This window comes from Scyliorhinus canicula, chromosome 12 (assembly GCF_902713615.1).
Source record: "Scyliorhinus canicula chromosome 12, sScyCan1.1, whole genome shotgun sequence".
In the NCBI taxonomy this organism is placed as follows: domain Eukaryota; kingdom Metazoa; phylum Chordata; class Chondrichthyes; order Carcharhiniformes; family Scyliorhinidae; genus Scyliorhinus; species Scyliorhinus canicula.
In genome coordinates, this window is record NC_052157.1 from 116,946,089 (window position 1) to 117,090,267 (window position 144,179).

Here is a 144,179-nt window from a genome sequence, read left to right on the forward strand (position 1 = left end):
ACCCAACCCCATACCTCCACCCTATCCCCATAAACCAGTAACCCCACATAACACTGAGGGCAATTTGGACCTTAAGGGCAATTTAGCCTGGCCAATTCACCTAACCTGCACATCTTTGGACTGTGGGAGGAAACCGGAGCACCCGGAGGAAACCCACGCACACACGGGGAGAACATGCAGACTCCACACAGACAGTGACCCAAGCCGGGAATCGAACCTGGGACCCTGGAGCTGTGAAGCATTTATGCTAACCACTATGCTACCGTGGTGCCCCATGAGCCTAATCTGGCCTTCCCCCCCATATCCTTTGATTCCCTTCACCCAAGTGCTATATCTAACTGTTTCTTGAAAACATGCAGATTCTCTGGTGCCACAGCCGGCCAATGGGGTTCCTCACTGTGGCCACCTGACACCGTTGGAAAACCCGCGGGCTTGGGTGCGCTGCCAGAGGGGCGGAAGATCTCACCAACAGAGAATTCTGCTTACAATGTTTTGGCCTCAACTACTTCCTGTGGTCACGAATTGTACAAGGTCACCACTGCCTGGGTGAAGAAATTTCTCCTCATCTCTGTCCTAAATTGTCTACCCTGTATCCTCAGACTTTGACCCCTGGTTCTGGACACCCCCACCATCGGGAACATTTTTCTTGCGTCCACCCCTCATTCTTCAAACCTCCAGCAAATATAATCCTTTTTTAATAAATGTAGAGTACTCAATTCTTTTTCTTCCAATTAAGAGCAATTTAGCATGGCCAATCCACCTACCCTGCACATCATTTGGGTCGTGTGGGTGAGACCCACGCAAACATTTTTTTTTTTTAAATTTAGATTACCCAATTATTTTTACCAATTAAGGGGCAATTTAGCGTGGCCAATCCACCTACTCTGCACATTTTTGGGTTGTGGGGGTGAAACCCACGCAGACACGGGGAGAATGTGCAAACTCCACACGGACAGTGACCCAGAGCCGGGATCAAACCTGGGACCTCAGCGCCGTGAGGCAGCTGTGCTAACCACTAGGCCACCGTGCTGCCCTAGACCCATGCAAACATGGGGAGAATGTGCAAACTCCACACGGACAGTGACCCAGGCCGGGATTTAACCAGGTCCTTGGTGCCGTGAGATAGCAGTGCTAACTACAGCGCCACCGTGCTGCCCAAGCAAATATAATCCTAACTGACTCAATGTTTCCTCATACATTCGTCCTTCCATCCCAGGAATCAGTCTGGTAAACCTTCACTGCACTCCCTCTACCCCCTATAGAAAGACCATCTTTCCTCAGATAAGGAGACCAAAACTGCACACAATATTCCAGGTGTGGCCTGATCAAGGCTCTGTATATCTGCAGCAAAACATTGTTGCTCCTGTACTCGAATCCTCTCGCAATGAAGGCCAACATACCATTTGCCTTCTTTACCGCCTGCTGTACCTGCATGCTCACCTCCAGTGACTGGTGTAGGAGGACATCCAGGTCTCATTGCACATTCCCCTCTTCTAATGCCAATCAGATAATAGTCTGCCTTCCTGTTTTTGCTACCAAAGTGGATAACCTTGCATTTATTCAAATTATTCCCCATCTGCCATTGATTTGCCCACTCACTCAATTTGTCCAATCACATTGAAGGATCTCTGCAGCCTCCTCACAGCTCAGCCTCCCACCCAACTTTATGTCATCTGCACACCTGAAGATAATACAATTTGTTCCCTTATCTAAATCATTAGTAGCAGGTGTCCTCGCACTGATCGCTGCAGTACCCCACTAGTCACTGCCTGCCAGTCTGAAAAAGACCCGTTAATTCCTACTCTTTGTTTTCTGTCTACCAACCAGTTTTCTATCCATCTCAATACACTACCCTTAATCCCATACGCTTTAATTTTACATGCTAATCTCTTATGCGGGGCTTTATCAAAAGCCTTCCTGAAGTCCAAATAAACCACATCCACTGGATCCTCCTCATTAACTCTACTAGTTACATCCTCAAAGAATTCCACTAGATTTGTCATGCATAATTTCCCCTTCGTAAATCCATGCTGACTCTGTCCAAGTGTGCTCTGCTACAAAATCTTTGACAATGGATTCTAGAATTTTCCCCACTCCAGATATCAGGATTATTGGACTATAATTCCCTGTTTTAACTCTCCCTCCCTTTTTAAATAGAGGGGTTATATTAGCGACTCTCCAGTTTGTAGGAACTGTTCCAGAGTCGACAGAACCCTGGAAGATGACCACCTATGCATGCATTATTTCTCGGGCCATTTCCTTCAGTAGATTAAGGAGCTGATGTAGATTATCAAATCCTGGGGATTTATCAATTCCCTCAATTTCTTCAACGCCATGGGTGGGATTCTCCAACCCCCGTCGGGATGGAGAATCGTTGGGTGGGGCAGCGTGAATCCTGCCCCCGCTGGCTGACGAATTCTCCGGCTCCGGGGTTTTGGCGGGGGCGGGAATCACAGTGCGCCGGTCGGCGGCTGCTGGCAGTGGCCCCCTCCCAGCTATTCTCCAGCGCGCGATGTGCCGAGTGGCCACCCGTTTTTGCCGGGTCCCGCCGGCGTAAATCACAACAGGTCCTTACCGGCGGGACCTGGCTCCACGGGCAGCCAGCAGTGTCCTCGGGGGGCGGGGGGGGGGGGGGGGGATCTGGGTCCAGGGGGTGCCCCCACGGTGGCCTGGCCTGTGATCAGAAAACCATCCCTCCAGGAATTCCTCCTCAATGGTATTGTGGTTAATTTGATTTGCCCAATTTATATGCAGATGAAATACACCCATAATTACAGATGATCCCAGATCACATACATCTCTAATTTCCACACCTTATGCCTCCACAATGAAAGATTAACATCACCACACCTGATCTATTCCTCAATCAACATGTACAAATGCACATTGCTTAACCAATGTCACAGGATCGTAATCTTGTCTGATATCCTGCTGACTGGACAATGAGGCCTGACTTCTTACCTGCCAGAAATTAACCCACCAATTAATGGCGAGATGTTTAAGCTGAGGTCATCTGATTGGTGAGTCAGAAGATTGGTGAGTCTGATATAAAATACCCGGCTGCTCCAGGCTAGACGCAGGAGGAACGGGGGTGGGGATAGCGGGGGGAAGTAGCGGACCTGGGGACTGCGGTTCAGTCAGCATTCACCTATCCAGTGCCAACAGAGGGTGCGGACCCCATAGGACAGCAGGTATGTATCACGGAGGGGGTTGCAGGCTAGGGTTGGCTGAGGATGTGGGGGTGTGCATGGGATGTGGTGTCTTTGCCCCTGGCCAGTTCCCTCCCTAGTCAGTGAACCTGGAGGTGATCAGAGTCCCATGCATGTTGGCCCACGTGCACACATTGTGCGAGCCTCCCTTGCCTGCCCAGGCCCCATGTCCTATCCACCCTTGTCCTCCTCTGCATCCTCCTCGATGGACGAGTACTGGCGGTAATCCTCCTCCCCCAGCAGGTCGCCCCTCTGTTGCGTGATGCTGTGCAGGATGTAGCAGGCCACCACGATGTGGACGACCCTCCTAGTGCTATATTGGAGGGCTCTTCAGAGCGGTCCAAGCACCTGAACCATATCTTCAGGATGACAAAGCACCATTCGCTCACACTCCTGTTTGCGGCATGGGTGTTGTTGTAGCGGGTCTCCCGGCTCCAGATAGATGTCATCAGCCATGAGCGTAGCGGGTAACCCTTGGTGCCTAGAAGCCAGCCCCCGAGCTGGGAAAGAGGTTTAGAACCGTTAAGAGTGTCAGGATGAAGGTGTAGTGCACACTGCCTGGGTACTGGGCGCAAGCGTGTATGATGAGCAGCTGATGTTCACACACCAGCTGCATGTTCCTTGAGTGGAACGCCTTTTGGTTGGTATAGAGAAGCGTGTCATTTGCAGGTTCACATAGGGCGACATGCATTCCGTCGATCACCCCCTGAAGCTTGCTGCCCGGGTTTCCTGGAGGGCTCGATACACATTGAAGTGGATGTATTGTGCCGATTGTGCATATAGGGCCTCCATGATGACACAGATGCACCTGTGCACCGAGCTCTGAGATCCTGGACAGGTCCCCACAGTGCCTGGAAGGACCCCATGGTATAGAGGTTCGGGATGACCATCACCTTGACAGCCACTAGGGATGGGTATCCGTGCCAGGTGAGCCATGATCTAGCAGATATGTCGCACTGCCCCGCTTCTGAGCCAGAGTCTCCAATGGCTTGCCCATGTCCCGCATGTCCTCGAATGACAGGCACTGCCAGTACGAATGATGCCGCACGTGGTCTCCTCCTCCTTGGACTGTTGGGCGGCCGGCCTCCAGCCTAAGCAGCTGCCTCCTGCTCCTCTGGGGCAGGCTCTGCTGCTGCAGCATCCTCCCACTCAAGCAGCTCCAGGTTGTATAGCCTCAGGGCATCCCCCAGGGCTGCGGCAAAAAGGAGGAAGGTCACTATCGCTCATTGGATTCTAATATCCATTGAGTGCAGGGGGTGAAAGGCGGACATGGTTGCATGACCTGTACCACTGTGCACAATCAGGTCCATTGGGCTACATGATAGCCCCGGTCGGCAGTCCCTTTCCTGCCCCTGCATATCCCCCTCCCACCCCGATCCCCACACCCCTGGCCCTGTCAGTGCATGGCACCCTGGGAGCCTCTGGTCCTGGCAACTGTCCCTGCTGCCAAGGGTGGCGAAGTCCTTGCCAGTGGTACGCTCTGTGGTCCCCTTGAAGGGGCTACAGTGGGCATTGCCCTTGAGCAGGACGCGTGATGTTTCGCCGGCGGATGCCAGCCTGTTGCGGGTAGATGGGGGTGGTATAGCAGAGGGTGGAGTGGAGGGTGGGGGCTGTGGTGCAAGGGGAGGTGGTATGGAGGCAGCCAGATGGCTGGTGGCACTCTGCCGAACCACAAGCCATGATGGGGTGTGCAGCAAGATGGCTGCCTTGCAGGACACGGCAATGAGGGAAAGCACCCCAGTCCTGTGGGTGAGTCACCTCAGCCTCATGGCAAATTCCCTCCAATACCCTGCCCCCTTCTGGCCCTGCCAGCACCGCCTCCGTCAACCCGGGCCATGTCAGGACCGGCAGCCCATGGTTGCACCCCTGCATGTCCTACCTCCTCTCTCTCCCTCATCAACCTCGGCATCAGTTTCCCGATTTTTTTAAAAGCGCAAGTGAACCTCGCTGCCGGGAATTCCCCCCAGTAGAAACGGAGAATCGAGGAGGCCCCAGACAATACTGGGTCAGGCACAACATTGATATGCAAACGGCGTTTACCGTACGTGCGGACTGGAATGCATTTATGCCATTGTCGATGCACCGGAGTATCCCGATTTGCTGTGAACCTGACGCCAGCTATGATTTCGGCGTCAAAACCGATACTGCTTCCAATCACCTTTCCCGATTTTGCTGTCGGCTGTGGCAGAATCCTGACCCTCGTCTATTTTTTGTCAGTTTGTTTCTCTGGTAATGTTATTATTCCGCATATGTTTTTCGCTCTACTCAACTTCGTAACTTTTAAAACATGCCTTGCATTTTGAATCCTCATCCCTCTCAAGCCTCTCCATTCCTTATATTAAGTTTGGAAATTCTCAAGGGACATTGCTTCGGAGGTTACATGAAGCAGCTTCCTGGGAAGAACCCCAAAGAAGCTGGAGAGATACAGCTTCAATGCTCAACAAAACCAATGCTGGGTGAGTAATTCTTCTATTTCATTTCTATTAGATTTCACTTCCCTTTACGCATCAGAGGTGAGTGGGAGAAGCAAGGAATCTGCATGGCATCTGGGAACAGTCAAAGGCGAACCCACAACAGAATAGAATGAGTCACCATCACAGAGATGGACATGTACTGTAATTAGGTTAGTATTAAAAGTTATGTGATATTATTCTCAAAGGAGGACTCATCTCTCATTAGTGCTCATGAATACCTGGGGGCTTATTGCTTAATTAGGAGAGCTGTCCCACAAACTATTCAAGCAATAGCCTGACATAGTTATACTCACCGGATCATAGTTCACAACCAGTTATGCAAGACTGCTCCCTGGATACATCCTGTCCCACCGACAGGACAGACTCACCAAAGATGGCAGCATAGTGGAGCGTAGCCGTGAGAATTTTCAACATTTAATCTCAACCCCATCAAGTCGCAGGGGGCGGCACGATGGCATAGTGGTTAGCAATGCTGCCTCACACTTCCAGGCCTCAATTCCGACCTCGGGTGACTGTCTGTGTGGAGTTTGTACTTTCCCCCTGTGTCTGCGAGAGTTTGTCCAGGTGCTCCAGTTTCCTCCCAAAGTCCAAAGATGTGCAGGTTAGGTGGAGTGGATATGCTAAATTACCCCTTAAAATCCAAAAACGTCAGGTAGGGCAGGGGTTTTCAAACTTGGGGTCGCAACCCGCAGATGGGTTGCGCGTGGGTATAGGGAGGGTCGTGGAGCAATTGGTTGTGGCGTTCCTGATCGCGGAGAGAAGTTCCCACTGCAGTCCCTGATTGGTTGCTGTGTTCGAGGGGGAGGGTGGCGCGAGGCTGGGCTTTGTGCTGGTCACCGTGCGCAGAGCATTGCGGGGGGAGGGGTGGGGAGGGGGCTGACGGTCGTCCACGTGTACACGATGCTAATAGTGGTGGCCCCAGCTTGGAGCTACGCTCTGGTGCTCGTCCTTTTCACGCTGCTCGGCACCTCCCCCGCCACTGATCGGCAGTATGCAACCTGCGGCTACTTGATCAATCCGTTCAACGTCCAGTACAATGTCCGTTTGCACTCCCACGATGGTAAGTACTGGTTGGGAAGTTGTCTGTGAGAGGAAGCCAGGCCAGGTTTTCGGAATACTGATTAATCGAGGCCAGTCAATAGGGCTGACATATGTGAACACTGGAAGAAACCTACAGTCATCACTTTGTGTAAACACTCTCTAGAAACCAGGCAGTCAGAGATTTTGGTGAGAATGGAGCAGGAGGTGACTTGGAAGTTTGGATAGTGCAATGCAGTGGAACCAGTAAGAAATACACTTTGTGTTTGACAAGTTACTTCATCTCCTCTAAAGTCGTAGTTTGTAAAGCAAAAAGATTTTACTTTTTTCTATAATTGGTTAAATTTCTAAAGAAATGGGAATATATTTAAAACAAAGTTTGTGTGTAAATGTAAGGCTGCACATGTTCAACTGAAGTTAATTTAATTTTCAGCAGTAAAAAAGTCATAAAGTTGGAAAAATTAGGGATTAGAAATAAAGTTTCAAAGTAACAAGAAGAATGCCCGCCGTGACTAGCCTTTAAATCTGAACGATGAGTCTTCCCACCAGAGGCAGCGGCAGAGAGAAGGCCATGCACCCAGCATGTCAATGCTTCCAGTGCAAAATCACAGAGGTGAGTTTGCTCCATTTTATAACTGCCAGCAACACAGAAATAGGACTGTGTGAAAACTGAAGATGGGTCATTTTCTAATAAGGCAGAGAGGGCCAGTGATACATACCAGGATCTCACAAGTAAATCTGCTGGAGAGAGCTTCTCAGGAGAGTCCACGGTAGGACAAGGCAGTGCTGGTGCAAGCTGTATCCCGACCTCCAGGGCCTCTGGTGAACAAACAATTAAGAAGAAACTGAAATCGGGAACTGATGTACCGCCAATTACCATGAGACGAGAATGGTGAAACAATTGAGGATTTATTGCACAAGATGTTGTACCTCCTGTAGCTGGAACTAGAATGGGAGCAACGCAGGAGAGCATACACTTTTATACGCCGCCTGCTGGGAGGATCCAGCAGAATGGGATTTACCATGATACCAGTAATACATGGGCAGTACCGTAATACATGCAATGTGTTCCTAGTGGTGTTTACCACCGGAACAAAGCAATGTAAAGATGGGGGGGGGGGATTCTGCGAGCCCCGCGCCGGGCAGGAGAATCGCCACAACCATGCCACGATGCCCCAATGCCGGCGTGCAATTCTCGTAGGTGCGGAGAATCGGTGCCATTTGTGCCAGCGCATTTGGCACGGCACTGGCCGCTGGAATCGGCGGGGCTGCCGATTCTACGGCCAAGATGGGCCAAGCGGCCGCACCAATACGACAGAGTCCCACCGGCGCCGTTCACCCCTGGTCGCTGCCGGCGGGAACTCTGCCCGAACGGTCGGGGGGCGGCCTGTGGTGGGGGGCTCCTTCACCGGGGAGGGGGGCCTCTGATGGGGTCTTGCCCACAATCGGGGCTCACCAATCGGCGGGCCGGCCTCTCGACCCCCGGGCCTACTTTCTGGCATGAACCGCCCCAGCGCCGTGCTGGCCAGAATCGCTCGCGACGGCGTTCATGACGGCGCGAACATTTGGGCTCCATATTGGAGAATCGCTCCCATGATTTCTTGAGGTAAGATGCTAGTTTTCCCAATGCAAATCAGGATTCAATGCCCATGTATGTTATATGCAGGGAAGTGCTGACAAATGAAGTTTGAAACCCTCAAATCTTCAAAGGCATTCGAAGACTAAGCATGGCGAGTATGAGGACAAACCTCTTGATTTTTTTCGAAGCATGCAACGAGAACTTAAATCAACAACTGAAGTCCTCAGCTGAAATGTAACAATGAATAACGGAGCAAGACATATCATGAGAACCAAGCAGGCCCACCTGCCACATTAAAGGTAAGCAATAATGGTATGTCGCGAAGGTCAGTTGGCATGGGTCACTAACGTCAGCTGACATGTCTCGCGAACGTCCAGCAGTTGGCAAAAGTGGGTCCCGGGAATAAAAGTTTGAAAAACACTGAGGTAGGGTAACTGGGTTACGGGGATCGGGTGGAGGCATGGCCTTAAGTGGGGTACAGTTTCCCAGGGCCGGTGCAGACTCGATGGACAGAATGGCCTCCAGATGGCCTCCTTCTGCACTGTAAGGTTTCTATCGTTTCTATGGTTTCTATGTCAGCATGGACAAGGAAGCCTCCTGCTGATTACCACCTATTGCACTTCCTCAAATGTGACTCAGCACCCTTCCATGTTGGACGCTTCTTGGAAGAAGCACTGAGGGTGTCAACGTCACAGAATGTGGATGTGTTCAATATCCATCGCTAAACATGTTTCAGTGGCAACACGACCTATGTCCTGACATAACTGCTGGATTCGGCCTTTTCGCCAATTCTCAGCCAGGACTATTCAGTTCTAGACCTCACTAAAGCATCGGGTCAAACATGGATAAAAGAGCTGAATTCAAGAGATGAGAGTGATTACCCTTGTTATCAGGGCCGCATTTAACTGTGTAGGATCAAAGCACCCAATCAATGGGAATCAGAGACAAAACTCTCCATGGACTGGACTCATACCTCGGGCATGGAAAGAAGGATGTGGTTGGTAAAGGGCAATAAATTCAGTCCGAGCACATTGCTGTGGGAGTTTGGGAGCGCTACCTCTGTCTTGGAGTATAGGTTGGTTGGGTAGCGGGAGCAGAAATGAGAGTGACTTCCACTTGGCTGCAGGTCTTTGCGGAGAAACTGGTAAATGTGAGTAACTACATTCCGTGACAGCCTAATAAATCTCTGGCATTGCCTTTCACTTATCTGCAGGTCGATGGACCGCCTGCCAAATACCCGAGTTCAGGTCATTATTGCTGTCGCAGTGGCCCCTAGGCACCAGCATCCTGATCTTCCTGAGGCCCTGCAACCACTTTCTGTGAGACCACTGTCATAATATACACAAGTATATGATGGTGCATAGATAGACACTGACTGACACACTGAAAGACCAATCAACACACAGAACACAGCAGCCAATCACCAGACAGGACATGGCTACTATGAAGCCAGAGGGCACTAGTTTTCCCGCTCATTCGGGATGCAGCCTCTGAGACAGCCAGAGCCCGTAATCAGTAACACGAACATCTACCATGTGCAAGGAGTATAGTCTGGCCAGGTTAGCCTCAGGTCTTCAGTCAACCTAACATAGTGTTGACCCACAGTGCAAGTATGTTTAACAGCTCATAGTTAAATAAAATAGAGTTGTACTTCTACAAGTGTTGGTAGCCTGTCCCTCTCACTGCTCTGGTAAACGCAGTCCTCACAGACCCAGCATACCCAACACAACAACCACTGCACCTGCTGGTCCTGAACTACCCTTCCCTGGCTCCTCCTCACCCAGGTGAGAAGCAATAGAAAGGCGGTGCTGTCTGGAACCTGTGCAAAAGTGGACCTGCGAACAAATTGCAGTGATCCATTTAGCCACTGGATTATTTGTAGATTAGTCTCAATCTCTGAGCCTGTATGCCAATGCTAAGGTCAGTGTCTGGCTTCTGTCTAGACATGGAATTCACACCTCACCGCTTCCACCTGAGGAACATCCTAGAGCGCCACAGGTGAGTTTTCATCCTGTTCTGAAATGCCTGTGCCTGGAGACGTCACACATCGATCGGTGTTATGGAGTTAATTCACCTTGGAGTGAAGAGCAGAGTTTGGAAACTTCAACTCCCAACAGGCCTCATATCTTTTGTGCATATACAGACCGTGAGCAGGCCGCACACATGCAGTTCTTCGAGCCCAGCTTGCCAGTTCATGGAGAGAAATGGTATGAAAACTCAGATCATGTGACCAGGAATGGAGCACTATTATAGAGAAGTGTCCCAAGAAGGGGACAGAGAGCCGGGGCAGGGGGAATTCCTAAAGATAGTGGGGAACAGGAAGAGATCCCAAAGGCAGAGGGGGCAGGTAGAGGCCCCAAAGGGAGAGAGGGCAGGGAGAGATCCCAATGGGAGAGGTTTCAGGGAGAGGCCCCAAAAGGACTGGAGACAGGATGAGATGCCAATGGAAGAGTGGACAGGGACAGAGGACAGGGAAAAGTTTGAAATGGAGAGGGACTAATGTAGTTGTGCCAAAGGGAGCAGACTCAGTGAGAAATCCCAACAATTGACTCCCAGAGAGAGAACAAAGACAACAAGAGGCCCCAGATAAGTTCAAAGTAGGAAAAGGGATGCAATTAGTAGACTTTAAGGGAAGAAGATCAGCAGAAGTCCTGAAGATCCATTCGGACATCAGAGGGTTGGTGACTCAAATATGTGGGCTGTTGGGTGAAGGTAAGCCTTTGAAGCAGTAATGTTCTGCTTGGTGTGGCTGAAGTGCTAAAGTTGTGTTTGTGAGTTGGTGCTTGAGTGCAGACTCGGGAATCTAGGGAACAGAATCTTGGGAGATGAGATTGGAACCCTGCAAGGTCGGCCATTGTTGATACCATTTGAGTTGGAGTAAACTTTGGAGACAGTTCCCAGTTTAAATCCTCAAGGTGAAGATGGGAATCCCTCATGAGAGTGAGTGTTTCAGTAAGATAGGTTGACTCAGTGTTACTGATGGTTAGGTGCATTGTTGAGAAATCCATGGGCTCTGCCTTGGTTGCATCTATCATTTAGTATGCACTGTGGTGCTAGGTAATTCACATATACTCATATTTCCCTTAATTGTTGGAGTATAAGATAGATATTGTATATTGTTTTATCTTTCTAACCCTGCATAATAAAGTTTACTTTTGATTGTTCATAATTCCTGGAATCTTGTGACTTTATTCTCTCAGTAAGTGTCTTGAATCCTTTTTACAAAATGTTTAATACCCCGAACAACTTGGGGGTCAGGCCTAGGATCATAACCCTCGGCTAGTGACAGCCATGTATGAGAATGCTCGCGCAGACACTAATCAGCCAGCCTCCAATACCCTTGAGACTCTGAAGAGAGACTATTACATTGAAATCATAGAAAGACTTACCCCATAAGCCTTTGTCAGCCATGATCATTTACCTGGGAGGATGGAGGTTTAGAGCAGGAATTTTGATGCCAACCACCTCCCATGCCCCTTGGAGGCAACCACTTTGTTCCTTCCCACCCTACCTTCCCGGACCCGCCTCCCCGAAAAGGCACCGGAATGTGGCGACTAGGGGCTTTTCACAGTAACTTCATTTAAAGCCTACTTGTGACAATAAGCAATTTTCATTTCATTTTGTTTTCATTTGCCTTGCCTCTGACAGAGGCAGATGCCAATCAGTACACAATGTACACCAGCTCCAGACCTTAATGGATTCTCACTGGAATGTGATCCTTTAGTCATGGAGCAATGCTGCTTTATTGCACATTGGAACCTTGCAGTGCAGAACTCAGCTGGGCCTTGTTCCCCAAGAAGTGGACTCATAATTAATAGGGTGCCCTTTTGATCAGTGTGGCATGGCGGCACGTTGGTTAGCACTGCTGCCTCAGACGACCAGGGACCCGGTTTCAATTCTAATATTGGGTGACTGGCTGTGTGTGGTTTGCACATTCTCCCCGTGTCTGCTTAGGTTTCCTCCGGGTGCTCCAGTTTCCTTCCACAGTCCAAAGATGTGCAGGTTAGGTGGTTTTGCCATTACAAATTACTCTTTAGTGTCCAATGGTTAGGTGGGGTTACAGGAATAGGGCGGGAAAGTGGACCTAGGGTGGGTGCTCTTTCAGAGGATCAGTGCAGACTTGATAGGCCGAATGGCATCCACCCACACCGTAGGGATTCTAGGATTCTATGACAACATTGATAGCTTTAGCATGGTTCATGTGAGATACGTAAGAATTGTCATTGCATCAAGTACCTTCTAAGCTCGCCCTGCAACCCACCGAGCTTCTTCCATCTTCCTACATAGTCACTGCTTGATCATTCCTCTCCCTTCTTTAAACCATCATATACTGCCCCCTCCCCCCACTGCATTAGCCAGGACCCTATTATCGTTTCTGTGGACATTCCTGCTCTCCCAACTGTTTCCATAACTGGCTGTGCACAAACCCCTCCTGACACTACCCCTCCCATTCTCGAGGCCCACTGTTCCTGCCTTTCTGCGACCAGCCCCATGAAATCATCTATTTCCTGCACTTGAGTCATTCTTCCTCTGACTCTATCCTCTGCCTCCAACTACTCTCATTCCAATCCTTAGGGCTTCATTTTTGAGCTCATTGACCACACTTTCTAGGCCCATCTCTCGATGATGCTCACAGCCCAGAAAGCACATCAACCAGCCTACAACAGGACCAAGGCACGCGTGACAGGCTTGTTCTCCTAGACAAGCACCGGACAGCCTGGCTTCTTTCATTGGCTGTCGTCCTAATATGCTCTGGGCAGGTCAGGCTTTTTTCCCTTGATGCCCTCCCACCATGCTCCACTTATCCTGTCTCCTTTGTACAGCCATCTCTCCACCTTTCCCACCTTAACCTGTCTCGCTTGCTCAGCCTACGCACCACCTTCCCCACTGACCATGCATCCCTTACCTAGCCTTCACTCTCTGCATCCCATCTCAATAAAGAGGCTGACATTCGTGAGCAATTCCCCCATATCATCTCCCCTTGAAATCACCTCATAAAAGCTGGCTCAGCATGGTGGGCAGCACGGTAGCACAAGTGGATAGCACTGTGGCTTCACAGCGTCAGGGTCCCAGGTTCGATTCCCCGCTGGGTCACTGTCTGTGCGGAGTCTGCACGTTCTCCCTGTGTCTGCGTGGGTTTCCTTCGGGTGCTTGGGTTCCTCCCACAGTCCAAAGAGATGCAGGTTAGGTGAATTGGCCATGATAAATTGCCCTTACTGAGAAAAACAGTTGGGAGGGGTTATTGGGTTACGAGGATAGGGTGGAAGTGAGGGTTTATGTGGTTCGGTGCAGACTCAATGGGCCGAATGGCCTCCTTCTGCACTGTACGTTCTCTGTTCTATGTGATTGAGACCGCCATGATTGGTAGACCCCGGTCGGGACCTTTGTGCTCTATGCCAAGTTGCGGCCTTTTCTTTTGGCAGAAAATAAATCGATGTTTCGATTTACCTTCTCGGGACTCCTGGACTTTTATAATTACCATTGCTTAATCCCCCACCATCAACATCCTGGGAGGGTTACCATTGACCAGAAACTGAACTTGCCCAGCCATATAAATACTGTGGCTACAAGAGCAGGTTGGAGGCTGAGAATGCTTCCCCGAGCAACTTACCTGATGACTCTCCAAAGCAAGTCCACCATCTATGAGTGACTAGTCAGAGGTGTGATGGAATACCCTCTATTTGCCTGGATGGGTACAATACTCAAGAAACTGAACAAAATAGCAGCCTGCTTGATTGACACCATCATTCACCATCCATTCCGTCCACCACTGATGCACAGTGATGGCAGTGTGTACCACCTACTAACCAAGGCTCCTTCAACTGTACCTTCCAAATTCACAACTATTATATTCTCAATGTGCCGCAAAGAAAAAAGCTAAGGAGGTAACACACGCTTGGGTTTCTTCCAAACACTTTGCGAGTTAAGGTTTAATTAGGAGATGTTGCTCATACAATACAAAGATGGAGAACTAAAGTACATGCAAACACTCTGCTGATGTCACTACAGATCACGTGATGTTCTACCAGCCTGGATGTATTACATTAATACACAACAGCAACCTACATTACCTGGAAGATCAATGACAACAGACGCATGAGGACACCACCCTCAAGTTATGTTCCATCCTGACATGGAACTATAATGGCGTTCCTTTATTGGCCGGGAATTGAAATCTTGCAAACTGCCCCGCTGATGGCACTATGGGTGCATCTGCACCAAATAGGCAACGTGGCCAAGAAGGCACGCACCACCACAATTTCAAGGACATTGATCGATGGACGATCCTGCGAATGGAGAACAGTTTCCAGTGGTCAGTTTTGGGGCCTTGCTGTTTGTTGCATATATTAATGATTTAGACTTAAATGTGGGGGGCAAGATTGAGAAATTTGCAGATGATACAAAAATTGGCCATGTAGTTGATAATCAAGAGGATAAGTGACATTAAGCAAAGGGCCCATTTGCCAGCTCAAGATCCCACTGCCTTTGTTCAATGATGAACAGGGCAGTTCCCTCCACTGTCTCACTGACAATATTTATCCCTCCACCAACTTAATTTGAAAAATGTATCTGGTTAAGTTTATCACTTTTCTGTTTGCGGGAGTTTTCTGTGCCTATGTTGGCTGTCACATTTCCTACGTTATTTTGAGCAAGTACCTCATTAACTGTAAAGTCTTTTAGGACAGCCTACAACTACTTTCCCCTTTTCTTTCTGCCACAGGCTCCTGCTATTTTTGTCGGTGATAAGTTCATTTAGCAGCGTTACATCCAAGACTTTTTTGTCTCTCAGCACAAAGTAAAAACATATACAACAGTTTAGTCACAGATCTTCATGGCCAGAACTCTTCCGGCCCTTATCTGAAATCCAAAGTCAAATTATGAGCCAAAGTTGTGAGAAACGTGGGGTAACGCAGGCCAGGAATTGGGCAGTCTGGAGGCCCAGGTTGCAGGCCTTAAATGTCAGATTATTTTCAGAACTTCTATAATTCATTAGGTTCTTACTTTATTCCAGAATACTCTTCTCGTTGACCGGGCTACTACCTTTCCATCATGTCTCTGACCAGAGCAGCCAGAGAAGCCACCCCAATTAATCTCCCCCAGGAGAGACTTTGTCGTACTTTGGCTTAATTTCTATCAATGGCCCAGTTTCCTTTTCACACCTCCTTAACTCCAGGATGCTACAAAGGCTTTCCAAATGCCTCATCACCCCATCAATCTTTAGCATTGGCCAAACCAATTGATTTCCAATGTTTCTCCTTTGGGATAACAGAAGGAGGCACGATCTCCAGCCTCTGCAACAAGTCACTGTTACAAACAGCTATCTTCTTTTCTCGATCGAGGCCATTGATCTTCCCAGGCACAAGCTGCAAATCCATAATTCTGGTTTGAGGTAGAGCTAATCGAAACCTTCACAAACTTTTACCAGTTTGTTTTTTAAGTCTTTTGGCAAATAACTTTGTTGACTAAAATCCTGCTCAGATCAGCTTAGGTAGACACAATAGATCATCATCGATCATAGCATTTACACCTGAATTAAGTACAACTTTACTTTGTTCAAAAGATCACAATTTCCTGACTCAGATTCACTACTGAGATCTAGGTACTACCCACTGTAAGGGTGCTTCCTACTGCTTCCCTTATTTCCTCTTTCTTTATTTTTGCTGTTGTCATTTTGATCTATAGATGCTTAACGGACATGTACCTTTAAGTCGAGCAGGGGAAGTGAGGAATTCAAAAGTTACAAAACAGAACACTTTCTGTCAGATTTCGGACAGCAGAAACCAGACGTTATGGCACCCAAGAGATCGGTAGAACTCGGATCTATTGGTTGGCTGGTGGCCAATTAATTGGCCAAAAGGCCCTATTCTGCCTGGCAACAGGCGGCGATTGAGTCTGGCCCAAGTGGGTTGATTTCCAGAGACCTAAGGAAAGCAAAGTTTGGACGTGGACTCAGAGAAAAAGGACCTGCTCTCTCGCTCTCCCTCACGTTCTCTCCAAAGAAGCTGCTATATTTCTTAAACTGCAGGGACCTGAATAAATCTACAGTGAAAACCATTACAGATTGGAAACAGAAATCTCAAACTAAAAAACCTTGAAGGAAGATGTGCTATAAACACCTAACTAAAACAAAGACTCTTTATCCTTTACTTATTATTTTCACCCGCCTCTTCCCCTCTGTGTTTGTTTGTATTTTGAGTGTGTGCGTATGTGTATGGAGGGTAGGGAAAGTTAAAGTGGGAGATTAAGAATTAGATAATAGTTAACCAGTTGTATTTGCTGCATATTTCAGTATAGTTCTTGTTATTAATAAGAAGTAATTGTGTTTAAATTTACAAACCTGGTGACTGTGATTATTGGGCAACCAAGGGCCAAAGGCTTTGAGTATTTTCTAAGAATTAATAGCCAATTTCAATTGTGTTGTGACTTCAGATCAAGTAGGGCAGGAATTGACCATGTACTAGCCCAGGGTGTCATAACATTGTATAAGAGTAGAGTTCTAGGAGCAGGCAAGAAGAAAAAAGAAAGTGTTACAGCCCGGAAACCACCATTACAGAAGGAGGACTCTGGATTCAGAGCTCAGAACGAACAACAATTATAGAAGGAGGACCCTGAGTTTGGAGCTCAGAGAAGAAGATACCCATGTTAAGTTACTGAAGCCTGACTTGCTCCCTCACCAGTGCAGTGTTGCGACCCTCACCAGTGCAGTGTTAATTATTATTAGTAACTATAATTAAATAGGCAGCAAATACAACTGGTTAACTATTATCTAATCCCTAATCCCCCTTCTCTAACATCACTCACCCTCTACATACAAGACAATCACAGAATGGAAAGAGGGTTGGTACGAAAAATAGTTTGAAGAGTAAAAGGATGAAAGTAATTGTTTCAAATGGATGTCTTGCAGTACATTTTGTAATCTCGGCCTTCAATTGGAGGTTCTTGCTTTCAGTCTGTAATGGTTTTCACTGTAGGTTCATCAGGATCTCAAGACTTCTCTGTAGATTCGGAAACAGCAGGTAAGAAACCTTTTGGAAAGAGAGAGAGAGAGCAACTCACAGCTTCTTCTCTCAACGTCAAGGAGGATTCTGTTTCCCTCCTGGGTCTTCTGAAATCCTCCCACCTCACTGAAGCCAATCACTGTCTGTTGCAGGGCAGAATACGGTCTTTGGCCAATCCATTCGCCACCAGACAACCAATCGAACTGAATCCCTCTGATCTTTCAAGTGCCATAAAGTTTGAGTTCTCCTGTTAAATATCTAAATCTTCATATATGAGTTCCTCACTTCCTCGACTTAAAGGTTATGACCATTAAATATCCATGGACATAATAAATTAACGACAAAATAAATGAAATAGGAAATAAGGGAATCCACAGCAAGTGTCCTGACAACGGAGTCAGTAAAGTGACCAACCATGACATGTCTCGACTTGCCTCTGTCAGCAAACGGCGAACGGCGATTCTCCAACCTGAATGGGCCGGGCGGCCTGCCGTTCGCAGCCGTTTCACGATGGCGGCAACCACACCTGGTCGCTGCCTTCGTGAAACGGGAGTGAGAAGCCCGTTTGGGGCTTGTAGGTGGCCCAGCAAGGAAAGAACACCACGACTGTGGGAGGCGTCTCAATCGGACGCACTATTTCCCCTCCGCCGCCCCGCAAGATCAAGCCGCCACGTCTTGCTGAGGAGAAAGACAGCCACCGCGCATGCACGAACCGTGCCGTCAGCATCATGATGTTAGCCGCGCATGCGTGGGTTGGAGCCGGCCAACCTGCGCATGCGCGACTGACGACATTAGGCGCGCCAGCCGCGTCACTCTTGGCGCGACGCCCCCGCGGCCGAGTTCACGACGGCCCTCCCGCCCAAGAATTCCGTCCAATTGGTTTATTTCTAACAAGAACTATAATGAAATATGCAGCAAATGCAATTGGTTGACTAATATTTGATTCCTAATTCCCCACTTTTACTTGTCCCCAACCTCTAAACACACACAAAAGACAGACAAACATGGGGGGGTAAAAAAAGTAAAATAGAAAAAGAATCTTTGTTTCAGATGGTGTTTCCGGGGCTCTGCTTCTCTTCACACCTTGCTTTCAGTTCAAGGTTTGTATTGTGGCCTCTTTAAAACTACAGCGCTCATAGTCTTTCCGGAGGGAAGGAGAAGGTCTTTGCTTTTGTCTGCAGCCTGTAATGGTTTGCCTGTAGATTCATTCATCCAGGTTCCCTGCAGTTTCAGGAATACAGCACTCACAACCTTTCTGGAAAGGGATAAAAAAAACAGGACCTTTCTTTTCTGTGTCCAGAAGTCAAACTGAAATGCCTTGGGACTCTGAAAAATCCCACTGTGGCAGGATCCAATCACCACCTGTTACCGGGTAGAGTACAGCCTTTTGGGACAATTCATTGGTCCACAACCAATCAATCAAAGCCAGTCCCAGTCCATCTCTCTCTCTGGTGAAGATAAGTCTGGAGATCCTTTTCAAACCAGCAGAGACGAACAGAGTGTTCTTTCCTGTTACTGAATTCCTCATTCTCTCTGCTGCTTGACTTAAAGATACATGTCCATTAATCACCCATAGATCAGAAATGATAACAGCAAAATAAAAGAAAGGGGAAATAGGGGAACAAATAGGAAAGACCCTGACAATGGGCATCACTGCCCATATGAAAGTGCCCTCGAAATTCAGTAGTTTGCGAGGCCATTTCAGAGGTTTGTTAAGAATCAACCACATTGACGCCACCCTGAAGTCACATGTAGGCCAGACTCGGTGGAGGGCATTTAGCGAACCAGATGGGGTTTCACAAGCAATGGATGTTTCATGGTCACCATTACTGAGAATAGCTTCCAATTCAGGATTTATTTATTGAATGAAAATTCCACCAGCTGCCATGGTCGGATTTGAATCCTGGGGCGGGATTCTCTCATCCCACGCCTAGCCGGAGAATCGCCGGGCCCGGCGCAAACTGTGCGATGCCACGCTGAAGCCGGTCTGCCGATTCTCTGGTGAGCGGAGAATCGGCACCATTGGCGCCGGCGTGGATGGTGTGGCACCGGTCAGGGGCCGCCCTATGCCCCCCCCCCCCCCCGGGCGATTCTCTGCCCGGGATGGGCCGAGTGGCCGCAAAACAAATCCGAGTCCTGCCGGCGCCGTCCACATGTGGCCTTACCTGATGGGACATCGGCATGCATCCTTTCGGGGACGGCCTTGTGGGGGAGGGAGGGGGGGTCCGACCCCAGGGGAGAGCCTCCGCTGTGGCCTGGCCCGCAATCGGGGCCTACCGACCGGCAGGCCGGACTCTCGGTCTGGGTGTCTCTTTTGCTCTGCACCGGCCCCTGTTGCCCTACGCCACATTGCGTCAGGGCCGGTGCAGAAAAGGAAGCCACCGCAAATGCGCGCAATCACGCCGGTCGCAGTGTGTATCCGCGCTGGCCGCAGAGCGCATGCACAGACCCGCGGCGCACATTTGAGGCCGGCATCGGCAGCTGGAGCAATGTGGGTCACTCCAGTGCCGTCCTGGCCTCCTCAAGGGCTCAGAATCACTGTTCCGGGGGGGCATTTACGACATCGTCAACACTTAGACTCAGGATCAGAGAATCCTGCCCCCAGGGCGGATTATCCGCCGGCATGATTCTCCATTATGCCGGTGCCCGTGGGTTTCCCGATGGCTTGGGGCTGCCCCACAATGGGAAACCGCATTGACCAGTCAGCGTGACGGAGAATCCCGCCGGTTTGTCGGGGCAGAAATGTGGCGCAGTGGGGTGGAGAATCCTGCCCCATGTCTCCAGAGCATTAGCCTAGGCCTCTGGATTGCTAGTCCAGTGGCATGACGACACCATTGCCTCCCCTATTGGGATGTTCTGAAGCTAAACACATTTAAACCCAAGCAGTCCATTGTAATCCCAGAGTGTGGAAGCTTGTTGGTATTACGCATTTCCATTTAATGTACAGAAACAGGGAAAATGAATATTGTTTTTCTCTTGGCATCCATGATGTGGCTGTTTGCTGAACTAGTGTGTGTTGGTTGGATTACATCAAGCAGAACAACGCTGAAGGTACAGCATTGAACTCTCTGGAGACTAGTGCTACATAGTTCAGTTCAGAGGCAGCTTGATTCATTGTTAATCAGCATCAAGACTATGCACATTGTTTTCTTTCTCTATGGACTGGCTGTTAACAATCCTCTGACAATTCCCTGCACAACTTTAATGTCCTCCCCGAGCTTCATTTTCTGATTTTTACAACCAGTTACAAACTCGTCAGCAAGTACAACGTAGTCAAGTAGAACACCTCCATTAATAGGCATTTGAAATTCAGGTGGTCACTTACCATTTGTTGATAGAAGTTTAAAGCAGTGCGAGGAATGGAGAGCAAATAAATACTCCATCGATCAGCTCCATGAAAAGGTAAGGGCTTTTCTAGGTTACGTGACCATTTACTGGCAAAAAACGCTGCTAATTGATGAGCTTTTAACATCAATGGTAACTCATGGGTTAAAGCAATCCCAATCGGAAAATTGAAGTGCTGATTTTTGTTTCTAGGTTGCAACCTGGCATTACAAATGTCTGGCCCACATGGTAGTGGTAAGTGGGCTTGCCTGTGGCTCAAATCAATGGCTTCAATGTATTGTTGCTAATTTAAAGATAGATAGGAAAGAAAGTGGTGAGGAGGGCATTAAAAAGCCGACAAAGTGATACAGATAGGTTAAATAAATGAGCAAGAAATGGAAAATGGTGTGTGATGTGGGAAAATGTGAAGGCTGGCCCCTTTAAGAGGCAATTGGCTGATAGAGCCACATGACCTGGAAAACACAATCAGGGAACCAGGGTGGAGTTTCACCCAAGCAAATGCGAGCTTTTAGTTACTAGTTACAAGGGGTCACGATTTCAAGGTGAGAGGGGGAAAGTTTAAGGGAGATGTGCGTGGAAAGTTTTTTACGCAGAGGGTGGTGGGTGCCTGGAACGCTTTACCAGCAGAGGTGGTAGAGGCGGGCACGATAGCATCATTTAAGATGCATCTGGACAGGTATATGAACGGGCGGGAACAGAGGGAGCTAGACCTTGGAAAATAGGAGACAGGTTTAGATAAAGGATCTGGATCGGCGCAGGCTGGGAGGGCCGAAGGGCCTGTTCCTGTGCTGTAATTTTCTTTGTTCTTTGTTCTTTGTTTACCTCAGATTGATTCCGGACGGCAACCAGCAGCTACAAAGCGGCAAGACTCTGGAAGATAGTGACCCGGAATTTTCCAGACATCGGGATTCTCTTCCCGCTGGTAGCACACCCTCGCCAGCATGTTTCCCAATGGGAAATCCCGTTGACAAGTGGTGGGAAGTGAGAATCTGGCCCCTTATGAACAGCACACCGACGAGAAACACATGACTGGAGGGCTGGAGAATCCAGCCCTGTATGTTGTCGATAAACGTTAGTTGTTCATACTGAGCTGCTGAGCCAAACTTATTACATTGGCGATGAGGATAAAGCAGAGGACGTGTGGTCCCTAGACTGTGAGTACATAACACATTGACAGATTGCTAAACAATAGTGTGCTACAGGGAAAATGTCTCGTTTCCGTCGATTAGATCAGTTTGATCCAACCCAAAGATGTGCAGGGTAGGTGGATTGGCCATACTAAATTGTCCCTTAATCGGGAAAAAAGTATTGGGTACTCTAAATTTATAAAAATAAGATCGATTTGATGCCTCCATTGAGGATTGGACACAGTACATAGAGTGACGACATTATTATTTTATGCCCAATGGAATAGATGAGGAGGGGAGAAGGCAATCCTTTTAAGCATATGTGGGACCCAAGCCTGGAGTCTAATCAGCAGCCGTATGTCCCCAAACACAACCACTTCCAGATCATTCATGGAGAGTTGATTTGGTGAAGGTACACGCTCATGCAAAGCCCTCAGTCATCCTGCAGTATTTTAATAGGGAGAGCCCCAGGAGAGACTATCACAACCTACATTACATAGGAAAGGCAAATCACAGAGCACTGTAACTTCGGGGCCACCCTGAACAATTACTGAGAGATTACTTAGTTTGTGAAGACAATAATGAGGCCATCCAGAGAAAGCTGTCAGCCGAGACAAATATCAATTTTAAAAAAGGTGCTGGAGATAGCAGTTGTGATGGAGAGCATTGAGAAGGGTGCATGGGAGCTTCAGAGCGCACAAAATGGGTAAATGCTGAAAGGCTTTCTTCCCTGGAGAGTCTAGAATGATGGAAGACAGTCCCATCATTAGGGATCGGACATTAAGCACAGACAAGGCTACATTTCTTCACTCAGAACCCTGGTCAATGTTGATACCCTGAATGTTTACTGGGTAAAATCACCTGTCCCTGGTCTCTGCTGACTCCCTGATCTCTATATCCATTGACTTCAGTGGAAATAAAAATCATGAAAGATGAATATTAAGTTGTTGATTAAAAATAGATGGTTGATTAACCCTCCCTCATTTCACTTTCATATCATTTCCCCCTTCTGTGTGCGTTAAGCAGCTGTTTGTATGCAATCCATACATTTCTGTACATGGGATTAATTCAAAAACAGTGGACACCATCCACTGCCAACATTACACCCGAAAGGCAGCACGGCCGGTAGATGCCAGGAGAACCCTCTTCCGGGATCTACCAAGTTTGTCACGCCTCATGAAATCTAACGCGCTCTTGTGAGATAGAGCATAGAGCATAGAACATAGAACAGTACAGCACAGAACAGGCCCTTCGGCCCTCAATGTTGTGCCGAGCCATGATCACCCTACTCAAACCCACGTATCCACCCTATACCCGTAACCCAACAACCCCCCCCTTAACCTTACTTTTATTAGGACACTACGGTCAATTTAGCATGGCCAATCCACCTAACCCGCACATCTTTGGACTGTGGGAGGAAACCGGAGCACCCGGAGGAAACCCACGCACACAGGGGGAGGACGTGCAGACTCCACACAGACAGTGACCCAGCCGGGAATCGAACCTGGGACCCTGGAGCTGTGAAGCATTTATGCTAACCACCATGCTACCCTGCTGCCCCTAAATGTCGCGATCTGAATCACTATTTTGCAAATCTGCATATTAAAGTGAGAGAGGTCGTCTCACTTTAATATGCACTCGCCTGATCTACCCGAAACCCTAGGATCTAACCTCTTCGCCTCAGAGATCTCCGGTGAGCACTGTTCAGTGCTGCTCCCCTCAAACGGGGGCCAGATGGAAGGGAGCTTGTGGGGGTCTCCAAGGGGATTGGAGGTCTCCCGGTGCTTTCCCTCTGAGCTGGGTGGAATCCTGGCACTTCTGGTCTAGTGCCACCCAGGCAGTTTGGAACTGTCAGCCTGGCAAAGTGGCAGTGTCACCTGGGTTCCAGTCTGGCACTGCCAAAGTGCCTGGGTGGCACTGCCAGCTGGCAGGATCACAGCCAGGGTGCTAGGCTGGCAGGACTAAGGTGCCAGGGTGGCACTTTCCCCGTGGTGGAGATCAAGCCCGGAGGTGCCATGCACATGTGAGGAAGGTGCGGGGGAGGGGCCCGAGGACCCCTTAAAGGTGAGTTGAGGCTTTGGCGGGTTCGGGGGTCACGATAGGGGGTCGAGAGAGCAGGATGCCATTTTTGAATGGTGCCCTGATCGCTTCCTGCACTTAGGAGTTCCGGTGAGCAGAGTTCCTCAGTGCAGGAAACGATACTGAGTGCGGCTTCGGCGGTGAAGTCCTGCTGAGGCTCTGAATTGAAACAGAGTCTTGATAGATAGCGTGGTGTTTGTCAGTGCTGCAAGCACCAGGAAACACCCGGCTAAATGCCCTCGTCATGGGACTGTTCCAATTTGGTTAGATCGGCCCAGTCAGCGTATGCACTTGGTATCAATATATAAAGATGTCTTAAAACACCAGGTTAAAGTCCGACATGTTTGTTTAGAATCACTAGCTTTCGGAGCACAGCTCCTTTGTTAGGTGAAGACTGAAGGAGCAGTGCTCCGAAAGCTAGTGATTCGAAACAAACCTGTTGGACTTTAACCTGGTGTTGTAAGACTTCTTACTGAGCTCACCCCAGACCATGAGTGCTGAAAAAGACAAAAATAAATTCTTCAAATAACATTTCAGGCAAGATGTACAGGTACAGCTCTTACCCATAAAACCTACAATCTCATCTAATGTCACAGTAAGAGTGAGTTTCGCAACCGATAGCTGGTCAATTTTTAAAAATTAATTTAGAGTACACAATTATTTTTTTTCCCAATTAAGGGGCAATTTAGTGTGGCCAATCCACGTAACCTGCACATCTTTGGGTTGTGGGGAGAAACTCACGCAGACACGGGGAGAATGTGCAAACTCCACACGGACAGTGATCCAGGGTCGGGATTCGAACCTGGGTCTTCGGCGCCACAGTCCCAGTGTTAACCGCTGTGCCACATGCCGCCCCGAATCGCTGGTCAATTAATGGAAATTCCCTGCAACTTTCTGAACAGAGAGAATGAGTGAATGAAAACTGTGATTTTATTTCTCCAATGTAGAGCCAGAGAACAATCTGCTGGCAATTATCAGGCCAGCACAGTGGGCCACAGTGGCCGAGAGGCCTCGAATGGCTCAGTTCCTTGACCTTATTGCTCGGCGCTGTTGGCATTTAATTGGGCCCGTATTTCAGACAGCCTCCCTACCAGACATTTGCTCTCTGCTCCAAATACTACCCTTGTGAGATGCCATTTATCTCATGTCACATTACATCAGCAGTTGTCCCTTCAGACCACGCGCTATTTCCCAAAGGCAAATCCGGCTCTCCAAGTCAGTTCTTCTGGGGACAGAAATGGTTATTAAAACCCACAAGATTGAAGGAATCCTACATCTCAGGCTCTCAATGGCGAGAGGTTATGTGAAACTTCAATTTAAATGTAAACAGGGTCAAGAACAGCAAGCCAAGCCTGCCTGAGGCTACGCAATATTTATGTACATTTTTTTCAATACTTCACTCTGTTGCTGTCTATTTTTCTCCTTTATTATTTTCCCTTCACTGCCCGTCTGGTTGTGTGATTTCTGAGTGTTGCTCGTCGCTTTCTGTCTTTACAAGCAACACAAGATAGAGAGGGTTATGAAAGTGTCGCCTCCAGCATCCACTGAGTTGTTGTGCTGATAGTGTTAGTAAAGTGCTCCCTTTCTTGCTGAGAACAGTGGGAAAATTCCACCACCATATTGGCATCAAGCTTTACCTCCCTCTTGTTGAGTGGGACACATCAAGAGGAATGCTAGGATTGACCCATGTATGTTTTTAATATTCTACTGACCAGACAGTTCCTCTGAACAGTCTGCCACACTTATTGACTGAAATCTTGGAAAATTACCTGGAAAATTCACAGTCTGGTGCTCTAACCTGGGTCTCATGTAAAACCCGAGTAACCTGTTTACTGGAGACTTTATTCGGTTCTGAAGGCTGGGGTGCAGCCTACCTATAAACATTGTAATCACTGACGCACAATGAAACTGTAAGTGAAAAAGTAAGTCGAATTTTGTATTTTATTTTCCACAATTTTTGATAAATCTCGGGCTTTAACCTTTGCTCCCAAGTACTGGAGGGCAAATCCAGGAACGTTCCCAATTACGCAAACTCCAACGTGGGAGGAAGTTGCCCGAGTGGTCTAATCTTTGCTAAAAAATGGGCGGTTCTGACTGCTGGAACTATGGGAAGGCGGCTACAGGAGCTGCCGGTTCCAGGATCTGAAACGCCTCCCTTGGTGCTGCAACACTTTGAATCATCTGTAAAAGGAAACAATGAAACACAAAATAGCCCTTTAGCCCTCAACCCTCACACCCTACCCATGAGAGTCCATGCCATTGCATCTACCCCCAATACTTCCAGGACCACTCCTACCCTTTGTACTAACCTATGCTTTTCTATGCCTCTGAACCCCCCCCCCCCATGGCCCCTCCTACCCCCGTACCAATCCATCCCCCTCTACATACCCCATAGCCTTTTATAGCCCCTATGTCAACTTATGCCCCTCAATCCATCCCCCAAGGCCTTTTATAGCCCCTATTCTGTAGCCATCTGGGATGGCCACTTCCAGAACACAAAATGGCCGCTCACAAAGAATGTAGGGAAATGTGGACAATGCTCGACAGCAAGCAGGCACAGTGCCTGAATGTATATTTGGGAAGCAGTTACCAGACAGAATCGAAACTCTGGGTCGATTAGCATATTGATGGCCCATCTCCGAGAAACAAAGGACTAACACTCAGATAGTTGATACTGTTGCAGACATCCCGGCACCAGAAAGACTCAAACAAAGCAAGGCCAACGGCCACCTAAGACACGCCCAGCCGTCAGGGCACCCGCCCCTTAATTGGACAAGATCGATAACAATGATCGAGAAGCGGCCCAATTAATTGGGGCCAAGTTTAAGGCCCGCCTAAAAGCACGCGAAGCCCCTCCAAGTATAAGAAGGAACCCCCCACGAGAGATTCGCTCTCTTGGATTTGGCTCTCGGGCGGAGAGACTCATCCACCAGCATCACCAGAAGCAAGTAAGTTCAAGGTCAACGCTCTCTACCAGACGGACGGCCTTAGCTGTTCTCTTGTATCTCTTCGAACCCAACAGCCTCAGATCCGAACAACGTCCATTGTTCCTCTGACTAAGTGGGCACCCGAAGTTAAGTATCGGCGTTAGCGTTAGAGATAGTTTAGTTTGTAGTACTGTTGTGCATGAGTAGATCTTACTGTGTGTGTAAATAAATAGTATTGACTTTGAACTAACTAACTGGTGTATTGGCTCTTTGATCAGTATTCGGGTTGAACCTTGTGGCGGTATTGAGAGATACCTGGCGACTCTAAAGTAAACATAATTTGGATTAAAGAAGGCGACCATATTGACCACCATATTTATAACTAGATAAACAGAGCAACAATTCCAATTCAGTGAAAGTCATGCCAACCCTTGTCTAGCTCACACCACCCGTTGCCCTTACATCCTCCATGCCAACTCACACAGTACCCACCATGGGCAGGCCTCAGGACACATGGTGAGATGAAATAAAATAAAGTTTAAAGTGTCTATTGATGACTTTGCTATTTTAAAAAAACACTCTAAGTGTTAAAAAAATACCTAGTCACTCCATTTGAATTCCTTCAAACACTTCATAAAGCCAGCATTTTTATTTATAGTCCAACCTCAAAAGCTTTGGAATCACTTTGGTCTATCAACTAAACTGTGACCTTACAGGCACCCCACTGTGAGAATGATAGTTTATTGAATCAGTCATTCAGAAAAAATCCTATTACGATAGCACACAGGCTTATGTCAACATATGAAATAACATAATAAGCACTGACTATCTATTTCTAAAATAAGTCTGTAGTCTAAAATTATAGGCCAGGATATAAGTACCTTGACAGTTGGACAGTTCCAATGAGTCTATCTACTTTTTACACACATTCATGGCTACATTTAACTGTCCCAAGGGGCACTTGACCTCTCTCGAAGGGCATTTGATGTCTCCATAGAGTTATCCAAAATGGCAACTTAAATCTCCTAAAGGGTACCCTACCTCTTCAAAGAACACCAGAAAGTTTAGACCACCTCTTGGAAAAATATAAAGCCCGCAATTCATGTTTTGCACACCCCACACAAAACTGCCTCTGTGAAATACAATGAAATTGTGTGTGCCAGATTCGGAAACGAGACTTCCGGAATTGGAACTACGGGACCAGTTTGGCTTGGGTGGAGACCCTCTCCGTCATTGGGAAAATTCAGGCCTCAATCTCTAGAATCTCTAGGATCAACCTGACTTTGAAATAGCTTTAGCTAGCTATGTTTCCAAAGGCATTGCATTGCTGCAATGATAGTGATTGGCAGTACATCTAACTGGACAGACCTATCAATGCATTGGGAGAAATATCTGACCTGGAAGTGTTTGCCGTCTATGTGGTTTTGTTTGAAATTGAAATAAATGAAAAAAATGCTCAAATTGAGATTTACCAACATTAATACTGCATCGTGTAATAACTTTGAAACTCAAAAGAATAACTATAAGAGGAAGCACATGAAATATGAACTTCATGAGACTGAACTTAACAGCAGAATCCCAATATCATATTTTCTTCCGTTTTATGTTGAAAAACCAATAGCATGAGGTCATGCCGGATTTGGGGTTTGAGCTGCAGCCACAGAATGGCGAAAGAATTTGAGGCAGGACACATGAATGTGAGGTAAACCCTGTGGTGAATGTGATTCACACTATATATAGTTGCCAATATCACTCCATGTATATATGTTCGTTATCTACCCGTTCTAAGATCAATGCTGTATATAGTTGCCAATATAACTCCGTGTATATATGTTCACTATCCACCATTGTAAGTGGAGTTGCACTATCCGACCACCAGGGGGAGTCGCTCTAGGAGTACGCGAGAGTTTGTACTGGGCTCCTCCCTTGGCTCCACCCAGGACCCCTCCCCCTGGGACCGATGTATAAAGATCAGTGCCTTAGAGCCAGCCTGCAGTCATCTGGAGTTCAACGACGAATAGGCTGGCTCTGTTGTAAGTGTATTAAAGCCTCTGTTCAGATCCAACTACACTTGTTCGCTGAATTGATGGTTCCATCAATTTAATACACTTAAGAAGCTGCCGAAGTAAAGCATGGAATCCGCTCTAAAACCAGGACGTCTAGAACTCGATCCGCAGAATGCAGAGGCGGAAGAAACCTTCTGCCACTGGCTGAAATGTTTTAAGGCCAACCTGGCCGAGATCAGCACCGATTAAACTACGGAGGAACAAAAGCTCAGCCTACTGCACGCGAGGGTAAGCCACAGAATTTCGACACAACTAAATCCAGCCGGTTCCTACACCGCAGCGCTGGTGATTTTGGACAAAATGTATATTAGGCCCATTAGGCCATGTGTTCACGACTCGCCGACAACAGTCTACTGAAACTTTAGATGAATTTGCACGCGAGTTGAACAATCTCTCAAATGACTGCAATTACCAGGCCGTAACTGCGGCCGAACATAGGGAGCTTGCTCTGCGGGATGTTTTTGTAGCGGGCCTTCGATCTAACTATGTACGCCAGCGACTATTAGAAAATGGGGCCCAGGGCTTAGAGACTACCGTAGAGGCTGCTATCACAATGGAAGTTTCCTTCCGCAGCCTCAACTCGTTTCCCGCGGACCCCGCTAACCCTGCATGGGCCCCCGACCTGAGGACCCCCCAAGCCTGTGCCGCAAGGCCCCCCAGCTATCGCGCTGCCACAGCTGGTCGCCCTACTGTCCCAGTCAACTACTCAAGCTATCCAGCTGCTCCAGATAATTACTCAGCTCCCCCAGCCAGCTACTCAGCTCGCCAAACCAGTTATTCAACTGCTCCAGCCTGCCACTATTCAGCTCGCCAAACCAGTTATTTAACTGCTCCAGCCTGCCACTACTGTGGACAAAGCCAGCACCCGCGGCAGCACTGCTCAGCCCGATCCGCGACCTGCAGCAGCTGCGGGAAGAAAGGCCACTGTGCTAGAGTGTGCCTCAGCAGAAGGGCCCCAGCCCTCAACACCCCAACAGTCCAAAAACATCGCCCCCAGCACCAGCAGGCCCACGGGGCCCGAACCGCTGCGGCCTACGCTCAGGCTCCGCCCCCTCCCACCACGTGCGATCCATGGGGCCCGCCATCTTGGCAAACCTCCACCATGCGGCCGGCCACGTGCGATTCATGGGGGCTGCCATCTTGGACGCCATGTTCATCACCACCCTCCACATGCAATTCACGGGCCCTAGCTGCATCCCCAGACTCAAACAGCTCATCGGAGGAGTACGACTTCCCCGGGCAGTCACTACATGGCCCGCAACTCAGCGCCGTGTTCCTGCATCAAGCTCGCCAGAACGCAGGGGCATCTACTTGACAGGACGCCCAATCGGAAGAATTCGACTCCCCCGGGCACCCACCACGCGGCCCACAACTCAACGCGGTCACCCTCGACCAATCTCGCCCCAAGCATCTGAGAAATTCGATGATGGAGGTTCAGATCAACGGGTACAACACGTAGTGCCTCTTCGACTCTGGGAGCGCAGAGAGCTTCATACACCCAGAGCTGGTAAGACGCTGTTCCCTTCCTATTTATCCCATCAACCAAACTATCGCCCTCGCTTCGGGCTCCCATTCCATCCAAATCCAAGGCCGCACTACAGCAACGCTAACAATTTGAGGCACTAGCTATTCCAAATTTAAACTGTATGTCTTACCCGACCTCTGTGCGCCACTCCTCCTAGGCTTGGATTTCCAATGTAATCTCAAGAGTCTCACCCTCAGCTTCGGCGGGCCCCTGCCCCCCTCACTATCTGCAGCCTCGCCACGCTGCGCATCACCCCTCCCTCTCTTCGCCAGCCTCACCCCAGATTGCAAACCGGTAGCCACCCACAGCAGGCGGTACAGCCTGCAGGATAGGGTATTTATCAGAACGGAGGTCCGAAGGCTGCTCAGTGATGGGGATCATAGAGGCCAATAACAGTCCCTGGAGAGCTCAGGTGGTGCCCCCGATTCTGCGAGCTCACCCCACCAGTCCCGAGCGCCAGCACCAGCCCGCCCCCCACGCCCCCAGTCTCTATTCGACCAGGAGGTGTATGAGGCTCCGACAAGACTCGCCCCGGAGCCGGCAACCGTACCCCAGACCTCGACGCCCGCCCAGCCACCGCAAGAGGCTGCAACCCTGGTGCTCTGCAGATCAAAGCGGACAATTCGTCCACCAGACAGACTGACTCTTTGAGCCATCACCCCCGCCTGACTTGATTTTTTTAACAGGGGGTGAATGTGGTGAATGTGATTCACACTATATATAGTTGCCAATATCACTCCATGTATATATGTTTGTTATCTACCCGTTGTAAGATCAATGCTGTATATAGTTGCCAATATAACTCCGTGTATATATGTTCACTATCCACCATTGTAAGTGCAGTTGCACTATCCGACCACCAGGGGGAGTCGCTCTGGGAGTACGCGAGAGTTTGTACTGGGCTCCTCCCTTGGCTCCGCCCAGGACTCCTCCCCCTGGGACCGATGTATAAAGATCAGTGCCTTAGAGCCAGCCTGCAGTTCATCTGGAGTTCAACAACGAATAGGCTGGCTCTGTTGTAAGTGTATTAAAGCCTCTGTTCAGATCCAACTACACGTGTTCGCTGAATTGATGGTTCCATCAAACCCATCACCATATAAATGGCAAGAGGCACATATACAGTGAGCTGAGGTTGCATTCCCCAATTCTTTTTCATTTTAACTGCACCTTCCGCCCAATCTAGGCAAGTTAAATACAGGCAACTCGCCTGCACATATAGCACATTGTGACGCACTAATATGATGCAGTCAACTTTTAAATATGCCATTGTGGGCAAAATAGGGAAACAGCCCTCGAAAGTGAGAGAGGATCAGAGAAAAGTCATTTCAAATCAATTGCCCATTAGCTCACTAGGGCACACGATTGTCAACTTGGTAAGAGACAAGCTTTCTGCACTTTCCTTTTTCTCCTGTCTGCCTGGCCCTATTATGATTAAAGTGCTGAAAGGCTCATTGCCATGATGTTGACTAATGCACTGCTCCTGCAGCTGACAGTCTGGACTCCCTAAGTAACGGGCTCTCAAATTAGTTTTCAGTGCTGATCATGATAGGAGTTGCCTTAACAGACCAGCCCCATCATCACTTTATTCAGCAGATTGTCTCAGATGTACACGACCCATAAGGAGAAAAGGCAGATTAACACTTGCTGACATGTTCGGCTTCAACTCTATATTCTCCTCCACCGTTCCACGAGTATTTTTGTATGACTCATACCGGGGCCTTTTCCGCTGCCTGCTTATGATCTTGAATCCTCTCAATGCCAGCAGCAAAATTTTCCCAAACTTGTCAATGTTGTGGGAAGAATCACGGCAAAAGACCATGTTTTGGTTTTAAATGTCAGAACGTTAAGAGAGTGGTGCTTCCATCCTTTTTTTTTATAAATTTAGATTAGCCAATTATTTTTTCCAATTAAGGGGCAATTTAGCGCGGCCAATCCACCTACTCTGCACATTTTTGGGTTGTGGGGGCGAAACCCACGCAGACACGGGGAGAACGTGCAAACTCCACACGGACAGTGACCCAGAGCCGGGATCGAACCTGGGACCTCAGCGCCGTGAGGCGGTTATGCTAACCACTAGGCCACCGTGCTGCCCTCATGCTTCCATCCTTAAAGTGTCCTGTCCCTCATTTAGTTGTGATAGCATCCTGTTGCTGCCTTCAAATGGAAAGGCCACTTATTGGCCCTTCGGCTTTGAGAACCTGCCCGACATTCTTCATTGGACGGCAAGCTGACCCTCTTGCCATCAATCGGCCAAACTGGAGATGATGGGTAATTGTTTCCCATGCAGTGCTGGCCTTGGATCTACATCTGAGCCTGACAGTGGGACGCAGAAGCCATATCCTGGCTATTGTACCAGCTCTATGGAGCATATCCCCATTTACAAACAGATTGTTAAATCTTTGACAGGTCTGTAAAAAAGGAAGGGAGTAACAAAAGTAAGCGTGGTCCCTTAAAGGCTGAGATAAAAAAACATAACAGAGGATACAGAAAAGGCAGAGATTTTGTATTTCGCTGTAGAAGACTCAAATCATATACCAAAAATAATGGCAAACCAATGCTAGTGAGAAATCGAACGCATTTCAAACTGTAAATAAAAAGTTCTGAAGAAATCAATGTGACTAAAAAATGGATAAATCCCCTGGACCTGATGGCCTATATCCTAGGGTTCGAAAAGAGGTGGTGACAGATATGGTGGATGCATTGGGTGATTTTCCATAATTCCCTAGATCAAAACCTTGAAGATACTGAAGGGTGGATGTGGTGATGATGTCTCCCCTTGTTGGAGAATCTAGAACCGGGGTCACTGTTTAAAAATAAAGGGTCGCTCATTGAAGGCAGAGGTGAGGAATTGTTTTATTTAGCTCTGAGGGTCATAAGTCTTTGGAACTCTCTTCCTCAAAAGGAAATGGAAACAGAGTCTTTGAATCTTTTCAAGGTAGAGCTAGATAGATTCTTGATTAACGAAAGGGTGAAAGGTTATCTGGGGTAGGCAGGAATGTGGGGTTGTGGTTAATAGCAGATTGGCCACGATATTACTGAATGGCGGTGCAGGCTCGAGGGGCCGAGTGGCCTACCCCTGCTCCTAATTGGTATGTTTCTATGGAATGGTCCCAGTGTATTTGAAGGTAGCAAATGCAAAACAGCTTTTCAAGAAATAAGAGAGAGAGAAAACAGGGAATTACGGGCCAGTTAGCCTGATATCGGTTGTCAGTAAATTGCTAGAATACAAAATTGATGAAGTGGTAACGTGGCATTCAGAAAATCATAATATGATTAGGCAGAATCAATATGGATTTATAAAAGGAAACTCACAGTTGACAAATCTATTCGGGTTTTTTGTGGTCGAGCTGAACAGATAGTTAAAGGGGCACCTTTGGATGTAATGTACTTGGATTATTCAACAAGGTTTCATACAAAAGTTTGCTCCACATGATAAGGTTTGCAGGTGATGCAAAACTCGGTGGGAAAATAAGTAGTGAGGAGGACACAGCAGGCGTGATGTACCCCCCAAAAAAGAGTTCGGGGAACGTTCCTGGTGCTTAACGGCACTCTGGTTTTTTTTCAGTCCTCAGCGTGTAGCGACCCGCCGAAGCTGTGCTCAATCACATTTCCTGCACTGACGGCCTCCAATAAGTGGAGTTCCTCAGTGCAGGAAGAGATCGGGGCGCCATTTTTAAATGGCACCCCAATCTATTAACTCCCCGACATGGCCCCTGGACTGCCCCAATGCCCCAACTCACCTGTTGGGGTATCCTCAAGCCCCTGGACTCCACCTCATAAGGCCAGGGCACCCCCCGGCCCGATTCGCGGTGTGGGCAAAATGACACCCGAGCACCTTGGCACTGCCAGCCCGGCACCCTCACAATGCCCATGTTAGCCTAGCAGTGCCACTTGGGCACAGTGGCATTTCCAGGCTGATACCTGGGTGGCACTGCCAGGGTGCCCATATGGAGCTGCCAAGGTGCTTGGGTGGCATCAGTAATGCCCGTGCGCCAACCTGCCCAGATATCAGTCACCCAGGGGCCTCCAATCGCATGGGAGATGAGGCAGTCCATGCCTGTAACTTTGGTGAAGGTCCTCACGGGCTTCCAGGGGTTGCCGTTTGCCAAACCTGATCCATTTCATTTCAATTTCGTGTTCGAGGTTCACTAATGAAGAGTCACCTCCGTACCCTGAGGTCTACCACTCAGGCAACTCCTCGAGAGAACTCCACCCCATGTCCGGTCCATCACTGGGGAGACTCCTCGGGGGAATATCTCTCCGGTCCTGCCGATTACTCCGGTCCCGAAGCACTTGTGTCCGACTCCATCATCTTTTATTTGCGACACTGAAATCTCATCTGTTTGGTCGGCCAGATTCCCATATGGAGGCACAGACCTCTGGGGTCACTGATTCGGATGTCATAATTTGGCCGCCTTCGAAAGGTTCTCCGCCCAGATGGTCCAGCCACAAGCGTCATTTTCTGGCTCGATATACACCGGCAGATCCGGTCCCCCTGCCAGGCAGCAATGTGCCAAAGCCCAAGCTTCTGCGTCATCCACTGCCCACCGGGACTGTGCATGTTTCTTCTATTCCTTCCTCATCATCGGTATTTTTAACTTCTTCTTCGAGTACTCTTCGTCTTCATCGTCCTCACCATTCCCCGTGGGGGTCTTCGGACCTTGTGGGGGAGGGGTGTAATAACCTGCACGGGGCACAGGGGAAGGGCTCGACCGTTTTCCCCTTGTGGCTCGATGATCATAGAACATAGAACATAGAACATACAGTGCAGAAGGAGGCCATTTGATCCATCGAGTCTGCACCGACCCATTAAGCCCTCACTTCCACCCTATCCCTGCAACCCAATAACTCCTCCTAACCTTTTTGGTCACTAAGGGCAATTTATCATGGCCAATCCACCTAACCTGCACGTCTTTGGAAACCGGAGCACCCGGAGGAAGCCCACGCAGACACGGGGAGAACATGCAGACTCCACACAGATAGTGACCCAGCGGGGAATCAAACCTGGGACTCTGGCGCTGTGAAGCCACAGTGCTGTCCACTTGTGCTACCGTGCTGCCCAAGGAGTTTGAGCTCCCCGGCTAACTACGGGGCTGATAACCATGTTGTATTTAAGATCGGCCAGTTAGGAACTGACCGATAGAGAGAGAGAGGGCCCGGTGATGTTCAACCAGGCCCCTTGTAAATAGTAGGTCTCACAAATGAACATCTACTTTTGTTTACTCATCTGACTCCTCTCGTCTTTATTAAAGTGTTGTGATGCAGAAATCAGCATTTCTGCTCTGTGGGGAAAGGGTTGATGAGGAGCCTTTCAACCCATTGGTTTGGACTAGGTTGGAATCTAGGATCGGAGTTTTTCCGTCCTTCCCGGCGGCTCGAACCTCCGGTACTGCCAAAGGAGAACCCCGCACCCCCCTGCGGTGCATCCCCCAGCAGTTCAGCCGGCAAACAATGCAAGTGGCCATTGACATCGGTGGGACTGGAAGGTATTGCTGGCGGCCCATGGTGAGTTGCCTCTGCCACTGGAAAACCCCCCACGGGAGGGGTGGGCAGAACGTCCCGATGTAGGCCATGAGCATGAAAGGCCAATGTTTAAATGTCAGTTTGCTCCCAGAAAACTGGAATTTTCAAGTTTTGCATTTCTGAAAAGTGGATTAAAATCTAACACCGTGACCCAGAAATTACAGACAGCGATGTCATTAAACTCTTTGCATTAAATTCTTCTTCCTGTCTTCTTTTAAGAGATGTTGCAACAATTTTCTACACAGATTAACGCCTGTATTAAAATAGCACTATGGAATTTGATATGAGCTTGTTAAATGCTTGTGAAATGTCTTCACATGCAATAATTTTCCCCTTACTAACTCACTTCAGGCAGTCTGCTTGTATCTACTGACGAATGTGCATCAGAAGAGCAGGAAAGATTGGGAACGGTAACTGATTTCTGACAGAGATAGGTATATCCACCCAAAATATGAAGTATCAAAGTCAGACAAGTACCAGCCATCACACATACCAATATTCTAAATAGTTTATCCAATTTAAATGCATATTAGGACTAAAATAAAAACATTGTGACATTTTTGAAGATTCAAAGAGAGCATTTTGTTGATCAAGTGATAAAGAGCTGCTGTGTGGGCAGTGGAGAAATGTTAACAATAATTACTGTTCTCCAAGTTCTGCCGTGCTACAAAAAGAATGTATTTAAATTCAGAGTTCCGCTCATCATTTCGAGTTCCTGCTTTATTGATGAAGGTCGTTTACAAGTTCATGCATTATGTAAATTGAATACCAAATACTCTTTTGCATGCTCGAATAATTTGCTGTGTTATAAATTTATAATGCAAACTTTCTAAAGCGGCTCAGGGATGCGGATGCTGGTGTTCCAGTGTGCCGTGGCATGAGCCGAGAGGGATTCACAGTCAGCAGGGTATAAAGGCTTCAACCGCGAGTCGGGGCTTATTTTCTGTCTCCAGTGTGTGGTGATCTCAGCCCAAGGGCTAGTTGACTCTCAGCAGGAGATGGAACAGTGCACACAGCTGGTCCCTGTATTTATCACTATCCAGTGACAATATACATGACAAGTCAGGTGGGGAACAAGCTTGAGTGCGATACCCCCATCGTACATTTGGGCTATGGCGCTGTGACAATCCCGAAAGGCCCACAAGGAAACGGTAAACAATCTCCCTGTGGAGCTTGTGTAATACGAGCTTCCCCGTTTGTAGGCCAAGGTCCAACCAGCTGGGGCTCCTAAGACCGAGCATAAAAGCCGGCCCAAACTGGGACCGGCATGTTGGTTGCCCCAACGGAACTGTGTAGTGTAAATAGTTCGCTGTTGTGGGCAGACTTTATGTTACGCTAAATAAAATCTTCCTACCGTTGACTTCCTGGTCATTAAAGGCACCACTGCCACACTTGGCAAAGCACCTAGCCTTGGATCCGATCCCGGAAGGATGAATTGTCTTCCAGAACGGAGGAGGTAAGGCTAAAATGAATTCATTTTTGAAGAGCTGAACCACTGTGTAAGTGCTGCCCTCAGACCAGGAGAGGCAGAGCAAGGAAGAGCCCATTTTGTTTTCCACTCTGCTCCAGGCAGCCAGACCTGAGGAATATTGGTCAGGTCAAAAGATTGTCAAGTCTTTCTCTCCACTGGAGAGGAATTCAAAACCTAAGCAATGACAGGAAAAGTGTGTAATTAGGAAGCTGCTAATGATATGGATAACGGCAACCTTTTAAATGCAGCTTTTTCTGATCTTCTGTTCCTTTTGGTAAATTCCTGAATCCAGCTTCAACTCTGGGTTCATTCTGAATGGGTGAAGATGTATATTGTGCATTCCTGATCATCTTTAGCCTTGAACAGCCAGACTAAATCGAAGGTTTGTCTTGGCTCCCTCTTATTTCTCATTTACATGGTTGCCCCACAATCACCTCATTCGGTGACACTGCACATTAGAATCATAAGAATCCCTACAGTGCAGAAGGAGGCCACTTGGCCCATCAAGTCTGCACTGACCCTTCGAATGAGCACGGTACCCATGCCCACTCCCTCCTATCCCCGTAACCCCATAACCTGACCGGCAATTTAGCCAATCCACCTGACCTGTATATCTTTGGAGTGTGGGAGGAAACCGGAGTGCCTGGAGGAAACCCACGCAGACACGGGGAGAATGTGCAAACTCCACACAGTCACCCAAGGTCGAAATTGAACCCGGGTCTCTGGTGCTGTGAGGCAGCAGTGCTAGCCACTGTGCTACCATGCCACAAGTTTCCACAAATATGCTGATGACACTGCTGTACCTCCACCACACCTCTCGACTGCCGCATTGGTGCCAAATTATCAGACTGCATATCCGACCTCTGGTACTGGGCGAGCAGAAACTACCTCCAATTAAATATTAGGAAGACTGAAGCCATTGTTTATGATCCCCGCTCCAAATTTCATTCCTAACTACTGACTATCCCTCTGATGCGACCATCAATTCACTTGAGACAAGAGTAGAAATAAACCATGACATTAATCAATTTAGAACAGTGCCTGCCTGCGACTGAACCAATACTGAGATCATCCTACAGGTCGACTGCTCCTTATACCTCCCTTCAAGGGGAGGAGCCCATACATGCCCCAACATGTTCCCCTATGGATAATGCCATACAATGGCCCATAGGAGAAGCCCACAAGGGCAACAGCATAGCACAGATACAAATACACTGGTGGATTATTGGCATAATACATTCACCACATTCACCCCCTGTTAAAAAAATGAAGTCCAGCGGGTGTGACGGGTTCATAAGTTCAGCCGGTCCGGCGCACGGATTGTGCGCTGTGATCGCCAAAGCTCTGGCATTGTTGCTGGCCTGGGTGTTGAACCCGTCCGTGCTGGCATCGGTAGTGAGGGCACCGGTGCGGGTACAGACGTGGACTCCGAGAGCGTCTCTTCTGGAGCTTCATTCCTGTGGATCGGTGAAGGGGGGATGGCGGGTGGGAGGGAGCACGGGAGCCATATAGGGGAGGGGGCGCTGGTCATGGTAGGTTGGGCGGGATATGGTGGAGGGACAGTGGTGGTGGTGGTGGAACCGGCGGGCACCAGGTCCCGGAGGGACACCGTATCCTGTCGGCCATCGGGGTGTTCGATATAAGCGTACTGGGGGTTGGAGTGTAGGAGCTGGGCCCTCTCTACCAGAGGATCGGACTTATGGATCCTGATGTGCTTTCTGAGTAGGACTGGCCCCGGTGTCTTCAGCCAGGACGGAAGCGAGACCCCTGAGGTGGATCTTCTAGGGAAAACAAATAGATGGTCATGAGGGGTCTCGTTTGTGGCCGTGCAAAGTAGGGACCTAATTGAGTGGAGTGCATCGGGGGGACCTCCTGCCAGTGGGAAACTGGGAGATTCCTGAACTGCAGGGTCAGTAGGACGGTCTTCCAGACCGTCGCGTTCTTCCTCTCCACCTGCCCGTTTCCCCTTGGGTTATAACTGGTAGTCCTGCTCAAGGTGATGCAGGTACTGACGCAGTTCGTCGCTCATAAACGACGAGCCCCGGTCACTGTGGACATAATTGGGGAAACCAAACAGGGTGAAGACACTATGTAGGGCTTTAATGACGGTGGATGTGGTCATGTCGGGGCAAGGGATTGCAAAGGGGAAGCGGGAGAACTCATCAATAGTATTGAGGAAATATGTATTACGGTTATTGGAGGGGAGGGGCCCTTTGACATTGATACTGAGGCGCTCAAAGGGCCGGGATGCCTTTACCAGGTGGGCCTTATCTGGTTGATAGAATTGCGGTTTACACTCCGCACAGATCTGGCAGTCCCTGGTCATGGCTCTGACCTCCTTGGTGGAGTAGGGCAGGTTGCGGGCCTTGATATAGTGGATAAGCCACCCTCTCCCTGGCAAAACTGTGCGCCTAAACTAGGAACCTTGGTGCCACACTGGGATTGAGATGAGCTTTTGACCACTTAATCCCGGGATCATGAAGACCACTTATTCCCACCTCCCTAAAATTGTCCAACTTCGTAGCTCATCTACTGCTGAAACCCAGGTTCATGCCTTTGTTACTACTAAACTTGTCTATGCCAATGAACTCCTGTCTGACTCCTGTCTGACTGCCTACATTCTACCCGTGTCTTCACTCAAAGAGACGCACAACTCTGCTCCCCATGTCTTCTCTCGCACCACGTTCCATTCCTACATTACCCCTATGTTCGCTGACCAACATTGACTCCCAGTCAAGCAACGTCTTGGTTTTAAAATTCTCAGCTTTGTTTTCAAATTGCTTCATGACCTCACCACTCTCTGTCTCTGTAATCTCCTCCAGCCTTGCAGTCCCCTGTGCTCCTCTGGTATTAGCCTCTTGTGCATCCCCGATTCTAATTTCTCCACTATTGGTGGCTGTGCCCAGGCACATAGCTCCCTGCACCTCTCTGGCTCTGTGTCTCAACATCTATCTCTGTTTCTAAGCTCCGCACAACTCTCTGACTCTCCTTCTTACTTTCTTCCTTTAAGGCACTACTTAAAACTTACCTCTTTGACTAAGATGTTCGTTATCCAACCTAATAGCCCCTAATGAGGCTTGATGTCATATTTTGTTGCATAATGCTCCTGTGAAGCCCCTTGCGACATTGTATTAGCACACGGTACTATGTAAACTGAGTTTTCGTGGTTCTTACATGGGTATACAACATTAAACTGGCCCTAATTTGCTACTAAGAATCTCACTCAGGCTTATTGGTGTGCGGACTGTAGGCAACAGGCTGGATTTTATCCTCGAGTGGGATAGCGAGAGTCGGGAAAGTTTCAGGGTCGACCCACCCGCTCGCCTTGGGAGACTGTGCTCACAAGGGCAGGAATGTTTTCATTGTGGGGAGAGAGTGGGTAGAGGCTACAATCAGACCAGTCGACCCATGAAACAGTTCAGAGACACTGCCCAGGGTGGCAGACCGCTGAGGTGGGCTGTTTAAAAGGTTCTTCATCTTGGACTGTATCCCAGTTATAATAAAAATAGAAAGGCCCTTCAGCCAAATGCACAACAACTATCATCTAGAAGGACAAGTGCAGTAGATTCCGAGGAACAACACCATTACCTGGAGGATCCCCTCGAAGCCACTCACCATCCTAACTTGGAGCTAAATTTCCGCTCCTTTACTGTCGCTGGGTCAAAATCCTGGATCTCCCTCTCTATTGGCACTGTGAGTGTACCTGTACCACACAGCCTGTAGCGGTTCAGGAAAGCAACTCACCATCACCTCCTCAAGGGTGACTAGGAACGGGCAATAAATGCTGGCCCATCAAATGATGCCCACATCCTGCATGTGGAAGACAAGGGCATAGCCATCACACAATGCAGCCGGCCACGTTGGGAGTGTAGGGTGTGTGCTTGCCATCCAAACCAGTTCGCACCTTTAAACGGCACTCCCAAAAATCAGAAATCCCGGAAATGGGGTTGGGATCCTCCCGTCTTTTTGAAAGGTCTTCCAGATTATCCAGACTGAGTGAAAATTCAGCCCAATGAGAGGGATCTTATCAGATGCACAGAGGACGCTTTGGAGCTGGATGGAATGGAAAATAATTGGAATAGTGGCTCCGGCCAACCTTGCCAGAGGCAGATAAGCAATAGACACGACTGCCCGCCTGACAGTCACATGTAGTCATTGTGTGACAATAACTGCATACTTGGGGTTTGACTGGGAACGCTGGAGGATTTTACCAACTGCAGGTGAGGCACATGATGCGGGCATATCTCGGCAGACCCCTGGAGGTGGGTTCTTGGCAGTAGGCCCGCGTGGTCAGTGGGGCCTTCTTTATTTATTTCCACCCCTGAGCAACTCCCGCCACAGGGCCCCAGCTGCAACTTCAGGCTGTCTGTTGTGAGGAACCCCTGCCAGCCACATGCCACAGGCAGGCTGCTGGTGGGGCATTACTGCAGGTCCTTCATTGGGCCAGCTGGGTGTCTGTTCCACCCATTGAGCCGCACTCCCGGAGATGTCCCATTCATTGGCTGTCTCCAGTGAGTTCACACATGTGGGTGGCCAGGCAACACCAGTTGGGTCGGGATCCACTTTTTTGTCTCAAGCCCAGTAAAGCTTTAAAGGCGGTAAGGTTCTGCCCCAATGTTATGTCAGGACGGCAAAAGGTGCTGGTCTGTGAATGAGGCATATGTCTTGAAGCAGAATAGAGACAGCTTTTGCTGGGTTTGAAGTTCCAGATGATGACACTGGGTTTGTGAAATGGGCATTATTCTCCAACCTGCACAAGATTGCACAACAATCTTTATATATTTGCTTGTACGGGATGGTGTGTTTTAGTTATTACCACGGGGTGGTTTTGTTTAAGCTGCAGATGTATAACTTCCATTTGTCCTCTATATACTTCCCCCAAAAGCTGGAGAGCTCATTATTTTCAATAATTTATTCAGTGTAGTCAGAGCACTCAGTCAATGAAAACAGGCAGATTCCGACAACCTACTTGACTGATGAGGCCCCTGGCTTGAAACTCAAGGGGTTCAAGCAAGATTTGACAGAGCCATAATTTGATGCTCGGTATAATGTTTGTGAAGCACATATTCCTCGAGAATGCTGATTATTGATAGGCTGCTGCTCAAAGCAGAAAGAGTGTATCAGGGGATCTTAGTTACTGTCAATTAATTCAACTCTTTCAAACAAAACTCTTTGTTCAACGAAGCGGCTGCCTATCCCATCAGGCCTTTTGTTTCAAATATCTCCTTCCTCAAGGTCTCCTGTACTTTTCTACCCAACAAGGACAGCTGAGCCTCTGCTTCTCGTCCTTGGTTGGGTTGCCCTGTAGGCAACTACCAGGAAGTAGCTCACGGTCCAATTTTCTTCATTTTCTGTACGGGAAGTACCTGACCTTCAACCTGAATTTCTCTCGGCTGATACATCTGCTATTATTTGATTAGCCTGAACCCATGTCCTGCTGTCTGCTCTGGCACTCATAATCCTTCCCTTAATATATGGCTCTCAGTAGATCATCACTTTGCCTACAGCTCATCACCTCTGGGATATTAGTGAAACCAGGTTGCCCACCTGTACTATGGGAGAGAGAGAGAGATTGTGGCCTGAGATGAACAGTGAGAAACCCAGTTCAACATCGCTCATGATCCCAAGCAATCTGGCAGAGTGGAGAGCAGGAGAGTCAGAGGAGGTATAAATGAAATGAGAAGCAGGGAGGTTCTATAAAGAATTATAGAATCATCATAGAATTCCTGCAGTGCAAAAGGAGGACATTCAGCCCTTCGGGTATGGGCCCTCATTGACCCAATCCCCCTTCCTAGCCCCGCAACCCCACCGGACTGTGGGAGGAAACCAGAGCACCTGAAGGAAACCCACAAAGACACAGGGAAAAGTGAAAACTCCACACAGTTATCCGAGGTCGGAATCAAACCCAGGTCACTCATCAGGTTACTGCCTGGGTAGTGAAGGTCAAAATCCATCCTCAATATTTCAGAGTTAGTGGAAAATGAGACTCTGAGAAGATTTTCAACTTGTCATTCAGTGTTAGAACTGACATTGTGGAAATGAAAACCGCTTGGTTCTCAGATCCATCTAAATAAGTGAAGTTGAAAATGAAGTGTGTTCTACCTTGAACAACAGATCAACAATGTCAATTCAATGCCAGGTAACAAGTTGAAAATCTATACCAATATTTCAGTTACTGCAGGAAAAAGAGAAATGGGATAATATCTCCAAGGTAATGCACAAGAAATAGCCCCTGAGCGTTAAGGTAAAACAAAGAGCCAACATTCCTTCTGCAATACTCCGAATAGTTCTCTTTCCAGTAACTCGTCCCTTAATTCCGATATTACCGATAATTCTTCCACAAGTTTGTAGTATTTATTATTAAAGTGAATGACCCTTTATAAAACACTGGTACAGCTTCAGTTGGAGTATTGGGCTGGACTTTTCTCTTCAAGGTGGATAGCGGGATTTGGGAAATTTCCAGGCTCGGTTCGCTCGCCTCAGGAGATAGTGCCAGCAAATATGGGATTTTCATTCCAAAGAATGGGTGCTAACAGGAGTCAGTCAAGTAATGTTTTCCCAAGCGTGCAGTCTTTTCAACAATCAAACAGGATGTTTGGGCTCACATCCACGACTCATTAGGTATTCTTGGCTGAAACCCCAGACATCCATTAGACAGTTGAAACAGCTATGTCCCTGAGATAAACATTGCTTGACTGACAGCTCTGGCCCTCTGATCTATTGCAGAGGAGTAGGACATGACTATCCTTAGTGTCGAGCCAGCCAAGTCAGGAGAGCAGACCTGAACCAGCCCATACTCTTAACTCGCACTAGTAAAAGTCAGAAACCATAGAAACTACCCATGAAAATCCAGCCCACTAAAGGTCAAATTCTAGACACCACACTTTTGGAAGGATGTGGAAGTGTGAGAGGGAGCAGCGGAAAGATTCACAAAAATGGTTCCCGGGCTGAGTTACTTCAGTTAGGTGGGTAGATCGGAGAAAGCGGAGCCTGTTTCCTTGGAGAAGAGAAGATTAACAGGAGAATTGATAGGTTTGTTTAAAATCAATACAGAGTAGATATGTAACAGCATCATGAACGCTTTGATGCAGTGAATGGTTAGGATCTGGAATGGGCTGCTTGAGAGTGCAGAGGAAGCTGATTCAATTGTACTTTCAGAAGAGAATCGGATAATTATCTGAAGAGGAAAAGAAGATGTACAGCGTTCCTGGGAAAAGGCAGGGGAGTGGCACTAGACGAGTTGCTCTTGCAGAGAGCTGTACTTACACGACAGGATGATTGATCTTCTGCACTATAATCATTCTATGATTCTGGTCCAGAAACATAACCATTAGGCTACCCCCAAATTGTATCCAGTTGCTGCTGGGGCCTGGATCCAGAGTCAGTCTTTGGAACAGCATTCTCCCCTCACTGATGTAGCACTTGACAGTGCAGTAAATTCAAACCTGTCCTTCAAGCCACAGGTTTGGATTTGAAGGAAATTGAGACCTTACACTATGAGAGAGAGGTTTTGATTCCTGTTATTTCCATTTTTCAGATTTGATTCCTTGTTTATTTCTCTTGGGACTGCCATGGCACTTCCTCTGGCTCTCCTCTCAATCCAGTCCCAGTGGATTTGTGTCTGTGGCACAACAAAAATTGCGGCAAGAGTTCAGCACGAGGACACATTGACCTATAAATCCGTAATACTGTGAATCTAGAGCCAGAGCATGAACAAGCCTGGCCATACATATCACCGAACCAATCAATCCATTGCCTTCTGTCTCTAAGGTGGCTCCGTGATAAAGAAATCACAGTCCCCCACTGACAACACAAGCCAAATCTGTCTCCTCACAATCTTGTAACTCTATCAAGCTGACTAGTATCTGTTTTATTTTTCATTTTCTGAAGCTCTGGAAGACAGAATAACAACAAAATATATTTTACAACTTTGGACCAATGCAATTTCTCCCTGTAATAGAATTCACAACGGGTCTCCGTGCTGCATTTCAGCCACATTTCATGGTGTTTCTTGATTGCTGTGCTCATTAGTTCCCAGATCCAGCTTGTAATATCTTCATGGGCTGTGACACTCGCATGTCTTGATGATATTAGAAAATCTGGAAGTAAATTGAACAAAATGCATTAACGTTTATAACATCAGTGTGCAGCTGTCTTCTCTCTGTAGTCCCTGATCCTCCCAAGAACCCTACACTGTCTGTACAGTATCAATAGTGACAGTGTAATTTAATACAACTGCTATCGCATTCTGACTATTTATTAAACCAGATAATTGTGGTTCTCTGCTCTAATCACCATTCACCATTTCAGTGTTAATGGAGTTCAACTGCAAAATTAAGTTTGGCAAATAATTGAAAAACACCCATAAGATTGGAAGTAACACTGGCTTGAGTCCCTGCCATTGGGTGTTGGAGAGGTACAGCATTGCTGAAATGTGGTGTCCATCCCCAGCACGGGTCCCACCAGGGAGAAAGGCTTGCATTGATGCAGCTGCAGGGTATCACAATGGCGTCTTTTCCATCACCTGACAAGGCAGACAGGGCCTCAGTCTCACTGAAAGAAGGCAATAATTCCAACATAAATTTTTGCTTTTCAGTCACTGGAGTACAATGTAAAGTAAAGTCGTCATTGTCCCAGATGACCATAGGCTGCTTTCCCCTTTGAGGGGGAGAGCTGGCTGGTGGTGATTTAATCTGAGGATCACTACAGCTCAGACGAGGGGCAAGGTTGAGAAGGCGTACCTTCGTGAATATCCTCAGGCAGTACAGGAATTGAACCTGCACTATTGGCCTCCTTCTGCATCACAATCCAGCTGGCCAGCCAACTGAGCTAAACCGACCCCTACTGGAGCACACTTCAGGTTCTGTGGAAGAAATGCGACAACTGAGGTCACAACTCACACCTTGAGAAGAAATAAAGTCAGCACCTGACCTCCAACAGCAATGGTTTCCTTGGCAGATGCCCTCTGTCCTTCCATATTCATTTTTGTAGCTCCTCCCGTCTCCATTTTTTCCTCTCTCTCCATATTCTCTGGCCTCCTTCTCCTTCTTAGGCAGTCCCTTGGATTGAGGATGATTTTATTCTACTCTGGTTCGGTGCGTTCTGAGATTGCTGGTAAGACAAATACGCTATGTGCAGACTCTGCCGGATGTGGGGTAGATGGTGCCTGGGGGATCAGGAACATGAGTTGTTGGAAGGTTTGCGCACTCACTCCGATGCCACATATTCAACTCTGTGAGTTCTCAATAAAGTCTTTTGATATTTTCGGCACCTTCCCAAATGAACCTTCTCCATTTTGATTGGTCATAAGCCAGAAATGTCCATGAGTCAGCAGGAATGTTTGACCTCTTCAGGGATAAATTGGCTGTGGCGCAGAATTTTGGATGACTTCAAGTCTACAAGGGTGGCATGTGGGAGTGTGGCAGGAGTGCACTGGGATGATCTAGTCCCCTGTCGACCGCATTTATCTGAGTGTTTCCCGGTGCTCGCAGTGCAAGAAAGACCATGCTATTGAATGGGATTCTGCTTCGCTTCAGGGCCTCGGCAGAGAACGCCCTGCCAAGGCCACACAGTCCATTTTTAAATGGTGCCCTGCACTCTGGACCCCCCCCCCCCCAGTGCATCCTCCGAACCTCCCCAATGCACCAACTCACCTATAAGGGGGTCCTGGAGCGCCCCACAGCCCACCTCATAAAGGCAGGGCACCCTAACAGTACCAGCCTGGCAAGCTGGCAGTGCCACCTGGGTGCCAGCCTGGCAATGCCAAGGTGCCCATGTGGCACTGCCGGCTGGAAGGTGCACTGCCAGGGTGCCAGGATGACAGTACCAAAGGGGGGTGTTCTGCATGGGTGTCGGTGGGTGCGGGGGTGGGAGGGAGGCTACCTGGAGGCCGACCCTATAGTGAGTTGGGGCTAAGGAGGGGGATTTCAGAGGGCTCGAGAGATCGGGAGGCCATTTTTAAATGGTATCTCGGATCTCCCGCTGCATTGAGGAATTCCGGCGAGCGGAGTTCCTCAGTTCAGAAAACGGGGCTACGTGCGGCCTCGGCCGCGTACCCCACTGAGGCCCCTGATCTACCCAGATGGGCGTTAGATAGCGGGGTGTTTATCGGCACTGCAAGCACCAGGAAACATTTGGCTAATCTCATGCTATGGGACTCTGTCCCCATTCAGGTAGATCGCGCCTTACATTTAAATTGTACTCCAATTTGAAGGCTTCCCACTGTTGCTCAGTTGGCTTGTCCGCAAACGTTTCTTTCCAGTTAATTTGAGCAGAGCAATTTTTATCTCATTAACCTTCGATCTGGAGTTTACTAGGTTCCTGAAATAATAAGGTCAATAGATTGGGAATGTGGAACAAGGGATATTGGACAGTCACTTCTTATTCTGAAATGCCAATTGCATCAAAAATCCTGGGGTTGGCTTATTGAAATAATGCTGGTCAGACAAGGGCAAAAGGGACACCATCTAAGAGCCAGATATTCTGAAGGAATATGGAAGCTCTAGCAAGGAAGCTGAACAAGGCCGAAATGTCTGTAGAAGAAGTATTGAAATGGCTGGAGCTAAAGAAGAAATAAAGCAGACTGCCCAAAGGTTGCCCTGGAAGTGTTGACATAATTAGAGAATGGAGGGACATTGCTGAAGAACCAGAGAAGAAGTCTGCAGCAAGGGCGATGTGATTTTGAGCGGAACGCTTTTCATTGTCAGAAAATGTAAAAATATTTAAAAATCCATCTCCGGTTCTGGGTATTGCTGACAAAGCCGGAATCCCTTGTTGTCCTTGAGCGGCACGGTGACACAGTGGTTATCACTGCTGCCTCACAGCACCTTGGGTCACTGTCTGGGTGGAGTTTACACTTTCTCCCCGTGACTGCTCCGGTTTCCTCCCACAAGTCCCAAAAGATGTGAAGGTCAGGTGGATTGACCCTTAGTGTCCAAAGGTTAGGTGGGGCTACGTTGATAGGGTGGGGAATTGGGCCGAAGTAGGGTGCTCTTTCGGCGGATCGGTGTGGACCCGATGGGCCGAATGGCCTCCTTCTGCACTGTCGGGATTCTAGGATTCGAAAGGTTGTGTTGGATGTTCTTGAACTGCTGCACCCTTTGTGATGAAAATGCTCCCACACTACTGTTAGCTCAGGAGTATCACGAATTGCCCCAGGGATGATGAAGGAACAAGGCGGGATTGTCTATTACCAAGAAGGAAACGTGGCACTCATAGAACATAGACCTGGCACCTCCTCAGACATCCCACCTATCTGCACAAGGCACAATCTTTTCCAGTCTCACCAGAGAGCTTCACAGTTTGTATAACAAGGTGGAATTCCAGGAGAATCAGTATCTCTCCCACTTTCTGTTTCCATGAAGGGTGGCCTGCCTAAATTAATTCTAATCACATACTCCCATTCACTAATCCCCACAGTGCAGAAGGAGGCCATTCAGCCCATCGGGTACATACCGACCCGCCGAAAGAGCACCCTACCTCGGCCCAATTCCCCACCCTATCAACGTAGCCCCACCTAACCTTCGGTCACTAAGGGTCAATTTGGCATATTCAATCCACCTGACCTTCACATCTTTTGGGACTTGTGGGAGGAAACCGAGCAGTCACAGGGAGAAAGTGTAAACTCCACCCAGACAGTGACCCAATTAGCTGGTGAATTCCTTTTCAAAAGAACTTGTGCTCTGTTTCTGCTCCTGTGGCCAAAAATCACATATTCTAATCATCTTCTATGCATCATCAGGAACTCTTCTTTCCATTTACCTGCTTACTGAGCAGTGGAAACAATTTCATCGCAGCCCTTCATAATCTCAAAGACCTTTCACAGCTCATCCCTTAATCTTTCCCATTCTAGCGAATAAACTCTTGATGACCCGAGATGGATTACGTATTCGAGCCAAGAGAGGAAATTATTCAAGTGAGGACCATTAAGTATCATCTATGGTTCGAAGAGTAGAACTCCCGCTCCTACGCCAGAACGTGGTGGGTTCATCGTCCCACTCCAAAGATGTGAGCACAAAATCTATGCTGCCACTCCAATGCAGTGCGGACGGAGTGCTGCACCGTTGGCAATGCTGTGTCCTTGATCATACGTTAAACCAAAATCTTGCGTTCCTTTTCAGGTAGACATCAAAGATCACCGGTGCTATTCCCAAAAAAGAGCAGGGGAGTTCTCCCTTGTGTTCTGGCCAATATTTATCCCTCAACCAATGTCACCAAATACAGATTATTTGGCCATTTAGCAGATTGCAGTTTATGGAAGCTGGCTCCGTGTAAAGTGCCTGTTTTTTACCCCAACATTGCGATAGTGATTACTGTGGTATACGGGTCCGGCATATATAGGGTTAACGTGGGACAGTGTACCGACCGTCCACACAGTGATAAGAGAACACATGACCTGCACCCAGGGACAGAGCCGTGTGCACAGACAAGCACTGGAGACAGCTCCTCGCTTGATTTTTTACCGTGTATATGTACATAGTTACTGCAGTTCAGAAGTACAAATAGTTAACCTACTTCAGACTATGAAGATTAAAACCTATCGAACAGCATCCAACACCCTGCAACAATTACCCGTCAAAAAGTATTTCACTGGCTGAAAGGAGACTTTGGCACCTCTTGAAGTCATTATCATTATTATTGTCACAAGTAGGCGTACATTAACAGTGCAATGAAGTTACTTTGAAAAGCCCTGTGTCGCCACACTCCGGCGCCTGTTCGGGTACACAGAGGGAGAATCCAGAATGCCCAATTCACCTCACAAGCATATCTTCTGGGACTTGTGGGAGGAAACTGGAGCACCCGGAGGAAACCCACGCAGACACGGAGAGAACGTGCAGACTCCGCACAGACAGTGACACAAGCCAGGAATCGAACCTGTGACCCTGGCGTTGTGAAGCAACAGAGCTAACCACTGTGCTACCGTGCCACCCTAAAAGGCACTATAGAAAAGCAAGTATTTTTCTTTAACCCATAAACCCTAATGTTCAGTGACCCAGTTGTTGCTGACAGTAGGGTGGGCGTGTAGGTGGTGCAACAGTAACATCGATTAGCTGCTTTGATGGACCACGCGTTGCAGGCTCTGCTCGATATATAGACCTGAGTGGCTACAGGGACAGGCGCCATTTTTGAGCAGCATCAGTACTCGCTTCGGTGAGCCAGAAAATTCACAACAAAGTTCAAAAGAAATTCTTTCCAGCAGGTTTAACCTTACTGCAATCAGTTATTGAAGCAATAAAAGGAAATAGATGTGTCTGTTAAAAGCTGCCTACGGACACTTTGGGGAATCATGTGGTGTGTATTCAGAGACATTTTGAGTGAGAAATCTTTATTGCACCCTTATTTCTTAAATTAATTTGGTCGATTTTCCTCTTCCTTTCACCATGCAGCTGCCATCAAATTAATTTCAATCACCTGCCAAGGTAAGTGTCGATTATACCATTTAAACAACCTCTTATAAATTGCACGTTAGTTTTATCAAATCAGAAGAGCTAAGTGGTTTTGCACCACAGTACAGAATTCCACAGTAACAGGGCTCTTGTCTGTTATTTCACATTACTGCAATATCTAAGGGAGGATATTAAACTCCAACTGGAATCATAGCAGTGAAATTCTCCGGGGACCGACGTGACGCCCATTTCCGGCGGGAAAAAGCGGTGCTGATGACTCCGGCGTCAGGGCCTTCTTTTAAGCCGGTAATCTCCCTTCCCGAAAGGGCCAGCAGCGGACTGACGCGATACGCGTCAGTTTCACCAGCTGCGGAAGTGGCGAGTCCCGGCGTTTGTGTGGTGGGGAGAGAGAGACCCGGCGTTGTTGGGGGGGGGGGGAAGAGAGACCCGGCGTTGTTTGGGGGGGGGGGGGAAGAGAGACCCGGCGTTGTTTGTGGGGGGGGAAGAGAGACCCGGCGTTGTTTGTGGGGGGGGAAGAGAGACCCGGCGTTGTTTGGGGGGGGGGAAGAGAGACCTGGCGTTGTTTAGGGGGGGGTAGAGAGACCCGGCATTGTTTGGGGGGGGGGAAGAGAGACCCGGCGTTGTTTGGGGGGGGGGGGAAAGAGAGACCCGGCGTTGTTTGGGGGGGGAGAGGGGGAGAGGGAGGGAGGGAGGGGGGCGGTTGCGGCGTTGAGTTGAGAGGAGAGGGGAGATGGGGGTTACCAGCGTTGAGAGGAGAGGGGGGGGAGGGGGTTACGGCGTTGAGTTGAGAGGAGGGGGGAGGGGGGTTGCGGCGTTGAGTTGAGAGGAGTGAGGCAGGGAGGGGGTTGCGGCGTTGAGTTGAGAGGAGGGAGGGAGGGGGTTGCGGCGTTGAGTTGAGAGGAGAGGAGAGGGGGGGGTTACCTGCGTTCAGAGGAGAGGGGGGGGGGTTACCGGCGTTGAGAGGGGGGGGCGGCGTTGGAGGGGGTAGTGGTGGTGAGGGGGGGTTGGGGTAGGGAGCAGCAGCGTGCAGAGGGGGGGGCAACGGATTGCCCCCTCTGCACGCCGCTGCCCCCTACCCCAACCCCCCCTCACCACCCCTACCCCCTCCAACGCCCCTACCCCCCTCACCACCCCTACCCCCTCACCACCCCTACCCCCTCACCACCCCTACCCCCTCCAATGCCCCTACCCCCCCTCCCCCCTCCCCCCTCCTCCCCCCTCCCCCCTCCCCACCACCCCTACCCCCCTCCCCACCACCCCTACCCCCTCCAACGCCGCCCCCCTCTCTCTCAACGCAGGTACCCCCCCCTCTCAATGCCGCACCCCCCCCACTAATGCTGCACCCCCCCCCCACTAACGGAGGAAGGAAGGGGGGGGAGGAGGAAGGAAGGGGGGGGGGGGGGGAGGAGGAAGGAAGGGGGGGAGAGGAAGGAAGGGGAGAGGAGGAGAGGGGGGGTGTGTGTGGGTACCGGCCTTCGGGGGGGGGGTGTGTACCGGCCTTCAGAGGGAGGGGGGGTGTGTGGGTACCGGCCTTCAGAGGGAGGGGGGGGTGTGTGGGTACCGGCCTTCAGAGGGAGGGGGGGTGTGGGTACCGGCCTTCAGAGGGAGGGGGGGGTACCGGCGTTGAGAGGGGGGGTGTGTACCGGCGTTGAGAGGAGAGGGGGGGGGGACCCTGCGTTGAGGGGGGGGGGACCCGGCGTTGAGAGGGTGGGGGGTTGCGGCGTTGAGAGGGTGGGGGGTTGCGTCGATGAGGGGGGGGGTTGTGGCGTTGAGGGTGGGGGGTTGCGGCGTTGCGAGAGATGGGGGCGGCGTTGGAGGGGGGTAGGGGTGGTGGGGAGGGGGGTAGGGGTGGTGAGGGGGGTAGGGGCGTTGGAGGGAGGTAGGGGTGGTGAGGGGGTTTGGTTGGGGTAGGGGGCAGCGGCGTGCAGAGGGGGGGCGACGGTGCGTTGGCCCCGGGCATCCATCGCCCCCCCCCCTGTCTGCACGCCGCTGCCCCCAACCCCCCCCCACCACCCCTACCCCCTCCAACGCCCCTACCCCCCCACCGCACCTACCCCCCTCTCCACCACCCCACACCCCTCCCCTCGCAACCCCCCCCACTCGCAACCCCCCCACTCGCAACCTCCCCACTCGCAACCCCCCCACTCGCACCCCCCCCACTCGCACCCCCCCCCACTCGCAACCCCCCCCCCCACTCGCAACCCCCCCCACTCGCAACCCCCCCACTCGCAACCCCCCCACTCGCCCTCGGACACTGAACGGCGTCAACCATCATCAATGGTTGACGCTGTTTTAAAGCTACTCTGTTTTTCGCCGACGTGACCCGTAGCCACGTCGGCGGGACTTCGGCCCATCCGGGCCGGAGATTTGTTGAAAGAAAAATATAATGAAATCCCGCCGGCGCCAGCTGTTTTCAGAGGCTGCCGGCGGGATTTGCACAACGCCGGTTTTTGGCCGGTCGGAGAATAAAAAACCCTGCGGGAGCGGGATTAACGCCGCTGCCGGCCGATTCTCCGACCCTGCGTGGGGTCGGAGAATTTCGCCCAGCGAGCATTGGTTAGCAGCCATATCCACAAATGTGGACCAGGCTTACAGGCACTTGGGGGGGTCTCCAAGGCGATCAGGGGCACCTAGGTGGCCAGGCTCTGGGCAGGGTGGTACCTGGCACCCCTGATGCCACCTGGGAGATGCCACCTTGGCACCTTGGCAGCGCCACCTGGGGATCCTGGCAGGGGCACTGTCCGGGTGCCAGGCTGGCAGTGGTATGGTGCCTGGGTGGCATTTGCCCATGCTGGGATCGGGCCTAGGTACGCCCTGCCCTAATGAGGTAGGGGGCTCTTTGACCCCTCCCCACCTTATAGGTGAGTTGAGAGATCTAGAGGCCACCGTGAGGGGGTCTCGGGATGGGGCAAAAAAAAGGGGGACACGGTAGCTCCAGGTTTCCTCCCACAGTCCAAAGATGTGCAGGTTAGGTGGAATGGCCATGCTAAATTGCCCTTAATTTCCAAAAAGGTTAGGGGAGTCACAGGGTTACGGGGGTGGGATGGATGTGTGGGCTCAGGTAGGGTGCTCTTTCCAAGGGCAGGCGCATCGATGGACCGAACGGCCTCCTTCTACACTGTAAATTCTATGATACTGGGGAGAGGGTTTTTAAGGTGTTGGAGGGGGGAGGGGAGGATTCCTGAACTAACTGTTCTGGCACTTCCACCCCACCCCCACCATAATAGGTTTGAAATCAGGCAAAGGCTGCCCACCATTCAGACGAAAGTGGGCCTAATTTAAATGGTGAAGTTGCATTCCCACAATGGCATCAGGGCCCACTCATTATTTTTTTTTTCAATTAAGGAGCAATTTAGCGTGGCCAATCCACCTGCCCTGTTCATCTTTTGGGTTGTCAGACACGGGAAAAATGTGCAAACTCCACGCAGACAGTGACCCGGGGCCGGGACCGAACCTGGGTCCTCGGCGCCCTGAGGCAGCAGTGCTAACATCTGCGCCACCGCACCCCCACCCACCCCACACTCATCATTTTCACTACACAGCCGACCAGTCACAATTGGCCTGGAGTCTCCAGGAATAGAAGATCAATTTCCAGGACACTGTCATGTGCAACTCTGGAGAAAAATCATCGAGGCATTAAAAGACATTTTTTATGTTCTCATTATCCAATTGGATGATGCTTGGCTGTCAGCCAAACAGCCCCCTCCCCCCACCCCCCTTCGACCCCATTTTCACTATTTCTATAGCCGATAAATAGAAGCATCGCCCAATTGGGTAATGAGTTTTTTCTTTGCTTTCCAATTGGCATAGGAAGGCCATGTGTCACAATGATGTATGTGTTGGTCGGCCAATGGCTGGAACATGGGGGAAAGTCATGCGATGAAACCTCCAGGTACACATTTATTCACCGTTGGCAACCCTTCCGCTGACTGAAGGTTGCATGCATCAAACCCACTCGTGTTAATTCATGAAAGGCTGGAGGATGCCCAGATCAGTTTTTTAAAAAACTTTTTGTAAGTTACTTGTGTAGACAGAGGAATCATTGTGCTCCCTCCATAACACACATACTTCCAGCCGGGAGTACTAATCTGAGCTCTAATCGCCACATACTCATGTTGTCATTTTCTGACATCAGGAACTCGCCAGTCCAAAATGTCTTTGAGGTTGGGAGTCATTAGAAAATTTTTATTTGAAAATCAATTGATTTTGTTCGGCAAAAGCAGTCATGAAACCAAGGAAGGTTAACAGAGTTGAGATAAACATTAGCCAGGATCTGATGGAATTACGGAACTTGTTCGAGACTCAAAAGCTTTTTGGGGGAGAGAGTTCCAGATTTTTATGACACTTTGTGTGAAGAATTGCTTCCTGACCTCATAGTTTAGCTCTAATTTAAGGTAATGGTCCTTGTTCTGGACTCCCCCAACAGAGGGATTGATTTTTGCTATCTACCCAATCAAATTCTTCAATCATATGAATCGCTTGAATTAGATCATGCCTTATTCTTCCAGTTTCCAGAATATTCTATGGAACCTCTCCTGAGAATTGAATCCATGGGCCTAAATTTTACACCAGGCCGCACTGTGAGATTTCATTGGGCAGTGTGCCAAATATTGACAGTCCCACCCATCATCAATCAAAGGGTCAATGAGGCAATTAAGTCGGTGAAGCACACGGATTTTGAGAGGCCCATGTGTTTTTGCAGTCGACGCAGATGGGCAGATGAGGAACACACAATTTACAGGAAGATGCCTTTCTTGTGTCAGTCTGGACTCACATGTTTGTTCTGTGAACAATATTGCTCATATCTTCTGCATGCGAAGAGGCTTCTATCCTGAAAGTGGCATTTATGGACTGGCCACAGCATCATTCGCTCAGCACTCTGACATTGTGCGTAATGCCTGGCACATTAAGAGTTTATTCTACCACCAGATGGAGCTGGGGAGCAGACCTATAAAAGGGAATGCCTCTCAGACTTCTGGGAGAGTGTAGTGTTATGTGAGTGTCCCTTTAAGAAAGGTTTCTGTCTTATCACATGGCTTCAGTGATGTCATTGGGAGCTAGGTGGAGCTAGGCAGTGGTTGTGTGACCAAAGAGAAAATGCTGGAAAATCTCAGCAGGTCTGGCAGCATCTGGAGGGAGAGAAAAGAGCTAATGTTTCGAGTCAGATGACCCTTTGTCAAAGCTGTCAGAGCTTTGATAAAGGGTTATCTGGACTCAAAACGTTCACTCTTTTCTCTCCCTACAGATGCTGCCAGACCTGCTGAGATTTTCCAGCATTTTCTCTCAGGTTTCAGTTTCCAGCATCCGCAGTAATTTGCTTTTATCCTGTGGCTGTATGAGCAGTTTTTGGTTTCGCTTTCAGTTTTTGGCTGCTGTGGACTCAGGGAGAGAACAGAAGTATTTTGGCCTGTTTCTCTCTAGTTTCATTTCAAAGAGTTGTTCCAAGAAAAAGAAAACACTGATTACATCTACCTGCTCTGGCAACTTAAGATATATAGTTTGCTTTCCGGAAGGAGTTAAACCTGCTGGCGAGATGGGGCAGAATCTCAGGAAAGTCCTGTCTTCTTCAAGTGAGAATGCAGAGTGCTGGGCCACGCCCTTGAAAAGGTGTTTTGGTTCATGGGATTTGGTTTTTGAATTGGAACAGTTAAGGGGTAATTCATTAAATGTTATACATAGATTATTGTAGCTGTGGGGAAAGATAGTGTGTTAGTGTGTTAGAGGCGGTAGTTATAGTGTAGTTATAGTGTAGATAGTAATTGTATTATATAGTGTTGCTAGCTTTAGGAATAGTGTTTAAACTGTATTGAGAGTAGTGTAATAAAATTAGCTTGTTAATTCAACACAACTTTGTGGTTCTTCGTGCACACAAAAAGAACACCACAATCACCTCAGCAGTCTATCGGTGAAAAATGGGGCTTTTCATGTAAGGTAGAGGCCTTTACTCAGATTAAGAGCAGAGGGCAAGAAGGGAGATGAGGTCAGCTGCCCAGAGACAACATCAGCACGTCCTTCCACAAGACTAGGTGGCACACCCTGAAGGTGTTGAAGGCTAGCTAGGCTTGTAAAGGAGGAGCAGTTGGCAGGGGGGGGGGGGGGGGGTGGAGGGCAGAGGCATCATTACCCTGCTGGATGAGTGTACAGAGTTAGATGTAGCTATCTGGACATGGCCAAGGCGCAGTGCAGAAAAAGGGTCCATGTCTCTCCAGGCAGACAATGACTGCCAACTGGGAGATACTTGGGTCCAAGATCATATCCGACTAAATTGGTGGGTCCCCAATGCCTGTTGAGCTGAAGGTGTTGGTCACCCTCCATTTTCATGCCTCACATCCCTTCCTGGATCCTGTAGCAGATCTTTGCAGTGTCCCATAATCCACAACACACAGCTGCATACCGTTTGTCACAGACACCCTTCTTCAGAAGGGTGAATGCCTTCATACATTTCAGAACATGTGACAATTTCTCTGGGCAGCTTTCTTCAAGGTCAGCGGTGAGCATCTTTGATTCTCAGTTGACCACAAAATTCAGGTCCATTTTATTGGGGGACTAAGAGAGGAGGTTAGATCGGCAGGGGCCAGAGTGGTTGTGTTTTCCATTACACTGCCATTGGGTCACTATCCCTATGGTAATCATAGTAGAGTAAAGCTGCCTCGCATTTTAACTAATCTCCTCCCAAGATGGGCAAGTGTTTGATGTTCCTAATTGGGAGGTGGAAGGTTAGTTAGTTCTTGGTCAGCCTTGGCTGGAGGCAAACATTTAATTCAGCAAAATACTGCGGATGCTGGAAGTGCTGGAATTACTCGATAGGTCAGGCAGCATCTGCAGCGAGAGGAAAACAAAGTTCACGTTGTGACCTTTCATCAGACCTGGGCAAAGCTTAGCATGGAATTGGAAAGGGGAGGGTGGAAAACAAAGAAAAGGGAAGATCCGTGATAGGCAAAAGTTGAGAGACGTAAAATGCCAAAAGAGTGAGTTAAAAAAAGGAATGATAACGGTGCAATCATAGAAAGAAAAAAATGAATCCAGAGGAGATATAAATGGCAGAATAACGAACAGATGCTGTCTAAAATGAATTGAGGTCTAATCGGCAAAGAAAAGGAGACACAATTGTTGGGGATATGTTTAGGAGGCAGGGGGGGAGGTTGGAGATTACAAACTGAAACTGCGGAACTCAATGTTGAGTCCAGAAGTATTGAATGTGCTTAAACGGAAGATGAATTGCGGTTCCTCGAGCTTGCGGTTAGCAACTGGAACACTGCTGCAGACCGAGGACAGAGATCAGAGATATCACCATGAGGGCAAGGTGGAGAATTAAAGTGGTAAGCCACCGGAAGCTCGGGGATCACAGACTGAGTGGGCGTGTTCCTCTGTTATCCCTGTTTGCAGTGGGATCTCGTGCAGCAGGAATACAGTGACTCACAACCACCCTCAGAAGATTCACTGGTTTGTGTATTCCAGCAGTTCCCAGAATCCCAGGGGCAAACGACTCCTTCTGAAGGGATTAATCATTTAATTCGTGATTTTGCACTCACCACCTGCTCCGGGTTAAGTGGGAAATCAGCAGATTTTATGGTTTAAGTTTAGAACGTGCCTCCAATATTCTGAATGCCCATAAAGTTCACAAAAAAATTCTCCTCTTATTTCATTAGCAAACATCCACGGGGAACCTTCACTTTATCACACGCTTAGGTTAACACCAATAAACAGTGTACACCACATGGCGGAAAGCACAGATGGCGGTGCAGTAATTATAGCCATCTGAATTTTCCTGTCAGAGGGATATCATTAATTTCCTACCTGCATGTTTCAATGACATGTGAATTATTTGACAGATTGCCGATGGGATCTGTTCCGAACAATATGGTTTTCTTGTCTTTTAATGGAGGATTATTACTGTGCTTATTGGTGAGCATCTGCATGTGTTTGAGCTTTGAGCTAGTTCTTCGCAACCTGATACTGCTTTGATTACTCTACATCGGAGAAAGTAAGATATCACACTGATGCAAACTGTCTTGAAGTTAATGGGTGTCCATTAACTTACCATTAGCTCAGGACATTTTCATTTCTTTTCTGAGGTAGAAATTCCATTTTATTTTTGAAGTGCTGGAGGATTTTTTTATGCCATTGCCCACATTAAGTGAGATGTTCCCATCATTTTATAACAACAGTAACTTCACACCACACAATAGGGGAAGGCATAAAAATTAAACCAATCCCCACAACTGAAGGAGTAGGCCCAAGGAACACCTGAAATTGGGCCTTGGGATTCAATGGCATGATGTCAGACAGTGACAGACCTGGGAGGGTGGCATGTGGCGCAGTGGATAGCACTGGGACTGCGGCGCTGAGGACCCGGATTCAAATCCCAGCCCTGGGTCACAGTCCGTGTGGAGTTTGCACATTCTCCCCATGTCTGCCTGGGTTTCACCTCCCACAACCCAAATATGTGCAGGTTAAGTGGATTGGCCACGCTAAATTGCCCCTTAATTGGAAAGAAAAAATAATTGGGTACTCTAAATTTATATTTAAAAAAATAAAAAATTTAAAAAGTGGTAGACCGGGGAGTCTTCAGGTAGATTCGCCAGCAAAACAAATTTCAATTCGGGCATTTGTGTGATCAACAAGTGCTCTCTGGTAAGTACTGAGGAGGAGGGAGAGAAAGATAAGCTGGCAGTGAGGGAGGAATAATAAAGATAGATGTGATTAGGAGGGGGCTGGTCATTGTGATTGAGGGAGAGAAGGCAAGCAATTGGGATTGCAAGAAGATGCCACCAGGAGTGGGGAGATCAGGAGAAGGGTAAAAGGGGCGATCAGGAGGTGGGTGAAGAGGGCGATCAGGAGGTGGATGAAGGGGTGATCAGGAGACGGCGATCAGGAGGAGGGTGAAGGGGGCGATCAGGAGGAGGGTGAAGGGGGCGGTCAGGAGGAGGGTGAAGGGGACGATCAGGAGGTGGGTGAAGAGGGCGATCAGGAGGTGGGTGAAGAGAGCGATCAGGAGGTGGGTGAAGAGGGCGATCAGGAGGGGGTGAAGGGGGCGATCAGGAAGGGGGTGAAGGGGGCGATCAGGAAGGGGGTGAAGGGGGCGATCAGGAGGTGGGTGAAGAGGGCGATCAGGAGGTGGGTGAAGAGGGCGATCAGGAGGGGGGTGAAGGGGCGATCAGGAGATGGGTGAAGGGGCAGTCAGGATACGGGCGATCAGGAGGGTGAAAGAACGCTCAGGAGGAAGGTGAAGGGGGTGATCAGAGGGGGGTGAAGGGGGCGATCAGGAGATGGACAATCAGGAGGCGGTTGAAGAAGGCGATTAGGAGGCAGGCGAAGGGGGCAATTAGAAGGAAAGTGAAGGGGTGACCAAGAAAATGTTGAAGGGGCGATCAGTAAGGTGAGCAAAAGGGGCAATTAGAAGGAAAGTGATTGGGATGATCAAGAGACGGGTGAAGGAGGCAATCAGGAGGATCAAGAGCTGACCTCCAGGACCCAGGTTATGTAAGTATTTTTGAAAACATCCTTTTTTGGTGGTGACATCCCTGTTAGGATCACTGGTTACATTGGACGTAGATCACTTTTTCCTGAGTGTAGCCAGCATCTTGCTACAATCCGTTCATAAGGAATGCCATACCTGCTCCTTGTAGTGATCTGTACATCTGTACATACATCTGCACATACACCAGGGACATCTGCACATACACCAGGGACTACAGACAGATGTAACAGCCACAGCATCACTCGAGGGCAGCATCAGAGACGGGTATAAAGGGTCCAGCCCAAGGGAGGATCCGCCTCTTTCCGAAGCACAGGGCTAGTGAGCAGCAGCAGACAGAGACAGCTCAGCATAGACAGTTTACCTTAGCTTCACTGGTCATACCTCTTGACTGTATTATATCTAGTTAAGCTCTGGTAACAGAATGAACCCATTGAATAAAGTATTTGTGTTAACTGGAAGTCTTCAATCTGTATTCAGACTTAGAGAATAACATACTCCTGAGAAACTCTCACTGTGCTTCCAGTAGTTTCACACTCCAACAGCTAGTCAGAAGCAAATCCAAGGCTATGCTTACCAAATGCCAGAAAAATGACCTTTTCCAAATATTGTCCCCAGCTGCCATAAATCACTTCTCAAATGTAAAGGTCAGAGCTCCTCTCCACTCACAACCCTCATGCAGTGTGAGTGTCAAACCAGGACATTCAGGGCTGCAATGCTAACAGTGTTCACCAGCATGTATTTGTGATGGAGATTGGGAGATGGTGTGAAGAAATGTTGGGATGGGATGGGAGAGTCAAGTTTGGGGTGTTGAATATCCGGGTCAATATATTCATTGCACTAATTGCTTGGAGCTGAGCTGTCTTTTCAAAGCGGCTCAGTCTATTTGTTGTAAATCTTAAGGGAAGGAGTTTCTTCCCACAGTCCGATTCTGCAGTTATGCCCCCATGCCAGCGTGGGAACGGTAAAGCTGGTGCAAAATGGCCACCGATTCACCGTTTTGCTGGGGGCTCGAAAGACGGCAGCGTAGAGCACCCAGCTGCCGATGCGCCCCGGAGAATTGCCGATGCGCCCTGGAGAATTGCCCTTTCGTGGCAGAGGCCGCTCGCGGACCTGGCCCACAAAGTAGTCCCCCCCCCCCCCTCAGCCGTCTCATGCGCTCCGGACCACCACCCACCAGTGCCCCCAGCCCCAAATAATACACCCTCTGCCCACGGATCGGCTCTCCCCCAACTGTGGCGGCACTGGATTGGTCTGCAGCCGCCACGCTGAGTTCCCGACAGGTGAGACCATGAGAGACCCACACCATCGGGAACTCAGCAGGTCGGGGGGTGGAGCTTCGGGGGGGGGGGGGGCCTCAGGCAATGTCCTGAAGCCGTCGATACGTGGCGCAACGTACTCTGCGACTACTCCACTTTGGAGGGTGCGGAGCATCGCAAAAGCGCCACCACCCCCAATTCGGTCAGAAACTTGGATTCTCCGGACATTCGCCGAAAGCAATTTCGGCACCGGTGACCGAAGAATCCAGCCCTTGGTCTCTGTTTTCACTGACTCTGACACCCACAATGCCAGTCCCTGTAACTCATCCTTCCTTGTTGTAGCAAATAGTACATCAAGCTGTCAATTTATAAGCTTCAGCACATCATAAACTCTAAAGTGAACTGCTTCTCTGGAACATAGGACACTGCAAGTGTTTATAGATCCAGAGGCTGTCCCTTCACAGACTCTGATTCACAAAGCCCTGCATGATCTGTGCTAGCTTAATACCCAGGTCAAAGCTTTTCAAGCATGTCTGCCAGTGCCGAAGAACGTCTGCAGAGTTTGCAGCTAAGGTGACTCCACCACTCAGTGGCTCCCTCGTGCTCTGTGAATCTTTCTGTGTTGAATGCTGATCCTCACGATCTTTCTCCGTTGGCTGCATATCTCTTGTGTTTTGTGCGTGAGAAAGAGGAGTTGAGAGCTGGGAGACAGGCGGAAGCTGAGGGACCATGTTTTCCTTCCTTCCAGTTTAGAAGAATAGTTAACTCTCTTTCTCTCTCCACAGATGCTGCCAGACATGCTGAGGTTTTTTAACATTTTCGGTTTTTATTTCAGCAGTATTTTTCTTTTTTCATCATCAAAGCCCTCGCCCCCACCACTCTTCCCCCCCCCCCCCCATTTTGCTGTCAATGATAGAGAATAAAAGCAAGCCATTCATTCCAACATACCAGTGTCAGCGAGATCTGTGCAAGGAGTGGAAAAGAGCTCGGAACTCCCCCAGTTGGTATGACATACTTGAAGCAACAATGCGGTGAAGATTTCTGGCTGTTGGGTTCAGTACATATTGTAGGAATTACTTCAACCAGTCAACACACACTCCAAAACTGGAGGCATAAATATAAGATACTAATAGGACAAATAAATAATTCAGGAGCAGTTCCTATGTTGAATCATTTTAGGTAAGAACAACAGTGACAAGTGGACTAGTCTTCTGGAAGGTCATTAATGCAGAGGATAGGAGAACAGGAGTGATACTCGGGGAGATGGAGAGAGCCAATCCCAAAGGAGTGAGACTGGGACAGGTGGAGAGAGACAATCCCAAAGGAGTGAGACTGGGACAGATAGAGAGAGACAATTCCAAGGAGTGATGCTCGGGGAGATTGAGATAGCTAATCCCACAGAAGTAAAACTTGGGAAGATGTAGAGGGGGAATCCCACAGGAGTCAGGCTAGGTGAAATAGACCGAGTGAGATCAGGGGAGGTGAACCGAGTCAATCCCAAAGGAGTGAGACTAGAGGAGATCCAAGAAGGACAATCTCACAGGAGTGAGACTAAGAGAGATAGAGCGAGACAATCTCACAGACAGTAGTAGAGGGGCGGGCAGTGAACTGGGAAGGGAACAGTTGGAGTCCCAGCCTGAAGCTATGGGGTTGGATTCTCCACAGCCCCACGCCGAAATCGCAATTGGCGCAGGGCGGAGAATCAAATTTCACGCCGAAATCGGGCCAGACGCTGGTCAGGCGATTTTCCAGGACCTGAGAATCAGCGTGTTCGAGGAGTACTCCGCTGGGGGGACCCATTGCCAGAGGCCCGCCCAGCGATCCACCGCTCCCGACCGGCCGAGTTCCCGATGGCATGGTTCTAACCACCTTTCGTCATTCGGGAAGCTCGCGTGGTGGCTGCTGACTCTGTCTGCGGCTGCCCTGCTGGATGGTGGTGGGATCGGGCACCGGGGGGAGGGGGGGGGGGGGGGGGGTTGGCCTTATAGACGGGGCCCGGGACAGATCGGGGCAGTCGGATCTTCAGGTGCGCGGCCGATCGGGGGGGGTCTAGTTTTTATATGTGGCTCCACAGTCCGAGTCCGGACATGGCGCTCAGCGCGGACGCTGGAGACCGTCGTCCGTACGCATGTGCGGACTCAAAACCAGAAGTGCGTGGGCCCGTATCCGCAGCTAAAGCTACGTGAATCACTCTGGGTTACTGCTAGCCCCCTGCAGGTAAGTGAATTGGCTTATCTTTTTTATAGGAAACTCCAGAGTGAAACACCAACGTTTTTACACCGGCGTGGGGACATATTCCGATTTTGGGAGAATCCAGACCCTGGTATGAGATAGTGGGAGAATGTCTTTGTGAATTTAGTGAAAGAGCGCGAAGACATAAGGTACATGAGTGAACTGGGGCTGGAATGGTGTATCCCTATGTATTGTTGGTGTGAGGTGTTTGGAGGTTTGGTGTATTTGTGAAATTACACTTGGGGAGCTGTTGATTGGCTTTAGGTTTATGAATAGTCATAGAACAGATCCTGAGTATTGCTGAAAAAAGAGATATGTTGAAGCTTTTTGTCTTTCATCAGGACACTTTGCAAGAATACCAATATAAATCATATTTAACCAATTGACAAAGAAGAAAAGAAAGTAATAAAAAATAACTGTTTTGTTACTTTAATCCCATAAAGGAAAGGCTTCAACAATATCTGCCATTTGAATGTTCAAACCTGTCTCCAGTAAGATTAACCATAGAATCACCCATATTGTTGTTTTCCCCTATACTGGTATTCTTGTGGAGTGTCCTGGTGAGTGCAAGATGAAAAGATTCGACAGGTCTCACCTTTTTTCAGTAATAACTTTAGATTTTTGAAAACCTAAATGTCACAAAATGTTCTTGTTTCTGGATTAAAAACCTATTATCTGTGCAGTATAAAAGTGTTTCAGGTGAACTAATATTCTGTGCAAGTGTGCTCCTTGATCAGATTAGAAACATATCAACACTTGGAAGCATTTAACTTAATATCTGCATTCCAGAAGACAACGACCAAGATTGTCTGCTTAGAAATTCTATAATCCATTCGACAATTTAAAGCACCTTTTCATCCAATAATTAATTGCTGCAGCTACTCAGAGAGAGAAGGTTTGAAATATGCAGCAACACCACACTCCAAGAATTGAACTGCATTTGAAGGAACGCAGGTCAGAGTGAGCACTCCATGTTAACACTAAATCTCTGGCCTGTGGCCCCTACGGGCCTACGGCAGGACAGCTGCAATGAATATATCTACTGAAGCAAAATACTTTGCACAATGTGAGCCTTTTTGTTTCCAAATGTTCATTCAGGCTCGTAGTTCATTCTGACCCATGACTTAAGAGTGGACAAATTGATGACTCACTTAAAAAGTTGCTTTTCTTAATGGGGCAAGTTCATTCATAGCCACAAGTACAGATTTAAAACCGGCGTGGATTTTAAGATGATTACAGAAAAACGTTAACAAAAGATCGTGGAAGCAAGAGTACGCCATTCATCCTCTCAGGTTGCTCCTTCTACCTAAAATACATCTTCCCGCCCTATCCGTGTATCCCTAGATGTCATTGGTTTCCAGGAGTCAGTCGTTCTCTGTTTTAAACACTCTCAATGAGTGAGCCTCCTCAACCCTCTGGAGAGGAGAATTCCAAACATTCACCACCCTCGGAGAGAATGAATACTTCCTCATCTCAGTTCCAAATGGTCTATTTGTTATTCTGACAGTATGTCCCCTGCATCTAGATTCCCAGCCAGGAGAAACATCTCTCCTGCATCTACCATATTTAGCCAGATGACCAAGAAGAAAAGAAAGTAACAAAAAAAACTGCTTTGTTATTTTCATCTCAATTACTGTATTGGCAGGGCATACCATCCGATGAATCCGTTCTCACAAACAGAATGCCCAATCCTGTTCTGAGTATTTTGTTTAAACCATAATGTTCAAACCGACCCAGAAGCTGGCTATCTTTCTTTAACTTTCTTTCAATAACTTTCCATTATATTAAGTTATTTGTAGTCAACCTTCAAAAACACAATGTTTTAGAATTTGTTAAGAAGACAGTAGAACCCTCTCTTACCTAAATTGTAAAGTCTCCAAGGTCTATAAATCCAAGTACCAATGTATCTCTTAACTAACATTATCTCTGTTTCATCCTGTGGCATTTTTAAAGGATAGGCTTGCAGACCACGGAGGTACAAAACAAACTAGAGCTTTATTCAGAAGGTGTTGTCACACACGCTGCTGGACTAGACTGACTGTTAACTCGCACAAACCGCCAATGACAGCATCAATATGTCACGTGTTTGGACTCTTAAAGTCACCTTATTCCAACTAGGAACAAACATGAACACACAACACATTTCCCCTCCTTTACATCAGAGGTTCCTGCAATGAAACACAGGATAATGTTTGCAATCAAAATTTACAATATGAACAATTAGCAAACCCAACAGTTGAAAAGTTAGACATTTCAGAGGACGATGATTCCTGTGTGGTTGTTGGTGAACTTCAGGCATTTGGTTTTTCTGGTTGACTTTTTTTGTTAGTTGAGTTTGGACGTGGTCTATAGTTGTCTCAACAGGAGTCAACGTCGTGTTCGCAGGTTGACTCGGCATCGAGTGTCTGCCATTGAGCTACTATCTTCCACAGTTGTTTCAGGTATTGTCAGGTCATCAGATACGTCCAGGTCTTCGCTTGGCACAGGTTGTTGCGGACTCTCAGTTGACTTTGTATCTGGCAATCTTGTTCTAGTTGCTAAATGTTGGTCAGCATTTCTTCTCCACCCCTCATCATCCCGAGTTTGAGCAGTGTAGGAGACCGGACTTGGCTGTACTAATACAATGGCAGTTCTTTACTTCTCATTAATGGTATAGTTCCGTGCCAATACCTCTTGACCTTTATGAAAAACACGGTGTTTAGCCCTGTTCTCATGTTATACAACCTGATCCAGCGGTTTTTTCAAAGCTTTCACTTCAGAGGCTACGAACTTTGATTTGTACTGCTGCGCGTGGTACACCCAGGTTAGATCTTAGCTGGTGTAAGGTGGAGCTAGCATCGTACGGGTGTTGGAATCCTCCAACTTCACTCAAGCTCCATTTCCAGCCTCTTTAGTTCCTGCCCCAGGCAACTGCTGCCCCTCCAGTCTGCGTACCAGGGCCTTCTTTATCTGAATCCCATGGCAGCCTTTACGGTGCCTTCTCCAGATAGTGGTGCGGCTCAGTCAGACCCTGCGTCTCTTCCCTCAATGTTTCATTCTCCCTGCATTCACCCTTGCGTTTTCGGTCTTGTTTCTTGAATGTAACTTTTAACCACTTCAGGTAAAGCTGTTGCTCCTGAGGATTTACAAAAGGGTTCTCGCACTTTAAGAACATATTAAATTTAATCTTTTGGACTGGTTTGTGACGCAAAGTCAGGTTACAGTTACTTCTTGCTGTTGGTATGTTCATTGGACTTCAGATTTTACTGTAGAGTGGAGTAGGAAAGGAATATTTGGTGTTGCAGACTGCACTCTGAGCAACTCCAACTCTGTTCATTTGAGCATCTGGAACCACTCCCATCCCAACATCCTGTGCTGGCTCATTTTGCCATTGTTTACGATCATTTTATTCTTGTTGGCCTTTGATGCATGAAGAATGTCAGTAGCTCTTTTCCAAAACTGAATGCTCTTTCCAATGAATTATTACAATAAAGATTATTATTATTATTACATCCCTTTGTCAATTTCACAGTCTTACTGCTAATAACACCCAGGCCCTGCAAAACAGAATTCTTAACATGAACACTGCAGTCAAACACACTGTAACCCCAGGCTTTTAACCCTTAAATTGCCCAATACATAGAATCCAATATCCCTAAAGTCTTCCAGTCATCACAAGAGTTTCCTTGTGGTCAGAGGTTTTGAGATACGCCTCAATTTCATGTTCCTCCATGTTTCAGAGTTTACAAAGGGGGCACATAAATGCATTGCGGTCATCCTCACTGAATTTTTCTGCATAATTTTGACCTTCATTTTTGTCAAAACATTCATATGCATCTTCTGTAATCTCGTCATCCTTTGTTTTTCAATCGTGAACCACATTTGTTACAGGATACTGAGCATTTGTCATCTTGGTCCCAGCACTCCGAGCCTGAGCCTTGGCTTCAGCTGCTTTTAGAGATTTTTCAGCAGCTGCTACTTTCTATTCCATTAGGCTATTGGTTGGGCCTGCTTCGAACTCCGACATGACATTCATCTCGGTCCAGTTTAGCTTGATTCTCTCCAACACTGTTCCACCCATTAAGGCTACATAGTTACCTTTAATGATGTGCAGGGAAAAGTCTGCGGTCTGTCCATTTAGCTGCACGTTTATCTTCAGGCAGGCCAGTGGTAGTTCGAGAAACATTTGGAGGCTTCCTGTAGTAACAAAGTGGTTTATTAATGAAAGGCAAAGGCTGGTAATTATAAAGGCACTGAACACTATAGGATGGGCCTTGTATCTTTGGTACTTGGGTCTAGATTGCCCCGGCTCCTGCTCCCAGGGCCCTGCAAAAACTCGCTACTGGTTAGGGTTCGCGCACTCCAAGCCAGTCACGTGGTCAGACAGGCCCACCTCCATTAAAGGGGTTGCATTATCACATCCCTTCCCCCCCCCATCCCTTAAATCCCTTATTACATTTTATACAATAACTATGTACAGCTTCCATATACATGGCAAAAGACATCGAGAGAAGAGATTTGATCAAAGAGTCAATCGGTCTTTGAGTTCTCCTGGACCTCCTTTGTCCACCCTCAGCTTGATATCCTTCAAGGTAGTCAAGTTGTCAATGGCCAGTTCAAGTATAGGAGGCACCTCCTTGACAGTAGGGTAACTGGCCTCACCAGCCTCTAAACATACAGTTGGCTGGGTGGATTCAGGAGTTTTCCGCTCCCTCTGCTCAGGAACATTCACAGGAATGTCGAAAATGCCTGTCGGCCACATTGGCTCTGAATTGGGGGTTGTTGCCTCCAGCCCTTCAAATGGTATATGTGCTTTCTGACAGTCCTTCCTTTTACATTCACCACGTGTGACATGGGACACAACCCTTCCGGTTAACCATAGTAATAATAATAATATAATAATCTTTATTCGTGTCACAAGTAGGCTTACATTAACACTGCAGTGAAGTTACTAAAAATCTCCTCGTCGCCACACTACAGTACCTGTTTGGATACACTGACCAGGGGTGAAATTACAAACCAAAACAGGTTCCTCCAACTGGAATGATCTGTCGCACATCTACGTAGCCTGTTGACTTCTCTGGGCGGCCTTCATACTCCCGCCCACCCCCCCCCCCACACACACACACCCACAAGGTAGGAAACACTAAATCTAAATATGTCCTGAGGTAAGGGCCCATCAGCAACTCAACAGGTGTGACCCCCTTGGTAGTCTGGGTGACAGTAATAAATCGGCAAGCCTTTGGTGTAGCAGTTTGGCAGATTGTTTCTGCATGGTGTTATTAAAGATCTGAATGGCCCTCTTGGCCAATCCATTGGAGGCAGGGTGGTAAGGGGCCATCCTAGCGGCCAGATAGCACTTTTGCTTCACAGCGCCAGGGTCCCAGGTTTGATTCCCGGCTTGGGTGATTGTCTTTGCATGTTTTCCCCGTGTCTGCGTGGGTTTCCTCCAGGTGCTCTGGTTTCCTCCCACGAGTCCCGAAAGACGTGCTTGTTAGGTATTTTGGACATTCTGAATTCTTCCTCAGTGTACCCGAACAGGTGCCAGAGTGTGGCAACTAGGGGATTTTCACTGTAACTTCATTGCAGTGTTAATGTAAGCCTACTTGTGACAACAAAAAGTTATTGTTATTAGTGTGATGTATGCCGTTAACTCGAACAAAAGTCTGGAAGAAAAACAGAAAATACTGGACAATGTCAGCAGGTCTGACAGCATCTGTGGAGAGAGAAGGAAGCTAATGTTTTGAGTCTGAATGACTCTTTGTCAAATCCAGAAAGTCTGGAAGTCATCCCCTGGAGGATACAATTGACTCCGGCAGTCCGTGAAAAGTGAACACTCAGCACAATAAATCCATGTTGGCCGTCGAGGTCATAGTCTGTAATGACAACCATGGGAGTGGCATCCACCAAAACTAAAAACATCCTGCCCAAGAAAGGGCCTGTGTAGTCAACGTGGATCCCGGCCCATGGGCAATCTGGCCACTCCCAATGGTGGAGAGTGGCCAATAGGGTAAGGGACTGTTACATCCACTAGGGGTAACATCACTGTACCATTTCTTTGATGGCTTTATCAATGACTGTCCACCATATGTAGTTTCATGCCAGCATCATCTTTTTTGGCCTGGGTGGGCACAAGGCAGCTCCAGTAAGAGAGGTCCCCTGGCTGGTGGTGGAATGACAACTCGAGAGACCCATAAGATCACAGAATCCTCACAGGTTCATTCATCTTGGCGTGTTAAATAGGGTCTGAAATGCTCGGATTTCTCAGAGTGCCACCTGGTCTATATCATCTTCGTTACTTTCAACAACTTGGGAACCACCTGGGTCCAGTTACGAATGCGACCAGCCGATACTGGCAAGGTGTCTAAGAAATTCAAGGTCCATACGGTCTCCTGGGGTACTGGTGCAGTGGGTATACTTTTCAGCAGGGGGAGTCAGCTCAACGCATCTGTATTGGCAATCTGCATGCTTGGCCGGTGCTGGAAGGCTTAATTGTAGGCCGCCAGCAGCAAGGCCCAACTGCAGTCAAACAGTATATTGCATGCTCCTCTTCACAGCTCCTCTCCACTATGTTCAGTAGCACTGTAGACTCTTGCTATTGGGTTTTCTTTCGCATTAGAGCGTTTTGTCTAGCGAGGCAATGTGCTTGAATGAAACTCCAATAATTACATTTGAAACGCAAGGATGTTCGACAATGTCTCTTGGGGATGGTTCCCTCCCCCCCACAACGATAGCGGCCCATCTCTATCTTCGGTTTACGTTCTGTTCTTTTTCCACTCCTTTGACTCCAGTCCAGTCCCGTGTATGGTTCTCTGCTGTGCCTGTTGACCCCACTCTGCACCTCGCAACCATACCACTCCAGACTTGATTGACTTCCCTTCAGTCACGCTTTGGAGCTCAGTGGCGCCATTTTGGGTGTACTCCATCGCCTGAGATAACTTTTTCCAAGGTTAAGGTAGTTTCAGCCGGGAACTTGGATGTTTGAGATAATGGAGTCCACAAACCAACCGGTTGTGCAGTACATCACGAAGCATAGTCCAGAACTGGGAGTGTTCTGTGAGCTGATAAAGCCTGGCTATGAAGTCTGAGATGGACTCTTCAGAGTCCTTAACCAGTTAAATTTATAACATTGGAGGAAAATCGAGAGCGTTGGTTAAAGTGTTCTTTGACCAACCTGACTATCTGATCAAATGACTTTGAGTTGGGTGCGTCCGGGGGCTTGAGTTTCCTAATTAGATTATGCGTTTTGGGGCCCTCAAGCTGACACAGTAACCCCTCCTGCTGGTCTTTCCCTGTGATCTTGTTTGCAGTGAAGAAATGGTAGAGCCGCTTGATTTACTGCCTCCAGTACTCAGCCCCTTGGTCAAACGGGTCTAGATAACAAATAATAGGCATTTTCACTCATGTTTCGATAGTTCCTGACTCTTGTTAGTCCTTCTTTCTTTTTCCAATTGCTCCTTCCATCCTTCCCCCATCGAATCACAAAATGCGATCGAAGCTTTTACCTCATTGCCAATGTGATAAATTGAGAAACACTCAATTTGGGGCAGCATGGTAGCATGGTGGTTAGCATAAATGCTTCACAGCTCCAGGGTCCCAGGTTCGATTCTCGGCTGGGCACTGTCTGTGCGGAGTCTGCACGTCCTCCCCGTGTGTGCGTGGGTTTCCTCCGGGTGCTCCGGTTTCCTCCCACAGTCCAAAGATGTGCGGGTTAGGTGGATTGGCCATGCTAAATTGCCCGTAGTGTCCTAAAAGGTAAGGTTAAGGGGGCGGTTGTTGGGTTATGGGTATAGGGTGGATACGTGGGTTTGAGAAGGGTGATCATTGCTCGGCACAACATCGAGGGCCGAAGGGCCTGTTCTGTGCTGTACTGTTCTATCTATCTACTCAACACTTCTAGTAGTAACAAAAGGGTTTATTAATGACAGGCAAAGTTTGGAAATTATATCGGCACAGAACACACTCGGATGGATCTTGTCTCTCCGGCTCCGGGGTCCATATTCCACAGGGCTCCATGTAAACTTGCTATTGGCCAGTGTTTCAATACTCTGATGGGATTGGCCTGAGCCGGTAACATTATTCGGCAGCCCCACCCCCTTAAAGAGGCCATTCAAAAATACCTTAACGCAACCACTTATCTGGTATAGATTTTAAATGCTATCTTTGCAGGTTTCATGGTACTATGTCATAGTTTCTCTTGGTAAACAGCTTCTGGGACCAACAAAATGGCTGCAGCAGTGCCCACCTCCATTTCACCAGACGCCCGTCCATTAAAGGAATGACCCAGTAACGGTTGGATACATCAGAAATGGCCAATACATTCAACAACAGTTCGTCATCTGACTGTGTCTGTGGTCCCTTTCTGTAACGTTTTCGTATCACGTGGATAATCTTCCCTCCTTTTCATTACTCACTTAATATATTTGGTTCTTGCTTTTTATAATTCTTGTTCGAAACTTGTTCCTTTCTCCAACACGCACATTTAATGTGCTCCTTTTTGCCACAATTCTTACATTTTGCATCTTTACTCCAGCAACCAATTGTTGTGTGCCCAGTTTTTGCACATCAATAGCAATTTCGACCTGTGTGGCTGTTCAGGTTTCAGCTGATATTTTATGGATTTCATGCTCGAGCTTAACTGGTGCGCTCCTTAGTTGTTAGTTCTATGGAGGTGTTGATGTGTTAGGCAGGTTGGTTCGACGTGGATGCACTTGATGCAGTGTGGCGAGAGACAGATCTCTAACACTGGAGAAGATCCAACACGATTTTATTCAACGTTATAACTAATATACATGATCAGCTGTGGGTCTTCACTATACTGAACTGACTGGAGACCTAGTACTAGCCTGACCAGACTTACTAGCTACCGCATGGTGTTTGCACTGGCTAGCTTGTGGACTCTGACCGTCTCAGTGGCTGGGTCCAGAGAGAGCGGGAAACCTAGTACCCTCTGGCTTTATAGTGGTAGTGACCTGTCTGGTGATTGGCTGCGCTGTGCTGTGTGCTTACTGGTCATCCTGTGTGTCAATCACTGCCTGTCTGCACTTCATTATATACAGGAGTGGATAATATGACAGTCGTGACTTCTAAAGCTTCCTTTAGGTCTAAGTTGTTCTCTGTTAAAAGGCTTTTCTGGCTAGCTTCACTTCATAGCCCGAATACAAGTCTGACTCCAATGGTGTCATTAAAGGCGTCTCCAAATTCACAGAATTCAGCTATTTTTTATTTAAATGGCTACAAATTATGATTAATTCACCTTCTTGCTGGTTACGTTTGTGGAACCTGAACCTCTCGGCGATGACCAAGGGTTTAGGTGATAAGGTACCCTCCATTATCTCCATTATTTCATCATACGTTTCTGAGCCTAGTTTTTCTGGTTGCACCTGACTTCGCAGGAGGCTGAAAGTTTTATTCCCCATTGTGCTCAGGAAGGTCAGGATTACTGTGAGCCTGTTCCTTTCCGAGATTTGCAAAGGTTGTTGCAAAACTACCCTAACTCTCAATTAATTTTAGCCCTGCTGCCGTGGAGTTTGCACATTCTCCCCGTGTTTGCATGGGATTCGCCCCCACAACCCAAAGATGTGCAAGGTAGGTGGATTGGCCAAGCTAAATTGCCCCTCAATTGGAAAAAATGAATTGGGTACTCTAAATTTATTTTTTTTAAACTCTCAACTTAATTGCTGCAGGACTTTGGTACTTTACTTGCTATTCACAGTAGAGGGAACACTTCCACAAATTTCTCAGCAGAGCACGTGACTTGCTTCTTTTGATGCTGCTTTCACCAAAATCTTTGGTTCCTTCGATGGTTGCTCCTATTATTTTGATCCCCTCCATTGCCAGCTTTGGTGTCACAATGTTTTTATTGTCTTACTCCTTTTTGATTGGTTGCAGCGTGGATAAATTATTTTTCTTACTCTACCAGATTTATGCAGTTCTTTTTCGGGGGCTTTCAGTGTGCATCAAGCACATCATCACCAATTTGTTTGTGACACTTTTAAAGGACAGGCTTGCAGACCACCAAGGTACAAGTAAACAAGAGCTTTATTGGAAAGGTGTCTTCTCTGCAGGCCACTAGACTAGACTGACATTTAGCCCATCCAAACCCCTGATGATGTTATCAATACATCACTTGATCAAACTCTTAAAGTTACCTTGTTCCAGTGTTAGGATCCCAGATGGGAAACTCAACAATTTGCAATTCATAAACTGTGAGGAAAGGATAATTTGCCACAGGAGTGATAACATTGACTAAAAGGTATCTTTTATGTTAAAACAAACTTTAATTTAAACACAGAATCAATGACATTAGCAACAAAATAACAGCTTTACAGGTAACAGTTCAAACAGTTCTTAAATTAAACTTTGAAAAACGTTTTTAATTTATTCCCTACGCCTGCAGCTATACATATATATATATATATTCTGTAAGAGGTCTTACAACATCTTCTTCGAAGCCTTCAACACGTCATCGATGAAGACGAACATCTTGCCAACCCCCACTATTTGCCTTCAAACAACCGTGCAACCTCAAACAGACCACTGTTTGCAGCAAACTACCCATCCTTCAGGAGAACAGCGACCACAACACCACACAACCCTGCCATGGCAACCTCTGCAAGAAGTGCCAGATCATCGGCATAGAAACCACCATTACACGTGAGAACACCAGCCACCAGGTACGCGGTACATACTCATGCGACTCGGCCAACGTTGTCTACCTCATACGCTGCAGGAAAGGATGTCCTGAGGCATGGTACATTGACAATGCAGGCGCTGCGACAACGGATGAACGGACATCGTGCGACGATCACCAGACAAGAATGTTCCCTTCTAGTCGGGGAACAATTCAGCTGTCAAGGGCATTCACCCTCTGATCTTCGGGTAAGTGTTCTCCAAGGCGGCCTTCAGGACACGTGACAACGCAGAATCACAGAGCAGAAACTGACGGCCAAGTTCCACACGCATGAGTACAGCCTAAATCAGGATCTTGGATTCATGTCTGACTACATTTAACCCCCCACCATCTGGAGTGAGCTTGCAAAGTCCTACCAACTGTCCTGGCTTGAGACAATTCATACCTCTTTAACTTGTGATTATCCCGCTCTCCAGTCGCACCGTCTGCCTGGAAAGACTTCATTACCTGCAAAGACTCGCATTCAAATTATCATCTTGCATTCATTGTCTATATGTGCTGTGTTTGTGTAACCTACCTCTTCACTCACCTGATGAAGGAGCTACACTCTGAAAGCTCATGATTCCAAATAAACCTGTTGGACTTTAACCTGGTGTTGTAAGACTTGTTACTGTGCCCACCCCAGTCCTATGCTGACAGCTCCACATCATATATATATTCCAATTAAGCAAACCAATTTAGTTCAAAAACTACTCATAAATAAAAGTTAACAATCAGGTTTACTTGTTCTTCTCTATGCAAAGACCTTGGAGAGAAACCTTCCATGAGCCAGCTGAAGACCTGTCTTGTCAGGCTTTGTCTGACTAAAATCCTATGGTAAACTGCAAAAATTACACAGACCTGACTTCACCCAATAATTACATCATAAGGTGCTATTCAATCTCCTCCCACCTCCCACACGCCTCCCACAGGGGCTGGTTTAGCTCACCAGGCTAAATCGCTGGCTTTTAAAGCAGACCAAGCAGGCCAGCAGGACGGTTCGATTCCCGTACCAGCCTCCCCGGACAGGCGCCGGAATGTGGCGACTAGGGGCTTTTCACAGTAACTTCATTGAAGCCTACTCATGACAATAAGCGATTTTCATTCATTTCATTTCACTAAGATGTCTCATTAACTGTGTATCCAGGATGTGGAGATGCCAGCATTGGACTGCAGTGGCACCATTGGCTTTGTCTTTATATGCTGTATTTGTGAAACCTACCTCCTCACTCACCTGATGAAGGAGCTGCGCTCTGAAAGCTAGTGATTCCAAATTAATCTGTTGGGCTTTAACAGGTGTTATAAGACTTCTTAATGTTTATCCAGGACTACGCACCATCCCTTATAAATCACCTATACCCAGGGGTCCTCCAAAATCAAAACAATGTTCCATTAGCCATCCATCTGTAAACAAGTAAATGGTTCAAACCAATGATTACCTCACTTTTCTGACCCTTAATCACAGCTTTAGCAAACATACCGTCTGTATGTACTTTAAACCAGGGTTCTCAATAATATTACTGCAACAAATATAAAATATAATATAAAACAATTTCCTACATTCATCACATCAACTAGCAACAAACATGAATACTCAACACTTCCAAACAGCACTTAGTGAATTGTGATAAGGTAGTAAAATTAAACAAGTTTGATTTTAAAACCAGAATTTCTTCCTCCAGCACTGTTTCCAATTTCACAAATCCTGCTGATTGAGTACTAAAGCAAAATACTGCAAATATTGGAAATCTAAAATAAAAACGTAAAATTCTGGAAAAAATGAGCAGGTCAGGGTGCGTCTGGGGGTCATACAGAGGTGCTTCAGGTCAATGACCCTTTATCGAATGCTGTTTGAATGTCAGGCTAAAAATTACGTCAGTTTATTTCTTTTCCATACAAACCTTAAAATTCAGTCAACATATAACATTGCTGAAGTACCCCATGTTGGGGATAAGGAAAACCTGGAACCTGAACCCAATCTGCCTCCTTCAGTATATCCGCGTTCACTAATAACTGGGGATGTGGGCGGCATCTTTTGATGTCTAACTCACTGCCTCTCTGATCTTCAAATCCCTCTAGATCCTCTCCCCAAACTATGCCCGACTCTGTCCCCCTTGTGTCTAACTCTCCTTGATATCTGACTTGCCTCGTCCAATGTCCGACTCCTGCCTGATGGCTGACGACCCAACCCATTGTGTGAGCGCACCCCCCAAAAAAGTTAGCCAAATTAGAATATAACACCCCACAGTGTCCAAACAGCAAATATTTTGGGGCTGGATTTGCCTACCTCCCTCAGAAAATAAGAGATTGCAACATCAGCATTTCTATCCCCTTCGGGCTTCTGTTTTGTTTTCTAAAGTATGTGTGCGAGGAAAGGTTGACGATTAGCTTTTGTTCTGCTGCACTTTTGTTTATTTGGCTTGCCAGCATTTTTAGTGAGAGCTGAGTCAGTATTGTTTCTGCTCATTTCCCAGGTTAGTTCTGTATGGAATGGCCCTAAATTTGGTTCTCATGTGTGTCCTTGAGTACACAGAGACTGTGGAGAAAGGAATCTAAATTTTACTCCTGTGGTTTTGCTAAGGCAACAATTCAGAGCTCAGGATCATCTCTTTGTGTATCTGATCAATTCTGTTTATCCTGATGCTCCTCATAACCCCTGCCACCTCTCCCATCGCCGATTAAGGAACACTGTCAGAAATCCACACAACAAAGAAATGCAACCGCGATTGTTTGGAGAGGCCTTCAGCCGTAGCCACTCTGAGAACCGAGCTTTCTGTTTGTAAATGTGGCCCATTGCTCCAGGAGGCAATCATGCAGGTGAAAATGATCAGGCATCACATGCCCGAAGCAGTCGCACTAATGTCGAGGCGGGAAGGAAAACATCTGTTTCGAGCTGAGAATTCATTACGAAGCTTCCAGTAAATGTTCAAGACACTAATTGCACTGGATGGTGCCCTTCTGTTGCTATTCAGCTGTCGCCTCAAAGCTTTAGTGACATAAAGGAAAGGAGGGAAGACTGATGAGGCTGGAGGCAATTAAGCAGGTCTTTGCAGATGAGTAGAGAGTGCTGTAGCTGGATATAAATTAACACAAGTGAAGTATACTTAAAAACCGATAACAGATTTATTCTGATATTGCGCTGTGACAGCTCTTGGCTTTGTGATTTTCAAGAAAGGAATGATTTTTTTTCTCTTCCTGACTCCAATGTCAATGGCCATTTTAGAAGCTTGCTGTATGGCCCAGAGGGTCAGTGGTGGTGCCTTGCTCCAGAATTGTCCAGCGACTTACTGAGCAGGATGTTCCTGGTCAACGTTTAATCTAATTGACAAAGGTTCAATGTGATTCCGAGCCTCGGATCTTGGGGAGAGGGAGTCATAGAGGTCTTCAGCCCATCGTGTCTGCAGGGGTCAAAAACAGCCACCTAAGTATGCTAATCCAGCACTAATTTTCCAGCACTTGGCTCATAGCCTTGTCTGCCTTGGCATCGCAAGTGCACATCTAAATACATCTTAAATAATATGAGGATCTGTCCATCACCATTTCAGACAGCGAGTTCCAGAGTCCAACCACCCTCTTGGAGAAAATATGTTTCCTCACATCCCCTGTAAAACTCCTGCCCTCTACCTTAAATCTATGCCCCCTGGTCATTGATCCTTCTACCAAGGGGAAAAGTTTCTTCTTGTCTACTCTATCTATGCCCTTCATAATTTTATAGATCTCAATCTTGTCCCCCTCAGTCTCCTCTGCTCCAAGGAAAACAACCTGCCTTCATAGCTAAAACTCTCCAGCTCAGGCAACATCCTGGTAAATCTCCTCTGCACCCTTTCCATTGATATCACATCCCTCCTATAAAATATTATTATTGTTAATGTTGGTTCCAGAACTGCACAAAATATTCTACCTGCAGTCTAACTAACATTTTATACAGTTAAAATATATTCTACACGGGGGAGAGAGGGAGACTTAATAAAGGCCGGCTCCCTTGATTCATTGGCAGTCAGACCGCTGGAAGCTACATACACATGGGCACAACAAAGGCAGGATCGGAATTGGCTTTGATGCTTCTCACTGTGGAAATAACTGACTGATTCTCAGTGCCTGAATTCCACATTGGACCGTGTGGGTCTGATACGAGAAGCAGATTCCAGCACGGAAGAAAGAAGTCGTACTCGTCAGGACCATTGTACATTTCAAAGAACTGCACAACCAACGATGCATTTTCCAAAAGTGTAGGCCCTGATGTAATGTAGGAGATGCACAGCTTAGTTCAACATCTTATCTGAAAGATCTGACAGTGCAGTGCCCCCTCAGTACTGGAGTATCAGTTTAGATTTTTGAACAGAAGCCCTGGAGTACAACCCTGGAGTAAATTAATCCTTTCAGGATTGTTGAGATTCTTTAAATCTCCACCTTTGCTCTGGTAAACCTAATCAAAAACTTGAGTGACAAGACAGGTCTCACACTCTGCATCAATTTCTGATGACTGTATTGACACTCGCGTTGCAGGAGGAGGCTGAGCATGTGGGAAAAGATCTGATTTACAACTCCATTCTATTGACCATATTCTTCTCTTCCTGCGTGACCCGACAATGACCATCACATCCATCCCACTTCTACTCAAATGTAGGAACAACAAAATTATCAACCATTAGTTAGTGGGATTGCCAATAGCAGATCTTTTCCCCACACAATATAAATGCCTAACCTCCTCAGTGACTAAAGCAAGACCTTCAATGTCATGGGATTCTTGATCAGCAGCCAGGATATGAGATATAGATCATTTGTTACAAAGTGTGAACATTGATCTCTGCGAAGGAGATTTCTCTCCCATATATAATAGTGAGGAACTGTCAGTCTGATTAAAGTGTCAATATTGTCACGCTTCAGTTAGAACTCCACAATGATTAACTGCGAGATACCAAGATCAATAGATGGTTTAAATGGCTCTTTGAACACAAATAACCGAGAATAAGTCCTGAATATCTTCAACCGGAGTTAAACGTGTTTCTTCCACCCCACTAATGTAGGTGCTGACTCTTGTTGTCAGTACCCTGAGATGCTTCACCTAACTACCCATTGCTTGTGTGAAAGGTCAGAATGAAAGTCAGAATGGCCACTGTCAGGGCCTGTGGTAGAGCTTAATAAAGCAGTTGAGACTATCCATAACACTACTGTTATTAATGCTGGCAGGCTCAGTAATTTCCCAACCACTTCATCCAAATAAACTGGAGCAAAGAATAGCCACATTGGTCATTGTCATCCATTTTGGTTGATTGGGTAACTCTTCTGCATTGTAGCCAATGTAAGACGTGTCACATGATTATGTGGTGATATCACCAGAGGCACTTGGGATATTTTCTGTCTCCATCTTAGACTGTAAGCAACCAAGACCTCGGTAAAGAAAGATAAGCTGGAATCTGAAACAAAAACAGAAAATGCTGGACAATCTCAGTAAGTCCAACAGTATCTGTGGAGCGAGAAGAGAGCTAACATTTCGAGTCTGGGTGACTCTTTATCAAAATTCTGTCAAAGTGTCACCCAGACTCAAAACGTTGGGCGCGATTCTCCGCCCCCCACGACGGGTCGGAGAATAGCGGGAGGGCCTTCCCGACATTTTTCCCGACCTCCCGCTATTCTTCCCCCCTCCCCCCCACGGCCGCCCCACGACACGAATCGCTGCTCGCCGTTTTTTTATGGCGAGCAGCGATTCTTCCCTGTCCGATGGGCCGATTTCCCAGGCCTTTACGGCCATTTTCACGAATTTAAACACACCTGCTATCACAGTTCGTGAAAACGGCCGCAAAGTGCCGTTCTGCACAACCATTCCACCGATTGGCACGGTCGCATCACGGCCGTGCCCAGGGTGGCATGGGCCCGGGATCGGTGCCCACCGATGGGCACCGGTGGGCACCGATCGCGGGCAGCGGGTCCAGTTCCCACGCACTCTTTGTCCCTCCGCCGCCCCGCAGGATCAGTCCGCGGGGCGGCTGAGGGGCATGACGGACGGGTTTGACGCATATGCGCGGCTGACGTCATCGTGCGCGTCAGCCGACGTGAGTCTTGGCGGCCGGGTTTAGCGAACGTTCGCTAAGCCCGCGCTGCCGTTCTTCCCGGGGTTGCTAGCCCCGACCGGGGGGGGGGTGAATCGGGTCCCGGGAGGGGGCGCGGAGGCTGCCGTGAAACACGGCCGGTTTCATGGCAGCCTTTACGACTCTCCGCATTTGCGGAGAATCGCGCCCGTTAGCTCCATTCTCTCTCCTCAGATGCTGTCAGATCTGCTGATATTGTCCAGCATTTTCTGTTTTTGCCTCTGCAAATAAAGGCTTACTACTGGTTAAGTAGCCTATGGTGTGGCAACCCCTGTCTCTGTGAATTGAAAGAAAAAAAACCTGAAAACATAACAACCACAGCAGCATAAAATGGCCATCATGAGCAGCGTGAGGAAGCGGAACTGATGTAGAAAGGTGGAGCTGGGTTAATGACTTCAGGGTGATCCCACTATCCGGTTTTCCCGGTGAGGACCCACTCTGGCAGAAAGCCTGGATCACCAAGAGATTCAGGGTTATGTCTTATCCTATCTTTTAGCCAGACACCACCTGCAACCAGCTCCCTCAAAATGCATGAACATGCAATCACATTGTTGTTAGTTCAGCAGCTTTGTGTTACCAGGCCATGTAGCAAACATAATTGTTATATTTTTGATGCTGTAACTCTTGCTTTTTATGGTATTATTTCCCTGCTCTCTTCCTGCTTTCCTGCACTATCCCCAGTTGAGAGGTCAGGATGCTAACACGCTGCTTGACCTCGATGGTGGTGCTCTGGCATTAACACAAACTCTGCAGCTATCCGGGAAACGTCTCTGTGAGGTAGAGGCTGAACTCCATTTGACACAAGAAGAAAAAGAGGAGAGCCAGTCATGTTCACATCGACAGGGGTGGAAAATATGTGTGACCGGGCCTGTTATCCGGCTGTGGGCAAGGATGGAGAGGGACGGGAGACTGAGACAGCCATGTCCCTTGAGTGAAGGGAAAGAGAAGGGGGAGTCAGGAGTATACAAGATGGGAGAACAGAGATTTGTGAAATGTAGGAGTGCAGCAGAGGACGAAAGAGTGAAGGCGGGAGGAGCAAATATTGGAGATGAGAGAAATTAAGAATGAAAAAATTGTGGGAGCCTGCCAGCCATTTGCTCAGACGAAGGATATACTAGTTGAGAACAAGATTCAAAATGCGTTCTATAATCAGAAGCGATGGTCTCCACATTGCAAGAACCTCATCCTAAGATCAGACATTGCAAACCTCACAATATTGATCCGGTTCTGTGAACTGGACAATTATCTGTTCGGCTAATTATCCGTCCCTAATGCTGTAGGCGTATTTGTGGCAGAGTGTACATTGTCAGAGATACAATTACAGGGCTCCTATGAAGGGTGAATAGATGACTTGAAATATCAAAAAGAAGTCCTGTGTTTGGTAAGAATGGAAGACAAGGTAGATCTGGACATAAACTTTGAATAGTAGTCATTAAGCTAAACTGAGAACAATAGATGACACAGTCACAGGAAATTGATAGGAATATGTCTTGTACAGCAGCTTCACAAGGGAATGTAATGCCACCCTCTCGTCAACCCCCCCCCCCCCCCCCCCCCCCCCCCCCAGAGAGGAGGTGGGGGCCATTTGATCGGGTGGGATGATATGGGTGGGGACCCACTGCCTTCCTACCTTACCCTGCTCGGAGCAAGAAAGGTGGATCCAGTGGTGATCCTCAGGGTAAGCCCGTGTGTTGTACCGGAAGTGACCAAGGCTCCCAATGGCATTGCCGGAACTGGAGAGCTGCCAGCCTCTGATTGCCGGCAGCTCTTGGGTGCAGGATTTTCACCCTACTGGGGGTTTCACTGCATGGGAGACCTGTCCAGGTGAGTGCATGATTGCCTGGAATAGCGCTATGGTCTCCCAGATAGAAGAGATGCAGTGTTCCCACCTGGTCTCCAAAACATTAGGGAGTGGTGTAGTGGTATTGCCACTGAATTAGTAACACAGAGGCCCAAGGTAAACTTCCAGTGACACGGGTTTGAATCCCAGCACAGCCGCAGGTGAAATTTGAATTAAATAAAAATTTGGATTAAAACTTCTAATGGCGTCCATGAAATGATTGTCAATTATTGTTGTTGAATCCGCAGTAAGCAGAAAGCCTAGATGACAGTAGAAATTAATGAACAAGGTCCATTCCAATACAAATCCAAAGCTTCTCCATTCCCATAAGGGTCTCCTATCTCCCGCCTGCACCCAGGTCAGGATTTTTATACGAGCTGGGGATCTCCTTGTTAAGGAGATCCCCTTAAAGGGGAAGTCCATATTCCAGGGAGGTCATGAGAAACCGTATGGCCCTGATCCAGGGACCTCCAATGGGGTTACAAATAAAATCTCATCTGCTTCATTCATGTCCTTTGGGAAAGGAAATTTGCCATCCTTACCCAGTCTGACTGACATGTGACTCCAGACCCACAGAAATGATGTTGACTCTTAAATGCCTTCATTCAGTTCAAGGGCAACTAGGGATGGACAATAAATGCTGGCACAGCCAGTGACATCCAAGCCTCATGAACCAATAAAATAAAATTACATTCCACCCATTGCTTCTTCATGTTCAAGATGAATGATTATTTGAAATGTTGGGGTTTGCTCAGTGGAAATGCTGGTTTTACCTGTTACAAGCTTTCTTTGCTATTTAATGAATTGAAGGTATAATCACGGTGTGGGTGTATTATGGGCATCTAATGCACAACTCTCCAAATTTAAATTGACCCCTATAGCGGCACTTCATTGTGTAAGACTCAACACGGCTCAAGTGACTGAAGAGGTGAAGTCCCATCTCCATCTTACATGTTAAACACTGCCAAAGAGATTAGGGGCTCCATCTTGGATCAATGGTCTGAACTGAGTTAACTGGTCTCGGCCAAGAGCGTCTCAAAGTACTGTGTGCTCAAATCTCAGCACTTCCATCTTGTGGCAAATCTGCCCATTGTGAACACTGCTTATTTCATGTTGAAAGTGGCTGACCATCAGGTTGGGCAGCACGGTAGCATTGTGGATAGCACAATTGCTGCACAGCTCCAGGGTCCTAGGTTCGATTCCGGCTTGGGTCACTGTGTGGAGTCTGCACGTTCTTCCCGTGTGTGCGTGGGTTTCCTCCGGGTGCTCCGGTTTCCTCCCACAGTCCAAAGATGTGCAGGTTAGGTGGATTGGCCATGATAAATTGCCCTTAATGTCCAAAATTGCTCTTAGTGTCCAAAATTGCCCTTAGTGTTGGGTTGGGTTACTGGGTTATGGGGATAGGGTGGAGGTGTTGACCTTGGGTCGGGTACTCTTTCCAGGAGCCGGTGCAGACTCGATGAGCCGAATGGCCTCCTTCTGCACTGTAAATTCTATGATAATCTACATTTAAATCGTGGCCCAATAGGTAATGGATGGAGTCACTCACTGCAGTCCTTGACCTTCTACGTGGAGGCAACTTAGCCCCGACCAACCACATTGTTTTGCAGTACAAATGAATCAATTCATCTCCGAGATTACTGTGTAATATTGCCCATGTACAATACCCAGGTTTTATCGTATATAAATCTCCAAACATTATACATCTCTGGAACATTTCCACATTGATAGGCTGTCTTTGTCTCTGAATAGAAACATATTTTATGTTCCTGTTCTAATTACAGCAGCATGGAATATAAAACAACCTAGTGTGCGCAAATACGCAGGAGCTCTCGAGGAAAATAGAGAACTATCCTGCAGGACACATAAGGCTGATTTATAAATAAAATTCAGTGGCATCACTTCTGCACTAGACACCCCCCGCTGCATTGCACAGTATGGCTGTGATTTAGTGTCCACCCACAATACCATCTCAACATGCAAGTATTCTTGTTTGGGGATGTTCGGCATTGGTGATTTGCGTCAGTGCGATAATTAAAATCTTTGAGCCAGACACACACATTAACCAATTACCACGCTGAAAGTTGGCATGAACAACAAATGAATGAATAAACAGGTAACCTGTTGCCTAGGGGCAGCTAGACCTTAATTGGATCAGTCATGAACCAATCGGGCCGTAAGACCAGGAGACCAGAAGAAATAAGAATAGGTTTGGGCTGTTCGGCCCCTTGAGCCAGCTCCGTCATTCAATAGGATTAAGACTGATTCAACAATCCTCATGTCCACTTTCCTACCCTTTCCTCGTAACTGTTGATTCCCTTACTAATCAAGAATTTATCTATCTGAGCCTTAAATATCCACAAGGACACTGCCCCACAGCTCTCTGTGACAAGAGGTTCCGCTGACTCACAACCCTCTGAGAGGAGAAATTCCTCCTCATCTCAGACTTAAATTGGCAAGAGAATGGTGTAAAATTGGGCTGCCTGCCTCATCAAGGCATGGTTGGCAGACTGAAAATATCATTCGCAGCCCCAAGAGATAGTGCACCTGGAAAAGTAAATGTGGATCAGCCCGCGGGAATGCTGGCACTGGAGAAATCATGAAGCCAGGAGGGATGGGGAATGGGATGGGAGGTAGTGAGTGATAGATGGGCAGTGGCCTGCATTTAATTGTCGAGTCACAAGGAGCAGGTTTGGTTCTATGATCAAGAGGTAAGACATTTTTGATCTGCATTAGGGTGTCGGCAACCACATGGGAGTATGGTATTATTGCAGGACTGCTAGCTCAATATTCCAGGGCATAGAATCTTCAGGCAAGAGGGGGGCCGGGGAGTTGAAAAAGAGGAAATGGTGTTGCATTATAATAATAATCTTTATTAGTGTCACAAGTAGGGCAGCACGGTGGTGCAGAGAGTAGCACTGCTGCCTCACGACGCTGAGGTCCCAGGTTCGATCCCAGCTCTGGGTCACTGTCTGTACGGAGTTCGCACATTCTCCTCGTGCTTGCGTGCGTGGGTTTCGCCCCCACAACCCAAAGATGTGCAGGCTAGGTGGATTGAATACGCTAAATTGCCCCTTAATTGGGCAAAATGAATTGGGCACTCTAAATTTATTTTTTTCAAATTAGTGTCACAAGTAAGCTGACATTAACACTGCAATGCAGTTACTGTGAAAATCCCCTAGTCACCTGTTCGGGTACACGGAGGGAGAATTTAGAATGTCCAGTTCACTTAAGAAGCACGTCTGTCGGGACATTTGGGAGGAAACCGGAGCACCCGGAGGAAACCCACGCAGACAGCCTACCACTAACCCCCCCCCCCGCCCCCAATATTTTTTGATCCACTTAAATCCTCAAAACATACAGGTCGGAATTCTCCGGCTGTTTGCTGGCGACGGGATTCTCTGGTGCCGCTGTCAGCGCACCCACGTCCGTGAGTTTCCCGGCAGCATGGGTTGGCTTCAATGTGAATTTACATTGACAGCTATGGAGCTGAGTATCCAATGCTAGAGAATGGCGCACCGCATTCCGCCAACAAGAAATATGTGGATGGGAGGCTGGATAATCCTGCCTACAATATTTTAACCCCAACTGCTTTCTGTGGCAGTGAATTCCATAGGCCAACCACTCTCTGGGTGAAGACATTTCTCCTCATCTCAGTCTTAAATGGTTTACCCCGTATCCTCAGACTGTGACTCTTGGTTCTGGACACACCCACCATCAGGATCATCATTCTTGCATCTACCCTATCTAGTCCTGTTCGAGTTTTATAGGTTTCTGTGTGATCCCCTCCCCCTCGTTCTTTTAAACTCCAGTGAATGGAATCCTAACCAACTCAATCTCTCCTCATGCTTCAGACCCGCCATCCCAGGAATCAGTCTGGTAAACCTTCGCTGCACTGCCTCTATAGCAAGAATTCCTTCCTCAGATAAAAAGAGACCAAAACTGCGCACAATATTCCAGGTGTGGTCTCACCAAGGCCCTGTATAATTGCAGCAAGACATCCCTGTTCCTATAATCAAATGCTCTCGCTATGAAGGGGAAGATACCATTTGCGTTCTTCACTATTTGCTACACCTGCATGCTTACCTTCATGCTTACCTTCAGGGTGTTTCTGAGGACACCCCCTCTCCTAATTTATGGCCATTCAGATAATAATCTGCCTTCCTGTTTTTGCTACCAAGGTGGATAACCTCACATTTACCAACATTATATTTTACCTGCCATTCATTTGCCCACTCACTAAACTTTACAAATCACACTGAAGCATCTCTGCATCCTCCGCATAGCTCAGAATCAAGGCTTATGGCAGATACAGGGGCTAAAACTAATGGCTGCCCTAGAGGAGTATAGAATGTGCAAGGAGAAACTGAAAAATAAATTAGGAGAGTGAAGGGGAGGCATGAAAAAGCACTGGCAGGCAAAATAAAGGAAAATCCCAAGGTGTTTTATAAGTATACTAAGAACAAGAGGGTAACTAGGAAAAGAGTACAACCCATTAGGGACCAAATTGGCAATCTGTGTGCAAGGCCAAAAGATGTAGAGAAGATATTAAATGAATATTTTGTATCTGTGTTCTCTATGTTGAAGGGTCATGTAGGTATAGAAAACAGGAAAGGGGACTGTGATACAATTGAACAGATTCGCATTGAGATGGAGGAGGTCTTAACAGCCTTTAGCAGGCTGAGAAGAGGATAAATCACCATGGCCAGATGAGATGTATCCTAGGCTTGCCTCAGGGAAGAGACTGCAGCGGTTCTGACACTAATTTGTGAATCGTCTGCGGCTATAGAAGAGGTGCCAGAGGACGGGAAGACAGCTAAAGTGGTGCCATTATTCAAGAAGGGAAGCAAGGAAAAACCATCAGCGGCACGGGAATTATAGGAAGCAATTCTGTGGGAAGAATTGATCTCCACTTGGAGAGGCAAGGATTAATCAAGGATAGTCAGCATGGCTTTGGCAGGGTGAGATCATGTCTAACAAATTTGATTGAATTTCTCAAGGAGGTGACTAGTTGTGTAGGTGAGGGAAGTTGATGTAGTCTACATGGACTTCAGTAAGGTCTTGACAAGATCCCACATGAGAAACTGATACATTAGGTAAGAGCCCATGGGATGAAGGGCAATTTGGCAAATTGGATCCAAAATTGGCTAAGTGACAGGAGGGGGAGGATAATGATCGAAGGTTGTTTTTGTGACTGGAAGCCTGTGTCCAGTGGGGTACTGCAGGGATCAATGCTGGGTCCCTTGATGTTTATAGTGTACATTAATGATCTAGATGTGAATGTGGGTGCTATGATCAGTAAGTTTTCAGATGACATGAAAATTGGTGGTGTGGTAAATAACGATGAGGAAAGCCTGGGATTACAGGGCAATTTAGGCATTCTGGTGAGATAGGCAGAACAGTGGCAAATGGAGTTTAACCATGAAAAGTGTGAGATGATCCATTTTGAAAGGACTAACAATGCAAGGCAATACATAATAAAAGGCAGGATGTGAGGAAGTACAGAGGACCAGGGGATCTGGGGCACATTGTATTCTTCTCTTTGAAGTTAAGGTATTTTTTGAGTCATCGGTTAGCTGAGGTCTGTATAAAAGACAGACAGACAGCGCACACAGTAAGCTAGCACTTTTCCAGGATACACATCCGGAGTGAGACTCATCCAGAGTGGGGATTGAAACTTGGTAATTTGGTGCAGTGAGGTAATTCGGTGCAGAGTGTGAGGAGGTGCTTTTTAACCCTGGTAAGTGACTGGTAAGTAGTCTCTCTTTTTCTTTTCATTGTCTAATTTATTTATTTTTATTTTGAAATTCTAGTTGTTTAAGTTTACCTAGGGTTTAAGACATGGCAGGAGATCCCAGACCCGTGTCATGCTCCTCGTGTGCGATGTGGGATCTCAGGGACACGTCCACTGTCCATGGCTCCTTCACGTGCAAAAAGTGTGTTCAGTTGCAGCTCTTGTTAGACCGCTTGACGGCTCTGGAGCTGCGGATGGACTCACTTTGGAGCATCCGCGATGCTGAGGAGGTCGTGGATAGCACGTTTAGCGAGTTGGTCACGCCGCAGGTGAAGGTTACTGAGGGAGATAGAAAATGGGTGACCAAAAGAAAGAGCAAGAGTAGGAAGGCAGTGCAGGTGTCCCCTGCGGTCATCTCCCTGCAAAACAGATATACCGCTTTGGATCCTGTTGAGGGAGATGGCTCACCAGGGGAAGGCAGCAGCAGCCAGGTTCATGGCACCGTGGCTGGCTCTGCTGCACAGCAGGGCAGGAAGAAAAATGGCAGGGCTATAGTGATAGGGGACTCGATCGTAAGGGGAATAGACAGGCGGTTCTGTGGACGCAATCGTGACTCCAGGATGGTATGTTGCCTCCCTGGTGCAAGGGTCAAGGATGTCTCGGAGCGGCTGCAGGACATTCTTGGGGGGGGGAGGGTGAACAGCTAGCTGTCGTGGTGCACATAGGCACCAACGATATAGGTAAAAAACGGGATGAGGTCCTACAAGCGGAATTCAGGGAGTTAGGTGTTAAACTAAAAAGTAGGACCTCAAAGGTAGTAATCTCAGGATTGCTACCAGTGCCACGAGCTAGTTAGAGTAGGAATGTCAGGATAGATAGGATGAATGCGTGGCTCGAGTGATGGTGCAAGAGGGAGGGATTCAAATTCCTGGGGCATTGGGACCGGTTCTGGGGGAGGTGGGACCAGTACAAACCGGACGGTCTGCACCTGGGCAGGACTGGAACCGATGTCCTAGGGGGGGTGTTTTCTAGAGCTGTTGGGGAGGGTTTAAACTAATGTGGCAGGGGGATGGGAACCGATGCAGGAAGTTGGAAGTAGTAAAACAGGGACAGAAGCAAAAGGAAGTAAGGGGAAAAGTGCAAGGCAGAGAAGACATAGTCAAAAATCTAAAAGGGCGACAGTACAAGGTACAGTGACTGAGGGGAGCTCAGTGAATAGGCCCAGTAATAACAAAAGGAATAAAACTGGAGATGTTAAGATTCAAAACAGAGGTAAAAAAACCAACATAAGTGTGCTTTACCTGAATGCTCGTAGTATTCGGAATAAAGTAAATGAGTTGATGGCACAAATCATCGTAAATGACTATGATTTAGTGGCCATTACTGAAACATGGTTAAAGGATGGTCACGACTGGGAGTTAAATATCCGAGGGTATCAAACTATTCGGAAGGACAGAGTGGATGGTAAGGGAGGTGGTGTTGCTCTGTTATTTAAGGATGACATCCGGGCAATAGTAAGGGATGACATCGGTGCTATGGAGGATAAGGTTAAATCCATTTGGGTGGAAATCAGGAATAGTAAGGCGAAAAAGTCACTGATAGGAGTAGTCTATCGGCCACCAAATAGTAACGATATGGTGGGGCAGGCAATAAACAAAGAAATAACTGATGCATGTAGAAATGGTACAGCAGTTATCATGGGGGATTTTAATCTACATGTCGATTGGTTTAACCAGGTCGGTCAAGGCAACCTTGAGGAGGAGTTTATAGAATGTATCCGCGATAGTTTCCTAGAACAGTATGTAATGGAACCTACGAGGGAACAAGCGGTCCTAGATCTTGTCCTGTGTAATGAGACAGGATTGATTCATGATCTCATAGTTAGGGATCCTCTCGGAAGGAGCGATCACAATATGGTGGAATTTAAAATACAGATGGAGGGTGAGAAAGTAAAATCAAATACTAGTGTTTTGTGTTTAAACAAAGGAGATTACAAGGGGATGAGAGAAGAACTAGCTAAGGTAGACTGGGAGCTAAGACTTTATGGTGGAACAGTTGAGGAACAGTGGATAACCTTCCAAGCGATTTTTCACAGTGCACAGCAAAGGTTTATACCAACAAAAAGGAAGGACGGAAGAAAGAGGGAAAATTGACCGTGGATATCTAAGGAAATAAGGGAGAGTATCAAATTGAAGGAAAAAGCATATAAAGTGGCAAAGATTGCTGGGAGATTAGAGGACTGGGAAATCTTTAGGGGGCAACAGAAAGCTACTAAAAAAGCTATAAAGAAGAGTAAGATAGAGTATGACAGTAAACTTGCTCAGAATATAAAAACAGATAGTAAAAGTTTTTACAAATATATAAGACAAAAAAGAGTGGCTAAGGTAAATATTGGTCCTTTAGAGGATGAGAAGGGAGTTTTAATAATGGGAAATGAGGAAATGGCTGAGGAACTGAACAGATTTTTTGGGTCGGTCTTCACAGTGGAAGACACAAATAACATGCCAGCGACTGATAGAAATGAGGCTATGACAGGTGAGGACCTTGAGAGGATTGTTATCACTAAGGAGGTAGTGATGGGCAAGCTAATGGGGCTAAAGGTATACAAGTCTCCTGGCCCTGATGGAATGCATCCCAGAGTGCTAAAAGAGATGGCTAGGGAAATTGCAGATGCACTAGTGATAATTTACCGAAATTCACTAGACTCTGGGGTGGTCCCGGTGGATTGGAAATTAGCAAACGTGACGCCACTATTTAAAAAAGGAGGTAGGCAGAAAGCAGGAAATTATAGGCCAGTGATCTTAACTTTGGTAATCGGGAAGATGCTGGAATCTATCATCAAGGAAGAAATTGCGAGGCATCTGGATAGAAATTGTCCCATTGGGCAGAAGCAGCATGGGTTCGTAAAGGGCAGGTCATGCCTAACTAATTTAGTGGAATTTTTTGAGGACATTACCAGTGCAGTAGATAACGGGGAGCCGATGGATGTGGTATATCTGGATTTCCAGAAAGCCTTTGACAAGGTGCCACACAGAAGGTTGCTGCATAAGATAAAGATGCATGGCATTAAGGGTAAAGTAGTAGCATGGATAGAGGATTGGTTAATTAATAGAAAGCAAAGAGTTGGGATAAATGGGTGTTTCTCTGGTTGGCAATCAGTAGCTAGTGGTGTCCCTCAGGGATCCGTGTTGGGCCCACAATTGTTCACAATTTACATAGATGATTTGGAGTTGGGGACCAAGGGCAATGTGTCCAAGTTTGCAGATGACACTAAGATGAGTGGTAAAGCGAAAAGTGCAGAGGATACTGGAAGTCTGCAGAGGGATTTGGATAGGTTAAGTGAATGGGCTAGGGTCTGGCAGATGGAATACAATGTTGACAAATGTGAGGTTATCCATTATGTTGCAATTGTATAAAGTGTTAGTGCGTCCACACCTGGAGTATTGTGTTCAGTTTTGGTCTCCTTACTTAAGAAAGGACGTACTGGCGCTGGAAGGTGTGCAGAGGAGATTCACTAGGTTAATCCCAGAGCTGAAGGGGTTGGATTATGAGGAGAGGTTGAGTAGACTGGGACTGTACTCGTTGGAATTTAGAAGGATGAGGGGGGATCTTATAGAAACATTTAAAATTATGAAGGCAATAGATAGGATAGATGCGGGCAGGTTGTTTCCACTGGCGGGTGACAGCAAAACTAGGGGACATAGCCTCAAAATAAGGGGAAGTAGATTTAGGACTGAGTTTAGGAGGAACTTCTTCACCCAAAGGGTTGTGAATCTATGGAATTCCTTGCCCAGCGAAGCAGTTGAGGCTCCTTCATTACATGTTTTTAAGGTAAAGATAGATAGTTTTTTGAAGAATAAAGGGATTAAGGGTTATGGTGTTCGGGCCGGAAAGTGGAGCTGAGTCCACAAAAGATCAGCCATGATCTAATTGAATGGCGGAGCAGGCTCGAGGGGCCAGATGGCCTACTCCTGCTCCTAGTTCTTATGTTCTTATCTTGGGGTGTATGTCGAAAGACTCCTGAAGGCAGCAGGACAGGTAAATAAGGTGGTTAAGAAAGCATATGGGATATTTGCCTTTATTAGCCAAGGCATAGAATTCAAAAGCACGGACGTGTGTTCAATCACATGTGTTGCAAATAACCCAAATTGGAAGAATTAACTCTCAAGATTTATAGGTGCAAAATGTTTTGCCAAGCTTGAGATCAAGCATGATTAGTGATCGGTACATTTCACGAAAAAGCCCCAAGTGCTTACTACATTTTATTTCCCTTTCAGATGATACTGTTTTCAATGAATTCCTTTCAAGATATTTGTTAGCCCGGATCTCTCCAGCTCACATGGACCACATTACACGTACTGTATCAGGATGCTACTGTAGGAAGAACAAAGCAAGAACAGACCATAATCTGCACTTATTGATGCAAGCAGCATGTAATGAATGATTGATGTTAAAAAGTCTGAAATGCAGCATCAAAGTGCAGTAGACCAATTTCTTCAGTTTATTTACTCCAGTGCTGGCATACGTCCCGATCCAAGTGAAAATAGAGGCTTTTAAAGCCATGACAATTCCTCAAGATAAGGACAATCATCGAAGATGACTCGGTCTCTTTAATTTCGTTTTCGATACTTTTCTAATTTTCCTCACAAATCTTCAACGCTAAAGGAATTGTTGAGGAAGATTGATCCATTCCTGAATCAGTCAGTATCAGAAGCATCAACACCTATAGTTTTATGATCCCAGTGAGACAACTGTCCTGGAGATGAACCTGCTATTCTTAAAAACTTCATAATTCACACAGGGGCATAGATCGGATGAAGAGATTCACAAAAATGAGACCGTCTGTTGGCTGGGATGACTTTCAATTCATTGTGAAGATGTTCAAAGCATGCCAAGTGCATTTATCAAGTCAACAGAAAAACCCATAGATTCCACATGAAATTCCGACCCATCCTTGGTCCAAAGTTGCATCCGACATCTTTCATGTCCATGGCACTGCCTTTATCATCATTGTCAGCTAATTTATCAACTCTCCTATTATTCGACCAATTGCACAATACATTATGTACAACTATCGCACACTGTCTAAGTGCTATTTTCAGTTTATTTGGCGTGTCCAAAGAGAACATTACAGATAACAGTCCACGATTTATAGCTCAGGCATTTCAGGATATGCATAGGCAGTGGAATATCGATCACACTACTTCTTCTTCTGATTAGCCTATATCTAACGGCCTTGTTGAACAAATGGTTCATACTGCGAAATTCTTAATTCTCAAATGTAGAAACATCAAGCAAGATCTGCACATTGCAGTGTTACATCTGACAACATCAATTTTAAGTGCAACCATTCCACCACTGGCAGGTGAGCACGTATTTTGCCCTTTCTACTCCCTTAAAAAATAGGGAGCGTTTAAAACCACAAGAGAAGATGATCAATGTGTACGATAAATATGAGGGTACAGAACTGCAAAATTTACCAATGGGGCAACATGTTTGCATCCAGGATCCCACAGGTTACTTCGACTAGCTTACTGCTGCCTAGGGGCAGCACGGTGGTTAGCATAAATGCTTCACAGCTCCAGGGTCCCAGGTTCGATTCCCGGCTGGGTCACTGTCTGTGCGGAGTCTGCACATCCTCCCCGTGTGTGCGTGGGTTTCCTCCGGGTGCTCCGGTTTCCTCCCACAGTCCAAAGATGTAGGGGCTGGTTTAGCTCACAAGGCTAAATCGCTGGCTTATAAAGCAGACCAAGCAGGCCAGCAGCACGGTTCAATTCCCGTACCAGCCTCCCCGGACAGGCGCCGGAATGTGGCGACTAGGGGCTTTTCACAGTAACTTCATTGAAGCCTACTCGTGACAATAAGCGATTTTCATTTCATTTCAAGATGTGCGGGTTAGGTGGATTGGCCAGGCTAAATTGCCCTTAGTGTCCTAAAAAAATAAGGTTAATGGGGGTTGTTGGGTTGCTAATATAGGGTGGATACGTGGGCTTGAGTGGGGTGATCATTGCTCGGCACAACATCGAGGGCCGAAGGGCCTGTTCTGTGCTGTACTGTTCTAATTCTAATTCTAAACAAAAAAGAAGGCAAATAGCAACCAGCCATGGTGACAAGGATTTATTCAGAACCAAGACGCTATGAAGTTATTACCAACAAAGACTCAACAGTGGGAGTTATGGAGGACAAATGTAATCCATCCCGACCCTTCAACCATCATACAGTTCTATTGCAAATGCAACCAGGAAGAACATCCAAGAATGACAATTCCGCAGATCACTGTGAGGCTTTAAAGAAACCTCCAGATAAGGTCACCTTTACAAGATTTGACCATGCCAGTAGATTACCTCTATGCTTTAGAGAGTCAGATTCATTAGTTCTATGCACTAATGGTAACTAAACAGGAACAGGGACTGGTTTAGCACACTGGGTTAGATCACTGCCTTTTAAAGCAGACCAAGGCAGGCCAGCAGCATGGTTCAATTCCTGTACCAGCCTCCCTGAACGGGTGCCAGAATGTGGCGACTAGGGGCTTTTCACAATAACTTCATTGAAGCCTACTCATGACAATAAGTGATTTTCATTTCATTTTTCAACATGTATTGTAAATAGCTATGTTTCTTTTGGAGGGGAATTATCTTTAAAAAGAAAGAGGGATGTTCTAATATGCCTTTGAGGGGTAGCAGCATGGCTAGAAGGGAAATGCGCCATTTGATCCAGTCTTAATTTCATTTTTGTTTTGAGCAGAGTATCTACACAGCTCTGGTGGAAGCCTGCTCCTGTTTCTCTCGTTAGAAAGAGCCAATAATTACTGTTCAGCTTTATTTAAACCCCTGCCTTGGGAGTTAGGCTAGAAGAAAGCCTGCTGCTGCCTAATTGAGAACTTGCTGCTTCTACTGCTACCCAATTAAGGGCCTGTTACTGTTGCTGGGGTTACAGGGCTTGCAGTTTGCAAGGCCTGAGGCCTGAGGCCCTGAAGAGTTGGATGGGAGAGAGGAGCCGGAAGATGGGAGACTGGAAAGAAAAAGACTATTATTCGAACAACCAGAGGTGGCTACCTTGAATATTTTGTGGGGGATCTCTCAGGAACTCTGTGTGTTTTGAAGGAGGAGGAAAAGATAATTTAAAAGACTTCAGAGAGGAGGGGTGTGTGTGTGTATTTATACAACTTTAGCTTCCATCTCTTCTCTGCCTCCCCTTGTGTTTAAGCTCAAGTAACTGGTGTTGTCAGGTGAAGGAGCAAAGGAAAACCTCTGTGTGCCAGGCAATACCAGCTTGCTGGTGTTGGCATCTTTGTCCTCTCACTTCGGAAGAACAACCAGAACAAAACAAACCTTCAAATCCAATCACTGAATCACAGAGAATACAGTACAGAAGAGACCCTTCAGCCCATCACCAGTGACACCCACCCACCCTACTCACTTTCCATCTCACCTCATGTCTCCCTGCTCATTTCCTCCTCCTCCCTCCTCCCCTCTCAACACTAGGGGGTGAAATTATATTGCATCCCCCCCTCCAACCCCCTACCTCCCCCCCCCCCCCTCCCCAGCCCCCTACCTCCCCCACCACCACTGTTTACAAAATTAAAATATAGTCACAAACACACGTGTTTGGGGTGGGTGTAGCTAGTAACCCCATGGTGGAAACACCATCGCTGATGGCATGGTCCTCCACAAGAACAAACACGGGCACAGATGCTTCTGCAGCCCCCACTGCTCCGACAATCCTGTCACTGTTCCACCCCATCACAAAACGTCTCAGGGTGAAAAGCTGCACCCACCCTGAAATGACCAACGAGGCTTGCGTGACACGGTTATGACTGCGGTTGTCAATCCTCAGCGATACTTGCGGCCTCATCTATGTATGTAAAGGTGGTGTTTTTCCTGAGGACTGAATGGTTGCTGCATCTGGCCCTGGCCAGGGAGTTCACCGTGGGTGGGACATTTCTGATGGTCGATCCACTGGAGGCCACCACACAGAGCTGGTTAGCTCCTCCTCCCACACTTGCAACATCTTAGGGAGGTTAGGTCCGAGACAGTGCCAATACTGCTCAGCCTCAAAGAGCCTAGCCTCCACCTCATTTACTTCTTCTGGTGCCTGGCTTTATTGACCTAGCCCAGGAGGAGGTGCGGGATGGCTCATTTACTGTGCAGCATGAAGGCATACGTTGCAAAGTCTTTTGGTCCACAGACGACCTGCAGTGTCATCTCTGTAAGGAGGTGGGGCACCTGTGGAATCACTGTCCAACCTCCAAGACTGCCAACACCACCAAAGCAGCTACGGCTAGCACCGTATCCATCCCATCCCCCCTTCCATCCAGGCTCCAAAGGGTGGGTTTGAACCGGTCACCTCTACCCAGACAACATAGTGGCTGGGAAGGGGAAGGGAAGAGGCAAGGAGAAAGAGGAGTGTAGCTGCCCTTTGAGCATGGGGGCCAAGAAAAGAATGAAGAAAGCATGGGTGAGCTCAGAAATAACTGCCCCTGGCCCCGAGCCTCATGACAATGCTAGTGTCCAACCCTGGACCCGACAGAGAACTGCACGGCCACAAAAGAGGCTTTGTCAAGGCAGGATTCCCCCCATCGCTAGTGCCCCCCACCTTCTCCGCCCACCACCTTGTCCTGAACCAATCAAATCACAAACAAAAATTAACCCACCAAAATCCCTGAGGACGGAGTGCTGGGAGGGAAGACAAGGAAGACCCTGGCAACAAGGAACGGGGAGGAATTAGCAACTTGTTCCATCAGATACATTTCCTCCCGGACGAAAATGGCATAACGTTTCCTCCCAGAAAGTCATCTTTCTGCCTCAGGAGTTATCCTTGAGGAGTACAACTCTGCAAGTCATCTGAGCTGTGTGCCTCTGGTAGTGGGATGGATGTGGCCCCTGATTGTGTACCCCCTTCAGTGTCCTGCTGCGACCCAGAGGTACCCATTAACTGTTCTGAGGGCTGTGGTGGCCCCTTGTCCACTGGGTCACTGTGCAGCGAGGGTGATGAGGAGGCCCCTCCTACCCCATCCGGTACTGTAGCGACAGTGCTGCAACAGGAATTGTCTCCCGAGACTCCGCTCGACCTGGCACCGGGAGTGGAGCAAGACCCCGAGACTGGTGACCCGATACTTTCAGAGGAAAACAGAGATGACCCCTTTGCCGATGATCCTGTAGGGGGATGGGATTGTGACAGAGGTTGAGTCACTGGTGGATTTAAGCTGAAACCACTCCCCCCTCCCCCCCCCCCCCCCCCCCCCCATTCCCTACACACTCAATATAGGGAAAGGATCATAGGCTGGGGGTGATCTCTCGGGGGAGGATGGGGTTTGGGTGGCAAGAACTGGGGATGACCGAGAGCCATTACCAGGTGAGGTGGTGCGTGCCCTGGTGCCCACCCCCACTATTGATTCTCCCCCATCTCTGCAAGTGAGCTTGGGGACTTTGTTGAGCTATCATGGTCACCATGGACAGAATCCAGTGAGCACTGATTGGTGACATACATTTCCGCTTATTTTCTGGTACACCCACGCAGCCAAGAGAGACTGGACGGAATGCTAAATGACGGTTCCAGACATTTCTCACTGGGCTCCCGAGGGAGTATTAGAAATCCTCTCCCTGTCCACTGTATACTGGGTTCTGGTGATGGTCGCACTTACTTCTGACAATAGGGATGACCATAGCCAACCTTCACATTAATGGCAGCAGAGAAGCACAGTGCAGGTCGCAGAACTTCTCAATGCTCAGGGAAGGGACGTATGAGGTCTGCTTCTTGCAGGAAATCCACACTGTTCCGGGCGAGAAAGCTATGTGGCTCCTGGAGCGGATGTGTGTATGTGTGGCTCCTGGTGCGGATGTGTGTGTGTGTGCGTCCGTGTGTGTGGGTGGGGCACGGGGGGCATCTACATGAGTCACCTGGTCTCCAATTCTGACAGGGTGGCTATCTTATTGACCCTGCATTTTCAGGCAGAGATCATGGGGATCAAGGAGATGTGGCGGGATAATTGCTGCACCTCACTGTCCACCTGGGGAACATGACGCTTCACTTTGTGAATCTGTCTGCTCCTGGGCTGGGCCGCAGCCAATGAGCTTCTTTGAAGAAATTTCTGTTCATCCTTCACCATTGTCCTCAAGGGAGATTTTAATATTTTAATTGTATCTTTGAGGCCCGGGACCGTGACGGTGCCCTGTGCCATTCAGTATCGATGGGGAATTTGAAGGACCTGATCAGGACTTTCAACCTGAACATCTGGTGATATCTCCGACCTGACTTCAGCATTTTCACTTTTGAGCTGTGTGGAGTTGGAGTGTCCAGAACCCACCTGTCCTGCGTTCTGGCGGCTTCTGTCCACCAGGTGCCGTTAATGGGCCACCGACTGGCGTGAGCAGAATTCATTCCATTCTGCGCTCGGGTGGGGTCGGCACATTGATACTTTAGCAACCTGCTGCTGGAGGACATGCGCTTCCTGGACATGTTCTGTCACATCTGGGCCAGCTAGACAAGGGAACAGGGGAGCTTCCCCTTCTTCAGGATGTGGTGGGATGTTGCTGAGACTCACCTCTGTGTCTTCTGTTAGTTGTATGCAAAGAGATTGCCCAAGAGATGGAAATCTAGGGCCGAGGAGAGAAGGAGGAACTTAACCTGGAGTCATGTCTCGGTCAGCCTGATGAGGACCCGGACCTGTGGTCGGTGTACGAAGAAACAAAGGTCACCAATCAAGTTCCTTGAGGACTTGGACCGCAGCTCCCCATTCTACTTGATGGAAAAAGGTCTGTGATCAGTTCTTTATGCTGCTGGCCACCAATGGATCCCTTATCTCTGATCTAGAGGGAGTTGGACATCAAATGTGGACCTATTATTCTGTCTTGTTCTCTCCGAATCCATCCAACAAGGATGCTCGCATAGTTCTCCTGCAGATCTTCCCAAAAGTACCGGATAGCTTGATGCCCCTATCAGCTGACTGGCCCCTCGACAGCCTCTCCGGGGGCAAGACCACAGGGCTGGATGGGCTGACTGTGGAGTTCTTCAGGGCATTCTGGGACGTCTTGGGAAGCGACTACACGGGGACTCTGGGGCAAGAGTATAGAGTACCGCGACTGGTAAGATTTCCCTCTCATGACGCAGGGCAGTTATTTCTCTGTTACCTAAGAGAGGGGATCTCCCCCGTCCTTCTGATCTGGCCTTTAGTATCCCTACTCAGCATGGGGCAAAAATCTTTGCCAGGGTGATGGCTTCATGCCTTGGCTCCACACTGGACCACCATGATTTACATTGATCAGTCCTATGCGGTCCTGGGCCAGAGTATCCATGATAATAACATCTATCTATCCAGGGTGTGATCCATTGTTCCCAGAGGGCTTGTCTGTCGAGCATTTCCTGATTCGCAACCAGGAGAAGGCCTTCTACAGCGTGGGTCACAAATACTTATTTGGGACTCTTTGGGCATTCAGGGTCAGGTCACATTTGTACGCCCTGATACGACTTTTACATGCAGCCGCAGAGTGTTGTTGAAGTAACGAGTCCCTAATGATGCCCCTTCACTTTGGGAGAGGAATGTGTCAGGGCTACCCCATGTCTGGGCAGACCATGGAGCCTTTCCTGCGCTTCTTGCGGAGGAGGGTGTCAGGTTTGGTTCTGTGCGGGCCAGGCATCGGGGTGGTCCTTTCAGCCGATACTGATGATGTTTTCCTTATGTTCACTGACCCTGCTGATCGACGTAGGATGCGCGAGTGCCAGGAAGTGAAATCTGCTGCGTCCTCTGACAGGATCAACTGGAAGAAATGTTCTGGATCCTGGTCAGTCAGTGGCAGATGGACTTCCTACCGGATGTTCTCAGGCCTTTCACCTGGAGCAGGACCAGTCTCCTCTATCTGGGTGTCCATTTCTGCCCCACTGAGAAACCCTGACTGGCAAACTGACGGGAGCTGGAGGTCAAAGCCACCACTCACCTGAGACACTGGGCAGGACCATTCGGACTGCTATTCTACAGAGGTCGAATGTTGGTCATAAACCAGTTGACCACCTCCACATTGTCGTTCCAGCTGGTCACTTTGACCCCTCCCCCGGAGATGGTGACAAAAATTGGGCAGATGATCATCGCCTTTTTCTGGGGGAAAAGACTGCACTTGGCCTCTGCTAAGGTTCTGGGTCTCCTGCTTAGGGAGGGCATTCAGAGGCTAGTGTGTCTCTGCACTCAGATAGTGGCCTTTAGCCTTCACAAGCTGCAGCTATGCCTTTACGTTGAACCCCCTCCTACCCTTGATGATGTATTTCTTCCGCGAGGTGCACAGCCTGGATTATGACATGCAGCTTCTGTTCATAGACCTGAGGGGCCTTTGTTACTCCCTGCAGGCACTTACCATCTTTTACCAGGACCAGACCAAAGCCTGGAGCATGGTTGCCTTGCACCGCAGTCCTCCATCAGGAGACGTAGCTGTCGTCAGGGATACACCGCTCAAGAATCCACACCTCCACCACTATACGTTCAGGTGGCTGGAGGAGAGGTGGGGGCTGGATGATCTCTTTTGAACTGGCACGTCAGGCATCGGTGGGCACCCAACCCGTGGCCGATGCCATCCACCGCCTTAAAATGGTTGTGTTTAGTTCTGATGGCCAATGAGGGCTCAGGGATACTCAGGTGCTTGTTGGACTATCACCTGAGTATACACCTGCTGGAACAGAATTTCACACGAGCCCCAAGCCCTGGACCCCCCCATGGGTGCCGGTGCCACATAATTCAAGTCATCTCGTGGAAATGCCCTTTGTGCTCTTTAGCTTAGCATGGAGAGTTTGCCTATGTGAGCAGCTGCTGTACATTCTTCACCTCCTTGTTTTCGCCCACCATCCGGACACACACTGGTATGACTTGTTGCCATCCAGCGGCAGAAATGTCTGGTGGAGGTGTCTTACGTCGGAGTCCTTCCCCTTGCCATCGGGTGTCTGGGGTGGAGGGTGTTGCTCTCAGCACTCCCATAGAACCATAGCTTGCATTGATTCATGGACTCCCAAGACGCCTGTGTCTTTTGTGGCCTTGTGGAGTCCCTGGACCACGCTTATGTAAGTTCTGGGCTGCACCACCATTTTATTTTCTGAGAAGTTTCTTACTTTGTTTTTGGCTGCACTTCTGATCTTCTGGCACCCGGTGTTGAGAGGGGGTGGGGAGGGAGGAGGATCTCCTCGTGGGCCTGCTCCTGGGCCTAACCAAGCTGGCCGTTAACAGCTCCAGACAGCAGGTGGTCGAGGAAACTGTCCGACCCTGCTGTCTGCTCTCTCCCATGGCTATGTTCGCTGCCGGTTGTCCCTGAAAAGGGGAATGGGACAACTCATCGCCGCCGACTCATCACCGCCGACTCATCGCCAGCCCAACTCATCGCTGACAGCAACGAGGCCTTCCATGCCCGGTGGGCACCACGAGGACTGGGGTGCGCTTTATCCACCCCTTTAATCACATTTTGTTTTGATGTTTTAGTTTTCTTTTGAGATTCTGTTTACTTTGATGCAGTATCCCTTTAAGGAAATGCATTTTTATTTTATCCCACAATTCATTGCTTTAATTTATTTGGTTAACGAAAAGAAACACACAGCTCTGGGGCCTTCAAGCTTTATACTTATGTATAACTGTTCTCATGTGCCTCGTATTAATAACATATTTACCAAATCCCTTATGAGCGATTGATTCCTTGGGTCTTAAACAGTAAATAATCCCAAAGTATTATATTATCATCATAACACGGTATTCGCCACTTGTTTATCGCTATAAGAATATGTGTTTCTGGAAATTATTTTTATCCAAGTTTCATTTGGAAAAACAGCACCTCTGAGTCTCCAGTAGTCCCTCAGCGATCCACTACTGTGTTACTTGAGCTAACATGTCGAGTTACTGGAGTGTGATTTTACCACACAACCTTCGGATTTGATGGCAAGTGCATTGGCCTCGAGCCAGGCTGATGTTATTAATGCAGATTGAATTCCTGTAAGAACATATAATACTGCAGTGAAATCTGCTCCATTCACATTACAGTAAGTTCACAATTCCAGTAGTAACAAGCAAACAACTGCACAAAACGTATATTCAACTTTCGGGCAGAGAAGATCAAAGCTGTAAGCTTCTGGCTGGGGAAGCTAAAATTGAAGACAAAGACTTTACAGTGCAGAAGGAGGTCATTCGGCCCCTCAAGTCCCACCTAAGCCCACACCTCCACCCCATCCAAGCCCACAGCTCCACCCTATCCCTGTAACCCAGTAACCCCACCTAATCTTTTTGGACACTAACGGCAATTTACAGTGACCAATCCACCTAACCTGCACATCTTTGGACTGTGGGAAGAAACCGGAGCACCCGGAGGAAACCCACGCAGACACGGGGAGAAAGTGCAGACTCCGCACAGACAGTGACCCAAGCCGGGAATCGAACCTGCGACCCTGGAGCTGTGACACAGCTGTGCTAACCATTGTGCTACCGTGCTGCCCCTTTGCTGTAGTTTGTGTCAGCAGACTGGTTTCACAAAGGAATGCAATGCCATGTTCTTTGCTGGTATCACAGTCTGTGATACACACTAAAGCCGGAATGCCAGGTCACACTGTTGCTGGAGTTCCGGAGGATCATTTTGTGTCAACACGTCCAGACAGTGGAGAATTGCCAAATTTCAATACGTTTAAGATGGGTAGCCTGGCCATCCCGCCTGTGCCAATGGCATCGTCACAAGAACACACCAGCGAAATGATGGTAATAGTGCAAATATAACCAACCGGTCAATTTGTTATCTGCTTTTAATGGAACGATGGACGGAACTTTTCCATTTCTGCACAGAGTGTTGGCAGAGGCGGGAAAACTAGTGTGTAGCTGGCCGGTTGCACAGCTGACTTTTCTCGCCACCTTGTGCAGTGGTCTGGGCAAAAGGAAATTGGGGACGTGGCCCACGCCATCAGGCTGGAGGGGCGGGGTTGGAAAAAGCGGGCAACGCCAGGAAACCCAAGATCGGGGCACCCTTTTAATCTCCAATAAAAAATAAAGAGGAACACCCACCCCATGACCTGGAGACCTTCTCCCCCACTTCCCCACACACACACGGGCAACACCGCAACCAGCCACCCCCCCCCACAATTTCCCCATGGACATGTCTGCCCGGGCAATTCCTTCTCCTCCCAGGGTCCAGAGTTACCTATCCCACCCCGGCAGGTTCAATTTGCCTGCTTCCCATTTTTAAAAACATGATGTAAACCTCACCACCGTGATGTCACGCCAGCAAGAGGAGGGGTCCCAATGTGGGGAGACAAAGGGCGGGAAAGCCCACTGGTGGGATGTTAATGTCTTGTACCTTCCTGGGCGGGAACCTCTATACATCACTGGCGGTGGTGTGGGGAGAGTCAGAACATGAGATCTTGCCGGTGAGATTCTTGTTTTCCAGCTCTCGCAGGATTTTGTACTGGGGCAAACATGGGCGCAAAATCCCCTCTAATGTGTAGAAAATGCATGGGCTGCAAAGTTCCTCTGTGTTTAATGGATCTCCCTTTGCATTGTGGAGAGTGAGATGGAGGGAACAAGGAGACTGTCGCAATGTATAATATAATCACTGAGACCATTACCTCTGCAGTTCGCCTGTTGTGGAGTGCAAAGAAATATATATATTATTTGCTGCATGTATGGTATTATTCATTTTAGATCATGCTGTGGCTTCAAGGAAACCTGTTGTTTCCTTGGAGCTGGGATAGCAGGGAGACAGACTATGCTCTTTTTCAATATTGTGCCATGGGCCCAACTGAGTGGACAACAGAATATGAGAAAGCTGAAAAGCACTTCTCTCTCCATAATGCACAGGAGATTCAATCTAGATGACTTGCTGAAGTCGTTATAGTGGGACTTGAACCCTCTGACATAGAGGCAATAATGCTTCTACTGAGCCATGACTGTGAAAGAAAAAAATAGGTTACTATGCAGAATAGGATGTGTGTTTTGTCCAAAATGGTAGAATTATTTTGAGTTCTTTAAATTAATGATCATATCACTCAGAGTTCAGACAAGACCGGCGGATTCTCCGTTCCTGAGGCTAAGAGACGGAGACTATGGGGCAGGATTCGCGAACTTCCACAACAGCAAAACTGGCACCCCACCTGGACTGATTCAGTCGACGGTTGAGGGGCTAGCACCAGCGCAACATGCAACACAATTGATTCCAAAGAGAAAAGGCGCGGAATTCGCCAGATTCACGAAGGTGACAAGCTACACAGCATGTACACACTTCACTCCCCACACACACTTAGCCAACAAGATGGCACTGGCTGTGCTGGAGCACATCCATCCCGCTGATGGGTCGACTGGAGTCAAACGGCACCCAGAGGGGTGCCCTGGGGGCAGACCCATATGACCCGAAGTTCATAGTGGGCAATCTGCAGCTGCATGGCTGCCTTGCAGGCTGAGGAAATGGTGTTCCAAGCCCGGCCACGCCCCGCTACTCCGCTCAACCCTGGCAGAAGCCCCCCAGGCCAGCGGCACGACTGTCATCAAGCTATGGCGATGTTGGACACTTTCCATAACCCCCTCTTTCTCCCTCAACAGCCATGGAACCTGTTTCACGATTTTTAAAAGCACAGGTGAACCTCGGCTTTGGGATCGCCCCAGTGGAGGCGGAGAATCGCAGAGGCCCCGGGGAATACCAGGTCAGGCCTGCTAATGATATGGCGATGGCGTTTACTGTATTCACTGACGCCACTGTCGCAGCGATGGAGAATTGTGATTTGGCGTGAAACCAGCGCACGCCACAATTTTAGAACCGATTCTACATCCAATCGCGTTTCCCGATTCCGCCGTCAGCCGACAGAGAATCCCGCCCGAAATGTTTTGTTTGATTGGTCGACCAGTGTGCTGATCCACCCTCTCTCAAGGTACATGTTGAAGCGCACAAGCAGACCAGCTCCGTGCCCTGCACGACAGCCTTTGCCACCCGGGGGTCACTCGGTTGTACCACCTCGTCAAAGTCCGTAATCTGCCCTACTCCATCGAGGAAGTACGGACAGTCACCAGAGACTGCCAGGTCTGTGCGGAGTGCAAGCCGCACTTCTACCGGCCAGACCGCGCGTGCCTGGTGAAAGCGTCCCGCCCCTTTGAACGCCTCAGCGTGGATTTCAAAGGGCCCCTCCCCTCCACCGACCGCAACACATATATCCTCAGTGTGGTCGATGAATTCTCTAGGTTCCCCTTCGCCATCCCATGCCTGGATATGACGTCTGTCACCATCATCAAGGCCCTCAACTCCATATTCGCTCTGTTCGGTTTTCCCGACTACATCCACAGTGACAGGGGATCTCATTCATGAGCGATGAGCTGCGTCAGTTCCTGCTCAGCAGGGGTATTGCCTCCAGCAGGACAACCAGCTACAACCCCCGGGGAAACGGGTAGGTAGAGAGGGAGAATGGGACGGTATGGAGGGCCGTCCAGCTGGCCCTACGGTCCAGAAACCTCCCAGCAGCTCACTGGCAGCTGATCCTCCCGGATGCACTGCACTCCATCCGGTCGCTACTGTGCACTGCCACGAATAACACACCCCATGAACGTGTTTTTACCTTCCCTAGGAAGTCCACATCCGGGGTGTCGCTCCCGACTTGGCTCGCAGCTCCAGGACCGGTCCTACTGCGTAGGCATGTCAGACTCCACAAGGCGGACCCCTTGGTGGACAGGGTACGCCTGCTCCACGCCAACCCCCAGTATGCCTACGTGGAGTTCCCCGATGGCTGGCAGGATACGGTCTCACTCAGGACCTGGCTCCCTCAGGTGCCATTGCCGCTCCCACACACTTCCCCACCTACGCGCCACCCTTCCCCCCGGCGCTCCCAGCATCAGTCCCACCAGCTCCATCCCTTCTTCCCCCGCCCACGCTAGAAGATAAGGAAGATTTCGGCACACTCCCAGAGTCATCCACCCACTTGCCAGCACCAACACCGCCAGCACCGACGTCGTCGACGCCGACACCGCCAGTGCCGACATCGCCACCACCGTTACGTCGCTCCCAGAGAACCATCAGACCACTGGACAGGCTTAACCTCTGACGGGCACCGGATTACAAGATGGACACATTTTTTTTCCTTCCCCTCTGTAAATAGTTCACAATTCTGTATGTAGTTCCATGCCAGCCCTGCCGGACTCATTTTTAACAGGGGGTGAATGTGGTGATCCACTGTGTAATTGTGTGTGTACCTGTATTAGGGGATGTACAGTAGTACCTATACTACAGGTTCGCCGGTAACCCCTGCCGGCTAGCTCCGCCCATAAGGAGCCGTATAAATATGCATGACTTCTCCTGAGCAGCCATTCTACCAGCCGCAGTCGGAGGATAAACATCTAACTGTAATAAAGCCACAGTTGTATCCAACCTCAGTCTTTGTACAATTGATCGTGCATCAACCAGTTGATAGGTTGGAGATATATTTATGGAGCGAGGAGCTGCAGCACACAATATATTGTGATTGTTTTGCTCCTGTAAGAAAGGAAAATATCCTAATCATAAAAATGATGTTAGTTTTAAAAGTGTAAGCTTTCTAACCTTCACACCTACCAAGGCAATCAATTTTTTAATTAATTGGATGTGGATGTCGTTGGCGGGAAATCATTTGTTGCCCATCCCACTCGGCTATTTCAGAGTCAATTACATTGATGTAGAGTCAGATGGATGCCAGGCCAAGAAGGGTGGTAGATTCCTTCCCAGTGAATTAGTTAGGTTTCTAGGATAATGGTTAGTATTCATCATTGGACTTTATTCATCGGCAGACTTTTAATTCCAGATTTTCTATTGAATTGACGTTTCACGGTCTGCCTTGGTGGAATTCGAAGCCATACAGCAGAGTTTCTGGATTCTGAGTCCAGTGACAATGCCACTGTGCCGCCATCTCCCCTGTTGTCAGTTTGGTTTAACCTCTCTCTTGTCTGCTGTAACCAGGGGTGGATTTACACTTTGTGGGGCCCTGCACTCACCTTTGTTTCTGGGCAGCCCCCCACCCTCCGGACCACCCATGACGTCAGGCCCCTTCCGACCACGCTCACCCTTGTCCCACAGAATGCAAAGGCATAGGTCACAAAAATACACAAATTGATCACTGCTTTGGCGCTTTTCAACCTGTATGAATCATTGCTGAATTGAAATCCCATCTTACCTCTTGTCAGAATGACAGTCAATATGGTCAATTTTGCAATGTTTGTATCCTGAGGTGAGCAATCATGGAATTTGCTGATGAACAACAAGATGGAAAAATCAGCCGACGACATCACTGCAACACAGGCCAGTGCAGAGCAGAATGAGCAAGTCCAGTGCAGGAGCAAATACTCCAATCAACAAGATGTATACGCCACCATTCAGTTTAATTCAGAGTCTCATTCAGTTTCAAAAGTTAACATCCTTACTACTTCTCACAAAATCAAAGAAGTGATTGCCATAAATTCACGAGAGTGGAGTGTCCAGTGAGTCCAAATCCCATATCAGTGGTCCCGTCTGCAGGATTTTGTTCTTTGTCCTGAAGGTACTTTCTGAAGCCCAGTATTGAGAGTGATGGTGGTTATAACTATCAGCATGTGACCAGCTACACCCATTATATCAGACCAGCAATGGTTCATTTTGGCAGAAAGAATTTAAACAAAAAACCATGGAGGCCGGACAGATTTTATGTTGATTCAAGCTCTGCAAAAATTGGATTTATCTTTTAACTATGAAGCTGTGATTCTGTGTTTCAAACAACTCTCACTCTGCTCTTTGCCTGTCCATCCCCTCCTCACAAAGTGGCCTGATCCACGATCGGGGCCCACCGATTGTGCCGTGGGGGCACGCTTTCCTTCCGCGCCAGCCTCTGTACGGCTCTGCCATGGCCAGGGGGCTTGGATCGGTGCCTCGCACCTTTCTGTTGCTGGGAGGCCTGGGAGCCAGTCACCTGCTCTAGCCGGTGTTCAATGGCTGCTGTCACACCTTAGCATGTGGTTTTTACCTGCCCTCAGCCCAGGGTTGAGAAACCTACACAAAAATAAAACACAGGGGGCTGAATTCTCCACCGTCGGGATTCTCTGATTTGCCATCAGGCCAGGGGTTTCCCAACAGTGTGGGGCTGCCCCACATTGGGAAACCCCATTGACTAGCCAGCGAAACAGAGAATCCCGATGGCATGCCACACCAGAGAAACCCGCCCAGGATATTCTGCCTCTGCCTCTCTCTCCCTCCTTGCCTAGTCACCTCTCATTCCTCGCGCATGCGCACATCAATGTTTGGCCCAGTCTATTTTCCTGCTCTGAAGGAACTCGGCCAAACTGAGTCTGATGTTTCTCTGCATTGCCTGTTGATAGTTGAGCCTATCAGCAAATGTAGAGTTATCAGACTCTGATTGGTGCCCACCGATACCATTGGCAGGGGTCCTGTGTCTCGGCACAGTGTGTTTCACTGTAAATCTGCCTCTGCCTGTAACATTTGAGCAACTCAGTGTAGGGGCTGGAAATTAGCCATGGACAGAATGATAATAATACATTCCTATTCTTAACAGTAGCATCAAGTCACAACATGATGTAGTACAGAAAATATTGCACAGCAGGATATACAAGGCTTTTAGAATCATCATAGAATCCCTACAGTGCAGAACAAGACCATATGGTCTATTGCATTTGCACCAACACTCTGAAAGAGCAATCTACATAGACTTAATCCCCTGCCATATCCCCACCCAATCTTTGGGCACTAAGGGGCAATCTAGCATGACAAATCCGCCTAACCTGCATATCTTTGGACTGTGGGAGAAAACCCACGCAGACACGGGGAGAAAGTGCAAACACCACACAATCACCCGAGGTCAGAATTGAACTGGGTCCTTGATGCTGTGAGACAGCAGTGCTAACCACTGTGCCACCATGTCACAATTTAGAAAATATATGAACAAACTCCCTCTGTGCAGTAATGAGTCTGTGATAATATAGGTGGGTTTTGGGTCAGTTTATTTATTTATTTATTTAACTGGGGTGAAGGAGCGAAGGTTATTAAGCTCCTAAAATATCAGCCTTGGCTCAGTTGGCCTCCAAGTCTGAATGTTATGAGTTCAAGTCTGCTTCAGGGATTTGAGTGGGAAAATTCAAGGCTGACACTCCAATGCATTACAAAGGGAGTACTGCACTGTCAGAGTTCCTGTTTTTTTAGCATGAAATGTGAAATGGGTGATCCCGTTTGCCTTCTCAAGTGACTGTACAAGATCCCATGGCACTTTTCAAAAGAAGGAAAAGGAAGTTATCCCTGACAACATTTATCCCTTAATCAACATCACTTAAACAGATTATGTGGTCGTTATCATATTGCTGCTTGCCACAGTTTGCTGTATTCAAATTGGCCAATGCATTGCCTAAATTACCAACAGTGACCACATCAGAAGTACTTCATTGGCTGTAAGGTTCTTTGAGGTGTCCTGTGGTAATGAAAGTTGCTATTTAAATTCTAGCCTTTTTTGAAGTGTGTATCTATTTATCTGTCATGTACTGGAACTATACTGGTGCAATCACATTGCGATGTTCAACGTGCCACAAGGTTGGACAAATGGAAATTGACACACTCACGAAGGAGACATTTTCAATAAAGCCTGTTTGGTTCCAGATGTTATGACACGCTGGGCTAGTGCACCGTCAATTCCAGCCCCACAGACCCTGGAGACCCAACACAAGTGAATTAACCAATAATACGTATAAAGTTTGCAGAATCTTTGGCCCCTTCACTGCTCAATAAATTATAGCCACCAGGTTTGTAAGCTAAACAGAATAATTGTTTATTTATAGCAGGAAAAAAGTTGAAATATGCAATAATTACAACAGAATAACGGCCAGCTAATCTACTCCTCCCCTCATTTACTGTCACACATTCGAACCAAACACAGGCAAGACAGACACACACAGAGGGAGGGCGAAGGGTAAAATAATCGGAATTAAAATGAAATGAGAGATGAGTGGCCTTGCTTCCGATGTCGAGGGCATTGCTGCAGGCTGTCCTCCCAGGATGCCTCGGGATCAAAGCCACCTCTGTACAATTAGAGATGATCAACTGGCTGGAGCATTCAGCCAGTACTCCCAGTCAATAGGTTTTTGTCTGGGGAGGCACCTTAACTTCTACCAGGTTGGGCTTTCATTTAAAGGAACAGCTTCAGGCCTGTTTAATTCTTATTTGTTTTGAACTCCACCAGAATGACCAACAGCCTTACTAAGATAAGAACAGAGTTCCCCCAAATGAGATTTTGTAAAGGGTTGATAAACAACTGGCCCTACTTTCAGCTGGTGGCTGGACTGGATTTCCTTGCAGTTCAGTTTAGCTCAGGAGAGAGCAAGTTCTTTACTTTGGATCGTCGGAAAGAATCGAGAGAGAGATCAGGCCTGTAAGCCTCCAGCTTTTGACCAAAACAAAAGTAAAAATAAATGACAGTCACACAGTGTGGTAGTATGACTAGAGGTACTATGGTACCTGGGAGTGTGAGGTGGATAAGGCTTGCTGCTCATTGGCCCAAGTGTTGCTTTCGCATTGGTCAATATGAAGGTAGCTCCGCCCAATGAGGCGGGGTATAAGCACCCGTGTTTCCCAGCAGCCATTGTTCTTTCTGTACTCAAGCTGCTGGGGAAACATCTCGCAGATTAAAGCCTTCAATTTGGACTACTTCTTCGTTTCTGTGGTTATTGATCATGAATCAATTTAATCGACAAGTTTTAAAGGATGGAGCTCCGCATCAAGCTGGAGTGTCTACGACTCAGCCCCCATGTAGCTAATGCAGCAGCCACATTCAAGCACTGGCTGGCTTGTCTTAACAGCTACCTCAGTACGGAGGAAAACATACCGACGAGGGAACAGAAGCTACACATCCTCCACTCGTTCGTCGGCCCCGCCTTTTACACGCTCATCGAGAACATGACCAACTACGATACAGCCATGGAACTGCTCAAAGGACACTACATCCGACTGGTAAATTAAGTTTACACTCGGCACTTACTGGCTACCAGACAACATATCCCTGGTGAGTCGTTGGATGATGTTTACCGTGCGCTCCTCGTACTGGGGAGGAACTGCGTCTGCCCACAACTGTCTGCTAATGGGCACACTGAACTCCTCATCTGAGACACTTTTGTTGTGGGCATGCAGACCCCACAGATCCGCCAGAGACTAATAGAAAGGGAAACCTTGAGCCTCACGGAGGCACGGGCCCTCGCTACCTCCCGAGATGTAGCGAACAGAAACGCCCGCTCATGCGCCCCCGACCGTGCGGCGGTCCCGTGGGCAGCATGGAATTCAGCCTCCCTATCCCCCACGGACTCGGACTCACCCCAGGCCTGCGCCGCAAGACGCCCCGAAAAACCCGCTGGGCCCCGCTGTTATTTTTGCGGCCAGGCGAAACACTCCCGACAGCGTTGCCCAGCCCAATCGGCAAATTGCAAGGGCTGCGGGAAGAAAGGCCACTTTTTGTCCATCTGCCAGGCCAAGGCGGTCGCTGCGATTCTGAGCAGCGACCACGGGACTCCCCCCCCCCTCTCTCCGAGGGCTCTGTGCGGCCCGCGAACTTCTCTGCCCCCATCGCCCAACGCCACGTGCAGCCTCCGGGCGCCGCCATCTTGTGCTTCCGACGCCATGTGCGACCGATGGCCGCCGCCATCTTGGATCGGCTCCAAGGACCCCGGTGCAGGTGACTACGCACCGCCCGATGACGACACATATTTTCTGCCACGACTCGCTTCAGTCACTCTGGACCAGTCTCGACCCCGCACCTTCTCTACGGCAACAAAGAAGGTCCTGCTCAACGGGCACTAAACAACCTGCCTACTGGACTCCGGGAGCACGGAGAGTTTTGTACACCCTACCACGGTAAGACGCTGCACTCTCCCTGTCTATCCCGTCAACCCACGGTGGACCTCAAGTCCGCCTACCACCAGCTCCCCATCCGTGCGAGCGATCGCAAGTACACTGCATTCGAAGCGGACAGGCGGCTCTACCACTTTTGAAGGGTTCCCTTCGGTGTCACAAACGGGGTCTCGGTCTTCCAACGAGAGATGGACTGAATGGTTGACCGATAGGGTTTACGGGCAACCTTCCCGTATCGCGATAATGTCACCATCTGCAGCCACGATCAGCAGGACCACGACAGCAATCTCCGCAAATTCCTGCAAATCGCAAAACTCCTAAATTTGACTTATAACAAAGACAATTGCGTGTTCAGCACCAAACGCCCAACCATGCTCGGCTACGTAGTGCAAAATGGAGTGATAGGCCCCGACCCGGAACGCATGCCCCCCTCCCACACTGCTCCAAGGCCCTGAAGCGCCGCCTCGGTTTCTTCTCGTATTACGCCCAGTAGGTCCCCAACTACGCCTGTCCCCTCATCCAAACAACCACTTTCCTCCTGTCGACGGAGGCCAGCCAGGCCTTCAGCCGCATCAAAGTGGATATCGCAAAGGCCACGATGCGCGCTATCGATGAGTCCCTCCCCTTCCAGATTGAAAGCGACGCGTTCGACGTAGCTCTGGCAGCCACCCTCAACTAAGCGGACAGACCCGTGACCTTCTTCTCCCGTACCCTCCATGCTTCTGAAATCTGCCACTCCTCGGTCGAGAAGGAAGCACAGGCCATAGTAGAAGCTGTGCGACATTGGAGGCACTATCTGGCCGGCAGGAGGTTCACCCTCCTCACAGACCAACGGTCGGTGGCTGTCATGTTTGACAATGAACAGAGGGGCAAGATAAAAAACGACAAGATCTTGCGGTGGAGGATCGAGTTATCCACCTACAACTACGACATCTTGTATCGTCCTGGGAAGCTAAATGAGCCTCCCAATGCCCTGTCCCACGCCAACTGTGCCAACGCACAAGTGGACCGCCTCCGAGCCTTCCACGTGGACCTCTGCCACCCGGGGATCACCCGCTTCTTTCATTTTGTGAAGACCCGCAACTTGCCCTACTCCATCGAGGAGGTCAGGACAGTCACGAGGAACTGCCACATCTGCACGGAGTGCAAGCCGCACTTCTACCACCCCAAACAAGCGCATCTGATAAAGGCTTCCCATCCCTTTGAACGCCTCAGCATGGACTTCAAAGGTCCCCTCCCCTCTACCAACCGCAACATGTACTTCCTCAACGTGATTGACGAGTACTCCCGATTCCCGTTCGCCATCCTTCCTACTGGCCCTACGGTCTAGAAATCTCCCAGTCTCCCGCTGGCAGGAGGTCCTCCCAGACGCCCTCCACTCCATCCGGTCGCTACTTTGCACGTCTACAAATCAAACGCCTCATGAACGCCTTCTTTTCTTCCGCAGGAAGTCTTCCTCAGAGACCCCGCTCCCGACCTGGCTGGCTGCCTCCGGGCCCATCCTGCGGGAAACACGTGCGGGCGCACAAATCGGACCCGTTGGTCGATAGGGTCCAGCTGCTCCACGCTAACCCGCAATATGCGTATGTGGAGTTCCCCGACGGCCAACAAGACACGGTCTCTCTACGGGATATGGCGCCCGCCGGATCCCCACCATCGCCCCCGGCACCAGCCCCACCCACCCCCCTCCAACCGCTACTGCTCCCTGCAGGTGCTCCCCTCCCTGGCCCGCCAAACCCCTCACCCACACCGCCTACAGGACCAGACCCCCCACGGCCTGGCTCTCACCAGCCCCGTCTAGGGGTGTGGAAACCTCCACGAGGACCGGATCATCGCTCCTGGAGTCAGGGACACCTGCATCTCCAACATCTCCGACGAAGCTCCGCCGGTCGTAGAGGACGTCCAAGGCCCCTGATCATCTGATCGAGTCGATATGAACCCTTAATGGACCCTTTTCTTCTCTGACTCTGTAAATAATTTGCCGTGTAATAACACAACTCTGTATCTAGTTATAGGCCAGTGGGCAGCCGCCGTTCGAGAGAGGTATAATCCCATATAACTAGTCATACTACCAGTAAACTGTCCCACCCACACCGGACCACCAGTCCTGGCTGGACCCCCCCCCCCCCCCCCTCCCGGCTTCTCAACGAGCGCACCCCCCCCCCCCCAGTTCTTTTCTCAACAAGGGGTGAATGCGGTAGTATGACTGGAGGTACTACGGTACCTGGGAGTGTGAGCTGCTATTGGTGGAGAAGGCTCACTGCTCATTGGCCCAAGTGTTGCTTTCTCATTGGTCAAGACGAAGGTAGCTCCGCCCAATGAGGCGGGGTATAAGAACCCGTGTTTCCCAGCAACCATCGTTCTTTCTGTACTCAAGCTGCTGGGGAAACATCTTGTCGATTAAAGCCTTCAATTCGGACTACTCGTTCGTTTCTGTGGTTACTGATCGCGCATCACACAGAAGAAGAAACATTCCTGAGAAAACCCTGCCCTAACAACAGGGACCATTGATAAGGCCTGGTAATTCGGAACAGTCCATTGGCTGACAGCAAAATCCATCAAGATGCATCAGCACTGATCTCCCTTTAATCTGCTGATCTGAAATATAAACTGCTCTTTGCAACTTGCCTTGCCTGAGGTCATAAGTCAATCCTTAGTTTACTAGCCACTTAAATTAAAGGTGAAATCCATCTTAAAGGCATTGACGCATTAATTGCCTCTGTACAAAAATTGAAATAGCAAAATAATAGAAATTAAAAGGAAGAAACAAGGGACAAATGGGGATCTTTACACATAGAACTGGAGCTATTGTCACCCATTCAGGAACGATGAGTCACTGAGGTGGTGTAAAAGCTTCATAAATGGGCCAAAGTCTTTGAGTTCTATAAAATTATTCCAAATGAAACATCCCAGTGTCCATCACAGAAACATGCAACCAGCAGTATGTGGTTGATTCTGTAAGTTGAAAGGCACTTAGGGTTGACCAGTCACAACCGCCTCACATGAATGATTTTTTTAAAGTATCTGGAAAGGCTTTGGCGACCAAAGGCAAGGCAGAGGCAATGAGCTTTGAGGAAGCTTTTAAAATATCAGAGAGAGGCAACGAGGGGAAGTTTTGAGGAGATCATTCCAAAGTGAGTGCGGGACAGATATTAAACTGACAACAACCTGGGCATGGGAAGCTTTCTGCAGCATGTCACGAGGCCATTCCGTTGTTGAATCTTCTCTCTCACTCTCTCTCCCGCTCTCTCTCTCTCACACACACTCACTCATGCTCAGACCTACACACAAAAATCTAATCTGCACTAGCTGGAAATCACACTGAACCAATCAGCAACATCCAGGTTTTTTTCCTCCAAATTCTTCATCCTTTATTCTTGGGGTCTTTTTAACACCTGGGTTACATTAAATCCATTTCAGTAAAATCTGCCGATAGCCACATTGCCTGCAGCAGAAAGGACAGCGAGGTCAAGTGAAAACCTTCAGTACCAGCTGACATGTTGCCAGCTGTTTGACTCTGATAACCTGACACAGAGTCGTGGAAGAGACTGCTCTGGGAGTCCAAATTTCCCCATTCCATTTACTGATAGTGCATTTGTTCACCTCCTATTGAAGTTTTAGGCAGCCCTTTCGAGAACAGTTTTCAATGAACTTTATAAATCACATTCCATTGTGTCACCATTGTTAATGTAAATGGTCTCACAGAGTTGCTTCTGTGGCGTTTGAGATGCATTCACAACATCGACTGCCACACAGCTGGCTCTGGAAGTCTTATTCACACATTAAAACATATATACTCAGGTAAATCCCGGAAGATGTATAATTGTGGAGGCTAAAGGTGAACAAGAAAACAACAGCTTGTATTTATTTTTAATAAATTTAGAGTACCCAATTATTTTTTTTTCCAAATAAGGGGCAATTTAGCGTGACCAATCCATTAACCTGCATATCTTTGGGTTGTGGGGCTGAAACCCACGCAGACACGGGGAGAATGTGCAAACTCCACACGGACAGTGACCCAGGACCGGGATTCGAACCCGAGTCCTCAGCGCCGCAGTCCCAATGCTAACCATGCATCACATGGCACCCTAAGAGCTTGTACTTTTAATGTATTATTCATATCCTTAGAACTTCCTGAAATGTTTCTAACCCTATGAACTGCTTCCCAACTGTTTCCATTGTTGTAGACAAAGGCAACCGCCATTTTGTACACAGCGAGATCTCACGAACAGCAATTCGATCAATGGGCAGGTAAACTATTTAGTGAAATAAGCAAAATACTGTGGATACTAGAACCTGAAATAAGAACAGGAGACGCTGGAAACACTCAGCAGGTCTGCTACATTCATTAGGAGCCATCAGAGGGCATAATTCAATGAAAATCTTTCAGAGTCCGGTTTTGGGTGCGTCAGGCGGGGTCTGTTTTAGTTTGCTGCAGGGTGTGTTTTAGTTTCGTTTTCAGTGTTGGAACTGAAGCCAGGCAGAGCAGGTGTACTGTTGATCTCTCTGCCATAAAAAGGCTATTTCTTTATCATTTGGTGAATTCAGAATTCTAAATGTTCTCAGTAGTAAATGTAAACCTAAAGGGCGCGATTCTCCGCCCCCCCACGACGGGTCGGAGAATAGCGGGAGGGCCTTCCCGACATTTTTCCCGACCTCCCGCTATTCTCCCCCCCCCTCCCCCCGATGGCCGCCCCACAACACGAATCGCTGCTCGCCGTTTTTTTACGACTATCCGATGGGCCGATTTCCCAGGCCTTTACGGCCGTTTTCACGAACTCCAACACACCTGCTCTCACAGTTCGTGAAAACGGCCGCAAAGTGCCGTTCTCGAGAACCATGGCACCGATTGGCACGGGCCCGCGATCGGTGCCCACCGATCGCGGGCAGCGGGTCCGAACCCCGCGCACACTTTGTTCCTCCGCCGCCCCGCTGGATCAGACCGCGGGGCGGCTGAGGGGCATAACGGCCCGCGCATGCACGGGTTTCACGCATATGCATGATGACGTCATCCGTGCATGCGCGGGTTGGAGCCGTCCAATCCGCGCATGCGCGGCTGACATCATCGTGCGCGTCAGCCGGCGTTAACTTTGGCGCGCGGACTTAGCGAATTACGCTATGCCGAGGTTCACGGGGCCCCGCTGCTAGCCCCGACCGGGGAGCAGAATCGGGTCCCGGGAGGGAGCGCGGAGGCTGCCGTGAAACACGGCCAGTTTCACGGCAGCCTTCACGACTCTCCGCATTTGCGGAGAATCGTGCCCAATGTGCTTTTGTTAAAAGGTGTTTCTTTTGTCTTCTGGATGTTGTTTGGGAGGTTATTAAGGATTACTTAGTGTTGTACTCTTTGGGGGTTGTATTTGAATTCATGGTTGCTAAGATGTTCACTGTCTGTTTTAAAAAGGTTCACTTGAGTTCATAGAATAAACACTGTTTTGCTTTAAAAAATACTTTTCCATTTCTGCTCTACCACACCTGTAGAGTGGGCCATGTGCTCCCCATCCCACAGTCTATTAAAAGTTGTGTGTCAGGTGACCTCCATGATACGCTTTGGGATTCTCTAAACCCTGGTCCATAACATAAAATTCCTGCCTCCAAACCATGATTCACCCATGGTTCATGAACACCTCTGCTGGAATGATGAAGGTTGCCTACCAAACCCACCCAGCTCCATCAGAATTGAAGAAGTTCCAAAATGTCCGCTTCTGTCATGCTGTCAGCACTAATGGGGCAGCCGTGTGCAGGCTCTCAATCTGCTCCCTTTCAAGTGCCGATGAAAACTTCCGATATCTAAAAATGGAAGATAGGAATCCCAGACTCAAGCCCCTCCCATTAATTTTAAAGCCCACCTAAAGATGCATCGGCCCTGTGCCAGGATGGGAAAAGCTAGCTCGTTATTTCAGTTCTTATGAATGATGGCGTGGGTGGAAAAGTAGGATTACTAGGTCATGGAACATGGGTAGAAACAACCGATTCCAGAACATTAGAATAATTCAGGTTGTATAAGTTACATGCTATGATGCGCAATGATTTTTAAAAAATGAGAGAGATCGCAGAGGCTTCGACCATAGTTTTCTCTAAAATCTAGTTTAAACGTGGTAGCCCATGGTAGGTAGCCCATAAGCAGCTTGTTCAAAAAGGAAGAGAAGTGAAAACTAGAATAGTTTGGTGAATGGAATAGTCCAATCCTGGATCCGCAGACTCTGCCACACATTTGGCAGGCGGTGTTTCATGAGGTGGGTGGGTGAGGCGCTCCGGATTCTGTGCTCTCTTTCCACAGTTTATGCTTGGCCTCCACACGCTCCACCCTGCAATGTGCGAGCTGATTGGTGACTTCACGGATGCTTCTTCTCCAGTTTGCGATTCCCACATGTCAGTGGGGATGTCATAATTATTTAGGGGAGCTTGCAGAGTGCCCTTGTATTGTTTCCTCTGCCCTCCTAGTGATCGCATGCCATTGCGGAGCTTAGAGTAGAGCACTTGTTTTGGGAGTCTTGCGTCGGGCATGCCCATCACAGCTGGTCCAGTGTGACCAGCATCTCCATACTGGGAACATTGGTTTGGGAGAAGACGCTCATTTTGATAGGTCCATCCTGCCAGTGGATTTGTAGGAATTTGCAGAGGCAATGTCGCTGATGTCTCTCCAGGAATTACTTCATTCCACCCATCTGTAATAGACTACTTCCTCCCATCACCAGAGAACAGGATTTCCCTGTGGGCCTATTATAATGTGCAGCATCATCTCTAGACATGCATCAATGAAATGTGGTTCTGCCTTGCAACATTGTTCATCCATTCCTCTCCAAACACCTCTACAATGTTTTGATTCCCATTTGTGCAAGGTCTCTTTAAGTAGTGGGGGCTAAGATAGATCGCTGTGAGTCACCCTCTCCTAATTGGATGGAAACCTTGGAAGTCAGAGGTAAGTGAAAAGGTCAGGTTGAGAAATCACGAATGACCATGTTACTGAAATCCGGTATTCCAGGTGAGGTCGGAAAGTTGGAGGATGAGTGCGGCCAATACATCTAGATTGGGAAATTACAGTGAAATCTTTGAGAGGTTTATTTTGCTCAAGTTAACTTTTGGAATTCAAGTGGATGGCTGTATCATCCCGCACGGAACTTACGGGGTGGGAATACTTTTCTGTCCCGTGCTGCCTGCGGAGTATGAGCTCCCCTGCTAAGGGCGGGGTATCTTAATTAACCCAATGTATGTAAGGTCGACCAGTAAGGCACCGACTAGGGAAGGAGCCTGGTAGGGATCTACTGGGTAGTGCACATATAGGGCGAAATTCTCCGACCCCACGCAGGGTCGGAGAATCGCCCGGGGCCGCCGAGAATCCCGCTCCCGCCACTTCCTGAATTCTCCCACCCGCCATAAGTCGGCGTTCTGCAAATCCCGCCGCCCGCCTCGGGGAATGGCTGGCGCCGAAGGGATGCCACGGTTTTATGAGCTTTCGTTATTCTCCGGCCTGGATGGGCCGAAGTCGTGGCCACGTCGGCGAAAATTAAAGTTGGTATTTAACGGCGTCAACCATTGCTGATGGTTGACGCCGTTCAGCGTGGAGGTGGGTGACAGGCCGGGGAGCCGGGGAGAGAGAGAAATGACTAAATGCGAGTGCCGGTGGGTTGGGGGGTTTGGGGGGGGGGGGGTGGGGGGGGGGGGTGGGAAGAGAGAGAGAGAGAAATGAATAACTTCGAGTGCCGGTGGGTTTGGGAAGAGAGAGAGAGAAATGACTAACTGCGAGTGCCGGTGGGTTGGGGTTGGGGGGGGGAGGAAGAGAGAGAGAGAGAAATAACAAACTGCGAGTGCCGGTGGGTTGGGGTTGGGGAGGGGGGGGGGAAGAGAGAGAGAGAGAAATGACAAACTGCTAGTGCCGGTGGGTGGGTGGGGGGGGGGGGGGGGGGAGGCGAGGGAAGAGAGGGAGAGAGAAATGACTAACTTCGAGTGCCGGTAGGTTGGGGGGCGGAGGGAAGAGAGAGAGAAATGACAAACTGCGAGTGCAGGTGGGTTGGGCGGGGGGGGGGGGGGGGGGGGGGGGGGGGGAGGGAAGAGAGAGAGAGAGAAATGACTAACTTCGAGTGCAGGTGGGTTGGGGGGGTGGGACGAGTGAGAGAGAGAAATGACAAACTGCTAGTGCCCGTGGATTTGGGGGGGTTGGGGGGGGTGATACGGGCAAGGATTACATGTTGTCTTCCCCACCCCCCCACCCAGCACCAACACCCTCACTCCCCCCACATCCACCTACGACACAATGAGCCGTGCTCACACGGTTGCCGGTGGAAACGTGTCTATTGCAGGCCATGGAGGATGATGACGTCACGCACTGTGATGAGCTCTTGGCTCCACATCGGTATACCATGTCTGACCCATGGCCACAGTACCACCATCCAGTGGCGTGCAGAGGGGGGGCCCGACGGGGCATTGGCCCCGGGCATCCATTGGATGGGGGCATCCAATCAGAGAAGGAAATTTTTTTTTTTTAATTTTTAAAAACAAATTTAGATTACCCAATTATTTTTTTCAATTAAGGGGCAATTTAGCGTGGCCAATCCACCTACTCTGCACATTTTTTGGGTTGTGGGGGCGAAACCCACGCAGACACGGGGCGAATGTGCAAACTCCACACGGACAGTGACCCAGAGCCGGGATCGAACCTGGGACCTCAGTTCCGTGAGGCGGTTGTGCTAACCACTAGGCCACCATGCTGCCCCAGAGAAGGAAATAAGATAGTAATTTTAAAATTTCAGCGGTGATAAATCAATTTTTGGAGGCTCACCGCACTGCAGAGTCAGTTGTTAGCCCTTTATTCCTTTATTCCTTTAACATGGTGTACCCTTTCTGTCTAGAGAAAATGGTGCTTCTCCCCATCCCCCCACACGCATGCGCATGATGTACGTGGTGCAACCATCAAAAGCAACAAGCAGACGTGGCTGTTCGTTCTGCGTTTCCTCGAGTCATAACTTGTCTTTTCTTCAGCTTTTTGTGCATCTAGATTAGTTCTTTTACCTACTCAGGTCAGTGAATAGCTCTAGAACGGGTGCAACTACGTTTTTTATAGGTTTTTTGGTGCTATTTAATGAAATATTTACGTGAGATGTAGTAAGAGTGAAGCCTGGATGATCAGAGGACTGCTATGGCATTTAATCTCGGAATAGGAGACATTATTCCTTAACATGCTAATATTCGAATACAGATACCACTAATTTGCAAGTCTATGATATAAATTGCACAAAATTATCAGTGGAGAATCAGTGTGAAATAATTTGATACGAAGGAACAAAGAAATGAAATATGGTTTATCCGTCTGCAACTGACCGATTGTTTACCATTTTCTTCCCATTTTTTTGAGATAGAAAATGAAATGTTAAGAGCATTTCGTGTACAACCGAGTGGAGCACAGAACAGGAAAAAAAAGAGGGCCAGAGTCGAAGAAGAGTCCCATCAAAGAGGGGCATTAGACGCATGGATAAAAAGAAGTAAAGAAGAAGTAGGAGAACCTGGAGAAGTAAAAGATGATGTGGGTGCAGAGAAGGATTTTTCTGATACGGATTCAGCTCGGTCAGAACATAATACTCTCTCTCCTCAGTCTCGTTGTCAGGATGATGATCCATGTGAAGAAAATAAAGAAGATTTTAGCATATTTTTGCAAAGAAGCGATTTTGGCTGTTTGAAGAAACCATAGTTCGACTCCATCATTCAACTACGATAGATGCTGAACTTCAACAGCAAATGTCTGCTGAAAAGAAAAGATGGAAAGCTATAAATGAACGGATTGTCGAGATTATATCCTTTCTGGCAAAACAGAATCTGGCCTATCGTGGACATCGAGGAGAAGGAATATCTGGGTTATCAGAGCCAGGGGAGACAGTCAGTGAAAAAACAGGAAACTTTCTAGGAACAATCAGACTTTTGGCCAAATATGATGACATCTTAGCAAAACACTTGCAGAGAGGGAAAGAGAAACCAAAAAGTGTCACCTACTTGTCCAACAGAATTCAAAACGAAATAATCAATCTTTTTGGTGAAACTGTCAAGAAAAATATAATTTCCGAAATTAAGGACGCAAAATATTTTAGCATAATGCTGGATTCAACTCCAGATATTGCCCATGAAGACCAGGTTTCTGAAATTCTGCGTTACGTTCATATTGATGAAAACAGAAAAGTAGAAATAAAGGAGACATTTCTGGGATTTTTTTCAAGTCAACAAGAAAGATGCAGTCAGCCTGGTAAATAAAATTCAGGAAAAATTGGAAGAAGACAAAATTTCCATGAATGACTGCGTGGTCAAGCATATGATAACGCAGCAGTTATGGCTGGAGTGAGAGGAGGTGTTCAACAAAAAATTCTTGAAGTTAACCCAAAAGCTGTGTTTGTGAACTGCGAGAACCACAGCCTCAATTTGGCCTGTGTCCATGCAAGTGAGGTGCAACCTGTTGTTGTTACATTGTTTGGCATTCTAGAAAAACTCTTTACTTTTTTTTCTTCATCTACTTCTCGTTAGGAAGTGTTAAAATCATTTGTCACTCGGACTGTGAAAAGACAGTGTGACACAAGATGGAGTTCCAGCCATGATGCTGTGCAAGTAATCCACGAAGAGTGTGACAACGTTATTGCAAGCCTTCAACACCTTCTGGAAGGAGAATTTTCAAGGGAAACTAAATCTGATGCAGGATCGCTACTGAACTCTATTCAACAGTTCCCGTTTATAGCTTTATTAAATTTTTGGTACTCAGTTTTATCATCAGTGGAGAAAGTCTCAAAACGTTTGCAGGATCCGAAAATGGGGTTCCATGAAGCTTCTTGTGATCTGAGAGGACTTATTCATATCTTAAATTTGAAGAATTATAAAATTATCCACAATGCAATAGATTTAGTCAATGAATATTGTGAAAATTGGGGAATACCAATGGCACGAACAAGGAGAAGAAGAATAATGCCTGGAGAGTCAGCAAGAGATAGTGGACTGACGGCACAAGAAGAAATGAATAGAGTAATGGTAGAGATTGTGAACAGATTAAAAACTGAAATTGAAGACCGCAGTGTCCGTCTTCAAAGACTCAGTGACCGATTTTCTTTTCTTCTGAACTTGAATTCAGGGGTGATTGAAGATGAACAAGAAAGAGAGAAATTAAAAAAGGAATGTTCAGACTTTGCAAATTATTATGACAATGATGTTGTCGCAATTCAGTTATATGACAAAATTATTGATTTTGTGATGCTCCTTCGAGCTGGAGGGAATAGAGTTCCCCCTGATCCTAAAGATGCTCTGGAGTCTTTACTGCAGTATGGGAGGGATGTCTTTCCGACGCTGTGTGTTTCATACAGATTACTGCTTACAATTGCATTTTCAGTCGCAAGCTGTGAAAGGTCATTTTCAAAACTGAAATTAATAAAAACATATCTGAGGTCTTCTATGTCACAGAAGCGACTGACCAACCTGGCTTTAATAAGCATTGAAAAAGAATTTCTCACAGCTGATGTAAAAAATGAAGTAGTTCAGGTGTTTTGTGACAGGAGGTATCATTTGGGGAAAAGAACTTAATAAATTTGATTGATTTATATTAAAATCGAATAAAGCGTTTATTTCATGTTTCATCTGTGTTTATATATTCAAAATGTTTTCTTTTCTCATAATATTTCTCAGTATATTAGGCCTTATACTTGAGTCTATGGGGCATACAATCAAGATTTGCCCCGGGCATCACCAGACCTCTGCACGCCACTGCCACCACCCTTCCGGACCATCCCTGCATGCGGCCGTCACACTGCAGCGCACAATCCCATCCTCTGCCCGGAGGGATTGAGAGGGCGGGCCAGGTGAAGGGGGGGGGCACACTCACCTCAGGCCGACATCAGACCCCTCCTCACATACTGGCGCTCAACCTACATGACACCCGCACGCTTCGGACAGAACACAAAGGCAGCTTCTGTAGGTGTGTAAGTGATTTTAATAACAGAAAGTCCATACATGTGCCCTCGCCCCTGAAACTAGTCTGTGCCCTTCACCTGTGCCAATTTACTACGTGTCTATTTTTTTGGTCTTACGGGCCCTTTTACTACGCCTAGGTGGTTCCCCCAGACGGTACAGCAGAACTGGAGGTGGACTCCTGCGATTCATGCCCTGTGACTCGGGATCCCTTTCGCGGACGTTTCCTGGGGCGGCCCGGCCTAGATGGGCCAGGCTCGTGCGACTGGGATGGCGAGCTGCCAGCCTTTCCTACCCGCTGCCCACCAGATGCACCTGGGACGGAAGGGGGGAGGGGGAGTCCGAAGTGATTCGGTGTTCCGGGACCTCCCCTACAGGGGGACCCAGGACAGAGCCCAGCACCTCCTCCTCCCTCGGGGTGTCCGATGGCCCCCGGCACCCCCTCTACATGGGTCGGGGGTGCGAACGGACCGGCCATCCAACGCTCGCCCGACACCTGGCGCTGCCAGTCCTGGAGGCCCGTGCTGGTATCAACAAGGGTCCTCAGATCTGCAGCCATGGAGCTCAGGGAGTCGGCCATTCCTGTTTGGTTTTTGGCGACGCCGGCGAGGTGATGGACAATGGCACCGATGCCCTCAGCGATGGCTTGCTGAGACTGGGCCATTGCCTGCAGAGACTGCGCCATGGCCTGCTGAGACAGGGCCACGACATTGAGCGCCTCTGCCATCTGCCGCTGGGTCTGGCTCGGGGGCCTCTGGCTTGCAACGCCTGCAGGATGCTCCAGGGCGGCCACGGGAGAGGGAGCGACCCGACCCCTCTGGCCTGCCACACCTCCAGGCCCCCCCAGGGTGGGAGAGATGTGCAGCTAAACTCAGATGACGCCCGCGTCTCGTGCGGGTTCCGCGACGCAGGCTTCTGAGACGCAGCGATGAAGGGAGCAGCCAGAGACCCCCGTTGCACCTGAGCCTGGACACCCCTACCCAGGACACTGCCACCCTTGAGACGGGACTCACTGAGCGGATGGGTGAACACCAGGGGACCATGGACTCGGACTCTGAGGATGCGCACATCACAACGCCACAGCTGTCTCCAACACCCTCCACCATCGCAGAGACACCCACCCCGGCTGGGCTATTTAGTGATGAGTCTTCTGGTTCACTCGCTGGTGCGCACAACACTGTTGTCCCGGTACAGCAGGTGGAGGTAGGAGCAGCAGAGGGGCCGGGAGGTCGGAGGGCATCCTGGCCCAAGCAAACATCTGCCGCCCAGACGGGTTCCGGGTTCCTGGAGGTAACACACCCACCCATAGACCCGATGCATTCACCAAACCTGGATCGAAGGGGGTGACGGCCGGCTTGCAGCGGCTGCAGACGCAGGTGGAGGAGTCCACCCCTGTCCAGGAGCTGGGAGTCGTGCCGGTCATGCGTGCCACCCAGGCCGAAACCGCATGGGTGGCGTCCGCGGTGGAGGCAATGGGTGCAACGGTGTCCAACATGGGTCGCAGTATGCAAGGCCTGGGGCTGTCCATGCAGGCGGCGTCCGTGGCCCAGGACGTGGCTTCCCTCTCACAGGAAGCCATGAGCCAGACCCAGCGGCAGATGGCAGAGGCGCTCAAAGTTGTGGCCCTGTCTCAGCAGGCCATGGCGCAGTCTCTGCTGGCAATGGCCCAGTCTCAGCAAGCCATCACTGAGGGCATCGGTGCCATTGTCCATCAGCTCGCCGGCGTCGCCAAAACCCAAACAGGGATGGCCAACTCCCTGAGCTCCATGGCTGCAGATCTGAGGACCCTTGTCGATACCAGCACGGGCCTCCAGGACTGGCAGCGCCAGGTGTCGGGGAGCATTGGATGGCCGGTCCATTCGCACCCCCGACCCATGTAGAGGCCCGGGGGCCATCGGACACCCCGAGGGAGGAGGAGGTACTGGGCTCTGTCCCGGGTCCCCCTGTACAGGAGGTCCCGGAACACCGCGTCACTTCGGACTCCCCCCCTTCCGTCCCAGGTGCATCTGGTGGGCAGTGGGTAGGACAGGCTGGCAGCTCGCCATCCCAGTCACCCGAGCCGCAGCCTGGCCCACCTAGGCCGGGCCGCCCCAGGAAACGTCCGCTAAAGGGATCCCGAGTCACAGGGCATGAATCGCAGGAGTCCACCTCCAGTCCTGCTGTACCGTCTGGGGAACCACCTAGGCGTAGTAAAAGGGCCCGCAAGACCAAAAAAATAGACACGTAGTAGGTTGGCATGGGTGAAGGGCACAGACTAGTTTCAGGGGCTAGGGCACATGTATGGACTTTCTGTTATTAAAATCACTTACACACCTACAGAAGCTGCCTTTGTGTTCTGTCCGAAGTGTGCGGGGGTGTCATGTAGGTTGAGCGCCAGTGTGTGAGGAGGGGTCTGATGTCGGCCTCAGGTGAGTGTGCCCCCACTTCACCTGGGCCGCCCTCTCCATCCCCCCGGGCAGAGGACGGGACCGTGCGCTGCAGTGTGACGGCCGCATGCAGGGATGGTCCGGAAGGGTGGTGGTACTGTGGCCATGGGTCAGACATTGTATACCGATGTGGAGCCAGGAGCTCATCACAGTGCGTGACGTCATCATCCTCCATGGCCTGCAATAGACACGTTTCCACCGGCAACCGTGTGAGCACGGCTCATTGTGTCGCAGGTGGATGTGCAATGGAGGGGTGTTGTGCATTCAGGGGGGGTGGAAATGGTTGGGGAGGTGTTAGGGCGTTGGTGCTGGGTGGGTGAGGGGGGAGTGAGGGTGTTGGTGTTGGGTGGGTGAGGGGGGAGTGAGGGTGTTGGTGTTGGGTGGGTGAGGGGGGAGTGAGGGTGTTGGTGTTGGGTGGGTGAGGGGGGGAGTGAGGGTGTTGGTGTTGGGTGGGTGAGGGGGGGAGTGAGGGTGTTGGTGTTGGGTGGGGGGGGTGGTGGTGGGGAAGACAACATGTAATCCTTGCCCTAATCACCCCCCTCCCCCCCCCCCCCCCCCCCAAACCCCCCCAACCCACCTGCACCCGAAGTTAGTCATTTCTCTCTCTCTCTCTTCCCTCCCCCCCCAACCCACCGGCACCCGCAGTTAGTCATTTCTCTCTCTCTCTTCCCACCCCCCCCCCCCCCCAACCCACCGGCACTCGAAGTTAGTCATCTCTCTCTTCCCACCACCCCACCCCCCCCAACCCCAACCCACCTGCACTCGCAGTTTGTCCATCTCTCTCTTCCCCCCCCCCCCCCCCACCCCAACCCCTGCACTCGCAGTTTGTCATCTCTCTCTTTCCCCCCCCCCCAACCCACTGGCACTCGCAGTTTGTCATCTCTCTCACTCTAAAACCGACGCGAAAAACGTCACTCTGCTGCTGGCCCTTTCGGGACCGGAGAATATGCGCTGTTTAGCGGGCCCCGACGCCTGAGTCATCAGCGCCGTTTTTGCCCGCCGGTCCCGGGCATTGCGGCGAACATCGGAGAATTCCGCCCCCAGTTTGTGTAAATAAAACTATGTTTCTGATTTTTCTCAGTGTGGACTCCCCGTGCCCTTATTAAAGTAGCCCCCGAAGTTTCCCCGTTCCTGATGGCGATGACCGCACAGAACCCATTGATTGGAATAGGTTCAAAATGGCCAACTGACCTGCTGAGGTTATTTCAATATATTGGCGGAATTCTCCAATCCCCCAGCCGCCTGTTTCTCGGTGGCGCGCAATTCGCTGGCGGCGCAATTCTCTACCCACGCTGCTTGTCAATGGAGTTTCCCATTGTAGCCACCTCATGCGCCGGGAAAACTACGGGCGGTGGTGTGCTGCTGGCGGCGACAGAGAATCCCATCTCTCAAGGTATCCCAAATCCTTTTGCAGGCAACCATAGTGGGCCGGATCTCGAATAACGACGAGTCAGAATACAGGAAAGAGATCGAGAACCTATAGGAGTAATGCAGCGACAAAAATCTATCCCTCAATGCCAGCAAAACTAAAGAACTGGTCATTGACTTCAGGAAGCAAAGTACTGTACACACACCTGTCAGCATCAACGGGGCCGAGGTGGAGATGATTAGCAGTTTCAAATTCCGAGGGGTACACATCTCCAAAAATCTGTTCTGGCCCACCTACGCGACGCTACCACCAAGAAAGCACAACAGCGCCTATACTTCCTGAGGAAACGAAGGAAAATCAGCATGCCCACATTAATTGTCACCAACTTTTACAGATGAACCATAGAAAGCATCCTATCTGGCTGCATCACATCCTGGTGTGGCAACTGCTCGGCCCAAAACTGTAAGAAACTTCAGAGAGTCGTGAACACAGCCCAGTCCATCACACAAACCTGCCTCCCATCTATTGATTCCATCTACATCTCCCGCAGCCTGGAGACAGCGGGCTGCATAATCAAAGACCCCTCCCCACCCAGCTTACTCGCTCTTCCAACTTCTTCCATCGGGCAGGAGGTACAAAAGTCTGAGAACACGCATGAAGAGACTCAAACGCAGCTTCTTACCCGCAGACTCCTAAACGACCCTCTTATAGACTGCCCTCATTAAAACTACACCCCTGTATGCTTCACCCGATGGCGGTGTTTATGTAGTTACATTGTGCAACTTGTATTGCCTTATTATGTTTTTTCTTTTCTTTTCTTTTCATGATCTGTTGAGCTGCTCGCAGAAAAATACTTTCCACTGTACCTCGGTACACGTGACAATAAACAAAATCCAACCCACTCCAATCCAATTACTTTGAAATGTGGCCACTGCTGCTATGAGAGCAAATGGCAACTAGTTTCACTCTGGTGGCATCCCATGAACATCAATCATATGAATGACTGGCCACTCTGTACCCGAGTTGGTTAAAGATTTCCCTGCTTTAGTGGAACAAGAAGCTTGACTTGAGATTCAGGGTAGTTAGAAATGTATCTCCCTTGCAATGTAAAGCTTTCGAAGCAATTCAAACATCATCAAAGAAAAAGCTATCAGGAATTCCATATGCAGTGTTGACAATATATGGAAGGTTAGCATCAACATCAGTGTAATGTAGTGGAACTGGCTTGCAATTTCATAAACTTGCTGTCAGCATAATTTTAGTGGTGCAATCTTATTCATTATAGACCATTCTCCTAAGCAGAAGACCAGAATAACACTGACATAAAAGCTGATAGTGTATTTCAGCAATAAAAATGCATTTGAAATGTGCACACTCTTCAAAGAGTCCTTATATAACACTCAATGTACAAATAGGCTTTTCTGTACCATTTAACAGCATGCAAGCCATAGCAGAGTCCTCTCCTCTGCTGCCTTCTTGCACCTCTTCCAGTTTTCCATTCTTTCTCCCTGTCAGCAGTAAAGGCGGACGTTCTCTCAGAGAGTCACCATCATGTTCCTGAATGAAGCTGCATGGGTAAGTTAAAATGCAAAAAATATTAAACTATTATAATTTCAGGTTGGTGATTTACTGCATTCTAAAAGGGGTCCTGATGGGTCAGTGAATTATTGTACCTGTATTATATTAAGAGGCAATAAATTAATTTACTACACGAAAGGTGCTAATATGAAAAAGGACTTAATGTGCTATATAAAGGTCCAAATGAGTCGATAGTTTACAGCTCTACAGAATGGTCTTGATGGGTCAGTGACTTTCAGCATATGTATGAAGGGGCAATGATTTACTGTGCTATATAATGGACAGTAAGTGATTTACTGTACCATATAGTGTGCTGATGGGTGATTATTTACTGTAATATAATGTTCTGATGGGTGAGTGATTTACTGTACTATATAAAGGGCCTTAATGGGTGAGTGTTTGACTGTACTGTACATTGTACAGGGCTCAAATGGAACAATGTTACTTTACCCTCGCCCCTTTTTATATAGAGCTTATAACATCTGGAATCTTCCCATCCACTTGCACTAGCCCAATATTGAGGAGCATTGCAAAATTGTGCCCTTAAGCCTCTAATATCCATCCATTTTAGACGGTCTCAATTACATGATCTGTCTGGTCCCTGCTATTCTGAAATATTATTTACTCTTGTGAATTTTGTCTCTCTCAGTCCTTCTTGCACCTTGTTTCTCCTCTCCAATATTTCATACCCACCACCACCCCCCTGTCCCATGTGTTCACACCCCACATTAATACTTAACCTTCCCGTGAACTCACTGATCCGTTAAGGTGCACCAAGCTCATCCTGAACAGCTTACATTCTTCCCCACACCAAACAGTAATATTCCATATCACACCAAACAGTAATATTCCTTACCACACCAAACAGTAATATTACTTATCACACCAAACAGTGATATTCCTCATCACACCAAGCAGTAATATTCCTTACCACACCAAACAGAAATATTACTTATCACATCACTCAGTAATATTCCTTATCACACCAAACAGTGATATTCCTTACCACACCAAGCAGTAATATTCCTTATCACACCAAACAGAAATATTCCTTACCACACCAAACAGTAATATTCCTTACCACACCAATCAGTAATATTCCTTACCACACCAAACAGTAATATTGCTTACCACACCAAACAGTAATATTCCTTACCACACCAAACAGTAATATTCCGTATCACACCAAACAGTAATATTCCTTACCACACCAAGCAGTAATATTCCTTATCACACCAAACAGAAATATTCCTTACCACACCAAACAGTAATATTCCTTACCACACCAATCAGTAATATTCCTTACCACACCAAACAGTAATATTGCTTACCACACCAAACAGTAATATTCCTTACCACACCAAACAGTAATATTCCGTATCACACCAAACAGTAATATTCCTTACCACACCAATCAGTAATATTCCTTTTCACACCAAACAGTAATATTCCTTATCACACCAAACAGTAATATTCCTTACCACACCAAACAGTAATATTCCATATCACACCAAACAGTAATATTCCTTACCACACCAAACAGTAATATTACTTATCACACCAAACAGTGATATTCCTCATCACACCAAGCAGTAATATTCCTTACCACACCAAACAGTAATATTACTTATCACATCACTCAGTAATATTCCTTATCACACCAAACAGTGATATTCCTTACCACACCAAGCAGTAATATTCCTTATCACACCAAACAGAAATATTCCTTACCACACCAAACAGTAATATTCCTTACCACACCAATCAGTAATATTCCTTACCACACCAAACAGTAATATTGCTTACCACACCAAACAGTAATATTCCTTACCACACCAAACAGTAATATTCCGTATCACACCAAACAGTAATATTCCTTACCACACCAATCAGTAATATTCCTTTTCACACCAAACAGTAATATTCCTTATCACACCAAACAGTAATATTCCTTACCACACCAAACAGTAATATTCCATATCACACCAAACAGTAATATTCCTTACCACACCAATCAGTAATATTCCTTACCACACCAATCAGTAATATTCCATATCACACCAAACAGTAATATTCCTTACCACACCAATCAGTAATATTCCTTACCACACCAAACAGTAATATTCCATATCACAGCAAACAGTAATATTCCTTACCACACCAAACAGTAATATTCCTTACCACACCAAACAGTAATATTCCTTACCACACCAAACAGTAATATTCCCTATCACACCAAACAGTAATATTCCTTACCACACCAAACAGTAAATGAACACGTTCAAGTAAAATCTGATGAGGCATAAGAAATTATGTTATTGAGAAAAAGCAGTTGGAATCTAGAGGCAAAGGGTGTGTCATTTGTACCCTTTCAAAATGTGACACCATTTTAGACCGTATAAAACATAGGGGAAGAATTAGGCCACTCTGCCCATCGAGTCTGCTCCATCATCCAATCAAGGCTGATATTTTTCTCATCCCCATTCTCCTGCCTTCTCCCCATAAACCCTGATCGCTTATTAATCAAGGTCCGATCTATCCCTGTCTTAAAGACACTCAGTTATTTGGCCTCCACAGCCTTCTGCAGCAAAGGGTTCCACAGATTCACCACGCTCGAGTTGAAGAAATTCCTCCTCATCCCTGTTTTACAGAGGGCGGTATGTGGCGCTGAGGACCCGTGTTCGAATCCTAGACCTGGGTCACTGTCAGTGTGGAGTTTGCACATTCTCCCTGTGTCTGCGTGGGTTTCACCCCCACAACCCAAAGATGTGCAGGTTAGGTGGATTGGCCATGCTAAATTACCCCTTAATTGGAAAAAAATTATTGGGTATTTTTTAAAAAAAAATTTAAATCTCTGTTTTATAGAATCATTCCTTCAGTCTGAGGCTGTGCTCTCTGGTTCTAGTTTTTCCGACTAGTGGAAACATCCTCTCCGCGTCCACTCTATTTAGGTCTCTCAGTATCCTGTAAGTTTCTTTTTTTATAAAATAAATTTAGAGTACCCAATTCATTTTTTCCAATTAATGGACAATTTAGTGTGGCTAATCCACCTACCCTGCACATCTTTGGGTTGTGGGAGCAAAACCCACGCAAACACAGGGAGAATGTGCAAACTCCACATGGACATTGACCCAGAGCCGGGATCGAACCTGGATCCTGTGAGTTTCAATAAAATCCCCCCTCCTCCTTCTAAACTCCAACTAGTACAGACCCAGAAACCTCAACTGTTCCTTGCATGACAAGCTCTTCATTCCAGGGATCATTCTTGTGAACCTCCTCTGGACTCTTTCCAAGGCCAGCACATCCTCACTTAGATATGGGCTGAAGGGGCTGTTTAGCACAGGTCTAAATCACTGGCTTTGAAAGCAGACCAAGCAGGCCAGCAGCATGGTTCGATTCCCGTAACAGCCTCCCCGAATAGGCGCCGGAATGTGGCGACTAGGGGCTTTTCACAGTAACTTCATTTGAAGTCTACTCGTGACAATAAGCGATTTTCATTTCATTTCATTTCATGGGGCCTAAACTGCTCAGAATGCTCCAAATGGAATCTCACCAGAGCCTTATTCAATAATCTTTATTGTCACAAGTAGGCTTACGTTGTAATGAAGTTACTGTGAAAAGCCCCTAGTCACCACATTCCGGCGCCTGTTCAGGTACACAGAGGGAGAATTCAGAATGTTGAATTCACCTAACCTGCCCATCTTTCAGGATTTGTGGGAGGAAACCGGAGCACCCAGAGGAAACCCTCACAGACACAGGGAGAACGTGCACACTCAGCACATAGAATGGCCCAAGCTGAGAATCAAACCTGGGACCTTGGCGTTGTGGTGCCACAGTGCTAACCACTATGCTACCGTATACAACCTCAGGAGTACATCCCTGCTCTTGCATTCTAGCCCTCGCGACATGAATGCATACATTGCATTTGCCTTCCTAACTGGCGACTGAACCTGCATGTTAACCTTAAGAGAATCTTGAACTAGGACTCCCAAGTCCCTTTGTGCTTCTGATTTCCTAAGCCTTTTCCCATTTAGAAAATAGTCTATGCCTTCATTTTTCCTACCAAAGTGCATAGCCTCACACGTTTCTACATTGTATCCCATCTGCCAGTTCTTTGTCTACTCTCTGCAGCCCCCTACTTCCTCAATACTAGAATCATAGAATTTACAGTGCAGAAGGAGGCCATTTGACCCATTGAGTCTGAACTGCCCCTTGGAATGAGCATCCTACCCAGGCCTACACCTCCACCCTACCCCGTAATCCAGCAACCCCACCTAACATTTCTTTGGACACTAAGGGCAATTTAGCATGGCCAATCCACCTAACCCACACATCTTTGGACTGTGGGGGGAAACTGGAGCACCCGGAGAAAACCCACACAGACCCGGGGAGAACATGCAGACTCCGCACAGACAGTGACCCAAGCCAGGAATCGAACCTGGGACTCTGGAGCTGTGAAGCAACTGTGCTAACCACTGTCCTACCGATCTGTACTATCTGTCCCTCTGCATATCTTTGTATCATCTGCAAACTTAGCAACAGTGCCCTCGGTTCTTTCTTCTAGATTGTTACTACATATTGTAAAAAGTTGTGGTCCCAACGCCGACCCCTGAGGCACACCACTAGTCACCGGCTGCCTTCCTTTATCCCTTCTGCCAGTCAGCCCTTCTGTCCATGCCAGTAATTTATCCTTAACATCATGGGCTTTGAACTTGTTGAACAGCCTCCTATATGACACCTTGTCAAAGGCTTTCAGGAAATCTAAATAGATAACGTCCAAGAATGACCCGAACTTGTCCCTCTCTTTTGCCAGCCAACAACTACTCTGATGGAATGTTATTTTAAAATGTTTTAACTCTCTCATTGCCAAGGTCTTGATTGTGTTCACGGAGAGTGTAGAAATATTTTTCTGTGAATTGCAATTGCTGCTGTTCCTGACTCCAACCGTAAACAAAAGTACAAGGATCTAACAGGAGGGCGAGCATCGCCTTTTAGGAATGAGGTTAATTTGAAAGATGATGTTTGTGTCACATTGGAAAGTGAACTGATACCAACGCATACTATGGAAAGTCCAGCGGAGTTTCATTGGACACTATTTCATTATGTGGACACTGGCATAAACAACCAATAAGGTCAGCCTTGACCCAATTGATAGCATTCTCACCTCTGCGTCAGAGGTTTGTGAACTCAAATTCTAATACAGGGATTTAAACACACAGGCTGGAATTTCCCAATCCTTCATGCTGGCAGGATCTTCAGGCCCCACCAATGTGAATGAAGATTTCAATGACTCGCTGGCCCTGCCATGAGTCCTCCTGCTCCAGACATGGTGAGGAGGGTGTGGGGGGGGGGATTGGCAGATTCCGGTAATAACCTAGGCTGACATTGCAGCGCAGTAGTGTAGGCGTACTGCACTGTCAGAGGTGCCATCTCTCAGATGGGATGGTGAACTAAGGCCCTGTCTGGCCTTTCAGCTAGACTTTTAAAATCCCACAGCTCGATGATGAAGAAGAACAGGGAAGTTTTTCCTAGTGTCCAGCCCACAATCAGCATCATTAAAGTATATGATTTGATTGTTATCATATTGATGTTGGTGGGATCTTGCTGTGCACAGAATTTCTACATTACAACAGTCCTTACTCTTCAAAAGTATCAATAAGGGGCAGCACGGTGGCGCAGTGGTAGCACTGCAGTCTCACGGCGCCGAGGTCACGGGTTCGATCCCGGCTCTGGGTCACTGTCCGTGTGGAGTTTGCACATTCTCCCCGTGTTTGCTTGGGTTTCACCCCCACAAACCCAAAAGATGTGCAAGCTAGGTGGATTGAACACACTAAATTGCCCCTTAATTGGAAAAAATGAATTGGGTACTCTAAATTTATAACAAAAAAAATTTTTTTTAAGTATCAATGAGCTTTAAAGTCCTTTGGGACATCCTGAGGTGGTGAATACTGTGTAAATGCGAGTCACTTTTTCATTATGAATCAATAAATTGCTGCTTGATGATTCAAGGACTTTATCCAGTAAATAGCTGAGCCACACAGATCAGGAAGGTCCTAGGTTCAAATATTATTCTCCGCTGAGTGAGTTGATCGCAACCATTACAATTCGTCTTGATCTCGGAGCAGGGTAAATCCAACAAGGCTCCTGTTTCCGAACAGTATCTAACAATCCTGCTGTATGTGGGGAAAGGACACTCTGGCTCACACTATGACATCTTTCATCCCATACCCGATATCAGATTAGTTGCACACTAACACTCAAAGTCAAGGCTCTCACGGTGTATACCCACTTAGACTAAGGTGAAAAAAGGAAAGGAAGGAGTTGCATTTATATAGCATCTTTACCAACCACAAGATATCCCAAAGTACTTTACAGTGTCATTCCCAGCTCCTATGGTCAGATATTTTTATGGAAGTGATGGCCTCATCTCACCCCCAACCCTCACCCAGTTGAAACAGGGTTGGAAAGCTCCACCTCCAAGAGCTTTCGGTCAGTGAGATGGCCAAGAGTTCTCCGGTGCTAGCTGAGGTGCAGAGGCCACTGCTGGGACTGTAGGCAGCCCCTCGTAAAGATTGTTCCTGGAGGGTGCTCGTGCCATGTCAGAAGATACGGCAAGGAGGGTTTAGGACCATCATCAGGTGGTCTAGGACAGAAAGATCCAGCCAGTGCAGCAATCGCCGTCAGGAGGGGTGAAGGAGGGGAAGCAGCAGCCTCTGTTGAGCACAGGGTACCCGAAGAAAAGGTATGAGCCTTTAGCCCGCAGCCAGGCCACCAGGCCTTTGGCCACTTGAGGGCCAAAGGGCAGATGGGCTGCCTGACACCTGTCCCGCCACTGATAATATTCCAATGGGGGTGGGTAAGCACTGGGTACAGACTCCCGTGCCACACTAACCTGCTTCCGTGGAGGAGATAAAAATTCTAGCCTTTGAAAAGTATACCCAAGCGAGGAGGTAATTACCACTATTTCACTGGCACACCTGCTTCCCACTCCTGCTCAGAAATATCTGCCAGTGAAGAACAAGCAGAAGCCAATCTTTCTTCAGCTGCTGCTAGTCAGCACTACCAGCAGCATGTCCAGAACAGCAGAAAGTTATGCAAGTTATCTGTTGGGATCAGTTCAGCTGTAAACAGGAGCCCAGACAGTCTAGACAATGCTGACCATTCAGAAGGGCCTTCTTATAAAAAAAGAAATAAATATTTGCATTTCTGCAGCACCTTTCACGACCAGCAGCGATCTCAAAATTCATTTATAGCTAATGCAGTACTTTTAAAGTGTTGTCATTGCTCTTATGTAGGGAATGCAGCAACCAAACTGTGCACAGCAGAAACAACAATGTGATAATCATCGGTCAGGACACAGAGGAACTTGCCTCTCTCTTCAAGATGGTGTCACAGGATCTTATACATCCACTGAGAAGGCAAGTGGACCTCGGTTCACATTTAGCAGACAGCACGTCTGAATATGCAGCAGCCCCTCAGTACTATCAGCCTTGATTTTTGTGCTCATGTCCTGAAGTGGGACTTGAATCATGAACCTTTTGACTCAAGAGGCAAAATAGCTACCACCCCAAGCCCCAGCCTCTTTAATGAGGAGAAGGAAATATTGCCCTGATAAAAAACATGGATAGAATATTCTTTGTTTTGTAATAAAAACAGCAAATGCTGGAAAAACATAGCAGGTCTGGCAGCATCTATGGAGAGAGAAACAGAGTTAACAGGCGAGATTCTGAGTTTGGGAGACTACGTTCTCCCGCTGGAGGGGAATTGCTACCAATTTAAGTTGGTATTTGCTGTCAGCATCAAGGTGGAGATGGTTAGAAATTTCAAATTCCTTGGGCTGCACATCCCCAAAAATCTGTCCCGGTCCACCCACGTCGACACTACCACCAAGAAAGCACAACAGCGTCTATACTTCCTCAGGAAACTAAGAAAATTTAGCCTGTCCACATTAACCCTTACCAACTTTTACAGATGCACCGTAGAAAGCATCCTATCTGACTGCACCACAGCCTGGTATGGCAACTGCTTGGCCCAGGACCGCAAGAAACTTCAGAGAGTCGTGAACACCGCCCAATCCATCACACAAACCTGCCTCCCATCCATTGACTCCATTTACACCTCCCGCTGCCTGGGGAAAGCAGGCAGCATAATCAAGGATCCCTCCCACCCAGCTTACTCACTCTTCCAACTTCTTCCATCGGCAGGAGATACAAAAGTCTGAGAACACGCACAAACAGACTCAAAAACAGCTTCTTCTCCACTGTTACCAGACTCCTAAACGACCCTCTTATGGACTGACCTCATTAACACTACACCCTGTATGCTTCATCCCATGCCGGTGCTTATGTAGTTACATTGTATATCTTGTGTTGCCCTAATATGTATTTTCTTTTATTCCCTTTTCTTTCCATGTACTTATTATCTATTGAGCTACTCGCAGAAAAATACTTTTCACTGTACCTCGGTACACATGACAATAAACATATCAAATCCAATCCAACCCAATTTTCATGCAAATTTATGCATGGCAAGGAATACAAGGAATTCCCGAGTGATTCCTGCTATCTGGCAGCGATTTTGAGTGGGAGGCCCAAAGCCGAAGTTCTGCAGCCGGCCAACCCTCCCCCCGCACTGCAAATCAGCCCCCCCTCCCCCCACACTGCACCACCCCCACACTGCAAAGCAGCACCTACCCTCAGATTGCCTGGATGACCCGATGCAAACCTCCCCCCCGGCCCCTCGTGACTCCCTATCTAGGGTGATACCCCCCCACAGGGAGCCCCTGAATAGGGAGACTCCAAGGGGCCCCCTTAATAGGGAGACCCTATCAGGGACTCCCTTAATGATAAGCACTCTCCGGGACCCCGAAATGAAGAGACCCCCTAATTAGAGGAACCTCCACAGAGACCTATTAAATAACCCCCCCCCAGGACCCTCTAACTAAAGGAACTCCCCCACAGGGACCCCTGAACAAAGGGACCCACCCCCACAGACCCCTCTGCTCAAAAAAAGACCCCCCTGTCTGGAAGCTAGAGAGCAGTTTAGACAGAGCCAGTGAAAAGAATTGTAGCTGAAACACTTACCTGCATGCTCTACATATCCATTCCTGGCAGAAAAACAGCTGTGACCTGTGTTTAAACCCCTCAGATCCATTCACTTCAAGCCATTCATTCATTTCTAGTAGTGTGATTGACATCTTCCACAAAACAGCTGCAGGCTTGATTCATTCATCTCCATGGATGAGTGACTCTTAAGTGCTGAAATCCCAATGTTTACAAACATCAACCACATCAAAGAGAGGCAAGTGCATTCCAATCACTCAAGTGTGTGATGGCTGGAGGTCGACCACACGGGGGATCTACAATCTCCTGGGAGACCCCCGAAAATACTGTTCCGCCTGGTCCCCGTTTATGCTGAATTGCGCCCCTTCTCACTGGGCATGCTAAATGTTGGATAAAATAGTTCTTTCCGATGCAGTTCAAGAATTTTGTGCTCTTCATACTGTTCGTATTCAAATTGTTATTGGGGTAGCTGAAGCTCCAATTATTACTGCCCTGTCGTATTTGCATTCAAGCCATTTGCCTACATATTTGCTCTTCTAACTCTGTTCTGCTATTTGGGGGTATATAGTATCTTCCTGCCCCTTTACTATTTCTGAGTTCAATCCATATGCCTCATTCGATGCTTCATTTGAAAGATCATCTCTTCTGAAAGCTGTAATTAATTCTTTAACCAATAATGCTACGCCCTCACCTTTTTTATCTCCCTCTCTATCCTGCCTGAAAACTCTATATCCGGGGATGTTGAGCTGCCATCTTTGCCCCTCTTTAAACCAAGTGACCGTATAGTGGTGATATCGTGCTGCCATGTGCCTATCTGTGCCCTCAGCTCATCGCTGTTATCGGTATACTGCTTTCATTTATGTATATACCTTAACACTGCCACTGGAGGGTGACTGCTTAAATGGCTCCATTTTTGGACTCACTGAAGTCTCTGAGGTCCCAGTATTTGCTGTCTAACAGAGACAATGGAAGAATTGGACAATTGCCTCTTCTCAGTTTCCGAGCAAACTCAAACCATTTATCACTCTAGATGTAATGTTATTGAAGGGAAACTTGTTGGGTCCATTGAACCATCACGTGAACATACGAATATACAAATGAGGAGCTGGAGTAGGCCACTCAGCCCTTTGAGCCAACTCGGCCACTGCACATACTCAAAACAAATTAACAAGCATTTTTACTTCCCAACAAACAATGTGGCACAAAGATTTGAAGGGCACAATGCATGATTTGTCCATGACATCCTTTCTATAATGGCTTCCATGTAAATCATCACTTCCTCCCTCAACCCACCTCTGGCACACTAACTCCTCTCTTGCTCTGTCCCCCCCCCCCCCCCACCCCCCCCCCCCCCCCACCCCCGTCCCCCCCCCTATAGCGCATCTCGTGTGCTCCATCCCCTACACCACAAAGTCACCTGATTGCCAAAAGTCCAGTTATCCTCTGCTGGGCGCCAATACATAATATTGCTCCTCTGGCCCTCTAGAGACAGACCAACAGAGTGCCAGAAAGTAGCCAACTCAGCTAGCGTTTGTGTTATTTGATAAGAACGTCTCTTTATGGCCAGGCGACACAGCACTTGTGACACTGTGTGTGGGCCACATTACCATCACTCATTCATTCATCACCACAGCTTGCTAATGGAACGATAGTAAAACAAATGAACAATGCACCTGTGAAAGACCCCTTCATAACTAGGGAAAACCATGCTGGTTTTAAATTGACAGAGGCAGGCTGAAACAGGCCCAGAAATGGGGATTTAATTGGCCTCCTATTATCTATTGCGAGCCTCAAATTTGACTTCATAACGAAGCTCTCCCACACACTGAGCTGCGAACGAACAGTTTCGCACAGTGATGTACGCAGAAGAGACAGGGAGCTGACCAGCTTTTGCAGCGATTCACCTCTCCACACCGGGGAAAGCACTTTCACCAGCGGGAGTCTGAGACAAGTTAGGTTATTCAAAGATAACCTGTCAGATGTATCTTGAAAGAAATTTCAGTTCGGTACACAGTGAAACTTGGTCGAATCAGCTCTCTTTTCAAAAGCAACGCTGTCTCAATTCAATGTAAACCTCAGGAAAGGCAGCTCAATTTTCAAATCAACCTTCACTCAAATCTAAAACCTGAGGAAGGAGCAGTGTCAAAAACCTCTTCACCTGAGGAAAGAGCAGTGTCTCAAACCTCTTTACCTGAGGAAGGAGCAGTGTCTAAAGCCTCTTCACCTGAGGAAGGAGCAGTGTCTAAAGCCTCTTCACCTGAGGAAGGAGCAGTGTCTAATACCTCTTCACCTGAGGAAGGAGCAGTGTCTAAAGCCTCTTCACCTGAGGAAGGAGCAGTGTCTCAAACCTCTTCACCTGAGGAAGGAGCAATGTCTAAAACCTCTTCACCTGAGGAAGGAGCAGTGTCTCAAACCTCTTCACCTGAGGAAGGAGCAGTGTCTAAAGCCTCTTCACCTGAGGAAGGAGCAGTGTCTAAAACCTCTTCACCTGAGGAAGGAGCAGTGTCTAAAGCCTCTTCACCTGAGGAAGGAGCAGTGTCTAAAACCTCTTCACCTGAGGAAGGAGCAGTGTCTCAAACCTCTTCACCTGAGGAAGGAACAGTGTCTCAAACCTCTTCACCCGAGGAAGGAGCAGTGTCTAAAACCTCTTCACCTGAGGAAGGAGCAGTGTCTAAAACCTCTTCACCTGAGGAAGGAACAGTGTCTCAAACCTCTTCACCTGAGGAAGGAACAGTGTCTCAAACCTCTTCACCTGAGGAAGGAGCAGTGTCTAAAACCTCTTCACCTGAGGAAGGAGCAGTGTCTAAAATCCTGTCACCTGAGGAAGGAGCAGTGTCTAAAATCCTGTCACCTGAGGAAGGAGCAGTGTCTAAAACCTCTTCACCCGAGGAAGGAACAGTGTCTAAAACCTCTTCACCCGAGGAAGGAACAGTGTCTCAAACCTCTTCACCTGAGGAAGGAACAGTGTCTCAAACCTCTTCACCTGAGGAAGGAGCAGTGTCTAAAACCTCTTCACCTGAGGAAGGAGCAGTGTCTAAAACCTCTTCACCTGAGGAAGGAGCAATGTCTAAAACCTCATCACCTGAGGAAGGAGCAGTGTCTAAAGCCTCTTCACCTGAGGAAGGAGCAATGTCTAAAACCTCTTCACCTGAGGAAGGAGCAATGTCTAAAACCTCATCACCTGAGGAAGGAGCAGTGTCTAAAGCCTCTTCACCTGAGGAAGGAGCAGTGTCTAAAACCTCTTCACCTGAGGAAGGAGCAGTGTCTAAAACCTCTTCACCTAAGGAAGGAGCAGTGTCTAAAGCCTCTTCACCTGAGGAAGGAGCAGTGTCTAAAACCTCATCACGTGAGGAAGGAGCAGTGTCTAAAACCTCTTCACCCGAGGAAGGAGCAGTGTCTAAAACCTCTTCACCTGAGGAAGGAGCAGTGTCTAAAATCCTGTCACCTGAGGAAGGAGCAGTGTCTAAAACCTCTTCACCTGAGGAAGGAGCAGTGTCTCAAACCTCTTCACCTGAGGAAGGAGCAGTGTTTAAAACCTGTTCACCCGAGGAAGGAGCAGTGTCTCAAACCTCTTCACCTGAGGAAGGAGCAGTGTCTAAAACCTCTTCACCTGAGGAAGGAGCAGTGTCTAAAACCTCTTCACCTGAGGAAGGAGCAGTGTCTCAAACCTCTTCACCTGAGGAAGGAGCAGTGTCTAAAATCCTGTCACCTGAGGAAGGAGCAGTGTCTAAAACCTCTTCACCTGAGAAAGGAGCAGTGTCTAAAACCTCTTCACCTGAGGAAGGAGCAGTGTCTCAAACCTCTTCACCTGAGGAAGGAGCAGTGTCTAAAATCCTGTCACCTGAGGAAGGAGCAGTGTCTAAAACCTCTTTACCTGAGGATGGAGCAGTGTCTAAAACCTCTTCACCTGAGGAAGGAGCAGTGTCTAAAACCTCTTCACCTGAGGAAGGAACAGTGTCTCAAACCTCTTCACCCGAGGAAGGAGCAGTTTCTAAAATCTCTTCACCTGAGGAAGCAGCAGTTTCTAAAATCTCGTCACCTGAGAAAGGAGCAGTGTCTAAAACCTCTTCACCTGAGGAAGGAGCAGTGTCTAAAACCTCTTCACGTGAGGAAGGAGCAGTGTCTAAAATCCTGTCACCTGAGGAAGGAGCAGTGTCTAAAATCCTGTCACCTGAGGAAGGAGCAGTGTCTAAAACCTCTTCACCCGAGGAAGGAGCAGTGTCTAAAATCTCTTCACCTGAGGAAGGAGCAGTCCTCCGAAAGCTCGTGTTTGAAACAAACCTGTTGGACTTTAACCTGGTGTTGTGAGACTTCTTACTGTACTCAAATCTAAAAGGAATGGTTGGAGCAGAGATTAAACTAATCGATAATTTAGCGTTACACCGCTGGTATAGGTTCTAACTCATTATTAGTTTGGGATTTTAAAATCATTAGCAGCAAGAGTTTTAACAGATTTAATGATTTTAATTTATTACTATTTAAGGCTTAAGTTAGTCACAGGTTTATTTGGGTTACCAGTTTCTCTTTGAAGGTGTAATTGAAGGTGTAATTGAAGGGCCTGCAAGTTGACATTTAGATTTCACCTTTAAGATACACTGCTGGTACTGGTTCCTCTAAATATAAGTACCCACTGGTATAACAGAGCACTGTGGTACTGTGGGAATGACTCGATTCCACTCACTAATCACCTGCCTGAGTAATCTGTCTCTTTCTTGCTAGTGTTGGTCCCTGGAGCTGTGTATAATTGAATTACCTGTGCTCTCAGCCACCAGCTGAAATGCTAAATACTGTAACTATTGCTCCTTCTGAAAAATCCAATATTTAACTTCCGAGAGAACCCTGCCCATATTTCACTGGTTCCAAAGTATTCATCCATTTCAGATCTGAGTGCTGGCCTCCTCCAGCTGTATTTCTACTCACTTTGCTCTTGATCCTTGATGTGCAGGTTAACTCAACTCCATTTCTTTTCTTGTTATTTTAATATTTTTTGGCAAATGTTCTTTCTCCCTGGCATGAAAGTTGAAGACATAAAGATCTGGTTTCCAGAGTGAATATAGTATTGATCTTAAAGAAGCTACAGACCTGTGAAAGATGCTCAAATATTCAGCCAAGTCCAATGTATTTTCAAAGGATTCTTTCTTGTCAAGGGCAAGCAGGCAGAATGCTAGAGGCTGGGCCGCAATAAACATGCTGTAAAGCCTCAGGCAAGCGGCCACTCGGAGGCGATGACTGCAGAAAAGTTTGGATTTATTCTCATTACTATTTACACCACCTACTCCCCAAAGGGTCTCCAAATGCCCAGCATATACCTGGGCTGGGGTATTTGTGTCCCAGCAGTCCTCTGATTAAGGGGGGTGGCTCCACACCCTCATCTGGGTAGATCATACTGAGGTGAGGGCACAGGGATTCTGAGCTTGCAGACACCTGGGCCTCCTGTAGGGTTAAAACACATGCTGGTCGGAATTTAACGTGCTGCGATTGGACGCATGGCCGATCTGAACTAGCGCAAAAGATGTTTGAAGGTTGAGGAATTAGGAATCTCGCTGTCGGTTGTCTGTAGTTGCATTCGAGGTAGCTTGTGGTATTTCTATGCGCTCAAATATCCTTTGCACTCAAATATCCTTTGCACAATGCTGCAGCTCCCTGAGGCAGCTCCACCGCAGTTGTCAATCTTCATGGAGCTTGTTTTAAACCGCCCGCACCCTCACTTGTCACAACCACCTCCCCCTTCCAACCACACCCTACCCTCCCCCGCCCCCACTCTGTTCACACCTCACACTCGCACTGAGCATAATACTGTAGTTAGAGTATTCCTGCTCCGACTTCCCAATAATATGATGAAATTATATTTGATAATAATAATGAATCAGCACTTCTCTGCATGACATTCTTTCAGATATAATTTTAACAGGGGCCTTAATCCACTCAAAAACATGCAAT